Raw genomic sequence first — 107,029 nt, forward strand, 5'->3', positions numbered from 1 at the left:
CATAAATCCTAGCTTTCACACTTTTAACAGCTTCTAACAGCAAAGTAAGTGGTTTTGATGCAATGTTGGGTGGCTGGAAAGACAGCTAAAACTCCACAATTTTTTTTTCCATAAGGAGAGCTGCTTGTGAAATAAAAACTGAAAGATGGTTCTGTTATTTTTCCTATATCAATGAATCAACTTCTAATAATTTAGTTGCTTGTGCAGCTTTTAGTCTTGGTTTTGATCCATCTTTCACACAGTTATGTTGATTTTGAGTATTATACTTCAAGAACAATTCAGACTTATAAGAATGTAGTAGAAGTCTTTCAGATTTCTGATCAAATTCATGGAAGAACCAGGCTTATCCAGTCTAGAAAAAAACATTAAAAAATGACAAAAATTCATACAGAGGAAAGAAAAAAATGTAAGCTGTAAGTATTCTTCCAGTGCTCAGTGAGAAGAGTAACATGTTCAAAATTGCAACAGATAAGGAAAATCTTTCTGGTGGTTGGAGTAGATGAGCAGTGAAACACATTGCTTAGGCTCTGAAATCTCCACCACTGGAGATTTATGGGGACATTTATGTAACTACCTAACCTATCCCTGATGGGCAAGTCTGCCTTGGGTCAGTGACATCAGCCACTGATTTTTCACAGTGCCTTGAAGCCGTTTTTAATGACACCTAAAGACCTGCAGGAAAAAAAGACACAATAAGATTTAAATTAAAAAGCCACAATGGTTCTTCTGCACTGACTCTTCATGTTATTTCACTACATGCTAAATTAGTAACTACTGCACCAGAAGTCATTAAAACAGTTTAATCTCGTGTTTCTCAACTGGAAAATTACTGGTATTCCTATATCTGTATAAACTTCTAGTCTAAGCAGACAAAGCTGTTTCAGCACTCATGCATCACTATCCTGCTGAAGAACAGCATAAATGACACAAGCACAACTTGATGTCACTTAATTCCTTATTACTGGGAAGTGCCTCATTCCCACATTGTTTTAACAAAACACAGTGTCTGGTTCTTTGGTATTTAGGGCATTTAGGCTCCCCTCCATAAGGTGCTCCAGGAAGAAGATTCAGAAAACTCGTGTCCTGAGTGGGAGCTGGGCAAGCCAGCTAGTGAGAAACATGACTGCTCAAGAAAGGCTCTGTGCACAGAAAGGAGATGCTCTGGAGGAGTCACAGATGTAAATTCTCTTCTAACATTGTCAATGTCAAATGTGCCTCTCACAAAAAAGCAGACTTCAAGCAGGACGTGTATCCATGAAGTGAGATCTCCCCTCATACCCCCATCAGATCTGGAACAGAGCTCCCCACCAGCACTCAGGGACATACACTCATTTTGCCGTCTCTATGACCAACCAAAATTTTCCGTATTTTATACTGAATTAATAGTTCCAAAAAGATAGAGCAAGATAAGGTGCTTCAAAATATCCTGTAAGAAAGAAGCCTGGGACCTTATCTTGGTGATATCCAGCTGCCTTCTTGATGGAAGTGCAACCAGGTTTAATTTCCCTCATCAATTACAGACTGGTGAATGTCCACACTGTGTCAGTGAAAGTACTGGTTTTATCAATGTAACAAGCTTGATAGGGTCAGTATAATCTCATTCAACTAGATAGAAAACTCTACAGCCTAATTAAGGCATACATGCTTTCCAGACTCAGTTTATGGGAAGCTCCAAGTCACATCTTATCAGTCATCTCAAATGGCCACTGATAATGAAAACCATAAACAGTGTGAGAAATAACATGATTAGCATTACATTAGGGAAGCCAGAAGGGTTTACAGCAGAATTTAAAGCATTATTTGAACTTCCATTGCTGTTGCAAGATTGATTTTTCTGTTTCTCCAGCCCTAGCTAAGGAGAAGCCTGACAATATAGACAGATGTTCTTTGCAGCAGACAGGCACTGTAGACCTTATTTCAGAAATATGTGGCTTTTAAAAGTAAAGCTGCTATCCCAGTTCTGACCTGAAGAAACCCTGTTGCTCCCAACAAGTTACTCTTCTAAGATGAGACATCAGGGAAAGAAAAGCAAGCTGATTCTCCTTAAACTTCACGAATAAGAGCATTCTCTAATCACTGGGTTCTTGACTATGAGAAGAACCAATGATATCTGTGATCTCTGCACAGCATACATCCCAGCAGAACAATGTGTTCAGGGAATGTCTGAGTACATCTCCTGAGCATGAGAGGCTGGTGATTTAGTTTGTAAATCCTTCAAACATTCACCATAGCTTTTGTTTGTTTTGATGTCCGTGCATCAAAGCTCATTAGCAGGAATGTAATTAACTTAATGCACACCTGAAAGTTAAGCAAAGGTCTAGTGGCACTTTAACATCCAACTGCAAAAAACTCACTCAGGGTCTCAGTTCCTTGGTAAGAGTGTTCTATCAGATCCTGCAATATCCAAACAAACCCTTCTGGTACCCTGTATTCACTGATAAACTCCCTAAATCCATGGGCCAGATGTGTCAGTGTAACACAGTTTCTAAAACTGTTCAGAAACAATCTCATTTAATTATAACAGTTTAGCTGGAGCTGAGTCACTTGGTTAACATGCAGCAAAACAGAAAACATGACCTTCCAGGGGAATTCTATGTTACATGGATTATGTTCTTCATTTGCACTTGGTTCTGAGAGAAATCCCTTCCTTACTGCAAGCCACAAAGAAATCATTCAATGCTGATGCTGGCAAAATTTCTGGTGGTCTTGGGGACCAAAAGCTGACCCAGCTTTTATTAGAAAGCACATTTACTGACAGTATTATCCGCAGCTCTGCGTTTGACTGAGGCCTTGGTCAGTAGTGCTGCTGCTGCTACAGCTTGAAACTACAGCGCCACTGGCACTTATGCCAGGAAGCTTGCCAGCTTCTGATGGATACTGACCCCAGCAAAATGAGACTTCCCAGAAGAAACAGTAACTTGCTCATGCCCCAGAAGAAAGAGGGATTAGTTTTTGACGTGATGACGTTAAGTGAAGCATCTAGCTATTTTCAGTGGACACAGGAATGTGTGAACTTGCTACTATGTGTGAACAAACAGATCTATTTATATTTGCACTAAAAGTTTAAAATTGTCCCTCTCACATTGGTGTAAGCACTTTGGATCACTGATATGAAAGTATAAAATGGGTGAGCAGTTAAAAAACTTCCTAAAAAACAAAATAAATCAAAACAGACTTGTATTTGAGACATGCCTGACAATGGTGTAACTTCTTCTAAGCACAGGATTCATAGTATCTAGAAGCAGAACAGCTGCAGTGTGATATGCAAGAGCAAATATGAAAATAGAAAGGTAACCTTGGTTGAAACGTATGCTAAAAATCTTACTGTGCAGACATATGAGTCATCTACAAGCTTGCAAACTCTTGAGAAGACAAAGAGCCAACATTTCTAATGAAATGAATTTACACCACTTAGCAAACATTAAATGTGCAATATATCTGTTACAGAGGTCAGTGCTGTTTACCCATTGTGATGCAGGTGCACCTGTAGATCCAAAGACTTAAACACCCAATCTACATGCAAGAGGATGCATAAATAAGACAAAACCCCTTACTAGATCATGTCCAAATGGAACAAGAACTCCCATCTCCCAGAGTCACCTAGCCCAAGTGGTCCCTCTCTCTGGGAATATTTCTTAATGCTCAAGAAATAAATAAGCTGATCGATCCCCATCTGTCACAACAGTTCATGGTTGCCAGGGGAACAATCTGAAAAGCAGAGCCTGACTAATGGTATCAGGTAACACAGCCCTTTTCTGCGACAGAGAAGGCCAAAGCTTGGGCTTTCATTAGGGATGAAGAAAACACCCACAGAAAAGGAAACAAGATTTTTCCCTGCTAGATTAGGCAAACCAGCTCCACAGAGGTCTCTGCAGCTTTAATTTAACTTAGGACAATGAAATCAGAGTTGACTCCATGTTTGACTCTGAGCATAAAAGCAAACATAGGTTAAAAAAATTATATAAGTTAAGCAATCATGTCAGGTTTCCAGGCATTCTGTTAATCACTTCCTTGTCATAAGCATGTGGTGCACATACCACACACAGCATCCACCTATTACAGTAAAGCCAGAGTAGCTCTATTGAAGTTACGATTCCTCTCTTCCTCAGATTTCACGTTGTGATGGTTGCTATGGTTAGACCTACCCAACAGCAAATACAACTTTTGTACTTCATGGGAGGGAAAAGAAAGCTACTCTTTTAGATAATAGATCCATTAGACCCATGAGTAATCAGAGTATTTTTGCTCCTGCAAGGAGCCCCCATTGGTTTGATCAAACCTGATGGAAACGTGCATGTTTCTTCACACCTCTGCTGTCCCCAGGACTTTGTACACAGGTCAGTGCGAAGTTCACTCACTAACAGCATACCAAAAGCAGCATTTTACTTAGGTTCTCCTGAGCAAACAACAGGCTTATGCCAAGTAAGTAAGGTTGTCACTCACACCTAAGGACCAAAGCTAAAGGTGATCCTTTCTAAAGAAGATCAAGGGTCTACCCAGATACTTCCACACATCATCTCATTTTCAAACCTTCTGCTCCTCTGGCATTCCTTTCCTTCCTGACTGAAAGTATCTTTATTTTTTCAATAATGCAGCTTTGGATGTTTCACTCCTGTCTCCTTTCCCCTATTCTGTTTCAAATATGTTTACTTTTACCGTGAATTGACAGGGCCAGTTTCTAATTTAACTTTCCACTAATGTGAAAGGGGCTAAAGATTTTATTCATAATAAAATTTGCATTTATCTGTGCTACCATTTCCAGCTGCCCCTCCTCCACTCCCCCTGTCTTCTTAATGCCTCCCACATTTTCACACAGGTAAAACCAGACTATTAACAATAGCTCTTTCCCAAATCCCTGCCAGTATTTAGAGCTGACCACACCACTGCTACTGCCAGCTGCCCAGAATTTTGGGGCTAGTCTGTCAGCTTGTAAAAAGTCCCAGACCGGTGAGGTTGTGGCAACTGGAAGGTATTGCTATATTTCAAGACTCACTAATCATTTTAAGAATCAGTCCATAGCAGAGCCAACATAAATAGTGGCTAGATATGCCAAGCATTGATCATAAATACTAATAAAAAATCAGCAGGTCTTTTAAATTTACTGAAATTTTTGTAATGCGGGTGCAGATTTTTTTCTCCCATCAAATGATCTAGAATAAAGTATCTGTATCAAGACACTTGCCAGTCACTTGTGTTGCTTGCTGAAAAATCCCCAACCTTTGCAAGTTTTCCTATTGTCTTCATTTGAGCTCATAGCCCATTCCACTTAACAGCAATTGTGCCCACATTTCATACAATCATCAATCAGCAGGAGTCAGCAGGAGCATTTCGTCCACCTGTTTAGGGTGCCCTGCAAACTCCCTGTTTGATGAGATGGCATAGATAGTTAGAACCACTTATAGTTCAGGAGAAAACATGCTAATTAAAATAAATGCAAATTCTGCACTGGCAAAGATGTGGGAAGCAGTCCAGGAAAGATGTCACTCTTGTCATCCCTCATTAGAAGATTGCCCCTTCAAAGGACCGAGTTTCTGGAATCCCCACTAATCTGGAATCCCCGCTAATGCTGTTGTGTAAATGGTTGATGGCAGGGTCACACCCTGGGTACTGCAGAAGCACCGCCCGTCACCCGCTCCCTGTGGCACATCGGTTTGCAATAATAACTCTCACCTAATCAAAAGGTGTAGGTCCACACGTCAAGCCTGTAAGTGCTCCCTTGAGCACCTACACTGGCACTCAGCCAAATGAATTCACCCAGAGCTGTCTAGAGTTATAAAACTGTTTACATACTTTATGAAAACATTTTATCTTGTTTTATGAGACATCATCTGCCTGTCTGTGACAATATACGTGCTTCACTCCCAGCCCATTTCTAAGTCATCTGGAGTGAAGACCCTAAGTGGAAAGCCCTACTTTCGTTTACAATCTGAGCAACTGCTTCTAGGAATTGAAGTTCAGAGAAAATAAGGTATTTTCTACATTGTCTTACTTTAACAGGCTTCTCCAGCAAGAACTCATAACACAGGGGAGTGAGATTCTAGATCAGTTTTGTTAACAGATCCCCAAAATCATGTCAGTGACTCTTCTCCACAGTTAGGACAAGCAATTCACAGGTCTACTGTTTCCAAATGCCATTGTCAATACAGGTGGCGATGGGTAAATTCCTCTTTTTTTTTTTTTTTCACCCTAGATTAGTCTAGTCATCCCAGGCTCCTGAGCAGAGCTCTCGGGGTGGTGTGGCAGCCATCCATGTTTTTAAGCCATGCACACCCCCACTGGACGGGAACGGACTGAGTGTCCCCCCCGGGTCACTGGCACCCCAAGGGCCTGCCTGGAGAGCCGAGCAGACCAGAGCCAGGCCAGCCCTTGAGGAGCTGGCTGGGCCTGGGCTCCCGGGCATAGAGGTGCCAGCGTGCTGACCCACACCCTGCCCAGGGAGGTGTCGGGCAGCCCCTCACTGCCGCCCCACGCACCGTGGCCTCGCCTTTGTGTGAGCTCCACCGTGTTTACTCTCCCACTTCCTTGTTCCACTCCAGTGCGAGGGCCATAAACCGCCCGGCTGGCACGGCCGAGCCCTTGGTGGCAGGGGCAGGAGGAAGAGGAGGGAGGGGGATGGCGGTCATCTCCTGGCTCTGTGCTGGGAGGGCACCCCAGGTGCCGCCGTGGTGGTTGGGAGCGCAGCCTTTCCTCTAGGGCTGGTGCCACCGTCCACGGGGGGTCTCTCACGCCCGCTGGCCACCCTCATGCCGTGGTCCAGGGGCACACCAGGAGGGAACAGGACCTATTTCCCCTTCTTCTCAGACTTCAAGGGCCACAATGTGACGGCCCTGCGCATCGGCGAGTCATCTGCCCTGGCGTCCATCTTCTTCCTGTCCTTGGCGGGAAACATCTGGGGCATCTGCCTGCTGGTGAGGCGGCACCGCCGGCTCTGCGCCGCCAACTGCCTCGTCCTCAACCTCTTCTGCGCCGACCTGCTCTTCATCACCGCCATGCCCTTCATCGCCGTCGTGCGCTGGACCGAGTCCTGGGTGCTGGGCGACGTCGTCTGCCACCTCCTCGTCTATGTGATGAGCCTTAGCGGCACCGTCGTCGTCCTCTCCCTGTCGGCCGTCAGCCTGGAGCGCTTCGTCAGCATCGCCCGGCTGCGGCACGCCGCCTTCCGCCGCCGCAAGGCGCTGGCCGCCGCCCTGCTCCTCATCTGGGGCTTCGCCGCCCTCGCCACCCTCCCGCTCTGCTGCTTCTTCACCGTGGTGCAGCTGCCCGCCGCCGGCGGCCGGGTGAGGGCGAGCGCCGGGCGCGCCGCAGCAGCCGGGCCGGGGCGGGCCGGGGGGCGTCGGGACCGACGGCGGTGGAGGCTCGTCCGCCTCTGCCACGGCGGGAGAGCGGTCAGCGAGGAGACGGCTACCCGGGCGGGCCGCTCTCTGCGTGCCGGGCCGCTCTCTGCGTGCCGGGCCGGTGCGCGGCTGTGCCCGGAGGAGCGGCCGCAGCTCCCCCCGGCGGCCCCCGACCCGCTCTCCCGGCGGACCGTCCCATTCGCTGGGAAACGCGCATCGGCTGGGATTCTCTTTGCGTTCCTCAGTGCGGCTCAGAGATCCCCTTTTCAGCTCACTTCCCCTTACCGAGGGATCAGCATTCTGGGGGAATTGCCCTGCACCCGCAGCCCCCTCTGTACAAAATGGCCATGCATAGATTTTTCTGCCTAATATTTTGAGATGCATACAAAAGTGCACCCAACGTGACACTTGAATAAATTATTAAGTTTAGGGTCTGTAAGTTTCCATTTTGCCATTAGCATTTGATATGAAATTAATGGGAGTATTCCAGTTGTGGACACATCTATTTGTAATTGTATGGAGTCTTAAAACCATCAAGTGATATACTACTTGAGTGCTTTGTCTAAGTAGAAAGTTTTCAGGGTCTTGGTTTAGTCTTGGTTTAGCCATTTTTTTCCATAAGCGTAGAGGGAGATAAGGATAATGCTACTGAAAATAATGGTACAACATTACTTTTCTTCTTCATTTTTTGTAAATAGGACATTCAAATTTGCACCCTGGATTGGCCCAGCACTGCAGGAGAAATAGTCTGGGATACGACCTTTGCCACTGTTTTCTTTCTAATACCAGGATTAGTCATTGTCATCAGTTACTCCAAAATCTTACAGGTATGTTTTTCCTTTAAATTTTGGTGTAAAACAAAGGGAAGTAAACAGTAACTCACTGGGCATCAGCATATTGTCACTGAATACAAATACACGTAAAGGGAACAAGCATCATTTGCTCAGTAAATGATAAATATGTGATATAAAATGAAGCATTTCAACCTGCACATAACGGCCTATACATTTCAATTAAGAACCTGCTTCAACTGCACATTGCCAGAGGCCAAACACATTGTCTTCCTATATATAGTATTAAATACACTTCTCCATTTATGTGCTGTTCATATTTAAAGACTGTCAATCTCCTAAATGCTGAAAGAGTCTAGCATTTGAAATAACTAAAAACTAGATTTTGCTTTCCTTGAGCCTAAACTCCAGTCATAAGGGATTTGTAAAAAAGCAGAGAAAGGCAGGACTAGAAAAAGCCCATCCATTTTTTGATCTATGGGCTTTCTGCATGTGTCTTTAGTACACAGATCTCATTAGATTATACTTAATTCTCCACAATTTCAAATGTTGCAAACAAAACCTGTAAATTAAACCCTCTGCTTCCGCTTTCTTTTTAAGTGGATGTTGTTTAACATATATGCTGAAGCCAAGACACCCAGCACCACAGAGTTTTAATCTATATTCTAGCAAGCATCATATTAGCATCTAAATTCCTTTTAAACTATCTAAAAGCAGAGTGAGAAAGATCTAAAAATCTTCAAACCAAGCACTCCAAACTAGGCACTGCAATGCCTGGTTTTTAGGAACTGCCCAGAAGGTCCTTGATTCCTTTATTGGGCAATTAAACTTCTTATAATATGTGTAAGAAAATGACAGGTTTTGGAAAGGAAAGTCAAAACACATGGATTATTGAGCAAGGATGAAATGCTGAGCACCAAGGGGCTGTGGATGCAGACACCAGAGCTGCTTGTAGGTGTTTCAGTGAACCTAGGACCTAGAATCTGGTCTCTACACATCCTTGCCTATTGATCAAGCCTAAACTTGTAGTAGAAGTCATCAGCCTGCATTTCCTGTACTGTCATTTAGCTCACTATAATCTTGAGGTAAATGCATGAGGTGAACCTCTTCTAGTGAAGTAAAGGACCTGCAACCTCATATTGCTGTAGGCAAAGAGCATAGAGTAACGCAATGGAGAATGTGAGCCCTCTGAAAGAACTGCAAATACTGCAGGCCAGGGAATGCCACAGTTCTTGGTCAGAGGCCAGGACAGGAATGGTGTTTGTTGTGTCCTTGCAGACTCCAGATTACTGGTAAATTCAGAAAACAAAATGGCACATAGGGAGCTAGAAACCAAAAGCAGTGCTTGGAATACTGGATTGATTACAAGACAGCCCCATGCTGCCCTGCTCCTGTTTCTTTTCTAACTTGCTAACAGAGATGCTAAAATACATTACCATTTCCCCTGAAACAAAGAAGTCTTGAGGCCCACAGAAGGACATAATTGAATCTTCTCTCTCTCCAGGAAGCAACCAGAACTGAGCTGGAGAATGTCTCAATCCCTGAGCCATTCCCAAGAGAAAACTCACTCTTACTGGGTGAGAATGCTCTATTATGCCAGTGCACACATAGCAAGATTCTCAGTATTGCTGGAAGCAGTGCCAAGCATTCATGTATTCACGTTACACCATTGATGATGATGATGATGAAGACTGACTACAGATATAAGACCTGAAATTTTTTAACAAATATACTACTACTACAAGTGTGTACTTCACAATTTACTCTGAAACTGAGTATTATTTATACATAACACTTCCCAGAATCCTGGCAAAAATGATAGATTAGAAGCCATGATTTGTAATTTATTTGGTTTTGCATTGTTCTGCCTCTCAGGCAAGACTTTGTCAGAGGCTAGAACTAGTGAAGATTTATGTGTTCTCGAAGTTACATGCTTATATATACCTGATTTCTAAGTTCCTGTTTGTCTAAGTGTGGTCCAGATGCCCAGGATAGGTATCTATACTGGGCAGACCAAAAAGGGATCCACAACATACCACTGCCACCCCATTTCTCTTGAATACTTTTTTAAGATGAAGTTGCATCTTATTTACCACAGTCTTGGTGATTCTTGCATTTTTAGTCCTAGGCTGTGCAGCTCCTGCAGGAAAGACAGAAGGTATTTATATGGGACAGATAAAAATGTATCTGATGAAGGCATTCTGTAGCAGTTTTGAACACTGGAGACTGAGAAGTGTACACAACCCAGTTTTCCTACTTTTATATTAGAAGAGGATATTAGTCCTTTGCATTTTGTGAAATCTTCATTCTTACTAAGGTTAGGTGCTCACTGAGAACAACTCTCAGTTCGGGCTGTTTGGAGGAGTCAGCCTAGTTTCTGGATTCCAGATGGGTACAGCAGGAGATCATCAAGCTGGAATAGTTTTACATGCTCAGGACATCAGAATTCTCTGCTCTTTTAAAATCAGGGAAGTAGCAAGTGATACTGTCTCCTTTTCAGCCTCAGCAGCTGCTAAGAAACCCATTTTTGGTTCACAGGTTTTGATTTATACAACTACATTCTATTGAAATATTTAGAAGATGTCTAGATTCTTGATGAGTATTTATGTCTGTGACAAATTCAGAAAACTGCAAACAGAATGACAAATTTCTTTCTCTTTCTCTCTCAACATTTTCATCCTTGCATGTACCAGGAAGTTACGAAGTGTTGCTAGTATTAGTGTTACCCTTCGTGTAGTTTCTGCTCAAGGGAAAAGTGGCAGGAAGAGTCTTACACCTTTTTACTTTCCTACATAGACAGCTAATTGATCAAGGCTTTTGAAAGCACTCCCTTCTTTATGCATGCAGGGGATAAAGTAGTATCTCAGTTATTTAGCATAAATCTTTGTTTGCTGGATATTTCAGGGTTGTTTTATTTACATTAGATGTATGAATGTAACGAACTTGATTGTGCTATGCCATCTTCAGTGAAGACAGGGATGTAGAACAGGGGATTTAGAGTTTTTTGCAAGTCACTGGGTTTAATATTTTACCTAATGACAGATGATGCACACCCATTAATACTAGGTTCCCAAGCTACCCATACTCTGTTTTTTTACATCAGAGAGTACTTTTACAAGGCACAGATTTTTGTAGTGACAAAAGGATCTGTAAGATTTCATGTTAGTTCATAGAAAGCAATTGTGATTACTGACTGAAAAGCTAAAAGTGACACAAAACAATGCACAATCTCATTCACATTTAAAATAATTTAGTCACTGTAAGAAATTAATGCTGCTTCTAATACCTACATTATGATATTAGCATGGCCATGAGAGAATTGGATCACATTCCTTCTTGAGCATCAACAGGATTGTTAACTATGTTCCAGTTTGCATTTGTGAAAAAAATCAATGGGTTTTTTTAGATAGAACAAATGAGGTCATAATTTGAATTTAATGGGATTTCATGAGTAATTAAGACTGTTTTATGCTGAAAAGTATTTATGACTGGTAGAGAGCCATGAAAAGAACAACCATTTTGCCTAATATTGAGATGAGTTCACAGATGAGAGAAAAAAGAATTGCTAATGAAGTGAGAATATTTGAAATGGAAACATTGACAAAAAGTACAAATGGAATTCTGCAATGCCTTTTTTGTAGTCACTTTGCAAAAGAAAACATCATGTGCCAAGATTTACTTTTTCACTTGTAAAGATGTGTTTCAGTGAAAGTTGCTTTTTTCTCTTTTACTGCAGATTACAAAAGCATCAAGAAGAAGTTTAAATGCTGGTTTAGCCTACTCAGAACATCATCAGATTCGTGTTTCCCAGCAAGACTACAAACTATTCCGAGCCCTCTTTCTGTTGATGATCTCTTTCTTCATTATGTGGAGCCCAATAATAGTAATTATTTTTTTAATTTTAGTTCAGAACTACAAAAAGGATTTAAATATTTTGCCATCAGTTTTCTTCTGGATAACCTTATTCACTTTTGCCAACTCTGCAGTCAATCCAATTCTGTATAATGTTGCCCATTTCAGACGTAAATGTCAGGAAATTCTTCTCTGTTGCACAGGGAACCCTGAAAGGCATGGAGCAGGTACAGAAACCACTGCAAGAAGAAGTAACCGTGAACAGCCACATTTGTCTTTCATCACCAGATAATTATTTAAAGTCTGAGCTGTGCCACACTTCGGATTTTGTCTACACTATCCCAGGTCACATAGGTCATTATGTTATAGTATTATGTGCCAGAGGACTAGGAAAAAAAGCTAAATATGTATTTTTAATTCCTGCAGGTAAAATTCTCTTGACTTCATTGTTTTGCCTCAGTAAGATTTGGACAATTTAATCCAATGGATTGAATTCTCCTCTTACGCTGAAATAAATAGAAATATGGCAGTGAACTTGGTAAATGTAAAATAGTTGAATTAAATACTTTAAACTTTCTAGCAAAAATGTTCATCCTCAGAAAGTATCTGCTTTTTTTGAATCAAATTTTTAAAGGGAACTTGATTAAACACTTCAGTAACTGACTGCCTGAACATAGGTTTGAGCAGACTAACTGAAACAAGGTGATGAACATGTGTTATCATCAAGTAAATGACCAGTTTGGCTCCATCTCAAATTAAAAACATGGACTTAATGCATGTGAATTTACAATTAAAGAATAAATAAATAAATGGGTAATTGTCATGTGTAAAATAGTTCTTTTAAAAAGATGCATATCTTTTATATCTTCACTAGTCATATAATAAAGTTAATTAGTGATATATAGGATCACTGAAATTCCTTTCTCTTTTTAAAATGATTTCCAGTATTTTCTAGAGAAAATAAAATGTCCTATTTGAAAAGAAAATACATATATTTTGGAGTTAATGATAAATACTCTTTTAGTCAGAAATTGAAACCACTAAAAAAAGCAAGATTAAATTCTTAATTATCACCGTGTGTCACCAGTTCAAAACAGTGCACTAAGATAACAGGCTACTAATGAAAGCAGTGTCTACGTATGTACAGATTTGCATACAATTTTCTTCCCCTGTAATCCAAGTTTATTAAAATGTTTCATTGGTTTATTGACAAGGTGAGCTACACAGCTCAGATAAATATACTGAAAATCTAAATGAAGCCATTTAAAGCATTTTCCAGAGAACACATGATCAGTGTATTAACTGTACATCTGTGGTGCTGTCACATGGTTTCTTTCCATAGGGTTGGATCTCCTTAAGAGCAAAATCCTGAAACACACAAAAACCACAGTTGTGTTTGTCAAACACTCCAGACAAAATTTAAATACGTGAACTTACACCAAATTTAAAACGCATATATATCTCATTTCTTTAAAATGCTCTTGAGTCCAGCAGACTGTTACTTTGGTGAACTTACACCAAATTTAAAACGCACATATATCTCATTTCTTTAAAATGCTCTTGAGTCCAGCAGACTGTTACTTGTGAGAGTAATGTCATTACCTTCCTCTGCAGTTTATAATTTCAAGGAATTTTCAACTCTGAACAAAACAGGAATTCACCTAATCTGTTACACCTCTCCTGAGCGTTTTAATACTTTTGCAAACAAGATACTGGGCAGATCAGTGATAAAAGAGTATCTCTCAGTGATAAAAGAGTGTATACTTTAACAAGCTTCCAGTTATTTGCCTAGAAATAATTAATTTAAGAATTTCTTTCAACAAAGTAAGAATCTCCTGACCCCCAAAACTCCTAATGGCAATAGTAAATTAGCAGAGGGAATATACCACTGTTTATTTCACAATTTTTCCTTCTCGCAAATGCTAAAAGCAGATGCAGCTTTCAACTCTACTGACATGATGCTGTATTGTATTTACAAGTACTGTCACTTAATATTGACACTGACATTACACAACTTAAAGTTACTTGAGCTATTACTCTGGGAGACTAACTGTATCTTAGCTTGAGCTGTATTTGAGAAGGAACTACCATCAGAAATTCAGTGTAAGTTAGACAAAAACTTTCATTTCCTAGGCTTCTCTTTTGCCTTGAACAGCCAGTACTTTTTAAATCAAGGTAAGTTTTGTACATCTATTAGTTGAAGGGACACACAGACACACACACATGCACACTCTCTCCGTTAATTAGCTTCAAGACATAGGCACAGTATGCACAATTATCAACAGATAGCAGCCTATTCTTGCAGCATTTACTAACATTAGTCAGAATTTTACCACAGTAACAATGGGATGCAGATCAGTGCAGACAATTGAAGTTGGTTTGTTTTGGTAATAACTCTGTAGCTCTTAATAGCAGAGTTAAAACTAAAGTAGTAAGGTTTCCAATCCACATATAAGGAATTAAGCAAATTTTGTAAGAGTTTCTGTTATGAAGCTTCCAAGAATTTTTTTTTTTTTTCAGTTTAGCTCACAATCATTCCCTCATTCTGAAATGTTCTTGCTTTGCAGGAACTTTGGCTTAATGGTACTGGAGAATTCAGAATCAACTAATAATTGGGTCCTGATCACATAAAGGGGAAAACACAGATTGCTAGTTTCAAGTTTAATTTATAAGTTGGTGCTGGGCTCCTAAACTCTGAAATAATCCTTAATAAAAAGGTACCCAGGCTCCTATTTTTCATTTGCAAACTCACACAGTCTTATCAGCCACTGCATTCAACACCTAACATCTGAGTCTAAATTAGGATAGCAAAGAACAGTGGAACTTGGTAGATTAGATATTCAATATCTATGACAAACTAGAGGCAGCATGATCAACTTTTAAATTACCTTAGATTTAGTAAAATATCCCTAAACATCTCATTATTTGGCTTTCTCATTTTCAGAAATTTTTATTATTGCTGGACTTCACTTGAAAAGCAGTGAGTGCAGGATTCAAAACAGAAAAGTATCATCAATTTATATAATGAAATTGTTTCTTTTCTATCCTACCATTTATGCAATCATACAAATCATTCACAGAAGTCACTTCCATTTGCATTTATGGTGTCTCTTATTCTTGTCTGTTGTAAATCTCAACTGATTTATGTGGTCTCCAAATTCTCATTCAAGGCAAATTTTTTTTTAAGTTGTTGTCAGGCCCATTTTCCAAGTTACTGATCAGCAACTGTAAACACCACCTACTTTAGCAGATCTTCAAGGCACCCTGTTATCAGCATACTACTTTACAACATGGCCATATATTAGTCTCTGTTTATGGATCAGATGAACAGATAATAGAGCCACAACAGCTGACTTTGCTCATCTGTTCTGACTTTCTTTGTAAGACACAAAAGTTCCTTCAGTCAATCCCAGTTTGTTCCAGCATGTCACTGAGAAAAGCCCTTAATCTTGATTTACAGATTTCAGTGATGAAGAACATACAACAGCTCTTGGTAAACTGTTCCAAAGGTTAATGACCTTTGGAGTTAAACAAATGGCTGTTTATTTCTGCTCTGAATGTGTCCAGTTTAAAGTTCCATCCATTTAAATTTATTATTTCTGTGTTTGCAAGTCCTTTTCTATCCAATTCCTGTTGCTTGGTGTGGACAAGCACAGACTTTGCTCAGGTCAGCCTTTAACCTCTTTCTAATGAGAAAAGATCAAGATCTTTGAAGCATTCATTAGAAGATACATTTTACAAACTTTCAGTCATTTTCTCTGCTCTTCTTTGAAACTTCTAATTCATCCTCAGTACTTTTTCCATTTATGGTGGACACCATAGCAGTTAGACCCATGCCAAGCACAACAATCTCATGTGAATCTTGCTTTTATGCATCCAACAGTCGTATTAACTTTTTTGCCCACATCGCTACATTGGGAGTTCCCATGCAGCTGATTCACCAGTCAAGTCTTTCATAGATAGAGTGTCTTCCAGGATGTGAGGGGTGGGGAGGGAGTAGGGACAGGTACTACTATTTTATTTGTTCTAAATATTCTGATTTTTCTCTTTTGCTCTTTACTATTCCCCATTCTGGGTGTTATTTTTATCAGTAAGCATATAAGTATGTTTTCTTCTAGATTATTACCATTTGGCCTTTTGTAATATACTTGAGCATAAGTGAGCTAATCTGTGTCCTTCCCTGTGTTGTAAGCTCAGCCTGACTCAAGATAGGGTCATGCTTCCAGTATGAGGGCTATGTCCCTCTTCCACAGCCCTTTGTGAAATGGTTGGCATGAGGACTTTTGAGAAAAGGTCTTCTATAAAGTATCCTTTCCAAGGCTTCTATTTTCCTTAAAAGCCTTTTTGAAGCATTTCTCAAATAAGTTTTTGAACAAAGGCAAAGAGATCCGATTACAGCTGCCTAATTACTTTTTACTGTAACTATGAAGTGCATCCTTACCACGTTTACTCACGCTACATTGATTTAATTGTTTTACAACTTCCTCTAGTTACTGTTCCAGCTGATCTGATATGCTGCATGGAAAGCTATGCGCCTCAGCTCTGCTTCAAATAAGGGAAGTAAAAGTTGGAAATAACTTACTACAAGCTCCGATTTTCAAAAGACAATGTAACAGCCACTAAGTAAAAGACTTTATGCATATGATATTTAATGAGCAAGAGAATCCTAGTGCTTTAGTCATTAAACCCTGAAATAAAATTCTTCAGAAAAAAAAGTTCTCACCATTATGAGTGATAACTCTGTATTTTCTGTCCAAACAGAGGTCTATCTGCCTTTGTCTGACGATTTTCTGTGCACCTGGAGGTAATCCCTTCGGGTCCCGGGAGAATAAAATGGAATAGCTATCAGCACAAGTGCCATCTGCATTTAGTTGGCGGCAGGAGTAATGAAGAGCATATGTATCATAGTCTGTGTCCACTACCCAGTGATCATCATCTGGAAGAAACCATGGCAAAGAAGGAAAAGTGTTAGAGACACAAGTGAAATCTAGTAAATCAGAAAGGATTGCTGCCATAACTCTGTGGAGAATATACTAAGATGAAGATTGTTACAAATTATAACAGATGGGCTTTTCATTTATTCCTGTGTCCAGTATTTAATTCCATGTTTATTTTCAAAAAGAAAATAAAGAAGAACATGCTAGGCCTGCTCCAGATGACTCAAACCCGTAAATGTTCTCCTACCAGGGATGTTACTTAGACTGCATTTTTAAGGAAAAAGATTATCATGCAGTTTGCATGTGTGTTAGAAGTGTATTTGCTACAAGTTCTGCCATAAACCCTCTTCTTAAAACACAGTTACAACTTCAGAGAATTCTTAACTATTTAGCTATGTAACCTGATAAAAACCTGGTCACACAAACACCCTGTTCTATAAGAAGTGGGTCCGTTTCAGTGTTTGCAGTAAAACCTGACATATCTGCACCTTCCTCTCCTGGAGCAAAAGATTCTCCCTTGCAGTACATCTGCACTGCTGAAGGTAACTCTCTGTTGTCTTCCCCTTCTCTCCTGTGGGGGGACACCAGACTTTTTCGAAGGGTACAGCTTGGGGTCAGCCCGCAATCTGAAGTACACATGACTCAGCAACATGTTGTGAGGAGACCTGGCAACTTTTTAAGACAAATTGGCATCCAAAACATGCTTTGTAACTTTGTCTTTAAACAGAATGGAACTCCTGTCAGTTCTAAATTCTACCTGCTTCTCTTGGAAACAATCTAAGGAAATGTATTGAGCTACAAAGCATCTGAATTTCTACTTGGCTCAAGGAATTAATTTTGCATAGGGTGTGGCAGATGACATAAAAATAAGAATATATGTATATATACATATGAACATATTTGTCTCTTAAAACAGATAAATCTCCACATTTGCAGACACAAGACCAAACAAAATAATATTCTTCCCTGCTTGGCCAGCTCTGACATCAGGATTCAGAGAGAACAGAAGCATCTGGTAACTGAGTTCTGAACTAAAACAAGTCTTAAAATATTTCATCTGCCTTTCATTTCTTTCCAAACAGTGGCCTTCAATTATACTGTTGGGTAACAAACAAAATAAATACAAAGATATACAAAGGCCAGGTCTCCACTTGTTTAAAGAAAGCCAACCAGCTGTCCCATATAAAAGTAGTGATTACCTCGTTCACATTAAGGCTTGCAGTATGATAGCTATCATGTCTTTTAAGAGTGTTTAAGAAATTCAACAGTACTTTTTCCTTCCCCAGCACGGACATACAACATAACTAGTCTTCTAAGTAGTTCTGCATCTTCTGTAGTTAAGTACTCACTTCCTTTCTGCAGAAAAGAGGCGACACCCCAGTACTTCATCTTGAACTTGGCAGGATCCTCTGTGTCAGTGAAAGAGCCAATCATGTCAGCACAGACATCCCAGTTACTGTAGCCAGAGACAAAGAAAATATCACTTTCCAATCTAACAACACAGGTTCAGTGTGACTGTGTGACTAGCACAGGGATAGCAGGTAGGATTGGAGCAGTAGCTTAGCAAAATGGAACAAGAGGAGACCGGCAAACAGCTTACTTGAAGAGTCTGACTCTGCCCTTTGCGGTGGCAGTCATTTTTCCATTCTCATCTATGGTGAACTGTGCTACCACATTGTCCTGCAGAAATAGCCCCTCAGGATCTTTTTTTGCCATGGCATACCAGGTGCCACTGTACTGCAAGGAAATAAAAAAAGCTGCAGTTAGATCTAGAACAATGGAAATATTTTAATCAGACAGTACAGAACAGGGGGAAGAGCATGCAGATCTTTGACACCGTGCTTCAAAGGTGTACCTAAGAAACAAATCTAGCTGTTTCAAGAGAATAAAGCCACCAATACATCCTAGTGCAGTCATAATTTGTGGAAATACTGACTTTTTTTTTTTTTGGTAATCTTATCTGTATCTGCAGCTGTCCAGTATAAGGAATACAAAATTTAGTGGGAAAAGGATAACAACTGGCAGATCTTGACAAAATTATGTATATTGTTTTCTTTGCAATGGTGTCTGAAAACATCAGAGTATTAATTTTTCATGGAAACAACCAAGTCCTTTTGCTTATACCCTGCAGTTTGAGACCAGTCTGCTAAAACTCAGTTTCTGCAGTATTCCTTTATCAGATGCATCAGGATTCAGCATCTGCAGAGGTGTGGACATCACACACTTCTGCTATTTCTCAGTATTACAGTCTGTGACTTTGAAATGTGAACACACTGGTGCTACTGAATGCCAAATTTTGTAGCCTGGAAAGAGGAGTTATGCAAGGCATCACAGATCCAGGAGGGAAAAGATTTACCCTGGTCTTGTTGAAGTTCTCCTTGACTTTGAAGTTGCTTACTCGGCAGTCGCGCTCCGCAGTGCTGCTGCCCAGCAAGGCCAGTGACAGCAGCAGCAGCCAGGGCAGAGCTCTCTCCATGTGGGCCATCCTGTCCCTGCAGCAAACAGATAACATCATCAGAAACAGCCTCTGTCACACAAGTGAGGGGAGGAAGGCTGCCCTGACAGGTTGCCAGGGCGTCATGCAGCTTTCCCTGATGCGTGTGCAGGCAAGGCACCTGGTTGTCCCCAGCCCACAACAGCAGGGTCCCTTACAGACAGTACTGATCCCTGGAGCCTCTTGAGACCTCAAGTGCTGATGGTGGTGGCAGTGCCCAGACAGGGAATGCTTTATGTAGTCCTGGGGCTTTCGCAACCTGCTGAGCCACAGAGCCAGCATTGGAGAGGGGAGCAGGGAGGTGGGTTGATGCATGCTGCAGGCTGTGGCCCCTTCATAACAGCCTCTTGCATAACACCCATGAGCTCAGGTGGTCTTTGACCCTGATCTGCCGCCAAGCAGGCACTAGAAACAAATGCCTCTCTTTGCTTTTCGTAACCCAAAAGCAGAGCTCACACCTGGGGGGTGTGCGCATGTGTGGCGAGAACAAATGGAATGAGAGGCATCGCACCTCTGCAGGGGGAGAGTGAACTGCCTCCACCTCCTCTGTGATTTTACACACTGCAGTCCAAAATCCATCTTACCCAACATGCTTGACCCAGTTACAAGGAGCAGGCTTGTTTCCTCCACCTCCTCCCCAAAGTCCTCTCCTCTTTTACCCTGATAAACTGTGGCATATAAACATAATACTTGCAAGTTTCTGCTCATGTTTCTGAAAGCCTAGTCATTCCAGAACCTCTTCAGGTCCTCATGACTGGTTCCCTCTTGCTTCCAAAAGGCTCTCTTGGGTGCTAAATAATTTCCTGAGCAGCTCCCAGCAATAGGAATTGGGGCCCTGCGCATCCTCAGGATGGTGAAAGAACCCTTTTATGTGGTAGCAGGACTTAAGTGTGGCCTGCAAATACCCAAATGCATGTACACACCACATCTGGCCATTTTGACATTAAATCAGATATTCCATAATTTCTATTCTGGTTTTGGCAAATGGTTTTCAGTTGTGTAAACCATTATTTTCTCCTGTCCAGGCAAGTTTTGCTGCCTCTCAGTCAATATTTGTTCTCTAGTTTCAACATCTTTAGGAAGCATTAGAGAAAATCTGTTAATTATTTTCTAGGCATGTAACCAGAGCAGGATAGGAATGATTGTTACCAAGAGAACTAATTCACCTACTTTTTTCACCTCCCAGTTTTTTAAAGAATAAAGGCAGAAACCTGTTATTTGAAAGGCCTGTGTTCATTACTTTAAAAATCAAGTAAAAATATAATTTAAATATGAAGATACCAATGCAGTATAAAAAAAATACATCAACAGTAGCCAATGTACAGCTTTAACCAATTTATTTAGCATGGCCTTTCCCAGAAGTTTACTTATCATTCCTTTCATACATTCATAAAAATATTAGACTTTTTACTATTGCTGTCCTTTACAATCTCTTCTCATATATAATGCAAACAGTCTGATTGATTTATCTTCCTTTTCTGCTTTATGTTGGGGGCTTTTTGCATAGAGTATGTTTTGTTCACTTTCTCAAACATCTATTGCTCAGGGCTGTTCCATGTCTGCCTTTGATTTCCTGGATAACATCAGACACAAAAAATTCCACTATGTTTAATATTAAACTTCCGTTTGAAGTAAAGAACATATTTAACACAGGGAACCAGAAGGGTGTATGCATATTAATCGTCCTGAAGCTTTCAGTGGTAGCTTTCCAATTAGTCAAGATTTCCATTTTTAAGCTGAGATTTTCGAATTTGCTAATTTCTACAGAGACTGAAGAGAAAAAGTAACCTATAGTCTTCTGGTGACTTAGAATCTTGCTTCAGTCTGTGGCAATGGTGATACCAGTGATACATATACATTTTTATAAAACCTTTACAAAACACTCACTGGTCTTAATATATGAATTCATCATACAAACAAAATCAAAATCAACATGGATTTTCTTTGTTCCGTGTCTCACATGACTGATAGCAATAAGATGGATTATAGCTTAATTAATAAGCTTTGAATCTATTACTTTATTTAATACCAAAGAAAATTATTTCTTTATTCTCTGTCAATTTGTGAACTGTTAGCATTTCTACTAAGTTTGTCCTGTTCAAGAATCTATATACTGCTTTATATCACCAGAGAGGTTCTTGCAGGATCAAATCTATTCCTATAAAGTTTTGTCAATAGCATAATTATCTATGACCTTTTCAAAGCAGTCTACAGTCACTCATGCAGACAAGTCAAAACCTGCTGAGATTTGACCACCTCTGAAAATCTAGATCAGTGTCCCTGTTATATATACTGCTGTTGTCAGAAGATTTACAGACAGGAAATGAAACCAGGTGTCAATGAAACAAAAATTTACTTCTGTTAATAGGTTTTAATAAGATCAGTTCTAAATGTGTGCAAGAGATATTACTGTCTCTTAAATTAATCTGATGTTATCAACAAATTAAATCAGAAACATGTAATTTTGTATAAGCTGTGGCACAGCATTTCTTTAATTGCGTACCTGCACTGATCTCTGTAATATTTGGCAACTCATCTGGTGGAGGTGCCTGACTGACTTAGTAATTATAACTTTCAACTCATTCAGGTCCTCAAGTCTGGGATCTCTACAAACTCTAGACAATGCCCAAGAAAATTCTTCTTTTGACCTGTTATCATTGGGAATTTGTGGCAGTGCAGCTACGGTGAAATCACACCAGTATTTCCCAGTCAGATTTCAACAGCTGCAGAAGAGAAGCTGGGCAAGTCAGTATAACATGAAGGTTGCACAGGGAGTTTGGCTCTCTGCTTCCTCTGCTTTACCTGTATCTCCAATACTGCCTACCTGAGACACAGTTTACATTGATGAAGTCCTTTCAGAGTTACAGCTGAAGCACTTCCTTGGTTCAATGGGACAAGGTTTTTAGGCAAAAAGGCTGCTCTTTTGTTGGTTACATCTAGATCAGGGTGTAGTGGAGGAGGAATGGAAGGTTTCTAGCAGACAAGCATTGCTATGGCAATTCAAGGGTGAATTCTTCCTCAGTCCTAAGAGATACAGCAGTGCCAGCAGAACTGTGTAAACTCATAAACAGTGTAAACTTTGCCTCAGTCAAATGTCATTTGGGTTAATTGGGCTCTGGGTTTGCTTGAGAAATAATGTCAGCGAGTGATCCTCATCCAGACCTAGATATCCACCTTGCAGATTTCTTCTCCTGCAAACTGAAAGGAACTTGGGCAAGGATTTCAATTGAATCTGAGAGGAATATGCATAGATCAAGCCAATGGTATCCAAGGATTTCTAGGTTCTGGGAAAGCTCAGACAATTATATTTAAGAGAATTATTAAAACATTGATAATATAAGTTTCATACATGACTTCTGATGCCTAAGGCTGGCAGTGGATTATGAGTAGTACAGAAATTTTTTTAGAAGTCACTATGTATTTTTTGGAACCATATTTAATGAAAGGGAAAGAAGGTCTTCTACCTTTAAATTTTGCAAAGAGGACAAAAAAAGGCTAACTTCTGGCAGTGATTCCGTGACTGGATTAATTTCTACATTAATAACATGTGAAATTCTGCAGTATTTTCAATTAGGTATAGCAAGGGAAAAAATACAGAAGGAAATGGCTGGAAAAAAACATTCATTGTAGGAATTATTTTATCTTTATTTATGACTTTTAAAAAAAAGGAAGAAAAAAGAGTCAAATTACTGTTTAAAACATTTTTAACACTGCAACTTTCAAGCTTTACATATTAAAAGAACTAAAATTTTATTTTTGTTCACAAGAATAAGTTTAACTCTTGGGGAAAGCTGACTCAAAAACTGCTAGTAGGAAATGGACCATCCATTTCCAGCCAGACTACACATAGATTGAAAGACTTTTTGCTGTGTTCTCTTGATTGTTTATTTATAGAATGCCATTCACAAACATGGGTATCCATTGAACTCTCAGAGGCAGCTTTTGCAGGCGAATGAATGACCAGTGTGTGCGCAGGGCAGTGGATGCAAGTGTAGCCACTGCCCTGTGAAACCAGACCCATACCAACAACAAATGGCATGACCTGAGCCAAGGAGCTCCGTGTACTTTGTAAGGGACAACTGTGTACATTGTCGCCATCACAACTGTTCCTCTTGGTGGCAGTCTGAGTACAGAGGTCAAGGACAGAATGGAATAGAAAAGATTGCCCTTTGCTCCATGCCAGCCCGTGTACGACCTGTTTTTGTGATTTAATGACATGACATTTTTGTTTCGGGAGTAAATTTACACTGAACTCTTTACAAATAGTATTTACTAACAAAACTAGTTTAAAATGGTATGTCTATTTTCTTTAGCAAGTCTTCCTGAGGACTGTGATTCTGAATTGAAATTTTTTTCTGGGCCTATTACTAAAATAGAAACAATTTGAAACAAAGATCTAAAGTTCTCCAACAGGCTGACCAGCCAGGTGAGAAGAACTCTAAATTTTAACTGATGGAAGACACAGACATAATGAAGTGAGTCCAGCAAAGAGCCACAAAGATCACAGAGCAATAACGGAATATGACAAAAACAGAGGTGGAGAGAGCTGGGACTGTTCAGCCTGAAAAGAAGGTTTGGGGAGATCTTAACAAGGGTATACATATCTGACAGCAGGGCATGAAGAAGACAGTCAGACCCTTCTCAGCAGTGCTGAATAACATTCTCAGTAATAAAAACTTGTCAGGTAACCTAAGACCCCCAGGGAGTAAATGTGAGAATGGCTGAGATTAAAAGGCTGCTGCCTTTTGCCTCAGTCTGCATACTAAAATTCATGCCAAGCTATGAAGAAATCCATGCTTTTGGCCAAAGCTGCAGTGCATCTGGCAACCCAGGTTAACCCCTTCACACCAGACTGGCCATTTACTTCAGGAAATCTCCCCTAGAGTCTATAATCTCTGTTGATTACTCATTTCATGATCCCCCAGAGCTAGTAATTGGTAGTTTTAAGAGAACATAAACATTTACAACCATATGGAAAAAGCAGTTAACTTACTATCTTCAGTGTTTATGTTTTTAAGATTATTTTTGTAAGAAAAGGGGTAGAGAATTATTGTAAAAGAAATATGCAGTTAAGGATATTTATAAGGGTTCCCAGAACATACCAAGTCAGTGACACCAAAATGTTTCAGTGCCAAAACCTGGCTGTGTTAGGTCACACAGTACCTGTTGTAAGAACCTACAGAATCCATTCTCATAATCTATCCATTGAGGGGAAAAAAAAAAATCTGAATATTAATTTTTTGGATTATACATATGAATCTCCAATGTCCAGACAGTGACCACAATATTATCCACATCAAAAGCCATGCAATTGAAATAAGCACATTTGATCTGTGTTTTTTCAGAAAATCTTAACTGAATAAATTGCATTAACTGCTATCAAGATGGGCAGAGACACTGAGATACAAGCACTGAGCTGAACTGGGAAACCTTATAAATGCCTTTGACATCTACGTGATGCTTGAATCTATTTAAATAACCACGTCTGTCAGTTATCCTTCTTAGGAGTTTCCATGTATCACAAGGGCTCAGGAATGGTCTACTACTAAGAACTACTCCATAAATAGTTCAATTTCTGTAGGTACTATGAACGTCAAAGGCAAATGGCATCATATGTATCAAAATCACAAAGCACACATATTTCTGAGTGTCTCTGAAATTAAATTGACTTTAAATACAAATGTGAATTAGCTTTAATAAAGATAAAATGTTCAATACTGTGGATAAAAATGAGAGTAAAGGAGATAGAACAGAAAATAAATGTCATATTCCAGAAGAGAAACTTTAAAATTCATTACAACCTTTCAAAAAGAACTTCTATTTGTTCTGATACTTCTTTCCATGTCATTTCACACTTTACAGGGCAAGAGTGCAATTTTAAGAGTGAATCTAAATTAAGGAAAATACAATAAGAATTGCTTTATGATATAAGAGTGATTATGGGGCAGCCCAGCTATTTGAAATATTTTATTACAAAGAAAGTGTATCACCTTATAGTAGTACCTAATTAAAAAACTATCTTTGTTATCTCAAAGTACAAACAGTGTACTTTATCCTTTGTAAAAACAGGTGAGCATGAGGGGAATTTGGTGAAATCATGATAAGCATTTTAGGTGATCTTGCACATAGAAAAAATGATAATAAAATGATAGTAAATTTGTTAGTTTACAAATATAAACCCCCCCAACCTCCCTGCCCCCAAAGGAAATGGCATCACTTGGTCAGGTTGCCTGTATTCACTTACTCTCCCTCCAGGCAGTGACATGCCACTCTATTTCACAGAATTAATGTGATCACAATATAGAGAATTGATGTTTGTAAAACTGATTTCTCATGTGTGAAAAAGATGAATGTGTAAGTCTTACACAGAAGTTAATTTTATAGAATATTTTATCTGGGCATGAGACAAGTCCTCTATAGACCCCTTCTATTTCAAAGCAACTACACTGTGGAATGTTCCAAAGTCAGTAAAAAAATATGACTGAACACATAATGCAAAAAAATGTTACTATTCCTTCACATTATTTCATTGATGCTCTTCAAAATCCTCTTCTTTTAAAGCACGACATGAAAAGTAATGAGCTAGAAATCAGGAAGATGACGAGAAATAATTTATGGACAATTATATACAAAACTCTTTTCAAATCTCTACTGCTTTTATAGGTATTGATCAAATCATGAAGTTACTAAAAGACTAAGATATATATGTGCCTTTCTTCTGCTGTTTTCTTGTAAACTGTGTGTGTGTACAATGGTGAGAGCACTCTGCTGTGCTGCCACAAGTTCCTTTCACCAGGTCACCTGTCAAGAAGATGCTGCAAACTCACACACCTACCAGGGAGGGGCCTGTCCCCCAGGCTGCTGGGGGCAGCAACCCCATCAGAGAAAAGGAACCAGGCCAAAATGTGTTTGTAATGTGTTTGCTGATTTTCATATGCCTTTTAAAATCTGTAAAGCATCTGCAGTCTGGCAAAAATTAGTGTCGTACACAGTGTTTCATATCGTGGTCAGAGGGAAAAGTAATGTTAGGTGTTATTGCACATCTATCAGTGACCTGTTCTTTGTGCTCGAGAGTATCTGTGTCAGTTGCCCATGTTGATCTGCTACTAAAAACAAATGTTGACACACTGTGGCTTCTGGCAGACAGATGATGCTGTACTTTGGCAATTACTCTTTACAAATTAAGAATGACCAAAGGGTATATATTTTTTATTCTTACACCAAGAATCTCTCATTGCTTCTGATCTAAGTGGATGCCATAAACAGAAGTAAGATTAATTGTATTGCAGTCCTCCTGCTGTGCTGGAATTCAGATCTGTTTCAATGAGCACAGATCATTTATTGTCTTAGGTGGCACTTAAATTCAGCCTTCTCACTCATGTAGCCTTGGAATATTTGCTCCTCAAATTCAACACCTTTTCCATTCATGCGTGTAACATTGAACTTCTAATGGTAGGAAACTTTAAACATGTATAACCATGTATCTGTATCTCTATAGATACAGATATATGGTTATCTATGGTATATCTATGACCAGACTCAAGATTCCCTCTTTGCCTAATGTTTGTCAGTTATTATCCTTTTTGTGCTATTCAATAGAGCAGATATCTCCAACTTTTTCTGAAGGAAGTGTAGACCCTGACTGGGTATTTATGCTTATAGAATAAAATTTTACTTTTTCCTCAACTCAGTTCGAATTTAATCAGTTTTCTGATTTTATTCTTTCTTTTGTCTCTTTCTGAAGAAAAAAGAAAAAAGAATAAGCCATATCTGGCTGTGCAATTCCATCTTCACCTAGGTAAATCACTTGAGTACTTGAGCAAGCTCAGACTTCTGTAAAGTCTTAAGGATTTCACCCATTTTATTCATGTATAGCTTCATGATTATTTACTTTCAGTAATCCAATTTCTATTACCACCTGACTATTTCAAGGAAAACTAAATTCTACCATTTAAAAGATTTCTCCATAACATTCTGTTTTCCTGCCCTTAAGTACCTCTCACAAATACACGTGTGTACATCTGTGCACGTGTATAATGAGGGATAAGTATCTGGGTGGAATTCCTTATATGAAGTTCTAATAGGAAATTCTGTGTGCACAGCACAGTATATATACTGTGAATGAAGGAGATACGTACAGGTATACATATCTACACATCAGACAATTTTACAAGAATTAATTTGTTAGTTTAAAATGCTAAAATTATTCCCTGAGGATTTATGAGCTAAGAATGCTCAGGGGTTTAGTGTCCTGACATCTCTTTAATTAGCAGTCTCCAAGATCTCGCACTAAGAAGATGCTAAGCCAGTGCCTTCTGCCATATCTCAAGAGTATCAGAAGGCTTGGAAGCCACAGAGGAAGATGAATGTATTATGTGTGTGAGCTATACAATATGTATAAAGTACATTTTCCTTACTAGTAACAGGTTAGGACTTCTTGCTGCCGTTCCTGCTTTGATGGTGATGCAGTTCTAGAAGAAATCCTAGGAAAAATCCGACAAAAATGGGTGAGGTAAATAAAGATGCTGTTGAAAAATACTTGGAGAACAATCCCCAATTTGCCAAGGAGTATTTCGACCGAAAAATGAGACCAGAAGTGCTGGGAAGTATCTTTAATGTGAAGCCTGGGGATGTGAAGGGAGACGTCAGCTTCAAAGACATGTCCCGTCTGGAGGAGTGTGACATCATTTTTGAGTTGGTAACAGAAATCCAGGATGAAGCATGTGTTATGGAAAAGATTGTGCACAAGTCCTTGCAGAGGCTGGCACAGCTGCTGGCAGCTGATAGGTGTAGTATGTTCATTTGTCGTTCCCGAAATGGTATTCCAGAAGTAGCCTCCAGGATTCTTGATATCACTCCAACTTCCAGCTATGAGCAGAATTTGGTGAAACCAGAAAATGAGACTGTTTTTCCTCTGGACATCGGGATAGTGGGATGGGTGGCTCATACCAAGAAGTTTTTTAATATACCTGATGTGACAAAGGTAAGTGACTTCTCTTGGATGTCACTTCTCTTGGAATGGGGTTCTGTGCATTTGCTTACTTAGCTTCCTGCCCAGGGCTTGAGGTAAAAAGTCGTTCTTCAGAAAAATCTCAGAGACAGGAATCCAGACATATAACATGAGGAAAGCATCAGTGGAGATGGCTTAAAATCCAATAGAACCACATCATATAGCCTAGTTAGGTGTTTTCAGTGGCCTTAAAGTAGTTGTAATGTCAATGACTATAATAAGGGAGGAGAATATTAGAATAATAGAGACCATTAAATACCTGAGTTTCTGCTGAACAAGGCAGGCTTATATTCTGTTTTCCAATATGGGCTTGCAAGTGTTCTCTGTTATCATTCCATGCTGCCATGCATGCATCTCTGAATCATTTAATTTGCAGCTTTTGTAATGAAGATGTATCCTTATTAGTAAGTGAATAAGGACAGATGAAGATGATGTCAACATAAATGTCAGTGTTTGATTTAAAATGGGTTTGATTTTGAGTACATCTGGATCCAGGGCTTTTGTTCAGAACCATTTTCTGTAGAAGAGAATTAATGAGTCAGAGCTGTTCTGACATTATTGAAGTTCCTGTTGAATCTGCACTGAATCATCTTCTTTCTTTAAGGTGCTGATAAGAGTTTATTATATTATTTATTCACTTTATTTACATCTTTATTATTATTATTTATTATAAATGTGAATTAAATGATGAGTGACCTAACAAAAGTTAAACATGCATGTATGAGGTCTGCTTTAGAAACTGCTCCGGAATTCATGGGGAAATGTAAATATGCTTTGAATGTGAAGATTACTTTAAAAATAACTAACCTTGAATCATCAAATGCTGCTATCTTAATTTCTTTTTAGTCCTATGTGGAAAATCTGAACATAATTGAATGGGGCTAAGAAAATTATCAAGATAATTGTCTGGATTCTCAGTATTTCCTATTCAGTCAATTTAAAATTCCAGACTATTTTAGAGATAGAAACCACCTCAGTGCCCTAAGCTCCAAGTAAATAATGAAAGTATTTATCCACTGCAATTATCAGTGTTTTCCAGGAGGTAAACAAAAAATAATATATTTTTCATGATAAAAGTTATAAAGGATTAGTTTTAAAGCTCAGAAACAAATGAATATTTATATATCTGAAAAGGACATTCCAATATATAGTAAACTGCCTCAGATGTAAGTAGAATCACAGGGGCAAACAGAAGACTGATTTGAGGAAATAAATCAGTTGATTTTCAACTGACCACTAATATCCTTTCTTCAGTGGTTGCTGTTCTGACCAGAAGTGTCTGATTTACTGCCTCTTACCACCACGTGGGGAGATTGGAGGATAATCTGTCCAAGTTCATAAGACTGATTACATGAGAAAAAGATCAGAAGGATCAAGGAAGATGTGCCTCCTATCAGACACTGCACTGCTTCTTAGTATCGTTATAGAGAGAGGTGCCCAGAGCAGTACTAACCAAATATTTCTGTGTTTGCAATAGGATTTGTTCAAAATGTTGTGACAAATGTTATTTGAATATGCTTAAGTAAGAGAACTTTTCTGTCCATCTGATCCTGCTAGGTGTTTTGTGCTCATAAATTAATTTATGTCAGCTGAGTATCTGTTATAATTCAATCATTCCAAGGTAATCTTTATTTAGGCACCCATTTACTCTCTTAGGGTTACTGAGGCCTACGCCATTAGGCACACATGTAAAAATGCAATTAAACTATGGTCCCATTAATCTTAATTTGGTAACTAAACATCATCAGAATAATGACATTTTATTAGTTAATTGCAAAACTCCCAGAGACTTCTCTGGGACCAAGGTTTGATATTTAAAAACAGCCCTAAAGATCTCAAAAAATGTCAGCATTTTCATTCTATGTGTACAAGAAGGCAGTGTCCAAGTCCACACTCCTCACACAAGAAGAGCTCCCAATTACATCATCAGAATCTTTATCTCCATAGCAAACCCAGAACTTCAGCTTGAGTCAGTCACATTTAAGGAGCATAATTAGTCCAAGGCAGCAGAAATATGCAGACACTGAAGTCTTTAACACATTTTAGAAAGGGTAATTATTTTTCAGTTCACTACATGTACACTTCAGTCAAACTAGATTGTCTGCTACCCAAATTTCGAACAAAAAATGACAAGCAGAATTAAGCCAGAGAAGAATTTTGCCCCTACTGCCTTGTCAGAATACAATATGCACAATGATTACTTCTAGTTGGCTATAGTACTTTTAAAATGTCATGTCTAGCCACTTTCTACTGTTGACACAGTCCGTATCCAAACAGCATAGTGTTTGTTAAGTCTTAAGTACATGACAACATTGACAAACCCATGGTGTGACATATTCATGCTTCAATCATCATCCCTTTATAACAAAAGTAAATGCAATATAAGATCACAACAGGAATAAATCATTGGGGAAAAAGAATTTACTCTACTTTTATTGCCTGGCAACCGGTTCTTTAGGGATTATCTCCTTCTTCATCCTGGAAAGGTACCAATAAACGTGAGGAAGCTCCTCATCCTGACTAATGCTCCAGAAAAGAAAAGCAGAGGAAAAGATACAGACCTTCAATAATTAACTTAGTAGTCCGAACAGTCTCCTCCCCACAAGATTATGGACCTGTTGACTGTGAGAGCTAATAGCATTTAATCCAGGATTTAAGAGTTGTGAGAAACAGGAGGCCAGGTAGGACCATTACCCTAATAATTTGTCTCACATTATTCACAGGATCTAGCAGAGTATGTGCCTCAAGTATTACAAAGTAAAATAATAGGCTGCAAAAAATTTGATATGTCCATTAGTATTCTTTAAACAGTAATTGATAACACAGACAACATTATAAAGGAGAGTACAATTACCATACATTTTTCTCCAAGGCATTATTTCCAAATAAAACTAAGAACTAAAAAATAGCTCTACAAGGAGTATGTCTTTTTTGGGGAATCAAAATCTCACATTGTCAGCTTGTAAGAACCAATAATAAAGACTTTACATATTTGCTTTAATGCATAACCTATTTAAATTATTGAACTGTTCCTTTCAATTCAGAGGTATTTGAAGACAAGGATTTAATTAATAACTGGAAACTCAAGAAATAATATTCTTCGTTTTAGTTGAGTTTAAAATTATAAAAATTGTGAAAAAATGCTTCAAAAGAAGTGAAGGCTTTTGGATTAGATCTATAAGGGGGCTGAAATGTTTTGGTGCTGAAATAACCAGCCCTCATTTTTAGAGGTTCTGCACTGGAATTCATAACCCAAGTGAAGTGAAGAAACAAGAGACCGTGGGAGATTCCAACTCAGATTAAGCACCAGAAGAGTGATTGTTGTGGTACCTAATTTAACCACTGGAAACCTATGGTACAAATCAACTTAAACACATCTTCAAGTTGCAAGCATTTGTAAGCTGATCCAGCTTCAGAACAGCAGCTCTACTCTTTAACCCAAGCATGGGAGAGACTTTAATTCCAGGCCTGTCTAAACTGACACGAGTTCTGGATTAATGTGGATGTTCTAAACCCCAGACTCTGGGCTGTCTGAGGTGGCTTTTTGCATGGCAAGAATACACACTGTAAATGTTGATGTCTGCTCCTCCATTTTATCTTACCTTGATAATAAACACCAGATTTTCAGAAACTCCTACTCAATAAATATTAACTGGAAAAATGGAAACATGTTCCAGTCTTCTATAATGGCAAAGATTTAGTCAATTCACCAGAAAATATTTTAACACCAGAACAAATTTCTATAAATTGTGCCTTCCAGAAGAAAACATCAACCAATTCTTTCCTCAATTTACCATTCTAAGAGGAAAGCTCCCAAAACTGAAGAAAAAATGTACATTTAAAATTAAAATTAAAAGCTCCCTTTTATCTAATTTTCTTGGGTTTTGCAAAAAACCACTTAATATATTACAAATCCAATTTCAAGAAGTTGCAAAATAGTCACTAAATATGGCAAATAACAAGCAGGCTTTTCAGTGACATTACTGAAAAGTTAAATCCCCAAGTTATATTAAATATATATTAATTTGTCCTTGATTCAGTTTCAGAATTCTAGTGATGTTGACAATAACAAAGTCAATTTGTTCTGTAATGCTAATAAGTTACATCCTAAAATGAGATTTACATCCCTGACCACACATAATTTTTGGAGTGTCGCCCAAGAAGGGACCAACTCATTTAGCCAATTTGGTTTCATTTTGAATCAGATTGATGACATTTTTTAGATGATGGTAGGTGCTTTTTATTTTCTATTCATACTCAATTATATCATTATGAAACAAAAACATTTGTGAGTTGAAATTAGGCTAAGTAGGAGTAAGAGATAAAGCATTATAGCACATCAATACCACCTATCAAGTGGTTCAAATTTTGAGAAATCTGAACCAATGCAAGACAATCAGTGGAAGAAAATGTCAGGAAGAGAAGAAAACACTGTAGAGCTACCAGAAACAAAACAGAAACATATGGAGATAATGCGAAGAAATATGTGCAGTCTGAGCTCATCTATCCAACACAGAACCTCCTGCCTAGTATGAGTAAAATAGTCATAACTGCAAGGGGTCACAGTAACCCCTTCTTCCTCTGTGCTTTACAACGGGAAAGAGGTGGAGGAAAGCAGGCATCTGCTGTCTTGGCCCTATCACCTCACCTGGAGGATTAAGTCTTCTCTCTTGTTGTGTTGGGTCACTTCAACCGCAGGCAGCACGGCAGGGAGGAGCTGCTGGAAAGCTGCCTGGGAGAAAAGGACCTGGGGGTGCTGATCAGCTGCAGCTTAACATGAGCCAGCAGTGCCCAGATGGGCAAGAAGGCCAAGGGCATCCTGGCTTGGATCAGAAACAGTGTGGCCAGCAGGATCACAGGGCAGAGATTGTTGCCCTGTACCAAGCACTGGTGAGGCTACACCTTGAATCCTGTGTCCAGCTGTGGGCCCCTCACTACAGGAAACATATTGAGGTGCTGGAGCAACTCCAGAGCAGGGTGACAAAGCTGAAGAAGGATCTGGAACACAAGTCCTATGAGAAGTGGCTGAGGGAGCTGGGGGTGTTTTGAGCCTGGAGAAAAGCAGGCTCAGAGAGGCCTTATCAGTGTCTACAAATCCTTGAAAAGTGGGGGTCAGCCTCTTCTCCCAACTAAGAAATAATAGGATAAAAGGAGGTGGCCTCAAGTTGTGCCCGGAGTGGTTTAGATTGGATATTAGGAAACATTCCTCCATTGAGAGGGTTGTGCTAGCTGGTTGAGCTAGCTGGGTGCTGGTGCTGGCTTACTGCAAGTCCAGGATATGCTGCATCTCTTAAGGCCTATCTAAAGAACTGATCATTGTACAGCAAATGCCTTGGTATCTCAGCTTTAAAAGGAGCTAGTAGGAAATACCTGCACATGTACTACAGTTAGGGAGTTAGCAGCAGATTTCTTTTCTGTAATTTCTCTTTTAAAGCCTATTTTGTGATTTAACTGAGAGATGGAAGTCCAAAACATTGCTCTAAAAAATAGTTTGATTCATAAGATCAGGATCAAATAGACTAAGTGTCCACATTCATGAAGTCGTGGATGCACCAAGATGTTCTTCTGGCTGTGGTACTGCAGGCCACATTTCTTGCTTATTTGTCTATGAACATGATTTCTTAGATACTGTGAAAAGTGATTTTCTTCAGAAAAAAGAAGGAGCTTGTGTTCCCACGTGAAAATATTTTAAAAACTCTGTTGGAGATAAAGGCTTCAAAACTCCTAGCAATTATGTATAAAATAGTCAATAATGAAAAGCGTAATACTAAGCACAATTTTTTGCTTGTATATGCAAATCATGTAAATCAGGATTCTTTGTATGTACTGTGGGAATGCTGCCAATGCGTTAAAAGGTACTTTTATCTTTCTACTTTGGACTATCTAGGCACAGGATGGCTTGTGGTTACTGAACTTTCTGTTTATTAATAGAGACTTGTATTAAATTTTTTCTATCTTCTACAAAAATTGCATGACCAAAGTGCTTCCTCTGAACACTTCTGATCACCACTGCTTGTACCTTTATTCTAGAGTTATTAAGCAAAGTAAGACACAGCAGCTGAATCCTGATGATTCAGCTCATTTGGTGTCACAGATTCCTTTTAAGTATTCGGAAATCCAGGAGTGTCTGAATTTTTTATTTATTCCTCCATAGCAGAATACAGTACCCTAAAACCAGGAACCTGGGCCTTGCCAGGAGGCTAGATGCTCTTAGTGACACAGAGGGACTACAGAACAAGGTCAAGTTATCTGTCTGATTGACTGGATTTTCAATGGCTAAAACAGCCAGAAGCCCAAAAACTGGAGCTCAAAACCACCCCCAAGTCCAGAATGGTTGTGTCAGTAAATAATACATCCCACAGAAAACTGAATATTTCCATGTAATAACATATTTGTTTAGCAGGCTGCAGGACAGTATTTGATTCTCACACAGAAGAGATGGATTGCCTGGCATTTTCTCTGGATATCTGTTAAATGAGACATTCCTATACCTTTCTCTGAGGAAAACAGAAAACAACTCAGGGAGTTTGTTGGAAGTAGAGAAAGCATCCCCTTCTCTCATGGACAATATATTCAAAAGCAGCTACACTTTCCAGGGATCCAAACACAGCCTGATACATCGAATGGAATTTATGGGGATGACACAGGCTGTCCTTAAGAGAATCAATTCTCTGTAAGAGAGTCCAGGGCATAAATACAATATTTAAGAGTTACTTCCAGACATTTAATTTGTTTCACTGAAATGCAGCCCTAGAAGGAAATCTAAAATGCAAACATAAAAGATGGACTGACTATAGACTATGAAAAACAAGGAAAAAACCCAAACCCTACTATTCTGATGAAAAATAATTTTGATAATAAAATTCTGTCTTTCTTGTTAGAGTTTTATATGCTATAAATTCAATACTTTCTAGAAACAATTGCTAGAGGGAAGAGGGGCAAAAGGAAATTAAGAGGAAAAATCTAAATAATAGGCAAACAATTCTAGTTCTGGCATTTCCAAGCATTGTCATGCTTGATCTTATAACCTAGAAAATGCTTATTTGTTTGGGGTTTTGTTTAAGTAGATTCATGTATAATCTATGAGAGCTGGAGTTCCATTATGTGGCATGCTGCAGCGTTCTCCAGCCTATCAGCAAGGAAGGCACCTCGGGATGCGCCCCACAGATCTCAGCTGCCTAAGCTAATGCAGTCATTAATAGCAGCTGTGTTTGCCAGCTCTGATGATAGACATGCAGTGTAAGTGGGTTCACAAATACTTGCTAATTGCAGGGGACTGGTAAGGTTTGGGAATCTTGGTTCTGGGTGAATGTCCTGAAAACGGGGCTCTATTGGCCTCATTTTGACCAGCTGCTGCTCCTATCCATGATGTTAACATGTGGTCTGACTTTCCCTGGTTACCAGGCAACTTCTTGACATCCTCATTCAGCACCAACTGCTCATCACCTTGAGAAATCAGAACCAGGCCTGCTAAAGGAAATTCAGGAAGACTCTGCCATTGACTGCATATCAGGACTTGAGTGCTCATCTCTATGAAGAAGCTTGAGTACTGTTAGCAGTAAAATCTGAGGGGATGAAAATGGCTCTGTGAAGACAGAGTCTAGCCATTTTAGCCGCTTAGTAGAACCAAGGCATTTCTCAGTACAAAAGGATCAACAAATTTCAAACCCCCAACTCATAACTCACCTCATTCAGATGTATTTTCTTAATAACACAACAAAATATAACAACCCTACACAAACAAATTTCCCTGAAAATGTTTAAATCCCTTTTTTTAAAATTAAAGAGAACACTATGGCCTTTCAAGAAAACACCAAGAATTTCTTTGATATGAGGAAATAACACAGTTCTCCATGAAGCACGAACTAGCTTCCCAGCATTTTTTAAGGATGAAAATGTAAATGTGGAATAGTTAGCTGTGGCTCATTTGTTAGCCACATGGCCTTATTCCCACAGGATCACACACTCAACAAAAGCAGCTCTGGTCCTATGTCTATATAGATACCTATACCTCTACCTATGTAGAGCTGGGAGCAACAGGGATGGGAGTGTGTCAGACAGGAAGGAATAAGAAACAGCTCAGCCAGATGAATACTTGCTGGGGATGCTTCACTGACATAAGTATTTTTAGCCAGGACAGGTAGTACTTTTAAATATTGTGTGAGGGAAATGTATAATGAATTTTGTTTACAGAAATAATTAAATAATAATAAATATTAGCATAGCTATGAAGTAATTCTATAACACATAAGCCATATATGTTAGATTCACACATAGTCACAAGATCATATTATTATATCATTTAATCTGTATTTCCCATATTTTTAATTCCTCAGCATTATAATAAAGGCCTGCACAGAACTTGGTTTCAGAAGCTACCTTCATAATCTATGCCTCGGTTAAGCTTGTACATATAACTCTGCAAGATTGAGTTAAATAATGATAGTGGGGTTTTTTCAAGTATAAACCTACTGCACTGTGAAACAGTGCTCACAGCATTGCAAACATCAGTTATCAAATGAAATGATCATTTGCTATTGGCATGGTAAGCAACTGTTGCACATTTAACTTGTGGGTTTTTTCTCTTCTTTCAGAACAACCATTTTTCTGACTTTATGGACAAAAAAACTGGTTATAAAACAGTTAATATGTTGGCAACTGCAATTACACAGGGTAAAGAGGTGCTTGCTGTTGTGATGGCACTCAACAAATTAAATGCCCCTGAGTTCTCAAAAGAGGATGAAGAGGTAAAATCTCACACAATAAGATTGCTTTTAGTTCAACAAGTAGTTTGAGTGACTCTATCTCTTAATTTAATACTTTTGTCTTATTTTTGATCTTTGTCATTCTTAGGTATTTAAAAAATACCTCAACTTTATATCTTTGAGCCTAAGAAATCATCATACGTCGTATCTCTACAATATTGAATCACGAAAAAGCCAGGTATAGAAGCATTTTTTAATGATAATACTTCATTTTTGTATGAAACAATTATCATTCCCAATATGTCATATTCTTGCAAGCTTATTGAAGTAAGGATACAATCTATTTATTATTTTATAAATTTGATAACAGTAATGCACCTTATCATTTCATTCTGGAATGCCTAGGATTCATATGTTTATGTTTTCTTACTGTTCTGAACATTATCCTCCTTCCCTTTTGTAAATAGATGCTTTTGTGGTCTGCCAACAAAGTATTTGAAGAGCTAACAGATATAGAACGACAGTTTCACAAAGCTCTGTATACTATTCGAATGTATTTGAATTGTGAAAGGTACTCTATTGGTCTGCTGGACATGACTAAAGAGAAGGTAACAATTATTTTTCCTACTTGCTAGAAATGTACCACTCCTGACTTGAAGTCTCCAAGACACAAAGTTACCGTGCTTTCTAACTCTTTCGGATAATTGATATAAAATCTAACAATGTTACAAAGATTACGTGCAAAATATAAGTGTGGCAAAGGATACAACCACAATATCATAAAGGCCAATTCTAAAATAATTTTTCATATTCATAATTCCATGTGAGAAAGGGTAGAGGTGCAGGTCTGATTATTGCTTTAGAAATATCTACCTGCTAAAAGAAAAATTAAGCTGTACAACTATCTAGAGAAAAGATTAGCCTGCAATTTACTGGCAAACATTTCTTGTCTGGAATATAATTACCCATGTTTTCTTAAAATTGTCTGAAATGTGACCATAGTAAACTATGTAGAAATAAAAATCAAATTGTAATCCACAGATCTGATGTTATCTGTGAACACAGAACTGATTTGTTTTTTCCTTTTTCCTCTGTGTATCATTTTCTCAGGAGTTCTATGACGAGTGGCCAATCCGGCTGGGGGAGGCAGAGCCTTACAAAGGCCCCAAGACACCTGATGGACGAGTGAGGATATTAATTTTTCTTTTTATAAATCTTAAGTTTGACACTGAAGTTGTACAAGTCACCTAGATGCTTTTATATTTTTATATAGGAAATCAACTTTTATAAGATTATTGACTATCTTTTACATGGACAAGAAGAAATCAAAGTCATTCCGTGAGTAGTCATTGGCAGCTTGTGAATGTGTGGTAGTTAGATATTGCTGGGATAGAATAGTATGTCTATATTGTAGAAATAAATTAATTTCATTGTCTCTCAAAAGGTCACCTCCAGCAGATCACTGGTGTCTTGTCAGTGGATTGCCAACATATGTTGCTGAAAATGGTCTTGTAAGTTCATAGCAAAACTAAAAACTAGAGTTTTAAATCCTGCAGTAGTTCTGATTGAACAAAAAAACCTCCAAATCTCCCTATGACCAAAAACCTCCACAAAAATACCATGCTGCTTCCAGTGCCTTTGGTTCCCAGTGAAATCATTTAAATCACTGTCTTGGATGGAAACAAGGTCTCAGCACAAGTGATGAAAACAGCAGGATAATTTCCCTTGGACTGTGGTGATATCAGAGGAATAATGTCTGTGTCTGATGTCACTTTCCAGGTGTGCTAAATGTCACCAAAAATGTCAAAATAAGAAAATCATCACATACAAGGTTTTAAATTTTTCTTTATTTCCTACATCTTCTTGTGTAAACATATGTAATTCAAAGTCAGGATGTATGACAGGTATGAGTAACCCTGTGGCATGTTTAATAGAGCCCTTAGTACTCAATTATTTTTTTCTAGAAATCTCCATGCCATTTTAGACTGGAAGTGATTTTCTTAATCATTACACTTTTGCACTGTGAGACACTGAGGGACTTTGCTACAAACATTCAGAAATTATGTCTGTTAGAATAACCACATCTAATTTAAGAGGAACAATTTTGGATTCTGTAGCTAGTTATGATGCTCACTACTGTTAGCTTATAAAATAAATATTCCTTTTCAAAATATTAGACCATATATAAAACTTTGATGCACATTATATTCCATTTTAAAAATGTCTCATTTTCTTTATGCTGCAGATTTGTAACATGATGGACGCACCATCGGATGAATACTTCACATTTCAGGTAAATCCAGTAATGTTAATAAGTATAAATATTGTAGAAAAATATTCTAGTGCTTGCCACTAATTGGTTATCCAGTTGATTGTATAAATAATTTCTCATTCAATTGTGATGCACAAACAAAAGCTTCTTGTTACATTGCTTATATCCATGGCTGTATTATTACTTTCAAAGAAATACACATTTCCTGATTTTTTGCTTTGCTACAGAAAGGACCAGTGGATGAATCTGGATGGGTTGTCAAAAATGTCTTGTCATTGCCTATTGTCAACAAAAAGGAAGAAATTGTGGGAGTTGCTACATTTTACAATAGGAAAGATGGAAAACCTTTTGACGAGTATGATGAACAGATCACTGAAGTAAGCTTAATAGCATTAGAGGGTTTGAGGAGCTATGTGATGTTAATAAAAATATTGCAGTAAAAAGTCATTTTCATATGTCAAAAATTTTTCAAATAGGCCACATCTAGACAAATGTCCATCTTCTTCACAATGTAGTTTCTTAAGAATCTGAGATTTTATCTCCCTTTATAATACTGAAAATTTGTGAGTGATCAGTTACATTCCAGTAATGAAGAAAAATTGCTTATAATTTTACTTTGAATGCTTTGACTTTTTAATGATGGTCAGCATCTCCTAAGTAGCAGTGGGTAAGCAGGTATGGTGTGCTGCTTGCCAATGGATACCAAGCCTGTGATCATGGGAGTTCACAGAGCATCCATAATCACATGCACTCAGGCAAGATAAGATGCTACACAGTGTAGCAAAGTCCACCCACCTGACTTAAGCTTCATAAGCCTCAAAGTCCTGTATATAAAATGGGAATATTAATTACTTAATTACTAGGCTGAGCCAAATGTCATTAGAAGCTGTGAGTGCTAACAGAACTGGCTGAGGGAAGATAAAGGCCTCTAACTAGTAGAGTGGCACCTTGCTTTTCAAAGGGCACTGCCAGAAATGAGACTTTAAGAAAACTAAGTCAAATTGTCAGGTTCATTCTGTTGGCAAGGCATCATCTCTGCTTTACTTGACTTTGTTGCAGACTCTCACACAGTTCCTGGGGTGGTCTGTTTTAAATACTGACACTTATGACAAAATGAACAAACTTGAAAACAGGAAAGACATTGCTCAGGAAATGCTTATGTACCAGACAAAGGCCACTCCTGCTGAAGTTGAATCTATCCTGGTGAGTTTCTGTCCACAGCCACAAAGTTAAAATGGAGAATTTACTACCCAAAACCTCAATTTTTTTACTCTTTTTCATTTTTAGAAATACAAGGAGAAATTAAATGCAAAAAGTTTAGATGAATGTGATCAAAAGGATCTCATCAGGATTTTGGTAAGTCATTAAACTGAAAATTCTGGTGCTGTATTTATACCAGATAGTAATGTGTACTCATCATAGAAAAAGTTGTGTACAGTGAAATCCTCATTAATACAATCAATGTTAGCTATCAGTTCCACAGGCTCGATGGAGCTGATTTAGTAACACATCCTCAACCTTTTCTGTCCTTCTATGTGCATATCCCACTGTTACCTATGGGGAAACGTTCTGTCCCAAATGTACATCAACAGACTTGGACAGTCAGAGTTATATAGACATTTTTATATTAACATTTAAAGTGTTAAATTTCTTAAAATATCCATAGGCACAATGCTGTATCTATAATTGAATTTAATTTATTTAATTCTGAAAATAAAAGAAGGGATATTGTTGTGAGGCCACCTTCATTCTCAGTAAGAGAACATAAGTAGGAGTGTCCAGCGGAAAAAACTTACTTTCAGATTATTTTTCCTGCATTTCCTTAGGCAGAGAAGTCTAAAGACAGTGATCCATGACTCCACAGTGACAAAACAGATTTGACCTAGAGTTCTCTGCTCTACTGCTTGGCTACTATAAAACAAAAATTAGTCACTTTCTTTTCCAGACTGGGCAGTCTTCTGTCTGCCTTACTGTTTCAATCTAGAAAGGCAGTGTCTTTTTGGAAGAACGCTCCTATTTTTGCCCATTTAGTGCACTTCAGGAGTCCTGGAGCACAGGAACTGGCCTACTTTATCTGAAAAAACCTCAAAGACGTGCTCTGAATGAAAACACTGAACGAACTTCCACTATTAATGGATCAAAACAGAGCTAGGTTGAAGAAAAAAGGTCAAAATATACACAAATCTGTTGACTTCCAGTACCAAGAACTTCATATTTTTCCTCCTATTACACCACGTTTGCTAATGTACACACAGCCATAGGGAAAAGACCTCATGAAACTCTTTTTAGTTGTGTGTATGTGCATGCTGGAATGCATTGGTGTTAATGTTTTACTGGCTTCCACACAACAGATGCTCACACAGCTTGCAAGTGGTGAAATAAAAAAACATCAACAGACAGTGTGTAGCTTCACATACCATTTGAAGGAAACTTAATTTAGCTGCATGAAAAGCTTAAAAAAATAATAGACTCTAAAATTTCTCTATGGGTAGAGCAAAATCTGATTATTTTGGTACAGGCTCCAAATTAAAAAACATAATACTTGTATGAATTTTTAAATCTAAAAAAAGCAATTTGTTCTTTCAACATCGTGGAGTCACAAATTCAAAGGTCTAATGTCTTCTGCACTGCCAAGGCTACATGCAAGTGCTTTATCCTATTAAAAGACCTGGAATCCCAGATAGCTAATAGGATAAAGCAGGTGTTTCTAGATCTGATGATTCACAAAGTAATAGGTCTTAAAACACCACTGGTCTAGGTTTCTTTGTCCTTGATCTCAGATCTGCATAGATACAAAGGAAAAACCCCGGGAAAAGGAAATGGATGATCAGCCTTATTGGTTGAAATATATGCATACATTCAGTTGTCTTTTTTCTTTCTCCATAAAGTGAAGACTGTTAATAGACTACTATGGAGGAAGGGAGTCATTGTGATAATATAAGCTATTTTTTGTGTTGCATCAGACTTCCTTGAGTTAATTCTTGTTTGGATTGGAGCACATCCTTTAAAATATAATACTGCTCTCCTTAGGCTTTGAGAGAGATGAAGAGTGTTATAGAACAGTTCACAAATAGCACTATTACCAGTTAGGCTATTCAATGTGAATCTGTATCACAAATACAAAATAGGCAATTGAATCTGGTTGTGAAAAAGATTAATGTAGCCTTGAGATCAGGCTAAAAGCAGGAGAATCGCAGGATTTTATACCAGGAAGGAGAATTTCCAAGGCCCAAGATTTCTAAACTAAGGAAATGTTGAGATGGTCACAACATATTGTGTTGGAATTCAGACTAGGAATTGCCCAAGGCTTTTATGTATTCACTTTGAGAAGAAAGCCAGCAGTATCATGATTGTATTTCATAACTTAATACACATTAGTGTGTACTGACATCTGAGTCCTTTGAAGACATAGTAAGCATACTGTCCTTGAGCAATATTTCTACTGAAAAAATTAAAAAAGCTTTTCCAACTTTGTTCTTGCCAGAAAAACCCTTGGTTTTGATTTTTCCTAACAGAAAGAAGAATTACCTGATCCGAAAGATTTAGAACTGTATGAATTCCGCTTCAGTGACTTCCCTGTTACAGAGCATGGCCTGATAACTTGTGGAATACGACTGTTCTTTGAGATAAATGTTGTTGAAAAGTTCAAAGTCCCAGCTGAGGTCTGGTTTACTTTTTCTTGTTTATATTTATTTTTAAGAGAAAGAAATATAGCTGGTTTTACATACTTTAATCTTGAAATAGGCAATACTAAAGTAATAGTGGTATGGTTAACAATCTTCCATTCTCAATGAAACATTTACATATTTGTCACAAAAACATAAAACTAATCCTGAATTGTGTGAGCTAGGTAAGGAATTAAATCCACATGCATTTACGTAAGAAAAATTTGCTGTTCCCATGTTTAATTCAATGAAAAACATTTGTTTTCAAAGAACTTGCACAATTAAATAATTTCATAGTATACTCTAGTGATATAATGGAAATTCTTTTGTTTTGTTTCAATTAAGAGCTGTTTTACTTTTGTTCCCAATAGGTCCTTACAAGATGGATGTACACAGTCAGGAAGGGTTATCGGGATATCACTTACCATAACTGGAGACATGGATTCAATGTGGGACAAACAATGTTTACTCTGCTGATGGTAATGTTGCTAATATTAACTTCACATTCATTATTTAGTTTTCTTTCAGCTCCAGATGGAAAATTCAGGAAGACACACACTCAGAGTTACTTGTTTCTTTTACAGACAGGCAAAATAAAGAAATACTATACTGATCTAGAAGCCTTTGCCATGGTTGCTGCTGCTTTCTGCCATGACATTGATCACAGAGGGACCAATAACTTATACCAAATGAAGTAAGTATAAGTGATCAAATACATGGAAATGTACTATTTTTAGTGGAAAACAAACAAAAAAAAATTAAAACTTGCAAAAATATAAGGTATACATTCCACACTCATCTGGCATGAATAAGTAATTATGCTACAGATTTCTGCCCCAGAGCACTTGAGGCAGCTGAAACACAAAGACAAGATGCAAAGGCAGAATCTTAGAAGGATTCCCTGAAGCTGCAGTCCATTTTTAAGACTCTAGCTTTTTAAAATTCTAGCAATGCTTTGATTGTAGCAGACGGAGCCTCATGAACATGAGGACACAAAGAAATTAGTAAAGTAAATTAAAATCCCTAACTGGATTACTTTTTCAAGACAGGGCATAAGCACTTTTCTGGAGAGGGATTCAAGATGTAACATAGACAAGTCTCTGTTTAGAGGGAGACAGATTTTTTTCCTCTATTTTCCACTGTATAATTTGACTAGTTCAGTTGTTCCCCCCCCCACTCAGTTTCCTGATAGAAATCCTTTCCTGAGGTGTAATCTCCTCATGTTGTACAAAAGTCTGAGTTAACATGCTTGAGTTCTACCACTGGGTCCACATGCCCAGAAGTTACACATCATGAGGTTCAAGCTTTGCAATTCATGCTCTAATATGTTCTGAGAAAATATTCTCAAATATTTCTTTGTGATTTTTACCTTGTTTGTTATGAAACAATATTAATTCACTCAAATTTTACTTTGTATTACAACATAACCTACCATGGTGAGACCCACTCTTCCCCTGAAGAGTGAACAACCTACCATTTGGTCTTCAAGGTGATCTGTGAGGGCTTGTTTCCATGTGCTAGCCAGAGCATACATGTTTCTCAGAATGTCATGTGTACCAGAAGATTATAATTTCCTGACTAGTTTCCACCAGCTGTATCTCCAGAGTGATTGATCCTACCCCTCTGACCCTGAATACACTCCTCACATTTCAGCCTTTTCAGCCTGCGTGCTAGAGCAGTGACGCAAAGGGATTTTCTGATTATTCCCAGGGATTCTCCAGGTGACGTAGGAAAGAGAATGACAGATGCTGATTCTTATTCAATGGACTGTCTCTCATCCAAACAAGTTTAAGGGAGGTTTAAATCTTCCCACTGTGGTCTTCCCTAGCTGAAAGCCCTCTACATGAGGTCATACGCAGTAAAGCGATTTATAAAACTTATCAGGCTTTACCATGACAGTCCTAATCACATCAGAAAATACAGGTACCATGTAGCAATCCAGCTTGGGTTATCTGGGAAACAGAGCGATAAGCCAAGGGAAAGAAGAGGGAAATACTCTTCCAAACATGCAGAACTACCTGGAGCCCATGTAGGTGGGACACTTCTCCCTTCATCCCACAACCATAATCCAACGCAGAATTTCCTCTGCTTGAAGCTTAGTCCGGTGTCAGGGTAATGCTTTAAGAGCAGGTAAAACTGAGCAAACTTGAGCTATCAGGACTTGTCCTGTCCATAAAATGGCAGCTTTGGGGGAGTGAAGTAGCACAAGGGCGTTAGAGGAATTAAACTCTACAATAGTTACTTTAGATTTAACTTACAGTTAACTAGAATCCCAGGGCACATGGCCCAGTCATTACAGACATACAAGAGTTCAAAAGCCATGCCACAGAATAAAAACAAAAAGATGGATAAAGGCTACTTTTAAGGTACACAGAAGGGTTATAGATTAAAAACCCAGCAAAACTGAACACTCAAGACAAAATGAAGGCATATTTTAAATACCACAGTTTTTGAGTCTTGAGGCATCTAGCAATGACTTCGACTTTAGCGGGCACTGAACACCCAATGCTCTCCAAGTTCCATCATTCTTCAGTCACAAAAATGAAGGGAAGTAAGTTGTGTTTTTTTCTCTGCATCATACTAATAGCTAATGCATACAGATTACACTATCATATCAATGGTTAATGTATATTAATTTTGAATTATCTACACGTTATTTATCATCTATCTACATGTAATTATCATCAAATTATTGAACATGTAGATCAGAAGCATTTTAATCCTAAAAATATGAAACCTGAATAAAATCTATTGCCTTCAAAATTATATATACATATTATATTGTAAAGAATTGCTTATTTTTCAACAGGTCAGCAGCTCCCCTGGCAAAACTTCATGGCTCTTCCATTTTAGAAAGGCATCACCTAGAGTACAGTAAAACCCTGCTGCAAGATGAGGTACGTCACGGACCTTCTGCTCACACCAATCAACACTAAAGATCCAATTAAGTTACAATGTTCCAAATTTCACTGGGTCTCATGCGCTCCTCTAGGTTCACATTAAGAAATGCTAAAATTCAGAAGTTTAAGACAAATTCTTATGCACTTTCCACTTTCAGAGAAACATCAGTGATTCTGCCTGGAACAGATTCACCTCAGATAGGAAAGCTTCTCCTCTGAGCCTTGCTCACATTCCTCAGGTTTTTTCTGTTTGCACAAAACAGCTGATGCTGAAACCAAAGAAGAAAATACAATATATACATACAAAATCTTGTCATTAAACCACTGTGCCTGGCTTATGAGGTCTGAATTCAGCTGCAGGCTCTGGCAGCTGAGGAACGAAGGGATGCGGCCGTTCATGGAGGGCCCCTTGCCCTCAGGCCAGACCGACCCCACACCATACCTTGCTAAAGAGGGCCGGGGTCTGGCAGGCTCTGCTGCAGCTCCATTACCAATGTTCCTGCATTAGGCAGCCGCCCCCAGCTGCCCTTCCCAGCAGCCGGGGGCGATGCTCCCGCCACATCCCCAGGCTCAGCTGCCCCTCAGGGCCCTGCTCCTCCGCTGGGCACCGGCCACCCTGCCCTCAGCAGCGCCAGGCCTGGCTACAGCAAAGGACACTATTTACACTCTTTACTACGTATTTTGCAGGGTGATTGAACAGCAAGACATGCACATATGTACCCCTTCCATCCCTTGTTTGCAGCAGCAGGGCAGGCACCCACATCACCCTCATTTTCCACTCCTAATCCCTGTGGTGATGCTATTGCCTGACCTCATGAGGCCAAGGAATAAATCCTTACACTAAGCAGTAGCACTATGTTAATAAAAACCCCAGAATGTTTATGATATGAAAATAAACAAACACCTTTCCCTTTATTGGTGGCAATGCACTTTTTCAAATGTGAGATGCCAGGGACTGACTCCTGCTCTTGGGCAGAGCAGTTGGCAGGACCTCTGGAGGCTCTCACCAGTGGCAAAGCTGTGCCCTGGCTCATGCAGGCCTTGTATCTCTGTTAAAGAAATAAAACCAAGACACTTAGAAAAATGCTGTGTGATGGTCTCATTCTCTTTGCTTGAGGAAAAGGACATTGCACTTACCATGGTAGGTCCCATACACTGCTGCAGGCAATTGTGCCAATCCAGTGTAACATGAAAAAAAGGGGAACTGGGATGCTTTAAAAATTCAGGAAAGTTAGGTTTATGGAATATGAATTTTTAATTTTTATCATTATTTTAATTTAAGGACTGTAGTTGGACAATTTTGTTACCCTGTTCTGTATAGTACAAACCAAAAACAGTGTTATGAAAGGAATTGAAATCATAAACTTTCCACCTTGCAGAGTTTAAACATCTTCCAGAACCTAAATAAGCGCCAGTATGAAACTGTTCTACACTTATTTGAAGTTGCAATAATAGCAACTGACTTGGCTTTGTATTTCAAGTAAGTATTAAATTCTGTATAACTTCCTACTGAAAAAAATCGATGCTATAGATTGTATAACTGTAGTTTTTAGTCGTTTATATGCAGCATACAAAGATGTTTATATGCAGAGAACAGAGCTCTATTTAACATGTTGAGTCTAATTCTTGCAAAAACCAAGACATTACTTATTTGATTATAAGCTTTCAAATTAGAGAATGCATGAATGTATATAATACTTAGTATACATTTAGTAGGTCGTTTCAATACACTTTTAGTTACAGCAAGTACTATATTCCAGAAGTGTGCATTCAGTAGCCTAATCATGACGTTGTGTGCCATGCTGAAAACTAAAAAAACCCGGCAGACATCCACTGATCCCAGTGCTAAATACACCAAAGACTCCAAATATCAATTCTGTTCCTAAGTTAGTGAATTAATGTGCTTTAATAATGGGTATCTTCCTTAAAGATACGTGGAGACTTTTGTTTTATGACTGGGACAACTTAAAGTCAGAAGACAGGTAAAAATTCAGGAAGTTGTTCAACAGCAGTTATTAAGATTTAGAGAACAGTAATCCCATTATTTCATTAATTCTGAGCACAAACTAGAAGATTTATGAAACAACAGTAAGACATGCTTATATTTCTGAAATTTCTTTTCAGTCAGGTCTTAGTAATTCTTAGGATTTCTGATGGGAGGGAGTAGCAGAGCATTTATTAGTATTTGCTTCACTTTTCCCAATTCAGTATGTTACAGGAAGTAACAAACACGTAATGCTAAAAAATAAGAACGCCACCCCAAAGAGTTTAATCTGAAGATGTAGGAAATAGGTTATTTCTTTGTCAGGAACTCTGACATATTACTTCACATGTCAATGGTATAGAGCAAAAGCTAAATGTCTAGATTACCTGAAAAGTTTGCATTCAACTGCAGGTAAGTGTTACTTTGATACCACTGTGACTAGGATGGCTCTTGGGAAAAGCACAAATATCATAAACATGGTTTTTGGAAATCACATTCAGTAATATATGCTTTATTGGCTTGTTTTAACAGGAAAAGAACTATGTTTCAAAAGATTGTGGATGCAATTGAAAAAATGGAAACAGAAGAGCAGGCAATTAAGTATATATCTATTGACCCAACGAAAAAAGAAGTCATCATGTAAGTGGCTAATATTTTACTCCCTATTCAATCAATTATCAAGGACTAGATTTTAAATTAATTTGGGCATCCAAACATGCAAATTTGGACAAAGTGTTACTGTCCAATGACGAGCATAACGATAATTTTAATTTAGAAATGGATGCCTACAATCTTCTTAACGTGCAAAATGTTAATCCATTTGGCATCATAGGTATTTAAATTCCTTAAAATCTAGACCTTTTATTTTTTTATAATCATCCTAGCACAGGATAGTTAGGGTTGGAAGATCCTCTGGAGATCATCCTGTCCAACCCCTCTCCCAAGGCAGGGTGACCTAGAGCAAGTTACACAGGAACTGGTCCAGGTGGTATTTAAATGTCTCCAGAGACCTCACAACATCCCTGGGTAGCCTATTCCAGCACTCTGCTACCCTCAATGGATGTTTGTTCTTCGTCATGTTGAGGTCGAACTTCTTGTGGTTTAGTTTATTGTCATTGCTCCTCACCCTGTTGTTGGGCACCACTGAAAAGAGTCTGGTACCATCCTCTTGACCCCCGAAACTGTTGCAGTGGGGATCCTGCAACACGCATATATCAAACCAGGAGTCCCGTGGAAAGGAAATATATACGGACAGACAGATTCTTGCTAGCTGTTTCAGAGATGTTTATTTCTCCAGCCGCATGGCCGGAGCTCTGCCCAGGAACTGTTCCAGTCACGGGACCAAGGGTCCTTCTGCCCGCGCAGGGAACACAAACCAACCAATGGGAACGAGGCTGAGCAGGGACAGGGAAGCCCCGTGTCTGTGCCCTCAGGGCCCCTCTCCCAGGGCTACATGGCAGGGGAGGGACCCCAACACGAAACTATACTCCTGTTTTGGTTTTTGTTTTCAAAGGGCTATGATGATGACTGGATGTGACCTGTCTGCAATAACCAAGCCCTGGGAAGTGCAGAGTAAGGTAGGTGCTTTTGATACAGACAATACTGCATTTACTCTCTGTTTTACTGTCCATTTGGTGCATGACCAATTAAAAAAAAAAATTAACTTATTAACACTTGATACATGTTTAAGTACCTGTTACTTCCAAAAAAACCCCTCTACCTTTCTGTCACTGTGAGTGTAGGTGGTCCATGATGTCTCGACCACTCTACAATTGTCAACCCTTCTCTACTTGTCCTTCCACTAAGGAAGGTAATTCTAATGCTAATTCTGGCAGCTGTTCTAGCTACCCTTAAATATCACTCAGTTCTTTGCTAGACAACTCTTGCTACTATTTTTAAGGCACAGATTTAACAACAGTAGGGTTTGAATTGTGTCTGTTCTGTAGATCTTGGTGCCACTGCAAAGTAGCTTAAACACATTCTGTAATACAGTGTGGTACATAAGTACTTCAAGTACTCCAGAATGTATTGACCATCCTGCTGAAACTCATCACTTAGCCTTACAGGAATATGTTTTAACACAGCATAATCAAAATACAACTGCGAATACTTGTTTTTCCAAGTTATACACATTACAGGTATTACAAGACTGTTACGTTGCTAATATTGCCTTGTTCCTGTTGGCAATAATCTGTTATTTACTGCATCAAAATATTGTTAGTGATAATTTACTAGGAAAAGCCTTAAGTACAGCAGACAGTGTCTGTAGGTTTTTTCATGTTTTTTGGAAAGCCTTGTTTAATTTATTTAAATTTACTACTTTCCGCTGACAATTCCACTGAATTATGCCTATTCAGGTTGCCCTCATGGTTGCAAATGAATTCTGGGAGCAAGGTGACCTAGAACGAACTGTGCTACAGCAACAACCTATTGTAAGTACCAAATAATATAACAGTGTTAAGCAATATTAACTGTTATTAAAACATTGAATAAATAATGAACCATGACGCTTATGAGATCACTATACCAAAAAGCATGATATCTACATGTTCTAAATCACTGATCTTCTGTTCTAGCCTATGATGGACAGAAACAAAGGGGATGAACTACCTAAGCTCCAAGTTGGTTTCATAGATTTTGTGTGCACATTCGTGTACAAGGTAAGATTAACTGGTTTTGTTTTCCTGCTCCGGCAGTTCTGATGGCACAATTAATGATAAGATATTGCAGTAAAAAATTCTAGACAGCTGCAGTACTCATGGTCTTGGGATGAACAACTATCACAACCACCATAATTTTTCAGTATTTTGTTACATCAAAGAATTGTTCCCATAGAGCAAGTTCAAGAGATGTGAAGCAGATTCATAAAAGAGGAAGATCCCAGCTAAACTTCAGGTTGCTGAAGTTTTGTTATTGCCTTGAAAGACTGAGTTACAGAGTCCAGTTTGATTGTTCCCAGTCCCACTTAATATAAGCAAGCAACATGGATGGTTAGAGAAAGCAATTAATAGCACAGCAAAGGGAATAGGAAATATGTAGTATTTGGGGCATGTAGATATGCTGCTTCTTCTGTAAGGCACTGACATGTCAACATTCTTAATCCCTGTCTAGTTTTTATATTATCCAAAAATGTCAGGCAAAAATGTGACACGATTCTTTAACATCTTCAGAAATATCCTCATCTGCTTGGAATATATTACAGGATAACTGACTTTTTAATTGTATCCTGATACTGATAATCATATGATAAAATATCATGCATTATAGTTGTATTATATGAGTCAGGCTATCATATGTAGGATTAGGGAAGATATTAAAATGTGCAGCATATAATTCCAATATTTTCCTAACAGACTATGTGCACAATAGGGCATTATTATCCCAACATGGTATTTCCAACAATATGCCTTGGAATTAGATGCAATAGAAAAATAAAATGTTTTCCCAGCAGTATTTCCACAATTTCAGACTTAACAATTCATCAGTGCTTACAAATTTCTAATTTACTAATTTCAATTGCTTGTACAGGAATTCTCGAGGTTTCACAAGGAAATTACACCAATGTTTGATGGTCTTCAAAACAACAGGGTTGAATGGAAAACACGAGCTGATGAATACGAAGAGAAGATGAAAGCTATTGAGGAACAAAAGAAAAAGGAAGAAGAAGCAGCTGCCCAAAAAGGTTAAGTAACTTCTTAAGTTTTCATTTACATATATGTTTAAGGCAGTCAACATATTCTCTCTCTCTCTCAAATTCACACATGCAGCGCACTTGTGCAATATTAAGCTTTATAAGAATGGTATGCAAGTTCTGAATTAGCCAAATAAGCTTTATCTTTACTTGGAAAAGGAGTAAACTTTAAAGACGACACAAATCCAGTACACTAACCTCATTTTCTGAACTGCAGAATTATATAAAATATGACCACCACAAAAGTGAAGGGAATGTAACATTTCTTCTCTGTAAAGAATAAAAATTGAATGTAATTAAACACTTGCTTATCTGAAATACAAGAGATGTATCAAAATTCTGTGTGGCATCAGTCCCAAATGTATTCAGGTGCTTTGTTTTCAGCTGAAAATGAAAAGCATAAGAGAACAGAGAGTATGCATTCAGAATATAAAAAACCAGTGCCGGTCCCCACTTCTCTTCCAAGTTTAAGATAAAGCTTTTGGCTCTAGTTCCCTACCACCAGTTTTTTGGCTGAAATACACTGTCTCATATAACAAATTCAACACTAATCTTCCAAAGACAGACCAAGTCCTAAAATTGAAAGCATGGTTCTGCATAGCATGACCCAGAAGAGAATCTGATTTTATATAAACTGGAAACCTATCACTCAAGTGTAAGAGTGAAATGAGTCAGTTACTTTTATTCTTTGTATTTCATGTGGAGCAGCAGGTCTACGGCTCTGCCAATGAATTGAGATGACTGAAAAGGTTCACAGATTAAAAAAACACGTGTGATTAAAGCAGTGATATATGGTCAGCTAGTTTGAAGAAGAAAAGTTAGTTTACTCTGTTTCATACATCTTTAAAACAGAAAACAGTACCAAATAATTTATTTGTTAATCAGTACCTCTGAGAAATACGTGAGTATTCTTCACATTTCACACAAAAGACGCTACTAAAGGCCATCCATCAAGTTATTCTCAGTGTGTGAAGTGGAACTAGTTATTGGCTCCTACAAAATTGATACTAGGTAAAAATAAAAATAAATGTTTAAAAAAAAATAAAAAAAGTTGTTGCAAAGCGGTTTAAAAAGTACTGTAACAACATGATTTAATCAAAGCAGGTTTTTGAAAGAGTTTAATAAAATGAGTCAAATATTTTGGCCTGCTCACACTGTGATATTACTTACACGCATTTTCACAGGAATTCCACCCTCCTAGTTGCTCCCAAATTTACTTTCAATGGCACTTTATTTTTCTGAAATAATGTAATTTTATTTAAGATTCATTTATTGCTGAGAACTAGCTGGTTGCCAGTATGAAAAAAGTACTTTTTCCTTACACTGGAACATGACCATCTGAACTTTACAGAAATACCAGCCAAACAAACTAAACCAAAACCTGGGACCTCCTCATTCAACTTCAAACCTCCTTATACATTTGCCTTCTCAGCCAAGAATGTTACCAAAAAAAGTTACCAAAGTCAGATCCAATGCTCCTAAGCACAGGCTTCTTAAATAGAAATTAAATCATCAATTTAGGAAGAGTCAGGTATTTCTACTCTCACTTGGAAGTTAGGACCATCTTACATCATTGGTATTTTGGAATCACTTAAGTCATTGACTTAAGATACATTTTCCTTATAGGAAAATAGGAAACCTTACACAGGCAAGCATGGACAGACTGATTTGCAGGAGCTAAGGATATGGCCTTTGTGTATCATAACTGGCAACACAAAACAAAAGGGAATTATTCTGCATCTTTTTAAACACACACTGGAATGAGGGCATGGACATTTGTGAAGAACAGATCTGACACTGTCAAATCAAGGCCATGTAAATACATAGGTTTGTTAAGCCAGTTCATACAAACAAAGATTTGATACCTGCTGAACCATGGTGGTTTCTCTAGAATAGCCACTGACCTGGCTATTTGTCAGGGTCCTTCCCCCTGCCATGTAGCCCTGGGAGAGGGGCCCTGAGGGGACAGACACGGGGTTTCCCTGGCCCTGCTCAGCCTCGTTCCCCACTGGCTGGTTTGTGTTCCCCTGTGTGGGCAAGGACCCTCGGTCCGGGGATTGTGAGAGCTCCTCGGCAGAGCTCCGGCCGTGCGCCGGGAGAAATAAACATCTCTCTGAAACATCTACCAAGAATCTGTCCATATATATTTTTTTTCCACGGCCTCCTGGTTTGATACATTGTGTTACAGAATCCCCGCTGTAACAGCTATTCTTAGCCATTCAGTAGACACAAAAGAAACATGTTTGCTGAACCACTACAGTGGAAAGTTCAGAACTGAAGTAAAGCAAAGTACAGTATTAAACTGAGAAAATCAAATACATAGTTAGTAACATAGTGTTGATTATATCCACAAATTACAGAGGGTAGGACACTGATTATGTGACATGTTTCAATGCAGGTGGAAAGGGTCGAAAATGACCTATAACATGGTGATCCACAGCTTTCAAATGTAAGTTTTAATTCTAATATTGGTATCTTACCTTAAGTGAATCTGGAAACGCAATTTATTACATTGAAAGAACTTAACCATGACCAATGAACATCTGTGGAATCATTTGAGAGAGAGTAACAGAATCAGTAGTTATAAATAAAAACATGAAAAGTGTCTCTCTCTCTTAATTGGTAATTACAAAGGGATTTATGCAGGGCTGGAAGAAGGTTTATGCAATTAGGTCAGATTAGTTTTTGTATCATCTGCTTCAAAAATAGATTCACAGATTATATTGCTTCAGGAATTTCTTTCTTTTGCATGGCTTGCATACCTCTGTTTTGTATGTGTGGGACAGAGTCATATATTTAAATACTGAAACTTTCCAGTAAGAGTGGTTCAGTGTGTGTTTGGTCCCTTGAGAAATGCTGGTATCAACTCCTACACTATGTACACATAGGTATATATAACATGTCATTGTTTCTTATTCCAATATCCCAGACAAGCAGTGAAATTTCAGAAGACCAAACACACACAATATGCATAAAATAAAAGCAGCACATCTATAGCAAGGAATTAGAGCAGCTAAAATTAACAGAAAATACTCATTTTACTTTCCTTCCTTGTTTTTTAACAGAAGGTGCTGCTGGAGGTGGTGGAGAGGAAGGAAAATCCAAAACATGTGTAGTTTTGTAATTCTTTGTCTCAGACACTGTTCCTGCTACAAGAAAAGACATCTAGAAAGAACTTCAATGAGCCCCAGTGGATTTCTGCTTTGCATAGAATAGTATAGATCAATCTCTTAATCCTCTTAAACACTTGCCATTTGTTGGAAATAATTTTTAATGGATTAAAAAAATGGTTACAATTAAAAACTGGAAAAAACAATGGTGCAAAATGAGTTAACTGTGTGCTCTAGGTATTTTTTCATGTCACTCAATTTATATACAGTATTTTTATTAAAATATGTAACTTCTACACACTGTCCAGAAAAAAATAAATAATTTTGACAGATCTTATATGAAATTACTGAATGAAATCTAGTATGTACAACTCAAACTAAAAATTGCGATATTCGTAACTTGGATATTTAGATTTATATATTATGTGTATTTCCTTAATCTGTAATTCTGTCATTTTCCTTCATCCTCAATATTATATAAAGTTCTGGAGTAAAACAACTCTTTCACTTTAGGAATGCACAACACAATTCCCTCACTCTTGTCTATAAAAAGCAGGCCCATGGTACACTGTATTTTTTCCAAAATTACCAATGATAAATCTGTACATTGTAGCCATCGCAGCCTTTTGATCATATGCAAATGGCTCTCCCACAGTTCCTAAACTGACCAGCTTTTATTGTAAAAATCTAAAATAGCAGATCACAAGCATCATATTTTACACACGAGTAAGAGTTTACTCAGATACCTACACCAGTGTATCTACAGCAGGATCTGCATTCAAGGGCATTTTAAAAGGCTCATGTACTCCCAACGCATCTCTTGCAAAATGCAATAAATTAAAGTATTTGAAAACCAATTAACTGACACCAACTTAATCTTCTGAGGGAGAGGAAAGCAGAAGTAAAGCACATCAATAGTCCCATTATCTGTCTTTCTACAACCAAGAAGACAGACTGCACACAAATTAGCTCTTCATGAACACTGATCTCCCTCCCTAAACCTTTGGAATGAGTCCACTCCATACCTTCCACTCGGGCAGCCAGCTCCTCCTGCGGATGGAGGAAGGCAAATGGCCAGTATGTTAGGCACAGATCTGAGTATTCACTGGAACCAGTTTCAAGTCTAATGAGATGGATGTCAAATGCAACTCCCGCAATAGAGAAATTCAACATGCAAATTCAATCCTGCCACTTTCCCTCCCCCTTAAACAAAGCAGACTCACACTTTTTTCCTCTGGAGGACCTTCCGCATCCACACGGAAGGGAGAATGAGAAATTTGCTCTACATAAACCTTTCTAAGAATGGTCTTAGCATGAATGAACAGATATTGTGTACCTTTATCACTCAAAATTAGAGGAATCCACAAAAAAACTCCAAACACAACATTCTGACTTATAAATGTGTCAAATATTTTATGCAAACAGTTATGACATAAAACTGGTTATCATGTTACTTTCTGTATTAAAAGCCGCTACTAAAGAAAACTATTTCAAGGTTGTTTTACAACGTAATTTTATTCAAACTGTATTAAATTATGTATTTAATATGTATAGTCTAACTTTTTATAACTGTATTTTAAAGACCCAAAGAGAAGCTAGTTACTCAGAACACATACTTAATATACGATACTTGAAGCAACAAATATAGCAACGCAGTCAACAAAAGCCCCTTTGGGCAAGTTGCACACGTTTAAGCAGATTGCTGCAGATTGGATTTGACTCTCAGCCAAGCTTGCAAGATGACAGAGAATTAACTTTTCAATCCACCTTCTTACCTAAAGAAGCCTTCATGCAAGGATACGTTTATTTCTTACTCAAGGACGCCCTAAATATGTCCTTGTACGGTCATCTATTATGTAAGTACAAACTGTTTAAAATGTAATTATGTTAAGTAATACTTGTAAATAGAGTTCTCAACATTCATATAAGTGCATGTAAGATGTTCATAAGTATGCTAAAACCATCTTTGCTGTTACATTATCCACATCAAATACTTACTAGAAATACTTTCTATAAATATATCTACAGTGAGAAGTACTTATCAAAAATACATTTTATACAACATTAACTTTCCTCAGATTAACATGAAAACTTAATTTAAAAAGTCTGACCTTTGTATCCAAAGTAATTTTCACCAGGCAGAAAAAATATAGGCATGCTACCTATTAATGTGCAGACTGTTTCTTTGGAAACATGACTGAATGAATGTTTAAAGATGTGTGGCAACTTGAAGAACAAAATGAATCCAGAAAGTTTCTCAAGCAATATACATGCTTTATTTGTATATTTAGGATTACACATGAAAGAAGGATTAACATTCAATCAACGGAAAGGAGAAGCCACAGATAACATTAAAGTCACGTGCATCTCTAGTAGAAAGCCACACATTATTTTTTACATCGAAAATTTCACCAACCAACCAAGTTTGTTGAAGTGGAATTTCAAGACACATCGCATTACAACTAAAATTTAAAAGAAAGTCACAATAAACTGAACTTTTTAAAGGAGTAGGAGAGACATTTCAGATATGGTTTACTTAATTCAAGTAGAACACATATTTGACAAAATCTGAACTTCTCCAATAGCATCTGAAAATACTTACAGCGACTAATACCCAAGTATTGAAGTCAACATGACCAATAAATTTAAGGCTATTTATTCCTCTTTAATAAATTTAAAGGATAAATATATTAAAGTGTATGGCTTTAAACTACTCACAGAATCTTACAAAATGTTCCTTTACAAAAATGTGGCAATAACTGAAGTTTGAGATAAAATAAAAGCAGTGAACTTCCATGTTGTAATGTCAAGAAACTGTATTCTTGTTTAAGTTTGGGTGCCATATATCTTTTGCACAGAACTGAAAAAATTACTTCTCTTGTTTCAAGAGTATGCAGCCTACTACAAGAAACAGAAAGTTTTTAGATTTGAAGCCTTGTACAAAGACAATCTACCCATAAGAGTGACTGTAGAAAAGGTATGCAGGCAGAGCACAGTCTCTGGAAGATTATGACTGGATTTCCAGACTTCCATCTTGACAACTCATGAAGAAAATCAGCCTACATCAACTGCAAGTTTTAGAGAAATAAGTCTTGAAAATACTCATCAAACTCCTCTTCCCTGTAACAAGAACAAAAAATAAAAGTCAGACAGTTCTGCTTTGGATTTGTACCTAGGAGATAATCTTTGTATGAAAAAGCTTTAGCAAACTTCTGATTAGAATTGCAGAAGATATAGATAATTTTGACTTACTCCCTACTTTCCAATACCCTTCACCTTTCCCTGTGTGAGCTGACTCTTGGGACCTGCTGCTAAGATAATTAATGGTATAGTAGGGGGTAAGGCAGCAGTGGTATGATAGTGGCTTAACAAAGGTTTTCCTCAAGAGCTGCGTATGTCTCCTCTTTAAAAACACAATTTTAAGTTCACTACACAGAAAGAGATTTGACATAACCTTTTATGTCTGAATAATTGAAACATTTGGGACATCTCTGCCTTTGCAGTTCTCAATGGACACCATACGTTTCAGAAGCTGCACGTCCACTATTTCAAACTAACCGTGATTTTTCATCTGCCTCTCGTAGAGGACCTTTCCAAAAGTCAGCTTCTGAAGGACCATCTTCTGCATTGCTGTTATCAGAATCTGTTGAAAAATTTAAAATGCTTATGAAATAAATTTTAAATTATTTTATCTTTTTTTAATTAGATGGTATATTGCTAGAAGCAATGTTTAATAGCAACCATGAGAATAAACAGAACACTTAACTTTGCATAAAGTGAAAATGAAAATGTTTTGCAATGTTAATCAATGTAGCATCAAAAAGATTCTTAGGTATCACGAACTAATGTTTTGGTTAAACAGTAACAACAATCATCAAAACACTGATCTTGACACAACAGCAACATAGCATTTTTTTTCTTAAAATTAAATAACCACAAACTCAAAATTACAATTCATTTTCCATTTATGATAGTAATCAATTACCTTACTGAAATGATAGTTCTTATCAATTGTGACTTATCAGTGAAAGTGTAAGAAAATATGGATTGCTGTGTAACTCTTTCAAATTAGTACACGGGGTGACAACTCATATCAGAAACCACCCCCTCTCAATCTTCCAGTAAGTTTCCTGATAAAACAAAGACTTTGTGCATGGTCCAAGTCATTAGAGAACTGCTTCAGGTCTTCCTGTATCTAACTGGGAAAGCCTAGGGGGTGAGAACATTCTTAAAAATGTAGAGTAGAGTAGAGAAATCAGTGAAAACAGTCAATCACTTCTAGACAGTCTGCAGCAAGAACTGGCATGACCAGGACATGGGGCCTGTTTCACCAAAAAAGAAACTGGAGACTGCAATCACTGAGATACAGAAACAACCAATGTCCAAGGAGTCACTGAATGCATCCACCTGCAACAAGTAGGTCTCTGAGGTACTACAGGTGGTAGCTGGAAAAGACATTAATTAAAGCCTAGGATTTATTTAATTTTTTTTTTTTTTGAGCAGAGTACACATCAGTATAATTCCCTGAAGGAAAATGTAGCAGTTTTTGTATCAGAAAAGTACTATCTTTACACAGTATAGACTACACAGCATGAAATTATTAACAATGTACCTATTTTTACACCCTCTACTCTTTTTTAGAACAGCCTGACCTCTCATTCTTTTGATTATTTCCATTCTGTTATCTGCCCACATTTTTATTTTTTGATTAAACTATTTCCTTCTTGAAATTCCCTACACTTGTTCTCCAATATATGTAAGTAATTCATTCAAACCTTCCTATTTCTGTTTCAGACAGCATTCTTATCTTATAAAATATTAAAACAGCTAATAAAACGAAGATCAATGACAACTGCCTATGAAATTATACACCTTATTACAAAAACATAAAGGATATCCTTAACCTTTATCAGAATTACCTGAATCATCTGAAGAAACCTGATCTGTAAAGAAAAATAGAAAAAAAACCAGTCAGCTTCTCTTGGTTTTATCCGTTATCTTAAATTGTATACAAAGATATTTTTATCACAATATATTACTCTAAACACGTGCACACACCACATTCAAAGAGAGCAAGCAAACACTGAAATAAAAGGATTTTTTTTGCATGAGTGCACAGGTCATCAGTTTGAGCCTAATTATGTCAACCCAAGATCTGTGGTGTAAAAAGGTTATCTAACATTTTCAAAATGCTTTCAACCCAAAAGCCTCATGGAATGAAATACTTCACAACCCTTTCTAGCATGCAAAATCCAATGCTTGGACAAACTTCCCTTGCAGTGCATACTTTTCAAAAGGCTGTCCTTCTCTGTTAAAGATAAGAAATTTATCTTTTTTCTGCATCTAGGAAATTTTACCTAGGAAATTTACGTTTCTGACTACCTGTGTTACAGTCCAGGAAGTTACATAACTGTATGTATAACTAAATGTATTTATCTATATTTATACATAATTATATGTCTACATCTATGCAGCTATAGCAAAACTAAGGTTCGACTGACCTGAGTATTTTAATAATTGAAGTTTTAAAGTTTCAATTTACCTTTATGGGTCTTTTTCTTGGACTTCTTTTTTGCTGAACGAGATAATTTTGTCTTCTTACTTTTTGGCTCTTTAGAGCTCTGTACAGCTGTGCCTCTTTTCTTGCGTGTTTTGACTTCTTTCCTCCTTTAAAGAGATGAATGTACACCTTCTCTATTATATGTACTTCTAATGCAACAGTAAATCTGAAGTATTTAATTCAGTCAAACAGCTGTCATTTTTTCAGACACATACCAGTAGTTAAACTGGTAAATGTGTCTGGTAAATGATTCAGTTAAAAAGAAAAGTGCTATAGAAACACAAGATAAGAAAAATAATCAATCACCAGGCTGAAGTTAAGCAAATGAAACTTCTGTGGTGGTAGGGATGGAATTCTTCCAGTCTGAGGGGTTCTGTGCTGTTATTACCACGGTATCTTAACCCTTAACAGTGGCTTTATAAGAACCCCAGAATATTTATGCTATTTCAGGATAAATGAAGTTCATAATCATCTCACTGAAGTTTTGCCCCAAGGTGCTGTTCATCATAATTGCAACTTATCAATAATTCAGTCCCCATTATTTTCGAAATATTTCATTACCGGTGATGGAAGTTTAGTTTGTGGGAACATTCTGGACATAGTCCTGAAATAGAGAAAAAGAGAATGCTGCAGCCAAGAATTTGATAAACATAATTAACAAAACTACAAAACTAGTTAGAACTAGATCTTTCAGTATCAGTAGCTTTTCCTTCAAAACACTAGTTACAATGTAATTGCAGCCAGGATTGAAAAAATACATGATGAAAGTCTTCAGTACAATCCCAGACTTGATACTAAATGTGAAGGAAGATCACAAGTTTAGCACTGGCAACTCTTCATTAAAGAAGTATCAGCGCTTATCATGTACAGGCATCCCATTTATGGATCCTTGTGGACAGATCAAATTGTTCTGCAATTATACTGAAGACCCGTAAGTCTCTTAGAGCTTTGTCAGAGACCAAGTGTTCCCACATGGATTGTCCTGTGCACAAAAGGAAAAAAACCCCCACTATTCACTCATTTTACACAAAGTAACTGTATAAACTGTGCTGAGTTTAATTATCTGATGAACATATCATAATGTACACAATACTGAATTAGAGAATCCCAGTCGAGATGTAAGAATTGAAAAGAAAATTATTTAAAGAGCGAACTTTTGTAAGAAAACACAAATATTTGAAATAAAATCAATAGAGCTAAAAGTATGCAAGAAGTTGTCTGGTCCAAAGCCCTAAGGACTTCTAAGCCAAGAAACTGAACGAGCAATGACTGCCGAAATTCTCCTTGCAATGCAGTATTGTCCATTAAAACTAGAAATGCTTCTATATGAAACAGCTTACAGCCAATTATTCTAATTTTATGACATGCCAATTATACAGAATCAAGTGCTCAACCTGTAACAACTTAGTCATATATAATGATAACAGCTGTTCTCCCTAAATCAAGAGCATCATACGACCATCTATGATTAACAAAATGATCTCCTATTCAGCATTTGCCATGAATTCATATTATTATCATTGGGTCTCACTCAATAGCATTCAAAGTACAAGATACTTGTCTTCTCTCAAGTGTACAAATCCTTGAAGGGCTGACTTACTCAATTTCACAAGTGCATTCCTCTTTTCGCCATGTTCAACATAACCAAAATTCACCTCCCAGCTCTTCAGGCCTTCTTCCTCATCACAGTGTTTATTTCCACAGGAAAACTGACCTGTAAAGAGTCAAAACCAGCAAACCGTGGTTCAATGATTAACATTAATAGATTTGGGGTTGTTATTTCCGGTTCTGCTCAGTTTTTGCTTTTTGTTCTCCGTTTCTTTCAAATAAAAAAACCCCACAAATCTAAAAATAACATCTAGATTAAGGAAACAATAACAGGGAACAACAAAGCAATCAATCATACTTGTCCAACATTGCCTATTTGCAAAGAAAAAAACATAACTGTGTTTTGAAATGTATGGATGAAGGTGTGTACATTATGAAATAATGAGCCTAATAGTGAACTCGGAAAAAATGAGTGTCACTAGGATACATCCTATATACCCTAAATTACTTACTTAGCAGAGGATGGATCAGAAGTTGTGATTCAGACATGTATCTTTAATGACATCAAACTATTCAAAGTATCATGTTCATACAATATGAAGATGCCTACATGTTTTTACATAACTAGTGTACCTGATACAATTTGTATTCTAGTGACTATCCATAAATACCTTCGTTTTAAGAAAAGGAAATCCAACTTTGTCAGAAATGCTACATCAGCTTGAAAATCTTCCTTTGGTTCATTATGTGAAAAGCAACACTGATTTTAAAACAAATTTGCACATAATCAATTTTGTTTACACCACTGAAGTCCCAATATCGGAGTAATAAAGATACATGTATTCCCTTTGCAGAAGACTGATTTGTATGCAGAGCAGGCAGAAAGGATGTGTATTAATAGGCTCACAAGCAGGACTGCTGGTGAACGATTAACCTCAGAAGATTCTGCCTAAGCGGCTAACTAATGGATTGGCAGTGTCCTCAGATACTTCAGTTCTGTAATGAAACACCACTTGGAATGCAAACATTTGAAGTAAAAAAACCCCCAAAACTCTCATTAAAAAGCAGGTTTCAAATTAATACACATTAAGGTATTAATACACATGTAAGGTATGCCTATCAGTACCCTGTGTCACAGCAATCTGCTATATGACCTTTCAAAACACTTATGGCAAAGAGTGGAAAGAAAAGAAGCCAATGAAATAATTTGGCATTCACAATTAGTAATACTAGTGACACCTCTTCTTTCACTTATCCTAGCTCTTCTTCTTCATGACCAGGCAAAGACAGCCATCAAATGCAAAGCCATCAAACGTGAGTACTCCATTCCTGCGTTCCCTTGTTACCACCCCCAAACGTTAGCACAGCGCGCCGGCAGTGGTTCTCATCGCCACTATACAGACACAGCTCCATCAGCACATACAATAAGTACATACAATGCTAATGCTAATTATCAGACAGGTAGGAATCGATGTGTTATTACATTTCATTAAAGCAATTTATATGGCTGATTTATATTTTAAAATAGCATAAAAGACCCACAGCTTTTTTTAAAGGTTTGGAACCACACTCGGAGAGTGCGCCCGACACCCCCGAGAGGGTTGGGTTCTCGCACCCCCCAGTGGTGAAAGAGAGGATTTATCCACTCTTCTATTCCAATTGCTCACTTTTCATTAGGATTCCATTAAAAAGCTTGAAATATGTAATTCCGCACTTTCTCCCACATTTTAAAATATGGAATACCACATTTTACAAAGCTATAAATTTTTTTCCTCACGAAGACATAAAAATAATATACTTCTCGTTTACTTTAATTATCTTGTTAAAGTATTCAATAAAGCATGTAATTGTATCAAATGTAACTATCCATTAATATAATCTGTAGTGCTGAATGCAACACATGACTACAACTACCTTTAGAGGCTTAATCTTTACAGTTTAAAAAACCCCACCATTAATGTTCACACTTTCTGCTGTGAAATACTTATTTTTTTAAAGATCATAAATGCATTTCTAACTTTTTGAAATACATTACAATAGAGGTGTTTACAGAACACAGCTGTTTATTAAACTGTAACCGAGTGATATTGATCAACAGTACAACTCCATGCAATTTCCTGGCATGTGACTTCTGAAAACCACATGTATATGGGGATCCACCCCCAGGAACAGCAATACCTCATTCACCTCCTTTTCTTGCTTTTTCAGCAAGTTGAAGAAGCCCAAGCACCTCAGCCATGGAACAAGGACCACTGTGCAAAGTCCCAGTAACACACTGGTAAGACTTCACACCCAGAATTAAGCTACTGATTTAGAGACAGGATTGGGAGACATGATAACCATTCCTACTGAAGCTTTCAAAACCAATTTAGCCTAAAATAGGTACCACACAAGAAACTTTAATTTAAAAGTTAACGTTTTCCACAACAGCACTGTAGAAACTGTTAATCAATAAATTATTTCCTGAGGAGGACTACTGAGAGATTTCAATTACAGGTATCAAAGGCTAATGAGGTAGCAAAACTACTGGAGAAAAAGCATCTAAAAAGCCCATCCATTAAATTCTACATCTACACCAAATGCATTATGGTGGTGTTCATTACAAAACTGACCTTGTGAAAATAAACTATATGCTCCTTTAATTTTAATATGTGCAGATGAGTGTGCAGTCTAAACCTATGTGGCATAAAACAGTTGCAAAGCTGGAAGACAAGTCAATTTATTGTACATTATAAACTTACCTGATAAACTCACCTGGACTGATAAACTTACCAGTACTGTCAAATATTATCACACAAAATTATTTCAAAAAGCAAGAGAAGCATCAGGAAGAAATGTAATATAAAAGACAGCATTACCTTTTCCTGAAATTACTTCTTTCTCATGTCGCCATCTAAATCCAAACTGTTAAGAACCAAAATTGAGTTGTGAATAGTCAACATATTAAGCAATGTAAAGAGTAATTTCAGTTGATTGATGTCCTGCACATGGTTCATGCATTTAATTCTGGTCAAGAAAATTTAATTTTTTCTCTTTTAATTAAAAATGTCTCTTTGCCTTTGCTCACCAGAGTGGTATTTTATTTATAAAAATACTTGGAATATTTTTATTTTTACAGAAAGTCCTCCATGCTGAAAAACAATTACAGAAGCAAACATATTAACATTTCCAAGTGGAAGACAAGTTGGCCTAGAAATCTAGAAATAAAACCAAAAGAATAGAATTTATTTTATTTATTGACCAGGTGTCAAACAGATTTCATTTCTTAGCAAATAGGAGACACTTCCAATCTGTTAAGCTACAAAACAAAGTACAGAGACAGCAAATAAGAATTTCTCTAGGAAAATAAGACAACAAAGGGAACTTTTCCAATCCAGTGCATACCAAATAAAACTTAAATGCAGAACACCCTCCTGTGCTGCACTGCAAAGCTGACATTAGAACTGAACTATCTGACAATACAGTCATTTATCAGCCTCAAAGTTTGCAGACAAGATGCACTGAAGGTTTAAAGAGAACCTTGACCTAGAAAATTCTTCTCTAGGGAAAATGTAAGGAATAACAGACCCATCACAAGCAAGAGCTGTCGGAACACTCTTCCACTGTCTCTTAGTAGTGTCACACCAGAGGTTCACACTGGCATTTCTGATTAAAGGAAACACCAGTGAAGACCAAGCCAGACTGGTGGTAGGTGAAGTGGCCACAGAACAAGGAGGATGAGTAGGTCTCCAGCTCTGGATGTGAGAGCACCTGTGAATCTCTAGGGATGAGAGCAGGGGAGTCCCAGCCGTGTGTGCGTGTGTGTGTGCGTGTGTGTGTCTGCACAGCCAGGTGTGTGAGTGAGTAAAACAGTCTGGACCAGCAACTGGAATGTGGCTGTGGCCTTTCGGGTTTGCTTGTCTTGGGGCTTTTTACTGTCATCTCCTGAGCTTCAGTCTTTGAGAAGGTGGTTCTGCTTATTTTTTGGATTCTCAAAAGAGACTCTCCCATGAAACTGCCCCTTACCATTTATCCAGTCCTTCACAAAACAATGGTTTACTTCAGAACTAAAGAGATCTGAGCTGCAATCTCTATGCAGAGATCTTTAGAAAAATTACCTGACTAGAAGATTGTGGCTAGGAGCGGAACAATTACAGCTGTGAAAAGACAGATGAGCACATACGTGCAAGTCTCAATCTGTGCAATATATATATTTAAAACATCACAGAAAACTGACCTCCAACTTCGCTTTGACAGCAACTAGCACACTATAGAATCACAGAGTCAAAGAACAGCCCAGGTTGGAAGGCACCTCAACAGACTACCAGGTTCAACCTTCCATGGGGAAGGGAGCCCAGATGAGATTATCTATCACCCTGGGCAACTGCATCTGAAAAACCTCCAGCAATGGGGATTCCACTGTGCCACTGGGGAGGTTGTTCCAGCAACCAAATGTTCTCACTATAAAAAATTTCTTTCTTATATCAAGATGAAGCATCAACATGTAAAGCATCAACAACTATCATGCAAAAGGCTGACTAGCTGAGAAGCTTATTATCTACCCTGCACCTCTCATAGCACCAGCACTGCAAAACAGAAGGCAGGGGGGCTAAAGATATCCAACTTCCAGTTTCTGGAAATTCAGAAAAAAATTAAGGCAGGAAAAATCTGAAAGCACAGACTGTATTCCATCAGTACGAACGGGATGAGCAGCTTATTTAAGACTTTGAAGAAAAAATCCTGCTTTGAAATCCTTCTGTACCAAACATAGGCATGGATAAATCAGTCATTGAGAAAAATCTCATTTTTTTTCTGTTTTTCTAAGAATATCTAAAAAAGGACTTTCTTATGATCAGAACGTATTTGAGGAAAGAAAGCATAAATATTTTACAAATTGCATGACACAGCAGTTATGCTGACATGGCAATTCCAAAAATATAGGTAATAACTTAGGAGCATAAATGGGAACTGAGAGTGACCTCAAAGTTAGGACAGACACACTTGAAGTCTGACAGGGAAATACTGTTCACACAACACAACACAAAAAGAAAAAAAAAAAAAGAATCTGGGGCAAAACAGTTTCCCACAAAAGACAGCAAACATATGGAAACTTGGCACAGTAGTGAGAGAAACAAAATCTGTAAGCATGCTCGAGGGAAATCAGCTGGGGGGATATGAAATAGCTACAGAAAAATAAAATCAAATTTACTCAAAAAAAGGAGGGAAGGCATCTTCAGCATTTTAGTTTTTGTTAATTTTAATTAAATTTTTGCATTTTACTGTCCCAATTGTCTTTAGATGACTGCCATATTTTCTTCCTAATAGAGCTAAGCCCAGTCCTTGCAAATATTTACCAGTGAATGTAATTTTCAATACCATAAATAGTCTAAAAGAACTATATAGGCTGGGTTACTATGTGCTAAAAACACCAAGATGCATCTGAGTTCAGCACCAGTCTTTGGAAAATCACAATAGAAGATTAGTGTATATTCTTTCACTAACAAGTTAGTCAGCCAAAAACTCAGAAAAAAAAAAAAGGCTGTTCCGTTTAAGAAGAAAACCTGGTGCTGGAATTGGGCTGTTTCTCTTAAGAAATTCTATTTATTTACAAGGCACATACAAATCCTGCTTCCACAAACAGAAAAGAACAACTAGCAAAAGATGCTGTTTTAGAATAGACTTTTCCAAAATTGTTTCTGCCAGCATTCAAGTACAAAACTCTTTTAGACTTTTTTTTAACAGTAACATTCCATGGGTTTTTAAGCCTCATCTACTGCGCCTCTCCGAGCAACCTCTCTAGCCTTCTTTCTTTAACCCCTTTGCATTTTCTGCCTTTCACACACAATGTACCTCTTCATAAAACATCATCTGACAGAAATGTTCCTATTCCCACAGAAGCACATTTTTGAGGCAGTAACAATGCTTGGATTCAAACTGCTGCTGCTTATTAAGTGACTCGACAAATTCTCACAACTCCCTTTCTATGGGAGGGGTACTAACGTTCTGGTTTTACAATATATCCACAATCATAAGGCCATTTTTAAAGAGTATACTTCAAAACCCAAGATTATTTACACTAATGAAAGATACCTTATTCTCTTTGTATCTGCTGAGATCTGCTATACAGTATTCTTTGTACAATTTATCATAATACTTCTTTGCAAGCCTCTTCTCCCTAAAACAAAAAAGTATTATTTTTTATTAAATGCAGAAGACAACACATTTCACTTTATATTGTAATGACATTAGCAAGACAAAGACAAGTTGTTTCATCAAAAGAACATAAGTTGTAGACCTAGAAATACAACAGATACACGCTCATTAAATTAAGGAGTAATTCCCATAAAACTGGAAAAATAAAATAAATCCACAGTACATACTAAACAGTATTTTTTCAAACTCTGCTTTCTTCAGAGTTTTTGAACAGTCGTTTGGATCTCAGAGAATCACTATTATTTATTAGTTCTTTCTGTCATCAATTCATGTTGGCATTTGAGCAATACTACAATATGAAAGATCTTCTAATGGTCTTTCATTTTCTAATGCATCAAAGATCAAAGAATGATCACTAAGTATGCACAGTAATTCTTAATTAGTAGGGGAAATAACAAATTTAGTACAAGTGATCTAAAAATAACATATCCTATAATAGTTTCAGGTACCAATTCATGTCTGCTTCATCTCCTTCATTCCACAGGAATCTATGGTTTTCTCTAATAACATCAAGATCCGTCTTGTCATTTGCTCTATAAAAGGACACACCTTTTTTAAGTACAATGTAACATTAAAATGAAAATCCATCAAATAATCATTTGGTAAGCATCAATATTTTACAGTTCTGATCTCTACCTCACAGCGTAAAGGAATACATAGCTATGAAATAAAACTATCAAAAATGTATTCCCTGGCATACCTGTTCACAAATAAAAAAACTCATGGTGGAAAACAGCCACTGAAATTGTGGATGACTTGACCCTGTCTGAAAACACTTTTTATACTCTTTGTTGAAGACAGTGATGTTAAAAGGCAGTTATAGATAGCTCTAAAGAAGTTATCATTATTCTGGACAATGGATGGCAATTCTGCACATTTCAGAAGTATTTCAGACTGTTATTTTGAAGGTACTGACAGATATTTCTCAGTGTACCCTCCATTAATGATCACCTGTCATCTTTCCTTTTACATAACAAAACAAGAATAATTAAGTCTCTTCTCTAAAAATATGGAAACAAAATGAAACGAGGCAATTTTGTGTTTGGGTATTTCCAATTACTGTAGTTACCATTTGTGACCAAAACAATTAGTAATTTGATACACAGCTACATCATCTCTGCCCCCAAAGCTATAATATACACTTATCCCCTTTACATAACAGGAGAGCTTTGGGGTCAGGAGGGGAAAGTTTGCTAATGGCTCTCACCCAGATCGTCGGAAATCCTCTATTTTGCCGCCATAGTATAAAACGTAGTCATGCACAAACTTTTTATGTCTTTCATACTGAATAAAGCAATTAAGGATTGTTTCAGAACTTATTTCCTTTTACCATAGCTTAAAACTAAAAAAACCCCAACCTAAATGTTTTTAATAAGAGAAAGACTTTTCTTCTCACAAACAGTTCAGTAATTTCAAAAAAAAAGGAGTGGAATTAATGCAACCCAAATAGCAACTTTTACTTAATAACCTCTCATAGAAGCTAATTTCCAAATACAGGAATTCAAGGCAATTTCATCTTTAAAACCTCATTCATCATTTATAAAACTGTCTTTCTTTATCAAAGATGTTCTGTATGCATATACACAGAAACTTGGTTAATTTTTTCAGCTGTGATTTAAACAACAGCTTCTTTGTACTGCAGTTTTGGTTTAAAACAGGTTTGTGCTCTTCTATTATAAAAACAGTCTGGCTACTAAAATGAAATAATTTATTACATTTTTACCAGCAACATATAAATAAAAGTTGTATGATCCGGTTTGGAAATGAAAATCATGGAAAAATATTAAATGCTTCTTACAACATTTTGGCCTCAGAAACATAATTTGAAACACATTTTGTACCATAATTTGAGCCGAATGCGTAATAACTTATTCAGAAAGTGTCTTCACAAATAAAAACTTTATATGGCTTCTTAGAAAGGTTTTCAATTAACTTTTATCTCAACAGCAAAAAGAAGCTCCTCTGAAGAATCACTCAGTATCTGGTGCGCCACTGTCACTTGATGTGATAACTGAGAAATCCCAGTATTTTACCATAATGGATAACCTGTGCTCCATCTTCAAACTTGAAAAATGAAACAGAAGGATACAGCATCCATTGATATCAAGTGAATTCTTCTTTTTCTTGCTTCTTCTCTGTTAATAACAAACATGTTTCAGTGAAAACTATCTTTCCATTAGGAAGAAAATGTTTCACAAAAGCAATATGTAAAAGATACCTATCACATTCTTCAGCTGCAAATTGTCTGTGGACCACACTGCCTTGTTTTGCTTTCTGGAATGGCTTTATCAGAAGGGCATCCTCCTCTATTCTAAAAGTAGGTGGGAAAAAGGAAGAAAAGATAGTCAAAAACTTTTTATAAGCAATAAAATTTTCATATGCCAAACTTTGCACTATCTTGAGTAACAGAAACTGTTATATTGCTATTTTCTACAAGAATAAAATGAAACTTCAGAACCAAAGCCAGCTTGGACTTCACCTCATTAGCAGAACCAAATCAGAAAGGCATTTGCTTCCAGTAGGCATTTAGAGGCAATTGCTTAAACCAGCAATTTTTAATATTTGTTTTTATTAATATTATCACTATAGAACCGCAATGAAAAAACCTGGAAGATTCCTCAGTTTCACTCTGACATCGAAAGTCCTTTACAAATCTCAGCTACACAGCAAAGTAGGAACAGGAAGGACAGTGCACTCACTGAATGAGTGATTGGCAGTAACCATATTCCACCCTTTCATGCCAATGTCTCAACACCTCATTAAACAGTTCTGCCTCTTGTAGTGCAATCACAAGAATCACAAATTTAAAAGTCAATTACCATGTTGTGAACTGTACTTGTCAGTAGGCAGCTAAAATGACTGTTAGAGTTCAACAATAATAAAAATAAAAATATATACATTTTAGCTAGTAAATTTAGTTTTTACTAAATTTAGTAGATTTCATTCATGAACTTAGGTGAAGAAGAGATTTTTCCATAACTATCAGTGGGCAGAAAGAATGGAAATCAGAAACCTGAAGAAAGCAAGCCAGGGAATTTGTTTCTAGCTATGGAATATAGGACTCTGGAAACTTAGGGTATAATTTACTCAAAAGCACAAAATTTCCATGAGGAGGCTCTATAAAACAGCAATTTGGAGAGAATTTAAGACAGCTATTTTCCTTACAGTGAAAATAAAGACCATGATAGAGCAAGAAAAGGAACCCACATAAGAGCCCTACTGGGAATCAGCAGTGGTGTGCCAGAACAAGGATAATGATGGTATTTTTGAAAGGCTCCTGATGGTTAGTTAATATTCCACCTAGAAAGTGGAATGGTAGAATGCGCAATGGCATTTAAAGAAAATGAAATCCGAACAAAACCAGTCACTATTTTAATGGAGAACAGCTATATCTATAAAATATATGAAATAGCACAATGGCTACTATTCCAAAGATTAAAACATGATTTTTTTTTTTCCCAGAATGCAATCAGACACTACAAAACTCATTCTTTCAATTCTTCTATAAAGGAAAAATACGCAAGAGTCCTAGGAAAGTTTCCAGAAAGTCCTCTTAAATAAAGTCCAATAAAAGAGCAAGGGAGAGACAGGAAAAAGGAAGGAAAGTATACGCAAAATGTAGGCCAAATGTTAAGTATGGTGCAGAAAGTGTCAAGGAATTAAAATATAAAAGCAAAATAAATACATAAATAAATACAAATCTTTACAATACAGTAAGATCAGACTACAAAATTCCAGGTCACTAACTGTGCCAACCACTGCAAGTATTGGCCAAGGTCATCTCAAATAAGAGATGTGCAAGTACATTTCAAGGATTCATCACAACACAATTTAGCGATTCCCAGGTCTCACCACAAATTAAAGAAGTAGCATCAGTTCTCCACTTTACATCTCTATGTGTTTTATATCTACAAAGCCTGCTACCACTTGGCCTGTTTTGCCTTGCTCTCCTAGCAGTTCCATTTGTCCTGATGGATCACAGTGGTGTGAACAGTGCTGCCAAAACCCAGCAGTGGATACTAATGCTTAGAAAAACAAAACACTCTGCTCCAAGAACTGAGGGGCAAATATACACCAGATGGAGATGGCAGAACAGATCTTAATCAGCTGCCCCTAGGAGATTACAAGCTTTGGCAAGCTGGAGGTGAGGAGATGCAGAAATCAAAGAGATTGATTTTTTAAAAACCATTTCAACACCAGACCTTACATAAAACAGCATCATCTTCTATGCACACTAAGAGGCCATTTGTACAAAATACATAATGCAAAGTGTTAATTCTGTACTACATTACCTTTTAGTCTTTTGCAGAGACTTCTCTCCACTCTCCTCATCACTAAAATCAGAATCATAGCCTCCATGGCCATGTGCCTGAAAATAATAGACCAGTCAATATATCTGCTGATGTAATATGGATATGGCATAATTACAAATCAGTACTGTCCATCATGCATAAATAAAAGAGAGAAAGACAGAGAGCAAGAGAACAAGCGCAAGTTCTCACATGTGTAAGGCAAACAAAATTCCACAGACAATGGAATTTTGTCTGTGGAATATTCCATATAATACAGGGCAAAGAAAGATCACTTTATAAAATAGATCACCTTGTAAATAATTTATATGCACATGTCCTCATATTTAATCTTCACATAGATGCAGAAAACTACAAGTATGATAAATACCTTGAGTTTTTGTTTTCTGAACAATGTTCCTTACATAAGAGAAAGGTGAATATTTTCCCAAGGAGTTAGTCTTTAAGGGGGCTGGAGGACAGCAAGTGATATTCCCACATTATAAATGAAGAAAAATGGGAATAAAAGTTTCTTGGGCTGTGATATAGCATTTTAGATCATAAGATCTTACACTGGTAGCTGGAAATCTGATTGAAAGAATAACTACAATATAAAACAACAATATGCTTGCAGGAATGTATCACCTCATCAGCACAACATTCCTACCAGAAAATGAAACCTTTTCCACACACTTTGGGACCACAATGTCAAATTAACCCACGTAAGAAAACCAAAATATCCATATCATAATGCTTTCAAATGACCAAGCACTGACTGATGCCCAGACCTATCACCTCCATTTTTCAAGGCACAGTTCCATGTTCAATTCCTTCAGAAGAAGCAATGGCTTAAGTACATCCCATCTCCTCTCCCTCACTCCTACTCTGGTACCTTCCTTCCAAGTGCTCAGTTACAGTTGTGAAAGTACACATGAACCAGATCAAACAACTCATCCAAGTTACACAGGAACCTATGCAAAAAAAGATTCTTTTAACCCAGGTAAGTTTCCCTACAGCTCATCCCGAGTCCCCACAACCTACACCAGCCAGCTGAAGGGGCACCACATGGAGAGAGCAGCCAGAGATGGGAACTGCATAAACCAGCACCGACTCCAAACAAGCTTTTACACAACTGAGGTAAAAACAAGAGGGATGGTTATTAATTTATCTACATGTGGAAAGGTTCAGCACACACTACCTAAGTATCTTGCTAAGTGAGACTGGGGGTAAGAAAAGACAATGGGTTAGAAAACAAGCACATTTGATTGAGCTGATTCTTACATTGCCTACAATCATATTCCTCCTTCAAAAAGCTGAGAAAAACAAAACCTGAAAAAAACTCCTCAGGATGATTTTGATGAGGTGCCTTCTCTTGATGCAAATGCCTCGCAGAAATGCCATGCTGAAGAGTCAGCTGTATCCTCTACTGACACCAACAACTGGTCTGTATCGTGCACAGTATGTAAAACACTATCTTCTCAAACTGACAGTGAAGAACTGTTTTTAAGATTTTTTTAAATTTATTGTTATTATTATTAAAAATTATTATTATTATTAATAATAAAAATACTGTAATGTTCCTCCCGCTCTTCTGGATGCTTCTGAAGAACACGTAACTCTCCTATACATATATATTTGAGCAAAAGCAAATCAGAACCTTTTTCTGAACTGCCTTCTGTTTCCCAGGAGACATAAAAATTGTCCATTACTAAACAAAACAGAAACAAACAAAAAACCCAAACAACCCCCCCAAAGCAAAACAAAACCCCAAACCAAACAAACAAGTGCAGCAGATGTCTGCTATAAATGGTCCTCATGCACTAGCAAAAAAGCAGCAACGATGTAGTCTCATAGCTAGCTGGTTCTAGTAGCCGGCGTGTCACTACTTTTGTTAATGAAGCTTATGTGGTCTTTAGAAAAGTCTGAGCACTCTATGAGTATGCATCAAATATATTTATACTTGGCCTATAAATTTAAAAAATATCATGCTAATCTGGGCATGTTTTAAATGGCATTAGCAATGCTTCCCAAATGAACATCAAGACCTTCCTTCACACGCAAATGGGAAGAAAGTCCCAGCCAACACCATGAGCATGAAAGCATTAGACAGATGAAGTACTGAAACAGGCAAGAAGAGGAAAGCTCAAATGAAAGGAGATTTTCACAAAGCCGTTGCCCTTGGATGATGTACCTCAGGAAAGAAGTAGACATCCTCAGTAATCAGCTCTCAGGTGATTCTGGGAATGATTCACATAAAAAGAAAAAAAGATGCAAGAAAAGCTGCTCCAACAGTCATACTGCAGGGCTCTCAGAAGTTGATGACTGCCTTTTGTAAAGCTGACTGGGAATATAAAGCAGGTATGACTAAGGACTAGGCTGCTCTTCCAACAGGAAAGCTCTTCACAGCTTCAGACATTCCTCTGAATCACTACAATACCTCAGAGATAAATTCAGAATGAAAAAGAACACAACTCATGTCTGATGTCCTGACACTTCTAGATCACTCCTCCATTGAAGGCAACAGCAGGATGGATAGGTACTGCACTGGTGCAGTGCTGGACCACACTGGAGAGACTGGGACTAAATGATTTCTAACCCAACACCTTAGGATGATAGCACCTTAGGATGGTGACCTGACTTTTGGTAAAACAAACCTAGTTCATTTCATGAACTCCATCAAAGAATCTCATCCGTAAATGAGTCTTGCCATTTTGGAAGGACAGTGTGAACAGACACCTACCTAATACCATAAAATTTTATGGCAGATTTCTCCCGTTCTGCACACACCAAAAAAAGCCAGACAACATTCCCAAATAAGGAAAATGTGTTTAATATTTAACTGTAGCAAAAGAGGAGCAGATATCAAAGCTTTGTGCCCAACCTAGAAGATTTAGACATGGACATGCATAACCATCAACAAAATTTAAAATAACTACTTTCTCTATTTAATAAACCCTTAAATATAAACTTTGCTTTGATGTAATTTGTCAGATTCAGAATGCTTCTAGTAAATTATTAATACAAATACCAAGTATTTTATCAAAACATGAACCTGAAAACTATGTAACTTAAATGGTACAGTGTATTTTGCTGTTGCACCAACTTTGAATTTTTTATTCCCAAAGAACAAAACAAACTGAAACCATGAAATTAAAACAAGTGCAAATATGCTTTGGGGTACATTTAGCTCACACTTAAGTAATCCAAACATCTTGGATTATTTAATAATGCAACAACTGGAGACAGAACAAAGTCCACTTAACTCTGGGCTCCTAAAACCCCCACAAAACACTGTAAATGTATGAACGTTGCACGTAACTGACCTCAGACTGACATAACGACTCTTGATGTCAATACAGGACACTACAAACTGCCCAGCACTGCATTTACAGCACTTATTTGCATCCAGAGAAGGCACCTCCTTTAAGCCTCTCCAATGGAGTAAACACACACTGGTGAAATGGACACATCACAGTTCATGTTGACTCCTGACCACAACATGTGGCTGAACACAAGATGAGAGTCAAAAAGAAGAAAAAAAGGCAAAGTTGTCCCATAAAATATTTCCAACGTGTGGCTCCTGACTTCGGGCCTAGTCTTGCCACTGCCCTCATAATCATCACTCCCATCCTTCCCTTTATCTGCCCAGCACAAAGGTCTGTGGTCGTGTCTGCTCACAGCCCAGATGTGGCCCAGAACAGGCCCCAGTGCTCGTTTGTAGTACTAACTATTTGGGGAGGGTCTGAAGGAAGCACAGGATCTATAACAGGACTTGAGGAGCCATCCTGGATGGATAAAAGGATGCTGTGTGGAAAGTCAGAATGCTTCACTGCAACATGCTCCTCTCACCTTGATGTTGTCTATGAAGCTTTGCCACTCCCACTTGGGGGAAAAAACCTGAAAATAAGTACAACTAGCTTCAAACCTATTCTTCCTTGTAAAACTAATTACAAGGAGTGCCTGCATATACTGTATAGTGAACGGCCCTAACAATGGGAAAACGCACTCACAAGATACTGCCCCTTTATTATAGCTATGAGAGAAAAAGTAGGAGTAAAAGGTAGGTCACAGCAGACCATGACATCGAGGAGTACTGGGGAGCTCCACGGAGAAACCGAACACCGACCGCTGTGGGTCGCACGCAGCTTCTGAAGCCATTCTTTCTCACTTGCTTTCCCCCAAGTGGCCCAGCGCTGTCCCTGCCCGCCTGACCCGTCCTCCGTCGCCGGAGCGGGGCACAGGCACGACCCCCGGCTGCCCGCCCGTCACCCGGGGAGGGCGGCTCGGCCCTTCCCCGCGCGGGCACCGCCGGGCCCCTCCACCCGCCCCGGTCCCGCCGCCATGGAGGCCGCGGCCTCCGCCGGGCCTGTCCCCGCCCGTCTCTGCCAGGCCCCCTCCGTCCCTCCCTCCCGGCCCCACTCACGGCCGCGGAGAGGCGCAGCTGGTTGGGCTCCATGACCGCGGCGCGGCGAGGGCCGCCTCTGCCGCCCGGCCCTGCTCCCAGCCCCGGCGCTGCTCTGGGGACCGCTCCCGGAAAGCGGGGCAGAGGCGGAGCAGGGCCGCACCGAGGGCTCCCTTCCTCCCTCCGTCCCTCCCTCCGCCGCGGGCGGGCGGCGCGGGGCAACGGGGCGCGGGGGAGGGCGAGGGCGAGCCGGCACGGGAGGGGAGGGGAAAGCCGCTCATCATGTTTAGGGGCGAGGGGAGTCTCCCTGCCCGGGAACCCGGTGAGCGGCCCCGGCTGCCGCGGTCTCCGCCTCTGGGAAGGTAGGATTCTGCCGCAGGGGCTCAGGGAGGCCTCAGTGCGCCCCTCTCCTTCCCGGCCCGGGTCGCCCCCGCACCATCTCCGGCGCTTTCGGGCAGGGCAGCTCCTGTCGTGGGGGCAGGGGCTTAGACCCTGCTGCGGGTGTTGGGGCCCGGCGGAAAGGGTCCCTCGGGAGGGATCGGGGAGGCGGGGGGTCGTTGTTCTGGAAGGGACCTCTCGTGGAGAAGGGGACCCTTCAGTGAGGGAGGCCCTGCGAGGCGCTCTACGATGGGCAGCAGCTGCCAGGCGTGCCCGGGAGGTGCGCGCTGCCCTCGGCGCGGCACAGATCGCGATCGCAGCCTCGGCACGGCGATCTGTAATACTGATTTCTGCCTGTGCCAGCGGCTTCTCTTCTTTTCAGTCGCATCTCGCAGTTAGAAGAACGAAAGGCAGTATGTGACTCAGTTTCCATGTGAGGACCGACGGCAACTGGGCGATAAGAGTTTGGGAGCCTGTGGGTTGCATCATAAAAAGGAGCTTTATAAACCAAAAACGTTTTCTGATAAAGTAGCTGGGAAGCACCAATCTTCGGCATTAAGTCATCAGATACAGCAATTAGCTGGCAAGGAATTGATAGTTTCCCATCAAACACAACCTGAACTGCTGAGGTCTGAAATGCTGTAATCCATCACAGGTACTTTCTTCTGGACTGTGTTAGTTTCCAGTTGTGTTATTGATTCCTGAATAGTTAAACCACAGATACACTTAATACAGAGAAACATTAAAAATTTGAATACTGCTGCTGTCCTTGTAATATGCCAGTTGTAAAATACAAGTTGTAGGTAGTTGCTTTTCCGCAGTAAGGCAGTCACACACCATAGCTGACAGTGTATCTCCTTACCTTGGCTACCGAATCTCCGTTTTCAGAATTATTTTTTCTCCTGACCTAGTGTTTGTGTTACTTGTTACGTCATTATCGCTGTGAAGGGATGTAAAGATGATGCTAACGTGTCCCGTGGAAAGAAACTGAGTGGCACTGTGCTTATTTGAGTGCATGCAGTATTCTGCTGAAGTCCTACTGAATGCGGCCCCTTTCCTCTAAAGGGCAGAGACTCTGTTGCAAAAATGGAATTATCCTAATTAATAATTTAAATATATCAAAATAAATAATGTATACCTTCAAAGCTGTAATAGCAGGCATCTTTTTGTTGTTCCTGTCTTATGGAAATGACAGACTGCTTTAGTGTGAATGAATCCTGACATGATTCTGGAAACTGGGCCAACATATCATTGATTATGCACTTTGAAGAAGAGTGGGAAAGGTAGAGGAAAGATTTACAATTCTTGAATCTCTTGGCATTGTATTGTGACCACAAAAGCCTGCATATAGAAAAAATACAGTTTCTGGGACAGGAAAATTCTGCAGTGAGTCCAACTATAGCAACTGCTGTAGATGCTGAAGTTATTTTATAAACAGCTTTTCTGAGAATAGCAGCTAGATAATTTCATCTTGCTATGCTATGCTTTTCTGATGTCTGACTGTGTTGCTTGAGAACATCACCTGACTGCTTTTTCTATGTGGGCTACAGTAAGCTACAGCTGGGGAATGGGTTCAGAAATGGCCTCCTAAGTAAACTGGTAGTTGAAACTGAATGTGCCCTTAGCTCTTGGTGTGTGTATTATACTTTGCTCCAATGGGAGTATCTCCGTAGTTTAATTCTAACAACAGTATATTTTGACACCAAAAAGGCAGTTCTGTCATACGAGTCCCACAGGACTGGAAGATACAGGAAAAAGAACTGATGAGATGGGCATCATTCTTTACGGGGCAGGAGGTGCTACCATTTTAAGTTGGATTTCAATGACTGTACAGCCAAACCTTAGGAGCACAGCTTTCCTTTACAAGTAAGTCAATCTTTGGGTTACCTGCCACTGAAGAGAACATTTCTTTTGAACTGGCCCTAGTGCTCATCTGACCACTCCTGCTGAACTACAAAATTTAATTTTCTGCCACCCTAGCTCCTGTGGCTATCCTGCTGTGATGTCTGATGAGTAATCCTGGTGGGGCAAAAAAATGTTAGGGATGGAGGGATGGGACAGGAGGGAAGTGGGAGGTGAGAAACACAGGCTGCCCTTTCAGCAGCAGCTCTTTTAAATCAGCAGTAATGTGAAACAATAGTCTTAAATTACGGTAGCCCTGAACTTCGTGGTCAACAAAGGAGAAAACATCACTGTACCTTTTGCTTTAGTTCTGCCCTAAATCTAGAATGGGCTAAGTATGAGACCTGGTGTATCCAAAAAATTTAAGTCAGACATGGTACATACATTATAGAGATGCAGAATTCAAAGTATTATACCTGACATACTTATTGAGCTGTTCCTAAAAGGTCCTAGTATAGGAGATTTCACAGCTTAAATACCTTAATCTTAACCTCTTAGGTATAAAGGGGTTTTTCCTACTGTCTAAGAAAAATCTTCTTTGTTGCTACTTGCAATTATTTTTTAATGCTCTGCACTAGTTTGTACAGAAAGCAAGAACTGATCATCGTTTGAATAACATCTTTAGATTCTGGAAGACATATATCTCCAGCTTAAAAAAGTACTTTAACCTTTCTATATGGATTATGTATTGGAGAACTCTTACATTTTGTTGCTCTTTTTCAGACTCAGATTTCTCTATGTATTTTTAAGAAATACTAAGCATAGCTGTTTAGTCCTTAACAGTATTTAGCCAGGAAGAAACACATCAGCCTTCCTGGAGAAGATGATTGCCTCGTAAGATCTTCTGGTAAAGTTGTTTAAACTCAACGGCCTCTGATCTGTTGAATCAAAATTACTTTAGTTAGCCAATTAAAAAATTGTTCTAATTTTTAATGAAGCAAATCAGAAGGCTTTGCCAGCAGGCCAGAAGAGGCAGCTACCACTGGTATGAAGAGCAAGGCAGGGCAGTCACTGACAACCACGTCCATTGTGAGCTGTTTGCCAGGGACTACATTTGAGTTTGACTATGAGACAGTAATGTGGAACCATCAAGAATGCTAGTAAAATTGAGATTTGTCCTGTCTAATCTTTCCTCTTTCTCCATTAAGTCAGTTCTTTTGTTCACAAATGAGGAAATTACTTTCTAATGTTTTTTGATATTGGCACCTTCCTATCTCCTACATGTCTATGAAGTAAGTTGCCAAATCATTTATTTTTGTGTCTTCATTGTACAAACAGTACTTTGGCATCTGTCATGTTCCTGATTTTTATCTCCTCCTATTTGAAGCCCCCTAGTAATTTGTAGAAAAAACAAGTAAAGCTAAAAATGGATGTTCACATATGCCAATAACATCACATTCAGTAACTGTAGCTCTTTTTCATTTAGAGGTACGCGTATACAATTTCAGGGATGCAGTGTGCCTCCCAACAAGCCCTGAGGAAGGTATACACTACAATCAGGCAACTGTTTCCCAAGTTTAAGTCTTCCTGACCGTCAGGGAAAACCAGTGGGGCTGTTCAGGAGGGGCAGTGACTCATGCTCACCAGTTCCCATCACTGGCACTGGTCACTCCAAACTAGTCATTAAAGACTAATGATACTCTGTAATCATCTAGAGGCTATGTGGAGATAGCAGGCTGTTGCAGTGCATATCTGTTTTGTCCAATTCAATAAATGGTGTGTTCCACATTTTTTTGTCATACAGGGAATATCAAACATGAAGCTTAACTAGCCACTAGATGTCAATGTTGCTGTGCTAAAAGGCAAATGCAGTTTTATTTGTTTGGCTGGTAAAGTAATTTATTCAAGAAAAGAACTTCTTTATTTAAAGATATTTCCAGTATCGAGTCAGTTACAAAAAGTAATCATAGACAAGCCCATGCTGTGTCCATTATTTTGAGATCAGCTGTGCAGTTTTATGCTATTTTGAAGTTGCAATTACCATTTCAGTGCATAATCATTGTTAGAAAAGTGCCTTTGAAAAAATAGCATCTGACTGATCATCAGTTTCCTTCCTTGTTCCAAAATCCCAGACCTTTGTATAAGTAGCCACAATCATTGTATTGCATTTCACTTATTAATAAGATAAAATAGAACTAATAATAGGATATCTAATCCTATTTTAAGATTGAATTTCCTAAATTCCAGTTATCTGTGGACATTTTCTTCTTAATTATTCCTGTTTAACACCATTGGATATCAATGTCAGATATGTTGTGTGGAGACAGAATTTCTAGAACATGAAGACTTCCAATATGATAAGCAATTTGGAAAACAGTTCTTTTGAAAATTTGTACATCTGAAGGCAGATCTGACAGATGATGGCATTTTAGAAGGACATATGAGGTAGAATTTGACCCATGGACCTTTGTTATTCCTGGCTCCTCTACTTCTAGGATGAACAAATCACTGCCAGTCTCCACAACTACTTACTGCCTAGTGCACTGAAGGTGCTAGTTCTATTGTCTGTCTACAGAGCATTTATTTTGAGACCAAAGTTTGGAAGTTAGTTTAATAAACAGTAATGGAAAGCTCAAGAAGACATCAGTGGACATCTCAAATTCCAGACTAAACTTGTTCTGCTCTTAGATTTAAAACAAGTATCAAAGGCTCTTATTAAAAATAAAGCTGAAACTTTCTGTTGATCTGAAAATCTCCCAAGAAATGAAAGATGAGGAAATTGCACCCTTATTCTCAGCTGATCAATTTGGTAAACAGAATCCCAGTTTAGGGCACAATGTTAGAAAATACAGCCTAACCTGATTTATTCCCTTAGCTCCACCTCCTACGATGAAGATAAGGCCTCTCAACTTCACACATAATTAACAAGATTTTTTCATTACTGTTGACAGAAGAGCAGCCTTAATCTTCATTATCATGGACTGAAGTAGTTTAAGTCCTGCTCAACAGTTTATTTGATGGTAGCATTACTTCCACTCTTAACATGTTAAAGAATCAGATACACTGTAGAAGAACTATAACTGTTTTAATTCCCAATATCTGTTTTAGTTTTCTTGCCTGTGACTACAGAGTTATGTAAGAATCTTACAATAGTATCTTGAAAATCAGATTGCTTCATTCATCCATTCACTTTGTTGCACTTAAGGGAACACTCAAAGCGTCAACTTTGATCCTAAAACTTCAGTGTACTTCAAAAAATATCATTAAAATAAAGTTTTCTGCAAGCCCTTGTTAAGATGCATAATATAAATAGTAATGGTATGACCCTGACTGATTGTAAATAATAATGGTATGACAGGTATGACTGATTCAGTTATGGAAATAATAAATCAGACTTTCATAAAAAAATAATTCTTAGAATCAACTCCCCATATTATCTCTGAAGTTTGGGCTTATTTTTGAAAAACATACAGAATTTTACTAAATAAATCCTCCAGAGATTTATTATGTAGACTCCTGTCTGGTGTCCTTTAATTGTCACTGCTAGTTCCACGTTTGTTGTGTGGCAGGTGATTTTGGTCTCCAGATCTTAGTCTGGCAGCTCTGCTCAGAACAAAGCTCACTACAAGATTACACATGCATGGAGGCATGCATAAAAAAGAGTAGTGACTTCAGCCTATCAGGAATTTAATTTAAAAGTAATTACTAGTATGTACAAAATACTACTGCTTAGTTTTATCAACTTGCATTTAAGTAAGTGGAATACAGGGACTAACTCCTCCACCATGTTCCAGTTTTCATTTGAGGCAATTTTAGAAGTTCATTATGCTTAAATTCCCTGAAGTATGAACTATTTCCTAAGAGAGCAAAGAATGCCTAATCTTACTTTTATGGCTAGATCTGCTATGGTGGAAAGTGATTGATGGCATCCAGTTACATAAATACAAGAGAAAGGCAAATTTGTTTTTCCAGTTTGATATCCGAGTTACTATATAAGATGAAAAAATCATAGCAAATAATAAGCAAGAGAAGGAAAATCCAGTAACATGGAAATAAATAAAAGAAAACAACTGACAAGCAAGCAATATACTTATTTTCTTTAAATTACATTGTTTCCCACTGCATTTTTTGGTGGGGGAAAAAAGAATACATGAGCAAAGTTAAAGTTCATTGCATTTTTAAACCATAGTGGAAAAGATACGCATTCCCTGTTTTCCTGACATGCATTTTTGTGCATAATGTCTGCCATGTATGTATATTCATAATATTCACTTATGAGAATTGAGGAAAGGTACAAATCATTGACAGGGAATGTCTGGGATCTAAAGTCTTCTGTATAAAAACGTGACAGACAAGTCACTGTAATCTGAATCATGCCAGCAGTTAAGCACTATTGGTGTACCCAGCATTCTACATAACCTGGAAAAGAAAGGTGCCTCGTAGTCTGGGTCTAAGATTTAATGTAATAGAGATATACAGTCTCATTCCTGCAAATATGTTCCAGAAAACACCTGTTTTTTAGAGATGTGTTTCATCTTAACTTAGAAGTTGAGATCTTAACTCAGGAATTCAGAGGGCCAGTCCTGAAAACTGTACTGTGGAGCTGGTGAGTTCATCACAGTGTTTTCCACTGGTTGTCCTAAAGCAAAGAAAATACATCAGAGATTATTTGCAATATACAGTGCTGCAGTCAATTGTTTGGAATCTCACAGTCAGATTTTAAAAAACTAAGGTATAAGAGCATAATATGATGTAATGATGATGGAATCAACCCTCACTTCATCTTATTCTTTCAGTGGGATTACATAGTAAAGTAATACAGTAGCTGCATGTAGAGGCTGTTGGTATCTAGGTTGAGGTGATCAATAACTGATCCTTCAGTGAAAACTGAAGGATACAGGGATATAAAAAAGTGGCTCTGAGCACTGAAGTAGGATGAATCAGTTAAAAATTCCTATTTCACAGTTTTTAATGAACGTGCTTATAGAGTACCGCTGTGAGACCTCATTTAATTAATAATACCATGAGCCATTCTGCTACAACTGACCTTTTATTAGTAAAGTATACTACTGACTGCCAGGGTTTGGAAATAATTTGGATTATATTTCAAATTAAATACAATTTTATGTTATTTAATCACCAGTATCATTGAGACATGAAGTACTGAAATACTATCAACCTTTCTATTGAAAGTATTTCCAGGACACTATTCATTCCATGGCACCTAAGTGGAATGAGAAAGATAACTATCCTAAATGGCAACCATTAGTCTACCTTAGCTACAAATATCAAGTTATGTTATTTATAGCCAGCAACACTGAGCTGTGCAATATCCACAACTCTAGAAGTAAAAATGGCAAACTCAAAAAACCACCAAGGAAAGTATCTATGGCAAGTAAAAGGAAATAGGAGATCCTGCTACTTGCTGAAACCACATTCAATTTGCAAGTTATAAATCAAAATGTTTACATTTACGTATCTAGGTGACTGTCTTTCTTGAATGGAAATAAAACATAACCACATGGAAGATAAGGGTCAGGATGTGAACTGAGATTTGAGTGAAAAAACATTTCCTTTAGCATATCATGAAATATTCTCTCAAGTTTGCATTACACTGGCCTTAAATATACTGCTCATAAAAGATGGATTGTGTTATTTAGATTTATATTAGAATCTGTTTTAATATATTTTATCAATCCATGCCACTCTTTCCCTGTAAAACTTTTATTTGAACCTCAGCAGACTGCCAAAGACTTAACACAGTCAGTATTTGGCAGGTTTCTATGAGTCTGTTAACAAAAGCAAAATACTATTCTGACTACCTCATTTATCTTAGATATGGTCATAATCCAGCCACAAATGTTAAGAACTAGAAAAAGTAAGAAGACTATTGAAGCATTTCGGTATTTTCTTACTTGAAGACATCAATGCCCACAGAAAAATATGCCCATACAACAGAATATTAAATTGTTCTCCCATTTAAAAAGAAGCTAATATGCTATTAATATCTGAAGGTACTGTTGTACTGTGATCTAACACTAGAGTATGAAAAACAAAGCCTTAAACTTATGATGACATCCATGATTCATATTGATTTGCAGTTCAGTGCAGCCTTAAGAACAACACAAATACCCCATCCTTGGAGCCCGAGTCTTCATGAAAGGGCATCACAGCCCTGGTCACAGATGCCCATCAGCTGCATCCACATGGATCCTTGGCAAAGAGGGATTTAGCTGTCTTTGGAACATCACCCATTCTGAATCTATAGCAACCCTCCTCTAATATGTGAAGCTATTTTTAGCATCAGGGCAGCCTTGAAAACAGCAGGTAAAGCATGAAAAGAATGAATAAGTGGTTGTGGTGCTTGCCTGTGAATAGAAGCTATATATAGCTCTTGAGAGAGATCTTAATATATATGTATATATATAATGTGTATATGAAGGGATATCTGCCTCCCTGAGGGGCAAGCAGTGGTGTCAGAAACATAAAGTAGAGCATTATTACTACTTGTGACCTTAGCAGTTATCTAGAAAGTCATTATTTACAATTGTTCCGTTAAAGAAAATAAATTGTTAATGGAATTGGGTATCTTTGATCCAGTCTTTATTTGCAATGAATGTATAGCCTTCATTTCCCTAAGTGAAGGAAAATTGAACAGCAGGAGACTATTTGCAGCTCCAAGCTCTTTTCAGACATTACTTGCTTCAAGAAATTCTTTAGGGAACTTCTCAGGTCCCCCCTTCCATGCTTAGGCGCCAACATCTCGGTTTCTGTGATGTTAACTGTTCTCTTGAGTTCCCATTCCTGGGGGTTTTTTTTGTCCTTGTCTTTTTCTCTTATATATTCATCCATTTGCTTCTAAAAAAAATCTTGGGAAAAAAGGCCACATGTGCCTTTGTTTAATCAGTACTGTGTGCCATTTATTTAGCTGGGGAGCTATATTGCTTCATGAAGGAGCTTATTACTTCTTACTAATGTGTTATATTGAGGCTGGGAATTAGGCCCTCCAGTTTTAATGACTCTTTGCCTAAATCACAAGGGCAGCAACAGTGGAAACTTACAGATGCCTACAAGTGTTTGGTGTCAAAAAGAAAGTCAGCTGTACAGTATTTGGATTGTTGTCTTAGAAAAGTGATAATTAGGAATCATTTTGAACTCTAAGTGTGAATGTTACCATATTCAAGGTAGAGAAAATCCTTTCGCTTCTGAGCAGTCATAACTAAAACATGTATTTCTCTGTTGCTATGAAAATTATATTTAAAACTACAGTCAGTTCTTAGATAAAGATGTTGTGTTGGTTTTGTTCTCCCACTGCAGAGGGAGAGGGCCAGCAGCCAAAAGAGCAAATCTTTTCTTAAAGCTGTACTAAATATGTACCATATTGGCATATGAGCAAACAGATGTAATGAAATTTTCAGCCCTCCAAAGTCTCCTCTGCAGGGTGAATGTGGTTCGTAAGAAAAAGGGACCTTGGAGTTCAGCTTGGTGCAGTATTTTATTTGATGGAGAATCTGTGCTGGGCTTGTGCAGTGGCAGCCTGCCTGCCATAATGTAGGGTGGGATGTCAGGCAGAATTGGTATTTGCTTGAGGTAAAAAGGATTAACTCTTACTGAAATAAGATATTTTTTCAAATTTCTTGAGTTGTTGAGAACAATAAAAACATCAGTAAAATACACTTGTGGAGCTATCGCCAACAACCCCGTAAAATGTTTCAGCTCTGATCCAAATCTCTGCTTTGTAAAGCATGTTGATTAGCAATGATGAAACAATAATATGTGTTTGATGAGGCACATCCTTCCTATTGTGCAGTTCATTATGTCAGTGGCACTCCAGCAAGGCTTCTACTTGAAGTATTTCAGTGACTTCAGTGGCGCTAAGATTTATTTCATTGTAAATTATTCAGGACATAGAAACCTTTTGTTTTTAACAAGTAAAGACTTTCTCCTCAAAAGCTTGTTGTCTCTGCCATGTAACAAATGAATTTACTATGTACATTTAAATAAATAATATTTTGTTACTTCTTTTCTGTTTGCAAAATGACAAGGATAATTAAAGACAAATTTATAAAGATTAGAATAATTCTTCAGGGAGCCAATGCCATGAAAAAGTACAGAAGGGCATGTAAGATAGCACAGGTCAAGGAAAAGATTTTGTAACACGCCGTCTGTTTTTAATTAGCATCTTGGCAAACTGGAAGAGCTCAAACATTTTTCCATGAAGAAATGTATTATAGACTTTTCTAGCTGCCAATTAAATGGCATTTAGCTACACTGACAGTAGTATGTTGTTTTGGGTCTGTAGAAAGCACTTGCTCATGCTAGAAAATCTGGGACATTTTGTTTTGGTTTCAGGGTTCTTACTGGATTTTCTATCTCTCCTATTTTGAATGCAGGCATGAAGGATACCTTCTATGAATAAATACCAAATTAAGAGTGCAAGGACCTGGCAGAGTGGAGATGATAATTATGAAGTATCAGTTTGTATACACCTGTTGAAAGTCTGTCCTCCAGTTAAATGATAACTTTTAAACAATGGTAGCTAAATACTGGGGTGTTTTATGAGGTTCATATATATGTCCTGTTTGGTAGAGACTGAGGTTTGACTGACAACTGCTTTGTCACCAGTTCTGCCTATGGTTCATTTAAATATGAGCATTTGTAACTTGAAACTGCCCCTCAAGCATGCGGCTCCCTATACATTTTCTCTATCAGCGAAACCAATGCTCTCTGCCCACTCCTGTCCTCAGCTGCTTGTTCTGGCTCTAAAAATTTTTTTTTTTTTTTTTTTTTTTTGGCGGGGGGGGGAGGTTTGAAGGATTTGGACTTGTTTAGGGTTTTTTTTTGTTTTCTGGTTCTTTTACCAGCTAATTTATTTAATCCAGTTTACAAAATAGCATTAGAGCAGAAACACCAGCAGTGAGCTGTGGAAGAGAGGAGAATCCATAGTACTTGGAAGAGCTGGGAAGAGAGAGACCATCCTCTTAAGGAAAGCATTGCACAGAAATACGTTCTTAAAATCACCATGCCAGTTTTGAAGAAACTTGCAATTACAAATAAAGCATAGATTCTCTCACTAATATCATGGTTTTAATGTCTGATCAAGCCATCTATGTAGGGGGAAAAAAGGCAAAAAAGTAACTTGCATATTTGAACAAGACTTCTCCTCGCTGAGAGGTTCGTATAGAGTGCACTTAATCTTACAGTAGGATGTATGCTAGGTGATGAGTGTGATGTCAGTTCCACTGAAATGGATGGGCATATGAGACACGTCTGTCTCAAAAGTGTCTCCATTTCCAACATAGGAGAAGTTGATCTTCCCTGACTAAACTACAAATTTTCTTGCAAGTTGTCTTGAAAGATTGGAAAAAAAATCCAGATTTCTGCAGCTGGTGGAAACCTTGTGTTCTTGTATATTGTTTCCTTTCTTACACTTCCCCCTGTATTAGGTGTGGTCTCAGTTCCTGCTGTGAACCATGAAGTAGCACAGCTTCATACATCTTTGAATTGGGCTCTGGTTCGCTCTTGAGCTTGTATTTCTCTTGAGCTCTTTCATTTCTCCCCCAACTTTAAATATCCATTGTTAGCATTTTCAAGGCAAAACACAGACAACAGAAGCAAAGCAAGAACTATTTGTGTAGGTCTGGAAAAAAGTGGCTGGTTATCAGGAGAGCAGTTGATGCTACTGGATTGTATTTGCTTGGTAACAGAGCTTAGAAGCAAATGAAGCATCAAGAATCATAAGGATGTTGAAAGTTCTTATTTGCAACAAAATAAAACCTAGAAAGAGATTAATTTTCCCTGGCTTCCCTTTGAAAGAAATACATTATGTATCTGTTTTTCATAAAGAGAGATCATTCAGATACCAGTACATCTCTCCTGACATACTTCTTGTCATTGGCAAAATTCTGGTGTACGTAAACCAGTGAGCAGTTCCAGAGACACCTGCACATTCACCAGGATATGCTCAGTGGAGCAGGTGTTGTACATCGCTATGAAGTTTTGGCCATGAGAGCTCACTTCAGAGGTGATTGCTTCTAAGTCCATAGTGAACTGTGAACTGGCTACTTTATGTAAGGGAAAGGAGACCACCCTCCAAGTCATTCTTTCCTCCAAAGCTGGCAGCAGTTAAGCAGCCATTTCCTTGGCTTTTTGACACAGGAACTGGCCTGGTTGTTCTGCTTTTAATGAAACTGGTGTAATAAAGAAGGATACCCATAATACGAACCTGTATAGACAGGATAGGACAAAGTCAGCAAAACTCTCCAAATAAAAAGTTTTGGGTAGTCTTGTGATCATTCCCAAGCTTGTCTATGCTATGAGCTGTTGTAAAGGCATCTCAAGTTTTATTATGCCTAACCTGCAGAAGGCCTCTTCCTGGCAATGGCTCTTGGTGCCAGATCCACCAGGAAGCATAATCTTTTCAAAACTGTTTAGAATTCACAAGACTTAGTTTTGTTTTTTGAAAGTAAGCCTCATTCTCAGCTGCTTTAAATTTGCCATTTGCTGCAGAATTTCTTAAAAGGGTGGAGCCAAGAGAGCAAAAACTCAGACTCATGAGATATTTTAGGAGTCTTTGATCTCAAAATCCTTCTGCTCCAAACACAGTAGTAACATAGCAATGACAATGTTTTGTTCTTTAGGAGATCCATGAATACTGGGTGTGATTCAGACTATTGCCCATCTGTGTGGTGTAATATTATGGGCTTAACACCAAGCACAGTAAAGTCTCATCATCACCATCAGTGGATTTTGGATTATGTATGTGCAGACTGCTCATCCTGAACAGAGAAAAGGCAACACAGTATTCTAAAAGTGGGATGAAATTAAAGATAATTGCAACAGGATATGGATCTGCAAAGGGAAGTGTACTGAGCATGAAACCCCAGGAAGCTTATTCAAATTTTGTCATGTGTTGGTAGTCTAATGCAAATATGCAAATATAGCCATTGGCGTGGAGTTAATACCTCAAAAATATTAAATATTTTTTAAAATAATTTTTGGTTCTATATTCTGACCATTTGTGTTTGCTGTCCTCAAATATTTTAGCAAGCAGGTTTACTTGTAGAAAAACTAATATTTTAACCAGATATTAGAGAACACATGCTGAAAACTGTATGCTTAGTAAATAATAATAATAATAATAATAATAATAATAATAATAATGATGTATATGTTTGCTCTAGGAACAAAGCCTAGAAGTTGTGCTAAGTCTGACCAAAGAACGCAAGCAGTGGTCGGTGGTGAATACCTCTAGTGGCAACAGGCAAAAGTAGTTTTAATTTTGACTCATATACTTGCACCAAGATTTTTACTAGATGGTTGATTATCATAAAAAAATTGTTGTTACCAAACAATTTGGATACATTGGAAGGAACAGCAATTTGTTTCTTACCACGCAGGCCAGAGCGTGGGAAACGACTGGTCCCTAAGGAGTAGTTGGCTCTGGTCTACACCGGAGAGGTGAAATATGACGGCACATTGGTGCAGGAAACACTGCAGCCGCTCGGCTGGGGCCCGCTCGGCTACAGCGAGGGCTGGCACGGCAGGGGCCGCGGGGCGAGGGAGGGCGAGCGGCAGCCCGGGCGCTCCCTCGGGCCCTGCCTTGTCCCCGCCCGGCCGAGGCCCTTCAGGACGGGCGCCGCCCGGGGCCGCCGCGTTGCCGGGATACGGGGCCGCGGCGAGGCGGTGGCGCGGAGTCCGCGCCGGCCCCGAACAGTGTCCCCCGGCCGGCGTCCCCCTGCCAGCGTCCCTTTACCCAGCCCGGAACGCGCCTGACCGCCGGCCCCCTCCGCGGCACGGCAAGGTGCAGGGTTTTCGGCTAGAACGTCAAGTGATGGGAAGCAGACCGAGGAACGCATCCTCAACTCCCTCATCCCCCCTGCTGGAACCTTGCTGAAAGAAAAATAAATGAATTTTGAATCCCATTGTGCCTACTCAGTACCTGAAACACCCGGGAAAACAAGCAGGGAGCAAGAGGCGGGCGCTGGTCCGTGGGCGCAGCAGGCCACTGCCTGCTCTGTTGGCCCCCAGACAAACAGCGATGGCATTGGCAAAGGGTGAGCCAAGTGTCGCCGGGCTGGAGAGAAGCTATGCCACCGAAAATCCATGAACCAATTTGTTTTTAAACTGCTGCATGGCAAGAAATGAGATGCTGAGCTTGGCAGAAAAGGACTCTGGAAAATGTGATTATGCCTCTCTTTTGATGGGGCTGTTATAAATATTCATAATATTGCAATTTTGGAAAAAGCGGTTGTTTTGGCATGTGGTTTGGAATAGAAAACTAACTTCCAGGCGGTTCTCTGCATGGACAAAACTGGAGTCAGGTTACTGCTCTGCTGCAGAATGTGCTTTTGTTACTGAAGAAAACGCTACACTGCGAAGTTTTCAGGACGTTCACAATGTGGTTGGAGTATTAATTAAAGAGAAATGCCTAGGTAATTGATGGTGGATTTCAGTGAATGAGCCAAAGGAAATGAAACACGGGGTTTCCCCATCAGTGGCAAAATATTGCCATGGCAATGGGTAGCTTTGCCAGGAATAAACAAACAAACAACAACAGGCTTCTTTCAGAAAAAAAAGTTTAGAGAATTTTCTGTTCTCACCTCACCATGTCTGTGCCATTGGACATCTTGGAGGGGAGAAGATGGTGTAGCCTACTTATGCAAGTCTCACAGATCCAGCTCCCTTCTTAGTAGGTACAACTAGATCATTTCCAGAGTAAGAAGTTACCCTTATACTGGGGGATGGAAAGGCATTAACATTTGCTTAATAATTATTTCAGTGCCTTGGCTACTGTAATTCTGTTCCATTTTCTTACAGAAGGTGGAAGGGCTCAGAAATAACCCAGGTTTCTGTCACTCTTAGCTGGTGGTACTTCAGGAGAGACTGCTGACAGGGAAGGTTTTCTTAAGAGCAAAAACATTGGCCCACACTTAAATTAACAAAGAGCTTTACAAAAACACAACAGAGAAAGCATGGGAGCTGAGAAAGCACGAGCTGCTCTTTCTTCCACGGGCTCGGATGCCTGCCTGTGCACAGACACTGCTGTCCTCTCCCAGCAGGGCCTTTGAAGGTGGCCATCTGCCTCTGAAAGCTTTCTGGACATTTCTGGCTGCACCCAGAATCCTACAGTCCCTCAGAGGGTGCAGTCCCAACACCTGGTGTGAGCTCTGAGTGTCTCCCCTCATCGCAGGGAGATGGGCTACAGCCACCTGCCAGTGAAAGGGTTCAGCAGTGCTGGTGTCCTGCCTTGTATCCATAGACAATTTCCTGCAGTTTTGCAGTCTCTGCCCATAGCCTGTGAAATCCCTGGTGGGCACTCATATCTGGATATGCACTAAGGCCTTGCTGGGATTGTTCCTGAGGAAGATAGACATGGCCTGATGTTGATCTTGTGATTTCATGGCTTGTAGAGCAGAAGCAATGGGCCAGAGCCAGGTGGCCATCAGGTGAAATCAAAGGAAGGGTAACCAGAAGTCAAAAGAGATCTTATCAGGAGATCAGGTTGTCACCTGGTGAGGAGACAACATCCATGTGATGGAGCCAATAGTGAACCTGACTGTATTAAATGTCTGTACCACTGGGTTGACCCCAGTAGTGTTTGTGAGCTGTCTAATGTAAACAGTCCAATGGAGAAGTGTTAAGACCTGTTAAAGTTTGCAAAACTCTTCTAATAGCAATACTATATTGAACAAAAAAATCATCCCATATGGCTTCCCAGCCATTTGGCATTTGTTAGTTTTGTCTTACCATTCTTAATATAGTAATGCTTAGGTGCTGCTTAAGTTCCCTATACAATATTTAATGTAGTTCACTGTAAAGTCTTCAGGCTGAGGACTGTATCTTACAGAGCACTCAAACCACACCTAGCACTCATTTTGATTGCAGCCTCCAGGCAGGATTGTAAAGGTTCATTATTACCACCAAGATCTGTCCCTATCCTGTCACTTTTCAAAGAAGGTCCATTCTTAACTATATGTTTAACACAGCTGGTATTTAAATGACAATTTGCTTTTTTTCCATCTAAAATGATCAAACCAGTTCCAAGCAAATACATTTTTTAACTTGAACTTTAAATTAATGTTGTCCATATAGAACTATGCCTTATCCCCCTATGCCTTTATTTAACCAGCTCAGAAAACATGCAACAAATGAGAAGTGTTCTTTTTCTGAAAAAAAAAAAAAAAGCTGTCTTTGGGGTCTATTTTGCATGAGAAAATATTTTGTTTAGGAATGACAGTCAAAGGCATTCTCTCATACATTGTAATATTTTCCATGTGTGGCAGCTTGTTTTTCAGTGGTACAAATATGTGCAATAAAGGCCGAGGATAAAAATTAATCTAACAGTTTTTGCAGCAATGCTTTTGATGGTTTCATTCTATTTCATTTTGCTGTGGATACTGCCATTAGTTCTGCTGCTTGCAATATGCGAAGCATAATTCTGAAAGGTTCATGAGGTTGTAGGGATCCAGTAAGAGATGACTGATTTCTCCCCCCACACACATACACTCCACCCCACACCCACTCACCCACCCACCAGCAAAACATAATGCTGTACTATTTTTGGAAACAGGGAAAGGGCCTCCCTGTGAAAACAGAAAGCAGTGTATTTCTCAGTTACATCACTTTGCAATCTAATGCTGTGTTGTGCTCAGTGTTTTTGTGGTGATGCAAGTCTTTTTTTTTTTCTTTTTTTTTTTTTTTCCCTTCAGCCGGTTGGATTTTCCCCATCTTACAGCACCTCGCAGGTCTCTTCTCTGAGCAGTACGTTGCCTGAGTGAGTGGAAACATACAGATCAGCTGCAGGTTTCTATCTACAAAAACAGAGTGAAAGAGAAAGAAAAGGGTTGGGAAAGCAGAGACAAATATTGACCTGGACTTATAGAAAGACATCCAATGGCTGAATAAAGAACCCTGTTCATGTTTTGGGATATTCTTTCAACTGGCTGGAACGAGAGCGGATCAAAAGAATGGGAAATGCCAGCAGACCCTTTAGAAGAATTGCTTATTTCTTATGCCTTTTATCTGTGCTTTTGCTGACTGAAGGGAAGAAACCAGTGAAGCCAAAATGTCCTGCCTGGTGTACTTGTACCAAAGATAATGCTTTATGTGAAAATGCCAGATCTATTCCTCGCAGCGTTCCGCCTGATGTTATCTCACTGTAAGGGCTGTAAGCATTTGGTTATTTAATTTATGATTTAAAATGAACTAGGATGTGTGGTGTTTTCAGTGCATACAGAAGGATGCTTGCTGCAGGGAGTACCTCCAGCATTCAGAATCATCAGCTAGTGTGTTAGAATTGTGCTGCATTATTGAATCCTGATTTTTATCTCTCTTTCATCTGTCTGTCTGTCTGTGTGTCTGTGTATGTGCACACATCTCATTTTATACCTTCTTGTATAGTACATGAAACCTGTCACATTATATTCGGGGGGGGAGGTATTTTTTTTTACTTATATAAATAAATTTCTCTGTGATGACCAGATCAGTATTATAACCATAGATATATGAGGCTACATTAATGTATGGTTGTTTTTTTCTTCTTTACAGATCCTTTGTGAGATCTGCTTTTACTAAAATCCCAGAAGGGAGTTTTTTGCTCACACCATCTCTGCAGCTTCTGTGAGAAATATTTATATGATACAGTTTTTGTTATGAAATGTATATGTATTCATAAATATTTCAGAAAAGGCCTTAGTATTAATTTTATAAGAAACAGCAGCAGAAGATTTATTAGATCATAAAATACAAGACTTTTTAGCAATTTGAAAGATAGTGCAGTGCATGTTTAATTTTTACTTTGTATTTTGCAAGGCTATCTGTTGTCAGTGCTACTTTGAATGCTTACATGCTGAAGCTTGTGGTGACAGAATGTATGTTATCTTCATTGTACTTTAATTAACATTACAGTAAGGACTTGAGTGTTGCAACAACTATTCTTGTTTATTTTCTGCATTCCTGAGACCTGATCCCAGTATAAAGCTGCCCATTTGCAACTCCCATGGCCTGTGAGCTCAGAACCCTTCAGATCAGGCCCGTCACTGCAGTGGGACAGGTCCTGAAGTCCTTTTCCATGTAAAATTGCCATTGACTTCTGTGGAAGTTTAGTCACTTCAGTGGGAGTTTTGCCTTCATAGCACCTGGAATTGACCCTGTTTTTTATTTTATGTTATTAAAAGTAATGACGATTTTTTTCCAATTAAAGAAACTGAAGTTGTTATTTCAAAATCAAATACTGTTAAGAGGTATACATGGAAAGAGAGTATTTTGGGATGTTTAACTGTTAGCTGCATTTCAGCACAGGATTTTTACAGGCTCACAGGATTTCCTAGAAATGTGGGCATACGATTATATAATTGTGAGCTATACAGAGGTAGAGGGGGTGTAACCTGAACTGTTTATAGTGGATGTGCTGCCAGCCTGACACACACCCAGATTTGTCTCAGAAATCCGGCAAGGCAGACTCCCCAGTGTGATCAGAACCAAAATCGGATGTCTGTCCCAAACCGACTTCCCGTGCACTCTGGATGTGGTCAGAGGTGTATTGTTGATGTATTGGAGCTCTCTGGCTGTTAAATTAAACTGGTGGCATACTGACAGCTGAAGCCCTGACCCTGGCTGTACTCTGCTACCTCAAGTGGAGCTGATAAGGAGGTGCAGACATACTGTACAATTTTGGATACAGGGTAAATAGGTAAATGCAGTTACTATGGAAACCTAAATGCTTTTCCATGGTGCTTTATTCCAGAGAAGCTTTTCCCAGGTGGTCATAGATCACAAAAGGGACATATTTCACATAATTTCTGCAATGGGCCTTTCAAAGGAGAGGAAAAAAGAAAAAGCAGCAGCATTGGTGGAGCTTGTATCTGAAGAGAGTGAGTAGGACATCATCTCTCTTGGCTACGATACACCACCTACACTTAGCAATCCCACTGCAAAGCAGGCAGAATTTGGCATGGTGGAGTAGGACAGACACAGTCATCTTATTTTGAGTTATTATAGTGCCTGGCACAGTGGGCTTGGGCAACATCTTATGGCATTTTGGTAATGATAATAATTTCCATTTCTACTGTACAAAGAAATGCATGTTCTACACTGCTGTTCATCAATGCTGCAACAAAATCTATGACCCCAGAAAAGCAGGGTTTGTTCCACTATGGGCTTTAATGAGTGATCTCTTTTCCAGATGTATTTTTAACATGGTAGTTGAGCTGCTTGCCATCCTTGGAATGTCAGGCTGCTAATCTAAGGCAAATGACTCCTGAAACACAGACCATAGGAGCAAAATTGTATCTGTGGGGACAACACTCCAGTTTGTAAATGGGAAAGAAAAATTTTCATATTTGGAAGAAGATAGTAAGGGAAATAAGACTATGGAAAACTTACGTTAATTAAACATTACAGTAAGTTTTAGCTTTGCGTGATTATAGCTATATTACGGTAGGTTTAATTTAGCCAACAGCAAGATTTAGCAGCTTATATGTATTTCTATAATAATAGAAATACATATAGAAATAGTAATAGTCTCCAGCACTATGTTTTTGAAGTCCAAATGTAACTGGGTATCTCCAATACACCAGTCACAGATTTCCAAATATGGAATATTTCTGCCACTATTACTATTTACTACTATTTTTAATGTAGTAGCACCAATGGTCTCTGGAAAAGTCATAGTCTTGAGCTAAACACTACTCGTTACTCCCAGTCCAGGAGAGCTTTTCTTCTTGTGTAGTATGGATGGTATGCTCTGTGCTCTTCATGTGACAACAAAAATACAAAGAACCTACACAGCTATGGTGAAGTGCCAGCAGGAGTGTTCCCTAAATGTAGAGAAAACCTCCCAGCTCTCATCTTCAGCACTTTTATCTCTGTATATTAGCAACGTGCTGAGAGTGCCCTTATAAACTGATGACAAGAAAGCCCGTAGAAAGAAGGGAGGTAATCATGGCATCAGGATTTGCACCTGCTAGCACTGTGCTGTTCCTGCCAAGTGAATACAGTCCCTAGATACAGTGCAGTACCTTCAGCCTCTATCTCCAGAAGTAGCAAGTATGGTGTTTGAGTACAGAACGGAGAAAAACCACTTTGTCCATAAAATACATGTGATACAGCCGTTGGGGAGAGGTATGAGTTGGGAGGCCAGTGAGCTCACCAAGTGTGAGACCTATGCTATCAGCCTGGCAATCTCTAAAATAGCAATACTGTTTAAAGAGATACCACTCTGTTCTCTAAATTATACAGTAGAGTGCAGAAAAGGAAAAATTATCCAGTCAAATCACATCAGAAAAGTAAAATTAGTTGCAGGATTTAATAAATTGGTTTTCTGGTTCAAGGACTCTACAAAAATACTTGTTTTCTCTAAAATTGAAGTACTTCTTGATTTTGACAAAAAGGAAGAATTTCCTGCTTGTATTTTTTCATACACTTCATATAGGAACGTACCTAAAGTGGAAAAAGCACAATCTGCAACAGCCAAGTGAGAAAATAAATTACCTGCAATTTATTCTGAATGTAAACTTCAAAATAAGATATTAACTCATTAAGTGGTTAAATTAGTACTTGGAAATCTTGCATTCCTGAATGTCTAAGGACGTCATCGTATGAATCTATTTATCCATCAGGTCAATTGATTAAAATATAGATGTGCATGTAGTATTCCACTGGGGTAAAGGTCATCGTACTTGATGATGTCTCACCACAATAAAAGTGTGGCGGTCCAGGGCTAGATTATAATGGACAAATGCAAACACGGCTGATAAGCATAAATAAAGCTGGAAAAATCAATGCTAGTCCATTTTTAATGCTTACAAAATTACATAAAATGAAAGTGTTGCTGGTACTTTTACTGTTAGATGCATACACTAAGAGTATCTCCAAGAGGTATAATGAGGTCTTAAAAATAATTCTGACTTAAACACTGACTGAATTAAGAGATTTTTCTTTTTTTTTTCCTCAGTAACTTCTCAGTACACTCAGGTTAAATACACTCACAAGTTTAACTTAAAAGTTAAAGGATTTTCCTTCCTGTCAGTGTTGCAAATTCAACCTGATGTCTGGCTAACCAGCAATTTAAACCACGACAATTTAAACCTCTGTAGTACTTGAACATTTCATTGTCGTCCTAATATATCTCCAGAGGCAGTTGTACAATCCCATTGTTTCACTGGCATGATAAACCCACGTTTACATCCCACAGAAGTCAAAGGAATTTTATCAGATGGCCCCAGTTGACAATGGTTGGATCCTTCCCTTTGCACCACACTATGGTGCTATATATCAGCCTTACAGTCTTACTTACAGTGCTTGCACAGAAAAAACATGAAACCAAGCAGTGGAAATTTGGCCTACCATGGCTTGCTGAACCATTTTCTAAAGCTGCTAATAACCTAATGGCCTTTTGTTTTGCATTTCTTTATGCAGGTTGTTTACGTCCAACACTTTTGATGTTATTAGTGATGATGCTTTCATGGGCCTTCCTCATCTGGAATATTTGTGAGTGGACAAAAGTATATTTCCTGGCATTATTGAGTAGAGGGGTTGGGCTTCCAAGTTCCAGGCATTGCTCTGACCAGAATCACTTTACGACCCATTACAGGTTCATAGAGAACAACAGCATTAAGTCAATTTCAAGAAATACTTTCAGAGGACTGAAATCTTTAATTCACCTGTAAGTAAAGTGATTGAATATATTACTTGGTGTATTTAATACAGTAACTGAACCACTGTGTTGTTGAATTTCTCATTTTCATATATAACTGTTCATATTATATAAGTAGTATTAATAGTAATTTAATTAGAATGTTAATCTTTGTGTTTCCATCAAAGACTTCCAAACTGTGGTATGTGTAGAAGGCAAAGAAATACATGTTAGGCAGTAGTTCCCTGACTTTCTCTGCTTGGGGCACAGGGGATTCCCAGCTGAGCATGTAGAAGCAGGGAGGAGTATGAATTGGGAATCTTGGCACTGATGAGGTGAGTCCCAGTTTGGGACTTGGAAAGGAGGAGCTGTGGTTAGGTATGTGGGAGGCTGAGGGGTGGACACACACCTCTTCCCACGCACCCTAGTCTGACATGGATCCAGGAGAATATTGCAGTCATTCTTTGGACAGGCCATCACTGTCTGTGCCTGTGTCCACTTCAGACAGTAATAGTATCCGCAAGAATTTGACTAAATCAAACTTGAAAATAACCCACCCAAAGCAGTTTTAAATAGAACACTTGCAACAAGATGTATTTATTATGGCTTACTGATCTACTTCTTCCATTCTGCACCTACCCTACTCAGCATCCTGTCCTCTCCTGCATGTGAGCAAGAGCTTCCCACAGTTAGGATCTGTCACCCGCTGACACTGGGATCTGCTTACCATTCCTTGTGTGCTGCTCAGCCCTTTGGCTATCTTGGAAACATGGCCAGCTCTTGCTCTCTGACCTGCTGCAGCCCCTTGCTACATTAGATGGGAGGGGAAATTAGTCCAAGGCACTCTGGATGCCGATGTGGCAGTAGGAGCAATGCTGCCCATGCCCACACCAGGAGGGGCATTTCTGACACTGTGCCCAGCAGGTGAGACACACATTGGCAACAAATACCTGCAACATTTCACTGCAAACAAGAGTAGCATCCTTGTCTCTGAGCTAGGGAGACAGTTTTTTATGCAGGCTTTTGTCTCTTATCTTACAGCAAGTTTATCTTTTAGTAATAATTGTACTTTAATGAGGAATAAATTTTTTAAAAACAAAATACACACTACAAGAAAACAGAAAAAAATACAAAATAAGAAAAGGAAGAAAAGGAAGCATCTGTAGTGTGCCTGACATGGATTTATACCCAGTTCTGAGCATCTGCATTCTGAAGCATGTCATGGGGTGCATGTCATAGGCAAGGGAGTGGATTCTGACCTTTTGGCCTTAACATGATAATCTCCAAGAGGGTTTTGAAACAGGGTCATTTAACTTTTTCTTTCATATATTTTGACAGAGGAGAGAAAGCAAAGGTTCCATTTTAAACAGTTAATGCATAACTATAATTGTCAAATTGCAATTTACCACATTGTCACCACCTAGTAAATGTACCATAAAACACTTTATGCTTTCCCCTTTGGTCAGGACAAGATTTACAGCTGGCTGAAACCAGGCCTACTGTGGCTACTTGTGTAGATAAAGTTACTTACGGAATGACTGTAGGTCTGAGGAAGAGGAAGGAGAGAGGAGAGGGAAAGAGGTACATAAGAAGGCTGTGCACATCCAATAACAATCCATATTAGAGGTCCAGGCAGAATTATACTGTTGTCAGAAAACACAGATAGCTGGATAAGGCTGGTAACTGGGAGCCTATCTTCAAAATATTTATGCACGAGTAGCTTTATATTCACAAATGGGTCCAGTACATTATTTATTATATTCATTTACTTATTTAGTAGCTGCTTCTCCTAGTGAACAAATTGCTTTTCTAAAACAGAGGAAGGCACAGTTTCTTCTCCACAGAGCATTTAGTCCAAGACTAATCTCTTGTCTTGCCTGTTACATTGGTTTCTGGGGATGTCAGGAGTTTCACGAGAGAAAACATATGCAAAAGACAGAACCACATTTGAGGAGGAACTGCCATTTGCATGCACGTTTTTGGGGCATAGATTTGTGCATCATGCTGCTCTTGTCCATGGAGCACTATTCACAAAGACAATGAGAAATTTGTGGAAAATAACTGCAGAGGCACCACTAGTTTAATTTGCTTGCAGAACCACTTGCCATCTTTTGGGAAAAATTGCACATACACATTAATAATGATCATTTGGCACCCTGAGGCACTTTTCATTTAAGAAACAAGAGAGTACTTGTGTACGTAAAATATATTTAAAAGAATCATAGTAAATGAGCATGCAAATAAGTTCTATGAAGTTAGATAAGATGAACTTTGTTCTATTTATTCTATTACTTCCTTTTCACAACATAAATTGTGGAATGCAGTAAGCTATCCAAACATTTGTACTTTTATAATGCGATTAACTTCAATAATTACAGTGTCTCCTTATTGTAAAAGAGAGCCATCTAGTATTTATTCTTGTGCAACAGGATTTATTTTCTGGTCAGAGTACATTTAAGAACAGAAAAATTTTAAAAAGGTTGCATTTTTTTACTAATTTACTAATTTAATGTCAAAATCTTACAGTTGGCATTGGACAATAATTTCTATGCACAATACATAATTTTGATTGCATTTCTTTCAGAACTGTCACCATAAGTTTAACTGCATGTTTGAGTCAAACTTTACTCTGTTATTATAAACCAAATACCAGGTACAGCACCATCTAGTCAAGACACTGTTTTCTAGTATATAAGTATGCTTTTTAACAGTGGAATATAAATTGCGTAATTTTCATTCAAAAATTGGTAAATGCATAAACCTTGCCTAAATTTTTCTGTCAGTCATATTCCCATGGCAGTGGTGAACCACTCCTACTTCCAAGAACATCGTCCCTATTAGTTTGCTATATAATAACATATAAAAACTATATAGGGCATTAAACTTGTCTCAGCTTGCAAGTCCACACAGATTTTTCCAAGTGAATACCTGACTTTTAAAGAATTTCTCTGCAGCATGAAATTGCACATAAGTGAAGCACATGATACATTCACATACAGTGTTACAATGAGACATACTCTGAAAGTGGTGAAGTCAGAATGGACTAATGGAAGCCTCCCATATTTACTATTCCTGATCAGACAAACACTTATTTTTAAATCAGGCAGCAGACCTAGTACATCTGGGCTTGTTCTTGTATGTGCCTATGTGTCTTTGTTTGGCTAGAGAAACTGTGGTTAATAGATAACATTTATGTTTACAAATTAAAACAGAAGAGGTTCTAAGTCTTACTAGCTACAGATTCTAACTGAGATCTTAATCTAGAATGATTTCTTTCCATTTTTGCTTCTTCTCATAAGAAATAAATAATTCTGTTAATTGGAAGAGGCATAAACTATACCTTACAACATTATTCTTTTTCTATCATGCCCCCCGTGACATCTGAGACCTTTGGTGGACTCACAGAGACAGTGACTGAAATGTAATATACTGTTTGTTCAAAGCCTGCTCACATTTCCTCATCACTTTTACTAGCTAGGATACTCACTGAATTTAAACAAGTTTTCCCAACATTAAAAACTGGGAATTAATAACATTTTTTTGCTGGTCTAATACAACTTACACACACACATGCACATTCCAGGAAAGCAACACATGCCAATCAGCAATTTATAGCCTATTACTGCATATTTTCAAAAACTATCAGCCAAGCCTAAGCCCATCAGCCCATAGTAGTAAGATTTTCCTTCCAGAAGAGGCACAAGAAAGTGGGGAAATTGCAGTGATATGAACACCATGTATTGGGATCTCATTAGGAAAACATCAGTAGATCCAATCATGACTGTTTTAAAATGTTAAATGATGTTGGCAAAACACCAAAGGTGATAGCACTTTTTACCCTGCTAAGTGAAGTATTGTAAATGCTGTAAGGCTGCTGAAGAGTGAGAAAGTAGAAAGAGGCATGGCATTTTAGTGGAAGGAAAAGTCACAAAGTAAGTGAACTATTCTTAAAAGCAATCTTTTAGAACTAAGTGCTGGAGAATACCAGTGTTCTTTGTCATAAGAAAAAACCCCACACAGTATACCACAACTTGCAAAAATGTGCAGTTTCATGAACTAGCACTAATACTGAAGTGTTTTCTTTTACAGGAGTCTTGCAAATAATAATCTCCAGTCACTTCCAAAAGACATATTCAAAGGCTTGGATTCTTTAACAAATGTGTAAGAAAGCAATTAATTAATCTATTAATTATACTAGAAGTATAAAGAGATTATTTTAGAGGACTTTCTGAGTAACCATTCAAACCAGTAGCCAGTAATGGATCTTATTACTGGGTAGAGACTACACAGTATGGATAGGCTTGCAGTTTTTGTTGTTGAGAATTTGTGATAGTTTTGAACATTCCACCAGTTATGAAGATAAGTAATATTGTTAGTATTTATGTAATAAAGCTGCATGTTCATTAAGATTTCGTGATTAAAAAGGGAGGATCCTTAGGGATGCATGAGAGAGCAAGGCATGTGGGGAAGGTGGAAGATATTTAAGGGAGTAACATTTTAATGTGTAAGCAATGTCTGGGAAAGCTGTCTTTTCTCAGTAAAGCATGTGTCTAAGTAAGTATCCCATACTAAATCTAATTGAAACCAAATCAAAACATCAATTTGTTTAAATATATATATATATATATATATATATATATATATATATATATAAAATACTAGTAAAACCACAAAATACAGATAAACAGATAAATCTTATAGTTGCTTTAGTGAAATAGATCCTGTTTAGAATATACCAAATCCCATTTCATCTGATCTGGGATAATAAAAAGAAATCCTTGGCCTGCTGCCTGTATTAACAAGGTGGGCTGAATTCCTAGTGCAGAGCTGCAGTAGTAAGATGTGGACGTGGCCAGTGTATTTGGGAGCATTACTTGGCACGACTGATCGTGGCCAGGTGGTCACACAGTCTGGTCCTGGCGCTTGCCTGTTCCTGTACATACGATGGGAAATCTGTCTGAAGACAGCTGTAAAAGACTTGAACAGAACTCCTTTGCTTGTGTCTCCTGAAGCCCCAGATGAATGTATCTAAAGGAGATAGTGAATACTGACTGACTGACCATCAGGTTACATTAATTCCTATTTTGTTATCTAGAAAGTTCTTTCTGAGAAAGGGTAATCCAAAAGAAGCAGGGGTCACTAGTTTGGTAGGCTTTTGCCTACCTGTAAACTCGGGGAAATCAATAAAAATTTCTGACTGATCACCAAGTTAAGATCTCCTGGATTACCTTAATATAATTAAAGCTGTGTGGGTTCTGGTATGCAGGTTTAGCTATGGGTCAGGACAAATTAAGCCAGGAAGGCCTCAAGTGAGAATAAGCAAGAGGGCACATACTTAACAACAGCCTGTTTTGTTGTTCTCTAGGAGAAACACATTAGCTGACTACTTATTTTCGATGCATGATTTATTTGTTGTAGAGATCTTAGAGGCAATGCATTTAATTGTGACTGCAAACTGAAGTGGTTAGTGGAGTGGTTGGGCAGCACCAATGCAACTGTTGAAGACATTTACTGTGAAAGCCCACCAGAATATAAGAAGCGCAAAATCAATAGCCTCTCTCCGGAAGAGTTTGATTGCATTATTACAGGTAATGTGCCTCAAATTATTTAATCTTGTTAAATTAAAGTTATAGTTTTTCATTCTAGAGCCCCTTTTTGCAGGAAGGCTGCATTCTGGATGGAATTTCTACTAAAATCAATATTGAACTCTTTGATGGTCTAAGTCTGACATGGGAATCATTTAGGAGCAGTGTCCCATATTGCAGTATCTACTCAAACTTCAATATGTTACATAAGGATTTGGAAAACTGGGACATAGAACACTACCTCTTTTTATTGAGAAAGATTGAAAACCAAACTGTAGTGCTCCTTTATCAATAGAAAAATTGGACTAGTGATGAAATACTGTAATTTGTAATAAATTGGTATCGGATAAGCAGACTTTTTTTCAGTACAGTATGTAAAGTATCTCTGTAATTATCATCTGTTGTGTGCACTTTTGCAGAATTTGAAGTTTATCAGTCCCTGCCATACCAATCTCTGTCAGTAGATACTTTCTCATATATGAATGATGAACACGTGGTTATTGCTCAGCCTTTTACCGGAAAATGCATCTTTCTTGAATGGGACCATGTGGAAGTGATGTTCAGGAATTACGACAACATTACAGGTATGAACGCTGCTTGACAAATAACATTACAACAAATTATCCAGGAAGTGGTACTAACCCTGTCTTTTACTTTTCTCTTTATAGGTACTTCAACTGTTGTGTGTAAACCTATAGTTATTGAGAGCCAGCTGTATGTCATTGTCGCACAGCTGTTTGGAGGCTCCCACATATATAAAAGAGATATTTTTGCTAATAAGTTTATAAAAATTCAAGATATTGAAATCCTTAAAATCCGAAAACCCAATGACATTGAAACTTTCAGGATTGCTGAAGACTGGTATTTTGTTGTTGCAGACAGTTCAAAGGCTGGTTTCACCACGGTTTACAAGTGGAATGGGAATGGATTTTATTCCCATCAGTCTCTGCACGCCTGGTACAGAGATACTGATGTGGAGTATCTTGAAATATCTGGCAAACCACATTTAATTCTGTCAAGTAGTTCCCAAAGACCTGTAATATATCAATGGAACAAAGGAACAAATGAATTTGTTAAGCGGTTTGATATTCAAGATATGGAAGACGCATATGCAGTGAAGCATTTCAAAGTGAAAGAGGATGTATACATTTGCTTAACAAGATTTATTGGGGACTCTAAAGTAATGAAATGGGGTGGTTCAGCATTTCTGGATTTACAAAGGATGCCATCCCGAGGGTCAATGGTATTCCAACCACTTCAGATAAATAATTATCAATATGCCATTCTTGGAAGTGATTATTCTTTCACTCAAGTCTATTATTGGGATGCGGAAAAGGCAAAATTTGTGAAGTTTCAAGAATTAAACGTACAGGCACCAAGATCTTTCATACATGTCTCCATCGATAAACGAGATTTTCTCTTTGCTTCAAGTTTTAAGGGAACTACATTGATTTATAAACATGTCATAGTTGACTTAAGCGCATGACACATAATTCTGAGATTACATCAGACTTTCTACTGTAAGTGGACAAAATGAACTAAATGCATGATGACTCTCTTATCTTACTTCCAAATGAATGCCTTTAAAAGTTGAGATTGCTAGAACAAAGTATTACTAGTATTTTCATCTTTAATTGTCAAGTCTAGTGGTGTTGGAAGTTGCATTTTTTAACAAAAAGAAATTAACTGTTCTTTGCATCCACAATATGTAAATACATGTGCAACTGCATCTGTTGCTATAAAGAATATTAAGATGTACTTTTCCATTTATTTATTCACCTGTTTGAAACAACTGCCAAATAAAATGTTTACATTTTGTGTCTTTCACATTCCAAATATTATTTGCAGGTGATACTTTTTATTTGTGTATATATTATACACATATAAAATAAAGCCAAGAAGGCATATTGCCCAATGCAGTGTTGTAATGCATAGAAGATGCACAATATTGAAGATCAGGTGGGTTTTGCTTATAACAAGAAGTTCTTGATAAAGATACTGCATTGAAACACAAGCCTATAGATTATCACCTGGACAATCCTTGCAGTTATGTAAAGCTTCACTTATTTAAATAGAACTCTAAGCAGAAAAAAGAATTCAGTTACCTAGATGTGGTTGTAGGATGAAGGGTTCAGTTATACACATCTAAGTGCAGGATGGGCCATTCTACTGTGTATAGCTAAAAATTTACAAAGAACTCGGCAGGATAAAAGATAAGGTAAAGGTCTGTGTTTCTTCACCTGATGCTGAAGCAGCAGAAAACAAATCTCTTGTACAACACTGGGGCTGTTACTGTGCTGAAAAGCTGAAAGCTGGAAGCAAAGCTTATTTTTCAGCTAGCACTATTTCTATAGCTGAACTGTCAAACATCACTTGCATGAATTCTGTGTCCTTGTCAAGTCTTTCCACTGTAATTGCAATTATTTAGTCTTCAATGAATTTATTCCTTATTCTGAATGAAGCTAGTGAATGGGAAGTAATTTTTTTCCACTACCCTGCAATGAATCTTAGTAGCAGGTACTTCTGAAATTCAGGGAATTTTGAATGTGGCAGGATAAAGTCAGTTTGTATAGTGTATGCAATTCCAGGGAACCTAACTATATCTGTTAAATTATGCCAAATCTGAATTTGGCATCAAAATCCATTACAAGCTCAAAGTTAAAATAGTCTTTTGTTTACATACATCTAGTGCACCACTTGAGAGAAACCTACACTGATGCTGAAAATGATTTGGTGCAGCTCAGGAAGAGAGCTCAAGTTTATTTTAGACACCTTTGCATTCACATAAGTTATCATTGTGCTCCAGTGCCATCTTCAAAATATACACATGAATACTCTGTTCATTTCTACAC

At 38.2% G+C, this 107,029-nt stretch overlaps 5 protein-coding genes across 12 annotated transcripts; 3 read left to right on the forward strand and 2 right to left on the reverse strand.

The window, feature by feature from the left end:
- Nucleotides 1-6,338: 6,338 nt before the first annotated feature.
- Nucleotides 6,339-12,794, forward strand: FFAR4 (free fatty acid receptor 4). Its single transcript, XM_048310675.1, has 3 exons — nt 6,339-7,277; nt 8,033-8,161; nt 11,862-12,794. Exons 1-3 carry the CDS (start codon nt 6,744-6,746, stop codon nt 12,267-12,269), a joined length of 1,071 nt encoding a protein of 356 aa, XP_048166632.1. The 5' UTR covers nt 6,339-6,743; the 3' UTR covers nt 12,270-12,794.
- A 342-nt stretch (nt 12,795-13,136) lies between these two features.
- RBP4 (retinol binding protein 4) lies at nt 13,137-19,701 on the reverse strand. Its single transcript, XM_048310676.1, has 6 exons — nt 19,530-19,701; nt 19,271-19,406; nt 18,515-18,651; nt 18,264-18,370; nt 16,701-16,913; nt 13,137-13,345 (listed from the first exon to the last, which is right to left on the reverse strand). Exons 1-6 carry the CDS (start codon nt 19,688-19,690, stop codon nt 13,332-13,334), a joined length of 768 nt encoding a protein of 255 aa, XP_048166633.1. The 5' UTR covers nt 19,691-19,701; the 3' UTR covers nt 13,137-13,331.
- An 8,008-nt stretch (nt 19,702-27,709) lies between these two features.
- Nucleotides 27,710-56,292, forward strand: PDE6C (phosphodiesterase 6C). Of its 2 annotated transcripts, XM_048311724.1 has the most exons (23): nt 27,710-28,391; nt 37,013-37,165; nt 37,272-37,361; nt 37,591-37,731; nt 38,234-38,308; nt 38,397-38,461; nt 38,568-38,634; nt 39,369-39,416; nt 39,623-39,772; nt 40,455-40,598; nt 40,683-40,751; nt 42,911-43,057; nt 43,432-43,539; nt 43,645-43,754; nt 45,870-45,957; nt 47,340-47,440; nt 48,476-48,583; nt 49,458-49,521; nt 50,302-50,376; nt 50,521-50,604; nt 51,473-51,626; nt 54,034-54,084; nt 54,701-56,292. In XM_048311724.1, exons 1-22 carry the CDS (start codon nt 27,912-27,914, stop codon nt 54,051-54,053), a joined length of 2,541 nt encoding a protein of 846 aa, XP_048167681.1. In that variant the 5' UTR covers nt 27,710-27,911; the 3' UTR covers nt 54,054-54,084; nt 54,701-56,292. The 2 variants fall into 2 exon arrangements, with proteins under 2 accessions (XP_048167681.1, XP_048167680.1); XM_048311723.1 differs by lacking the exon at nt 54,034-54,084.
- Nucleotides 56,293-56,998: 706 nt separating this feature from the next.
- LOC125329572 (protein FRA10AC1) lies at nt 56,999-77,328 on the reverse strand. 4 transcript variants are annotated; one of them, XM_048311732.1, is made up of 14 exons: nt 77,173-77,328; nt 72,338-72,414; nt 70,264-70,356; nt 70,135-70,180; nt 69,253-69,329; nt 68,495-68,578; nt 67,923-68,007; nt 64,712-64,757; nt 61,906-62,019; nt 60,867-60,909; nt 60,288-60,412; nt 59,665-59,688; nt 58,304-58,388; nt 56,999-57,865 (listed from the first exon to the last, which is right to left on the reverse strand). In XM_048311732.1, the coding sequence occupies exons 1-14, from the start codon at nt 77,173-77,175 to the stop codon at nt 57,823-57,825; spliced, it is 945 nt and encodes a 314-aa protein (XP_048167689.1). In that variant the 5' UTR covers nt 77,176-77,328; the 3' UTR covers nt 56,999-57,822. The 4 variants fall into 4 exon arrangements, with proteins under 4 accessions (XP_048167689.1, XP_048167687.1, XP_048167688.1 ...); XM_048311730.1 differs by lacking the exon at nt 77,173-77,328 and adding an exon at nt 76,758-76,877; XM_048311731.1 differs by lacking the exon at nt 77,173-77,328 and adding an exon at nt 76,411-76,587.
- On the forward strand, nt 76,991-106,004 carry LGI1 (leucine rich glioma inactivated 1). 4 transcript variants are annotated; one of them, XM_048311725.1, is made up of 9 exons: nt 76,992-77,098; nt 93,668-94,116; nt 94,506-94,577; nt 98,376-98,447; nt 98,551-98,622; nt 102,682-102,753; nt 104,011-104,180; nt 104,597-104,761; nt 104,846-106,004. In XM_048311725.1, exons 2-9 carry the CDS (start codon nt 93,926-93,928, stop codon nt 105,661-105,663), a joined length of 1,632 nt encoding a protein of 543 aa, XP_048167682.1. In that variant the 5' UTR covers nt 76,992-77,098; nt 93,668-93,925; the 3' UTR covers nt 105,664-106,004. The 4 variants fall into 4 exon arrangements, with proteins under 4 accessions (XP_048167684.1, XP_048167682.1, XP_048167683.1 ...); XM_048311727.1 differs by lacking the exon at nt 102,682-102,753 and having other exon boundaries at nt 76,991-77,098; XM_048311726.1 differs by lacking the exon at nt 76,992-77,098 and having other exon boundaries at nt 93,532-94,116.
- Nucleotides 106,005-107,029: the final 1,025 nt, after the last annotated feature.

The sequence above is a fragment of the Corvus hawaiiensis genome, chromosome 8, assembly GCF_020740725.1.
Source record: "Corvus hawaiiensis isolate bCorHaw1 chromosome 8, bCorHaw1.pri.cur, whole genome shotgun sequence".
Classification (NCBI taxonomy): Eukaryota; Metazoa; Chordata; class Aves; order Passeriformes; family Corvidae; genus Corvus; species Corvus hawaiiensis.

What these genes read in the sequence shown, in the direction of transcription:
- LGI1 (XM_048311725.1), top strand. Translation starts at nt 93,926, where the DNA reads ATGGGAAATGCCAGCAGACCCTTTAGAAGAATTGCTTATTTCTTATGC. An exon ending in TTGGATTCTTTAACAAATGT is followed by an intron (nt 102,754 to 104,010) that starts GTAAGAAAGCAA and finishes TATTTGTTGTAG; the next exon opens with AGATCTTAGAGGCAATGCAT. An exon ending in GTTTGATTGCATTATTACAG is followed by an intron (nt 104,181 to 104,596) that starts GTAATGTGCCTC and finishes GCACTTTTGCAG; the next exon opens with AATTTGAAGTTTATCAGTCC.
- LOC125329572 (XM_048311729.1), bottom strand. Translation starts at nt 76,300, where the DNA reads ATGCAGGCACTCCTTGTAATTAGTTTTACAAGGAAGAATAGGTTTGAA. An exon ending in GCAGATACAAAGAGAATAAG is followed by an intron (nt 64,758 to 67,922) that starts GTATCTTTCATT and finishes GGTTCTTAACAG; the next exon opens with TTTGGATTTAGATGGCGACA. An exon ending in CAAGAAAAAGACCCATAAAG is followed by an intron (nt 59,689 to 60,287) that starts GTAAATTGAAAC and finishes TTTTCTTTACAG; the next exon opens with ATCAGGTTTCTTCAGATGAT.
- RBP4 (XM_048310676.1), bottom strand. Translation starts at nt 19,690, where the DNA reads ATGCTGGCTCTGTGGCTCAGCAGGTTGCGAAAGCCCCAGGACTACATA. An exon ending in AGAACTTCAACAAGACCAGG is followed by an intron (nt 18,652 to 19,270) that starts GTAAATCTTTTC and finishes ATTTCCTTGCAG; the next exon opens with TACAGTGGCACCTGGTATGC. An exon ending in CTCTTTTCTGCAGAAAGGAA is followed by an intron (nt 16,914 to 18,263) that starts GTGAGTACTTAA and finishes GGTTTCTTCCAG; the next exon opens with ATGATGATCACTGGGTAGTG.
- FFAR4 (XM_048310675.1), top strand. Translation starts at nt 6,744, where the DNA reads ATGCCGTGGTCCAGGGGCACACCAGGAGGGAACAGGACCTATTTCCCC. An exon ending in TGCCCGCCGCCGGCGGCCGG is followed by an intron (nt 7,278 to 8,032) that starts GTGAGGGCGAGC and finishes TTTTGTAAATAG; the next exon opens with GACATTCAAATTTGCACCCT. An exon ending in GTTACTCCAAAATCTTACAG is followed by an intron (nt 8,162 to 11,861) that starts GTATGTTTTTCC and finishes CTTTTACTGCAG; the next exon opens with ATTACAAAAGCATCAAGAAG.
- PDE6C (XM_048311723.1), top strand. Translation starts at nt 27,912, where the DNA reads ATGGGTGAGGTAAATAAAGATGCTGTTGAAAAATACTTGGAGAACAAT. An exon ending in TTGAATCACGAAAAAGCCAG is followed by an intron (nt 37,362 to 37,590) that starts GTATAGAAGCAT and finishes TTTTGTAAATAG; the next exon opens with ATGCTTTTGTGGTCTGCCAA. An exon ending in GACTTGGCTTTGTATTTCAA is followed by an intron (nt 47,441 to 48,475) that starts GTAAGTATTAAA and finishes TTGTTTTAACAG; the next exon opens with GAAAAGAACTATGTTTCAAA.